This window comes from Pholis gunnellus (assembly GCF_910591455.1).
Source record: "Pholis gunnellus genome assembly, chromosome: 19".
NCBI lineage: Eukaryota > Metazoa > Chordata > Actinopteri > Perciformes > Pholidae > Pholis > Pholis gunnellus.
The window spans coordinates 13,809,520-13,931,415 of record NC_136546.1 but is presented as its reverse complement, the minus strand read 5'-3'; the positions used below and the strand labels follow the sequence as shown (position 1 = coordinate 13,931,415).

General features: G+C 43.1%; 4 protein-coding genes across 7 annotated transcripts; 3 read left to right on the top strand and 1 right to left on the bottom strand.

Moving 5' to 3' along the window:
* Nucleotides 1-21,533: 21,533 nt before the first annotated feature.
* LOC306711314 (techylectin-5B-like) lies at nucleotides 21,534-25,674 on the top strand (the record flags this gene model as incomplete). Its single annotated transcript, XM_079180191.1, has 8 exons — nucleotides 21,534-21,689; nucleotides 22,187-22,402; nucleotides 23,508-23,627; nucleotides 23,725-23,839; nucleotides 23,964-24,095; nucleotides 24,279-24,495; nucleotides 24,636-24,831; nucleotides 24,917-25,674. The coding sequence occupies 8 exons, from the start codon at nucleotides 21,534-21,536 to the stop codon at nucleotides 25,061-25,063; spliced, it is 1,299 nt and encodes a 432-aa protein (XP_079036317.1). The 3' UTR covers nucleotides 25,064-25,674.
* A 321-nt stretch (nucleotides 25,675-25,995) lies between these two features.
* snx9b (sorting nexin 9b) lies at nucleotides 25,996-40,666 on the bottom strand. Of its 3 annotated transcripts, XM_079180546.1 has the most exons (20): nucleotides 40,385-40,666; nucleotides 38,504-38,590; nucleotides 37,410-37,484; nucleotides 36,186-36,311; nucleotides 35,530-35,607; nucleotides 34,349-34,511; nucleotides 33,312-33,347; nucleotides 32,046-32,172; nucleotides 31,730-31,814; nucleotides 31,514-31,639; nucleotides 31,253-31,370; nucleotides 31,026-31,156; nucleotides 30,826-30,929; nucleotides 30,599-30,702; nucleotides 30,339-30,416; nucleotides 30,089-30,165; nucleotides 28,827-28,916; nucleotides 28,203-28,317; nucleotides 28,023-28,114; nucleotides 25,996-27,917 (listed from the first exon to the last, which is right to left on the bottom strand). In XM_079180546.1, the coding sequence occupies exons 1-20, from the start codon at nucleotides 40,394-40,396 to the stop codon at nucleotides 27,870-27,872; spliced, it is 1,872 nt and encodes a 623-aa protein (XP_079036672.1). In that variant the 5' UTR covers nucleotides 40,397-40,666; the 3' UTR covers nucleotides 25,996-27,869. The 3 variants fall into 3 exon arrangements, with proteins under 3 accessions (XP_079036672.1, XP_079036673.1, XP_079036674.1); XM_079180547.1 differs by lacking the exon at nucleotides 33,312-33,347 and having other exon boundaries at nucleotides 25,997-27,917; XM_079180548.1 differs by lacking the exon at nucleotides 35,530-35,607 and having other exon boundaries at nucleotides 25,998-27,917.
* Nucleotides 40,667-43,314: 2,648 nt separating this feature from the next.
* Nucleotides 43,315-48,750, top strand: LOC306711692 (DBH-like monooxygenase protein 2 homolog; the record flags this gene model as incomplete). Its single annotated transcript, XM_079180708.1, has 14 exons — nucleotides 43,315-43,584; nucleotides 43,762-43,908; nucleotides 44,783-44,935; nucleotides 45,186-45,275; nucleotides 45,591-45,746; nucleotides 45,862-45,964; nucleotides 46,437-46,609; nucleotides 46,712-46,800; nucleotides 46,972-47,068; nucleotides 47,222-47,281; nucleotides 47,878-47,972; nucleotides 48,102-48,201; nucleotides 48,354-48,434; nucleotides 48,739-48,750. The coding sequence occupies 14 exons, from the start codon at nucleotides 43,315-43,317 to the stop codon at nucleotides 48,748-48,750; spliced, it is 1,626 nt and encodes a 541-aa protein (XP_079036834.1).
* A 233-nt stretch (nucleotides 48,751-48,983) lies between these two features.
* Nucleotides 48,984-70,732, top strand: rps6kc1 (ribosomal protein S6 kinase polypeptide 1). Of its 2 annotated transcripts, XM_079180235.1 has the most exons (16): nucleotides 48,984-49,135; nucleotides 50,249-50,284; nucleotides 51,372-51,492; nucleotides 52,156-52,271; nucleotides 52,361-52,454; nucleotides 52,571-52,624; nucleotides 52,753-53,175; nucleotides 53,866-53,990; nucleotides 54,171-54,269; nucleotides 55,861-55,908; nucleotides 56,419-56,551; nucleotides 57,984-59,609; nucleotides 60,435-60,524; nucleotides 65,650-65,732; nucleotides 67,888-67,983; nucleotides 68,782-70,732. In XM_079180235.1, exons 1-16 carry the CDS (start codon nucleotides 49,034-49,036, stop codon nucleotides 68,881-68,883), a joined length of 3,348 nt encoding a protein of 1,115 aa, XP_079036361.1. In that variant the 5' UTR covers nucleotides 48,984-49,033; the 3' UTR covers nucleotides 68,884-70,732. The 2 variants fall into 2 exon arrangements, with proteins under 2 accessions (XP_079036361.1, XP_079036362.1); XM_079180236.1 differs by lacking the exons at nucleotides 65,650-65,732; nucleotides 67,888-67,983; nucleotides 68,782-70,732 and adding an exon at nucleotides 63,569-63,923.
* Nucleotides 70,733-121,896: the final 51,164 nt, after the last annotated feature.

The window sequence follows — 121,896 nt, the reverse complement described above, 5'->3', positions numbered from 1 at the left end:
TGCAAAAAGAAGTCTGATTGTCAATGAGAAAATGACCCTACTTCTTCCATGATTTATTACCTCAATAAACATTGTAAACATGAGTTTATGGTCTCAATCGCTATAGTTTCAAGGACCATAAAGAAGGGTATGCTTTAGGGCGGGGCTACGTTGTGCCACGACACACTCAAGGCTTTAAAACAACCAGTCCACAAACCAATGGGTAACGTCACGGTGACTTCTTATATACAGTCTCTGGTCTCTTTTTATTTCAGTGTCCAAACTGTAACACTGGCTTTTTTTCTTCTTTTTTTCTGTCTGGTCACTTCTACGGTATAACATTTTTTAAAACACAATAGAAACTCCTGCATAACTTACGTTGTGGCCTTCATTTTCATCATTTATGAGAACTGCATCAACGGGGAGTTATATCCTAAAATGTGCTTCTTAAGTGTGAAATACTATGAAATCCCGTTACAAAGAGCTAGACATTGAAAGTGTCTCAATACAACTAATTAGATGTAGAGAACCTGCAATGAGAAATACTATAAAAGCACATAAATAAGATTTTCATTTCCAGTGAAGAGGCTAAACTAAACTTCAGGCAGAGAATGTCCCAGTTCCACTGACTCCATCAATGGGTTTAGACATGCTGTGGGAATTGAAAAAATGGAAAAAGGACTCTGGTCTTAAGGAAGGAAGGCTACCTACCGAGTGCCAGAGACGATAACTGTACGGCTGTTGTAGTTAGTTCTCTACTAGAAATATATCATCACCCTGTACAGAAGCGCTCTATTGTCTGGAACAGGTTTGAAGTCTTTCTTGGCAGCGGATCGCCGATTTACTCTCCCCTCCTTTTGTTACATCACACTCTGATGTCCCCGTGATCTTTGCCACCCACTGAGATGTCATTGTCACCTATCCCACGGGTGCACCGCAGTAACGGGGGGTAAATGAAGATGAATGTGGGGGCTGACAAGGGTATTGCTGACCAAGCTGACACACACACACACACACACACACACACACACACACACACACACACACACACACACACACACACACACACACACATCATACACACACTTAACTATGCAAGCTGGTAAGAGGAGATAAGATGGGCTATAAGTGCTGAAGGGTATGTATCCCTGAGAGTGTAATTCAAGCTGAAATGCTAATGTTCTCAAGAGTTGCGGATTAGATCGTTCATTGAATGACAAACCACAGAGGGTCCATAAACTACAGATTTGAACTCAGTATTGTATCTGTGCAGCTTGTCGACACATCATCCTCATTCCTGAAAGGTCTCTTGACACGACTTTGTTTTTTTCTTCAGTGGTGTGATGTGTTAGCACGACTGTGCAATAACTCCATGTAATAATGCACAAGCTGCGACGGACACGACAAGTTTTATACTCTTGGCTTATCAAACTACTATCAAACTGATTTGTGCTGTTAATTACAGTGAAGGAATACCGGTACAACTGTTTGGTTTCTTTTATATTTATATGTTCTGTTTACCGCTTGCATTCTCAGATTTGTATCTAATGTCTTTATGTTGATCTCTGTAGCTTTACTTGGTTATCTCACACACACACACACACACACACACACACACACACACACACACACACACACACACAGCATATTACCAGGCTATTGTTGTATATATTTAGAGTTAGAGTATTGCTCCAGTTTTAAATTATAGTGCAGTTTCTAATTAACATTTAAGTAATTTATTTTCTAATCGTTGTGTGATTTGGCTATTGTTACACCAATAATAAGTCACAGAATTCAGTTTTTTCCAAAGAAAATAGCACAATTAGCAGCTCTCTATTAATAATACTTACGACATTATTCATTTGCTGGTCTATTCATGAGGATAATAGACTATTTAGGCTCTTTCTTTGTAACCAATGACTCTGCTCTTTTCAGCCTTTTCTTCCTTCTGCAGGATCCAAGATTATTTTCTTGTCACGAAAAAAATATGAAACCTTTCCTTGTGGTTTGACAGGGAGGTTTGCAGGGTGCAAGACGCACGCACACAAACACACACACACGACAAACAACACAAGGGGTGAGCTGTTGAAGTAATAGCATTCTGTGTGGTGAAACTATGCTATTCATAACACTGACAGACTGACGTCTTCATTTAATGGTTTGCATTTCATTCCTGACAGAGGATTGATTCCTTAATTAAAAAGGTGTCTTTGGAACAGAAAACAAATAGGTTCAATAATTATTTGATTTTCTCCGTATTCTGTTGGTACTCCCCTGCTGTCTGTCACTCTTTTAGACACACACACACACACACACACACACACACACACACACACACACACACACACACACACACACACACACACACCTATACACAAGAGAATCTTCACATTGCTTTTAGCTGACTCGTTTGAGCGCTTGCTACTTATGCCGGTGACAAACAGAGGTCAGAGACAATGACAGACTACTCAATATCCATCTAACAGCTTATTTGGGCACTCGTATTTAACTCCCTTTACACGTCCTACCCTACAGACACAATCACAAAACAACAAACTAGAAGCTTGCTTTTGTGATTTCTTCTGATCTTTAACGAGGAGGATGATGCTAGAGAGACAAATAGCAAATGTCTTTAGAGACATACTCATGTTTTTAGACGTGCAAGTGTGCTGTAGCATGTAGTTTTTGTGCCATGCATGAGAAGCTCTCGCCCGAAGACATTATTATGTGGTGGGCTTTGATAAGAAAGCCCCTCCTCTCCTCTTATCCAGTGACTCTATGGTTACCCTTTCTGTTGGAGCTTTCAACCCACAGCATCCCAACGGCTCATTATCTGTTGGATGACACCCTCGTCTTGGTGTTACATACTATACTTGGAAGGCGGCTTTTGTATGCATGTGTGTGGTTCATCTCCAGGTGTTTCCTACTATCTCGCCAGAAAGCAGGTGCCATCTGTCTGGAAATTACACTGGCAGGGAACGGATATGGGCTAACCGAAATGTGAATCCACTGCCTTCCGTTTACCTGCAAGAGAAAACATGCGATTAGCCTGTAATATCTCTCCTTTGACACGGTTGCTACAGTAAAACTGTCTCATCAAAGAAATGAAAGGGTAAGATAGACCAAAGCCATCCCCGTCTATATTTTTCCCCTCAAAACTCCACTATCAAGTGGATTATTTTCTGTGCATTTATTGCAACCTGTTATGCACCTGTAGGTCCATGTGTTTCCCCCGCTCGCAGTGTCTCACAATAATCTCTCTCATTGTGTTGAACCTGAAATTGTAGGTCCAGACAGTTCAAAGAGACAACTAATGAGTTTTTGTTGGGTTTCTTACAGTGAAATTGTAGCCATCATAGTCAAGTGATTGAACAGCCCAAAGAAAAGGCCCTGGTAGTTTAACACTCACGCTCAGCCAGAAGAGAGAGAAAATAAAATAAAATAAAAAAGAGCTCTGTTGCTAAACTTACCTAAAGGGCACTTCATTTTTTGGATTGCGGTGTACAGTAGGATTCCCGTAATAGCAAAAAGAAGGCAAATTCATTGCAAACCCTCATCCTGCTTCAACACACACACACTTGCTCCTTGCAATGCACCTTCACTTTTCAAAAGCTATTTCTTCCTACAGAGACTCAATATTAAGTGAATACAATTGGTATGATGTTCTCTGTGATGATGGGCATTTCAAATTCAGCTCAAAAGAAAAAACGCTTCACATATTCTGTGATGAGCAGATCAGCCTACAGACCAGTCTTTCATCCAAAGCTACTTTGTTTCTTTTCTCATTGCTGCAGTTCAAAGAACAAAAGTTGTTCTCAACAAGTATTGCATCGAGGATGTACAGCTCCCTCCCACAATCTCGTTACACTGCTGTGAAACATAAGTGCTCTCGGCTGTTCATCCTTTGTAAGTGTGTAGCCGTCCACCTGAGGAGCAATAGGACCAGATGGCTGCAGCAACAGATATTTCAGGGCCAGAAGAACAAAGTAATTCTCAGAAGGGCTCCTTCGTCATGCCTCGAGTGTTGCTTGATTAGGCGTTAGACGAGACATTTTCTCGCAGCGAATATATTAGATGATATTTACAGCTCTGCAGCTAATGTAGCTGTCTCGCCATTTGCCAAAGTCAATGTCTGGGAGAGAACATGGTTTTGACTCTAATTGCAAATGTTTGTTCCCCAGACACAGGTATCTCAAGCTCCATTAGCTCAGCAAGAGCATGAAAAAAACAAAGGGGCAGTAAGGGAACCGTGATACTGCTGGCTCGCTGGTAAATGAGACTTTTATTTTAATTTGTGTTTACACTTGTGGTTAACCAACAGCAGTCATTTGATACAGGTTACCGCAATGCAAGTTTTTTTTTTTTTATCACGCTGTGGTTTAGGAGGTAGAGCAGTTACGCTGTCCACTAATCGGAAGATGATATGTGCATCGGTATGTGTGTATGTAGATTAGATACTGATGGGCAGGTTGGCGACTTGCATGGCCGACTCTGCCGTCATTGTACAAATGTGTTTGTGAATGGGTAAAGGTTGACTTGTAGCGTAAGACTAGAAAGACTAGAAAAGGCCCTTTATAGAAAAGCACAGCACGTTCTCATTCGCACAGCGTCGAAGTCAGACGCTTTGTCACACATCTCGGCTACAATGCAAACCCATCCAGGTTCATTATTGAGACATAGATATGGAGTGATCAGAGAAAATGCTCCGGGAGTGTAAATGGGTCAAACAAACGCAGGACTTTCAACCAGGAGACTGGAGGTTGTGTCCCATAGTGATGTTGAGTTATGTGTTTTCCGTACCCATGTTATATTGTTTACGTTTGATTTATTTTACGTACTTATTTTTAAGCCCAACCGTGATGATTTTTTCCAAATCCAACTAATCGTTTTTGTTGCCTCAACCAAAGAACGCAGGTTTCCCACGAAATCATTTAGTATGTTATCCACGTAATCATGAACAAGTATTAAGACCACAACATTACACACTGGACGGGCGGGTGGGTTCATCAATCGCTGCTACTTCAGCCAGGAGACCGCTGTTCGTTCCCCATGTGAAACGAGAAGTCACTGATGATTTATTTGTCACATAACTTGCGGCAAAGTTATTTTAACCCAAACTACGATCTTTTCCAAGACATAACTAAGTTGTTTTATTGCCTAAACTGAGTTGTTTCCTGCGAAGACGGAGGTTCATTTTGAAAAGATCTATATGCATGTGCTAAGAAGAAATTGACACATGTTCTTGGCTTTCGTGTTTTCGTGTTCTGTGTTGTGTTCTGTGTTCTGTGTGTCAGTGAAAAAGCTCAATGCTCACGCCTGATAGCAGGCTAGCTAGCTAATTAGCTGCTGAGCTGAAGCACAGTGAAGAGCCTTTGAATGTACCTGCAAGTGTCACTTTGTCCGATTGAATGCTGGTATGGTCATTACTCATGAATACACACTGGAATTCAGACCCTTGAGATGGAGAGGCCTTTTATCCGAGCACCTGGAGGACGCCAGCCAGCCGCAAAAATGTTGTCAGTAATTTTAACACTAATACAGTTTGTGCGGTACAAAGATAATCCAATGATGCTGGAGACACTTGGATGTCTTGCTGCCACCTGCCTCCAGTCACCACTGCACTGAATCAAAACAAGACCGGCGGCCAGGCAAGCCGAGGTGAGACACAGTTCATCACGCTCACGATCAAAATGACTTAGAGACAATCAACTTTCAATAAAAACGAAGATCAGTCCAAATTAGCGCAGGCAGCATTCCACTCTGTGCTGTCTGCTGCTGCTGGCCCATGACACGGCCGAGGAACATTCGGTCCGACTGATGCTGACATTCAAATTTGAAAAGTAAAAACTTTGGCCAGTGGTCATACAGGCGACAGCACAAGTTTGTTTACTTTGTCTCTCATTCCTTAAGCCAAGGTCACACTATTACACAGTCGGCGACATGGGGGTCACACATCACAAGAGGAATCCCAGATGAGTATGTCTGGTCTCCAAACTACGTTTTGACACGAAAACACACTTGAGAAGACATTAAAGTTCCTGTTGTTACAGCCGAACCCTCTACCAGGTTTCCCCTCAACCCTGGTCTTGCCATCTCATTTGCTGGAGATAGATATTTAGCCTGCTCGATATCTGGGATGCGTCTGCGATGCATCGGTGAGTCTCTTGGCTCATGTCTTTTACACACAGAGCTCAAATGCCCGTTTTGCGAGCACCAAGCTAACGCCAGTTTGCCTTTGATCTGAGACTTTTGTCGGAGAGCTCCGAAAACTGTCGGCAAGTAGATAATCAGGGCTAAAGTCGTGTAGTGCGAACAAGGCATTACAAGTGGTTAATTAGTTTTTTTTTGCTCATCTTATCTTTTTATCACAACATGGATTGCAGTACACATGCTACAATCTGCATAAAACATGCAGCGGCAGCCCTTAAACAAGCAACATTTCACTTTGTGTGTGTGTTTCATAATCTTCTCCCCATACACACACCGTTCTTGCTACAGCCACTACAATGCAGAAGAGAGAAAGTATGTCACACTTACTGTAAAAACTAAGAACTTGATATTAAAAAACAATCCTTCATTAAAATCAGATTGGGAATGCTTGTAATTCTTTTATCTGTTATCTTATCGTCTATCATGCTGACAAACACATGACAGGAGGCTCGAATCTGCAGAGACATGAGAGACTTGCCCTCCATTTGTTACCATGGACTACCCCTGAATTTTGGGAATTAAAATTACCCTTCTCGTCTCTCTGAAATATATTCCTTTATTTAATTCAAGAAGGCAATTTTCATTAACTTTGTCTCTTGCCTGTAAGCGGTGGCACAGGTCTTTCAGACATGGAGGGAGACTCTCAGGCTCAAAGAATGTGGGGAAAGTGAAATGAGCACGAATTCAGAAATTGACTGACAACACAAATTATTTGAATCCATGTCTCCTCAGTGACCTTTGATCTCTCTCATTCTGGCCGCAGGTTAGGCATCCGAGACTGCTGCTGTTGAGGAAGGTTACATGTGTCTTACCTTAATGTTAAATTGCTCCACATAGCATAGTGACAATAGAGTGCTGCAGGGATTTAGGCCAACCTCGTAAGTTAGCATGGCACTGGTTCCCTCGACAAATAGCCTATACGGGATTTTTCCATTGGATTTTGGATTATTGCAGAAAATAAGCTCCGGGGCAAACACAAGTTTATGACACAAGTTTTGATCAGCAAGAGAATCTTCACAATGAACGCCACTTCTGTGACTTTTCAAGCATGAATGCAATCAGCAGAAGTAAAAGGGTGACGTTAGTCTATAAATGATCTACACCACGGTCGCATGAACATAAGTATACACAACGAGGCTGTGAAGGTGGACTAGTTGGCATGATGATGTTGTTGTTGTCTCATTTAGCCATTTCTTAGCAACCGCCTTTTTTAAGACACGTAAAAGCTTCAAAATCTCACAAGAGGGGTATTTACCGACATATTTCATACAGGAGAAAATAACTTTAAATTGTCTTAAACTTGTACTAACCACATACATTATTTCAGGCGTCTAAACAAAAAATTATTTAAAAAAAACTTTGACTTTGAGACGAGGTAAAATCTGTGGAGCTCTTAACAGCCACTTCATCAAGTGACCTAATCTTTCCCTCTTGCTGCATGTATGCTAACTATGGGTCTATATCGGCATCTCTCTTTTCAGATGTTTACTGATTCATTTTGCGGTAAATTTATCCAAATCCAAAAGTTAGAAAGGCTATTCGTTGTTAGCCATTAGCTCAAACAGTTAATCTAGTTAGACGTAACGTAACTGATTGAATAGGGGGTTATTCACATCTAATGCATTTGTATATATACATAATGAATGCATGCGCTTCTATTCAGGGAACGAGGGGTCACTGAACGGTTTGATGAGGGAAAACAAGGAGAATCATATGCTCTTCACCAAATGTCAACCGGGTTTAGGGGAATTATGTGAGAATGACCAGAGACTTGGATGAATAATCTTGATGGTATTTTTTCCTTTAATCAGTCACCTATCTATACAGCATGTACATGATGTACAAATGCCTTATGAGTTCTTTTTTTGTATCTCAGTAGATGCAGTTTAAGTAAGTCACAGTGCTCGGAGAGGAAAGCTTTCCTTTACAAATCCCTTCATGTATTTTTTTCTTGCTGCACTTAAAATATACCCATCACTCACCTTTCAATGCTTCTATTCAAAGAGTTGCATGTTCCTCAAGCTCAATAAGCTTCCTTAACAAGGCATTAGATTCGTTCCAGTCGGGCACTCAGCCAAAGGACAGGATGTTAACATTGATGAATATGATCCGAAACATAATGAACATTGTGTAGACTCAACAGACAACCTGTCACCTCCATATAGACCGGGCTCTGGCTGTAGACATGTGGGAACAGTTGAGAGCAATTTGACTGTGACCGAATTAATGTCCAAATTTAAATTCATGAATTCAAGAGAACATGTTGCTCTCAACTCACTTTAAAAATTGTAGCTGTGGATGAACAGAGTCTTCATGTATGTGTGTGACGACTACCAAAACAGGACAATATCTCTGAAAAGTATGAACAATTGACAGGTGTTTATCTGCACAACAACACGTCTGTAGGGACAACAATATCAGTCTGGCGGTTGCTAGGTCAGTCGGTCTGCCACTTTGGCCAGAATATCTCTCACTATTGAATGGACAGCCATGACATATGGTGCATAGTATGCACAAGTTCCAGAGGATGAAAAATATTTCTTTTCTATATTAGATGGATTGCAATATCTGGTTAGGACATCCCTGCACCCCTCAGGTTGAATGTTAGCAATCATTTCCAGGCAGGCTTTCACAATAAAAGCATCACAGCATGTTTCTCCATATTTGACTGTACTGAAAAACATTTGTCAAGTAACTTGCATGACTTGAATTGGTGTGCAGTATTAACTTTGCATTCTTGAAGTGGACCTGAAGCAGAACAACCTTTGTAGAGTAGAAAGTGGGGGAGAGAGAAAGAGAGAGTTGTGACATGCAACAAAGGTCCCAAGGGCAGAATTGAAATCAAGATGTTGCAGTCATGTGGCAAGAGCTCTAACCATTCGGGAACCAAGGTGCTGTGCTTTCCTTCATTTTTACAACACTTTCAAAATTTGTACTATAAATGTCCATCCCTGATTATTTGTTGTACGGGTTGTAAATATATTAATTGAGGATGATCTCAGAATCACATTTGACTTTGAAGATTGCATTTTACATTGGCTCATGAAAGGAAGTCATTTATAGGATACCCAGCTTTAAAGCAGTAATTAGTGTCTTAGGAATGGTGATAGGAATGGTGATACCCAGTGGAAACTGCTTAGTAATCCAAATAGTAATTACATTGCCAGGCTGCTTGAATGGCCAAACACATGCAAACACTCACACAAACACACATTCATCTTGTCAATATCATTCTGTGAAGACAAATGAAAAAGAAAGCATGCCACTTTGATTAATACACAAAGTGGGCGGAGAGAGCCATAATTTAAAAGGTTAGTGTGGGAGGATGGAGCTGTGGTTTCACGTACAGTCTGAGGGATTATTGACTTTCATCACTCGCTGTCAGCCGTGAAGAGCAGCAGCAGGACCTGGTTTCGATGCATCAACTGCATACCATGATGGAAATATCCATTCTCTGTTTATCATTCCTTCATTTGCTTTTTTCACCTTCATCTGAGCAGGAAGGAGACTTTTTCCCTCTCCGCAAATGACAGTGCGTTGTTGCCATGGCTACCAGGTCACTGCCAGTACAGGCAACATGTTATTCGTGGACGAGTGTTCATGAACTCACAGCATTATGTGTGTATGTGCAACTTAAACATTTGTCAGTTTTCTGAGTGTACGAATCACTTTTTGTTGTTGTTTGCTCAGTTGTCTTATTGTCTTTTTGTACCGGGTCACATTGTGGGCCTCGGCTTTATATTTTTCAATAACGACAGACTGAACAGAACTACACTGAATTGGACTGCTACACTGGCTTATCATATGATATAGCCTTCAGCCAAAAGAGAGAAGCCCACACAGATCTTCATCGAAGTAATATGAGTTGCCTGTCTGCATAAATTGTACGTCTATAAGTTACACAAGTCACAACTTTTATGAAAGTTGTATGACAGTCACTAAAACAGTGACATGCTCAGAGATTTTTTTTTCTGAAAAGTTCCATCCATCCACCAGATGCCCACGGATTTTCCATCTTTTCTCCATCATCTGACTGCCCCACCCATCTACACACTTGTTCCCACTTCCCTCATCTGCTCTGCAGTTGCCTGACCCGCCTTGCCCACCTGCTCACCTGTTTCCACTTTGCCTCGTCAGCCATGCAGTACTTAATCTGCCTATTTCCACTCCTTCCTTGCCAATTTTCCAAAGCTGGAACTCTCATGTCTTGCCTTCTGTGTCTGCCAATGAGCCTCTGTCCCCTTAATATGAACCTGTATCTGCCTAAGTCCATTGAGAACCTTAATTGTGGCAATACGGCTGTATTTTCTAGGTTTGGTTCCAAAACCTGCATTTTTTTTAAGTCGTCACAACATGTGTTTGTGACCAACACAGTGAAAGAATAAGAAGGAAATACATTTTAGGTCTTGATTCATTTTAGAATCTGTGTAGGCAAACCAGTTCAGTGTGGGAGATGTGAGGTTTTCACCTTCCTACAATGTCAAGCTAATTAGCAGGATATACAATGCAGTGCTTGGAGCCTGCAGATAATCAACTATGCTTATACAGCTGCTCTAATTCAGTGCGAAAAACACTGAAGTGTGATTAAGCACATTGACTGTGTGATGAAGTGTGTCTGATTCAGCGTTTACATTCACAGCACAAACAATTGTTTGACACTTGATTACATTAAACTCTTCAAGTGTGAGTCATTACCACGGCTCTGTCCGGCTCAAGAACATAACAAGAAGTGGACAAAGAAACATCAAGTGTGGTTAAGTGATTTCACTCAAATAACCAAACAGAAGCTCCTGTGAGGTCAGTGTGACACCAGAGAGAGAGAGAGAGAGAGATCTGCACAGGAAAGAGTGAGTAACAGAGCACGCAGATTGACGGGAAGTTTGACTCAATACTGATGACAAATGCGTGTTTCATAATCCACAAAAACAAAAAAAATGTTCCAATCCACAAGCATATACCAACAAAAAACTATTTTACAAACTGAAGAGTATTCTACATATATATTTCCGAGTTTATTTACCTATTTATATTTTTATTTAAAAATCTTCCTGTGCATAAATGTCTAGAAATTATTATGATTTACTACTTTAATATCGTGAAATACTATTGTCCCCAACTAAGAATTTACATAGTCAAATCTGATTGGTCCAGTTTTGCCTATTTACCCAACCATGTGTTTTGTTTTGTTTTTGCTCATTGATCTCCCCTTTGTTGAAGCTCTATGTATCTGTAGATAATAGCTAAAACAACAAAGTTATTGCCCAAGGTAGGTGCAGCGCTGTCCAAAGTATTGAAACAGAGCAGAGGAGATAGTCAGACAGACAGATTTAGCACGCTAGTTTTCGTGGTTGTAAATATAACAGAATATATATATATAAACGTATATATCTCAACAATCAGGAGAAGCAGTGAAAGCGACAGTATGGATAATGCAATCGACAGAAAGACACATCCCTGTTTAGGCCATCAGCAGGGTGAGACGAGGGACACAAAGAGGCTCCACATTCATAAAACATTCATTCAGCACTCCATCCTGTTGCCACGTTGTAAAAACAGTAAGGATGTCAAATACAGTAAATGTTACCGTGTGATGGTTGGAAAGATGTTTGGGTTAGGCTTCGAAAATGTTCATGCCAAGCAAAATACTTTGAGTTTAGTTGAGGTCAAGCCCATGACACTATGGCGTAACATGTCACTAATTTGTTGTGACTCACCAGTTAAACAGCTGCACTTAAAACCTTGAGGAGCCTGAGGTCTAACATAACCTTTACACTCATAAAATCAATAGTATTATCTGTCTTTGTGATCATACAAAGCGAGTGTGAACTGTTTTTGAGTCCATTGGAGGCAGAAAATGTGTGGACGTGTGTTTTTGTGTGTGTGGTGTTGCCATTGTCTTGTTGTGAGATCTTTGAGTGCCCCCATGCTACAGCTGGCCAGAGGGTATGTGGACACAGTGGGGCTTCAAGTGGAGACAAAAATAACAGTCTTTTCATTCAATCAGTAGTCTTCATCTCATTCAGTGTGGCTTTGTAGCACAAAGGCAGTAAAACTGACTGTGCCAAAGCACACTGGATATAATCCATCGGGCTTAATAATCATAATAACCATGTTTATCCAGAAAGTTTGCCGCGCTTCTCCTCACACAGCGTTGCCAACATAGTATGTATGCTAAGTATTTTTGAGAGAGATTCACCCAGCGGTTTTCCCGAAAACTCCCAAAACGGAGCAAAATTTCTCCATTCACTTGAATGGAGAAATTCCAATGGGATTTTCTCCATTGGATTATTGCAGAAAAGTAAGCTCAAGTTTTGTTCATCAGGATAATCTTCACAAATGAACACCACTTTGGTGATTTTTGGAGAGTGAATGCCATCGGCAGAAGTAGAAGGCTAACGTTAGGCTACAAACACACTACATCCCGGATGCACGAGTGTGAGTTTACACAACGGGACTATAAAGGGAGACCAGTCAGCGGGATGACGTTTGGTCTCATTAAGACACTTGTTAGCGACCGCCTTTTTTAATACGTAAAAGCTTTACAATTCAGGGAAAGGAATATCTTCTGACATATCTTATGTGGTAGAACAATGGTTAAAATCTATTAAACATCTAACCAAAAGACCATTCAAAAGATGAAGTTTACACTTATTCAGTGAAATATCTCAACATCTACAAGATGGATTGGCACAGACATTCATGGTTCCCAGATGATGAATCTCTTGGCTTTTCCTCTGGCGCCACCTTGAGGTTAACATTTGTGCATTTCAGTGAAATATCTCACCAATTAAAGCTGAGATCGCCACAAAATTTGTTCCCGACATTCATACCCCCTAAAGATGTATTGTATTAACTTTGACGATCCCTTCTCCTCCAGTTTATTCAATCAGGTCAACATTTTGATTTGTTAAATATCTCACTTTATTACTCGCAAAACGAGAGCTGTTATCAGCTGCTTTCTATCTACGTGTTCAATTGTCTTTCTTCTCCTGTTGCTTTTGATTCGCACTTCTTCCAGAGAACTCCCCAGAAAGAACAAAACAACTTACTGAGGCTGTTATTTGTAACAGATGAAAGATGCTGAACTAAGCTACGTGTCGGCTTCAAAATGTACTTTTTGTTATGCTTTGTTGCATGTAAGAAACAAATTGCAAGGCTGAACCAAAACAATTTCATGATGAACATCTAGAATATGGATAAAAACACAGCTTTATGTTATCGCATCAGAACCCGAGCTTTGGTCTTCACTGAGCACATTAGGGTCAAATCTGTTTTGCTGATTACATTTATTACATTTTTGTGATGACAATATGGACTACGGTTTTATTGTTTTGGCACCTCAGCCTTTCTGTTCGTAATAAATGTTTATCTTTGTGCGTCGTGCAGACTTCGATTTCAAATATTCTCTTATTTGTATGTTTGAGAAGTGATGGTGAAAACATGTCAACATCCCTGAATCACTTTGTAACAACAATGAATCAACGGGAACATTTATTCTGAAAGCAGACACTTTTTCAGTAATTAGACATAATTTCCTTCTTGGAAATCTATTTATTTCATCAGAGGTAAATGAAATAGTACAGGCCCCTTTGATGATCTTTATCTATTATTCAGGCATTTTTCATTTCTTTCTTCTCTGAGAGAGATTTCAAGAGTGCTTTTCAAAAGAATATTGATTTTTAATGTGAACAATAACAATCAATTAAACTTGAAGACCTGTCTCTTACTCCAGGGATTGTGTTCCATCGTCCTGTTATATATTGAGTGGTTTGACTTGGACTCATATCCCTCTCTTATGAAAAGATTCTGTCCGTTCACTATTCATTCATGGAGGGATTATGCCTGCACTGAATATCAAAGGTGTTTTTCTCTACTTAATCACTCTGTGGGTTGAAAAGAAGCCGTATTCTATAATAATAATGTCAGGGTGAGTGTACTGTTTGTACTGTGAGTGTATTGACGACATGAAGCCAGCGTTGCTTGTCCAACTAATATACAGTTTGTCAAACCTCTCTTTTCTCACTGACATTGTTCTTTTGGTATCACACACACACACACACACACCACACACACTCCCCGTGGTCCGACGGTTCGGGATGAGCACTACTGTATGTGTGAAATGCTGTTTCTGTCCTGTGAAGCGGAGGTCAAGGCAGCTGTGTCCTCTGGAGACACAAACAGCACAGCTAAACGAGATGAGGGGAAGGAGGGATGCAGCCAGAGGAAGCTCTGCTGGGATTATGATACAACTGTCAGCTTGAAGTGAAACACAACAGACCAGCTTTAACCACAAGATGTCCGGCTGACACACAGTTATGATTTTAGCTCTTTAAAGGCAGTTTTTAACAGTCAAATTAAAGTCATTTTATATATGATTTGTGTTTAAAGCTGCTCTAATTAATATTTTTCATATGTTAAAGGGGTTGCTCGTAGTGACAAACCCACAAAGAATTATCACCCAACTTTGCAATTTCTTAATTGAGCGTCTTTTGAATCATAGTTTTTGTTTTCCAGTCCAGAACTTTACCGTTTCAATTCACTCTCACTGCTCTCATTAAATCGAATCATGTTTATTGAACACACATACTATCATGTACAGTTCAACGTGGATTGAAATGTGTTTGTGATGAGCTCCAGAAAGCAATGTATCAGTGCGTTTTCGAGAACGAAACATTGAAACAAAATGAGTTTCAGAAAATTTAAACAATTAGCGTCATTTCTTGGGTTCCAGCTAAAAACCTAAAAACGCTGCAAGAGTGAATATTGGACCACTTGGCTAAAGTCAGGACTCAAAATGAATAATGTTGCTCCGTATGCGCTGGATGCATGTGAGCAACAATATAAGTTGGTGATTGATCCTTTTGTCATGTAGTAATCCAAGTTCCCTGTTTGCCATCACTTATTTTGATTGTTCACTTAGAAGATGTTGAACATTTTTTGATCCTGATATTTTTAAGACATTCGACGAAACATGGATTTGTAGATAGCTGAACTGATTCTTGCTAGCGATGAGTACAATGCATAGAGCAGCCTGTATAAATTAAAGGACATTAGTTATCATACCCCTCCACGCTGCAATAAATCTCCTCTCAGGCAAGGCAATGAGACAGGAAGCCGCGTGCTTGATGATCCTGCCAACACGCCACTGACATGGTAAATGAGGGCCGGTGATATTTCTGAAGTGGACTGAAATTGGTTCTTGCTGCAGAGGAATGTGAAGCCTCAGGTTTTTTTTACATAAATCATTCAGAGAGACATTGGAGGAGGATACGGTGTTGAAAAAGGATGCCGTGTTATGTTTAAATTACCTGTAGTATTTCATCTCTGCTGCCAGGAGTAAGGCACCACCACAGACTGACTCCCCCGTTTGACCTATGTGACCCCCTTCAGTCTCAGATGATAATATCCGACGCTCTTATCATCGAAGACAGTATCCGTCCGTGTTTGTCGGAGCCACCTCTTAGCTGTTTCTGCCTTTTAGTTTAGGTTTAGTGTGTCCTTGTGGTGCACTCAGGTAATAAGGTTCGCTTGATACATTATACCAAGGGGAGTATAGTGATGAATAGAACGGATTAAGTCTGGTGTCTCTTCAAATTTACTAAAGCTGAAAAGCTTTAAGATAGACCTTGACATCTATGGATGTTTGTGTGTGTGTGTGTGTGTGTGTGTGTGTGTGTGTGTGTGTGTGTGTGTGTGTGTGTGTGTGTGTGTGTGTACACAGTATGAGGGATACTGAAATCTGATGGAAATGGTTGCATCATGACCAGTAACTGCCCGGTGGAAAGGTATGTGCTCCAGATAAATATCCCTCCAGAGAATGGTGCAGACAGGCGATGCCTACTGACAGATATTGACTGATCGATTGAGACAGATACTCGGAGCCTCTCGCATCACAAATAGATGACATGAGTTATGATCTGTATTGAAAGGGAGCTCGAGCAAAACAATTTCATTGGAAAGGATTAAGTGTGCATGTCACAGTGCTGGCTCTTGGAAACCATGAATCCATCTGTAATCATTAATCTGGTTTTCTTTATAATTAAGTGGATATAAAGCATTTTTTTTAAATCAGGGGCTTTCTGGCGCTGATCAGAGGCTATAGGTGAATCTGTTACATGTATTTATGTTGCTGTACTTTTAAATCACACGAGCGTCTAATAAGCAAAATCACCTTTTCTCTCTGTACTTGTGTTTCTTTCAAGAATGTCATGTTGTGACACTTAGTTCACTTTTGTGTCTTTCAGTTATTCAGCCACAGCTCTGAACGCTCACTCCATTATGTAAAGTGAACCTGCAGTTTATTTCTGTAACTGCCCTGAAGAAGCATCGTTCATTTATTGTTTACAGAGAGAGAGTTCACTCTTGTGCTAAAATATATATATGTTGATACATGCTGGCTTATCTCAGGTTTTATTAATTAGATTATTGATTTCGGCGCAGGTGTCATAGTTTGACACGGTTTTGACACGGTTTTGTCTGCAATTTTCTAAATGGAAAGTTTCCTGGAAAGAACATTGTAATGTTTTACCAACTATAGGAACAATAGAGCCAATGTTCAAAGTGCACACTTCCAATTAATCGATTCCAATAAACTGTTAGTGTAACCTAGAAAGTCTTTTAATTGGTGCACAGCAGAAAATGTTTACTGGCGCTATTTACTTTACTTAGTACCAAATTACATGTTCTTTCCAGGAAATCATTTGGAAATTACAATTTTGGACTTAATTTTGGAGCAACATAAACCATCGATTGGAAGAGACTGTTTAAAACTGGCTGCAAATAAAGATATTTTTTTAAAACAGACAAATGGGGGGACAAATTGAAGGGGAAACCAAACATAAAGGTGTCGAGCCACCACAAAAGGCAATAACAGCTTTACCTAACAGCTCCCTGGCGGAGATTAATCCAAGTTTATGGAACGCTACTGTGTGGATGAAACAACTATCTTCCTCACAGAAATTCCTTTATTTGGTTTGTAGATGAGCAAGTCTATGACATCGGTCTACAATTCAAGAGGATTGAGATCTGGTGATTACGGAGGCCATCATTGTAATTCAAATCTTTTTCAATACTAATCAAACCATCAAGTGCCCCGAGTCCTGTATGGAAGCATCTGCATTCATTACGGCTCATTTAATTATCTTTTTAATGTCTCCCATGTGACTATATATGTGACTGAGAAATTACAGCAATTCTTTAGAGCATGAAAAAGCTTGTCTTTCTGTTTCCACAGAAATAATAGTCCAGCCCCGGTAGACATTGGAGCTCTAGCTGTTTGTCGTGGTGAGAGGGATTTGTGTTGCAGCTCAGAAAATGTAGAGCAAGCTGTGTCAGATCAAAGGAGTAACATGCCGTGTGTGAGTTTAGACAGTTCACTGGCTTTGTTTTATAATTCTCTCTCTCTCTGTCTCTCTCTCTCTCTCTCTTTCTCTCTCAACTTCACACACACACACACACACACACACACACACACACACACACACACACACACACACACACACACACACACACACACACACACACACACACACACACATATATCAATTCAATTTAGTTTTAAAGGAAACAGTCGTATTTCTCTAAACCTCCAGACTCTCACTACCAGGTCAGTGTAAAGCAACAGTAGTAACAGTTCTTTCACCCAGCGATATGGATATTTACCGCCTTACTTACACGTGAACGGTCTCTATACGATGCAGGCAGTTATCCTGTCATCAAAAGGTCCTGTATCGTCAGTCAGAGGCAGAGAGCTGGATGAAAAAACTTCTTTTTGCCCGTCAACTTCATTCATTGTGCTTTACATGAACACCATTTTCCCATCACATCATCTTAAGCCATCAGCACCTCTCCTGCATCCTATCAAGCTGTCGCATCACTCAGCCTCAGCTTTGAGCTCGAACGAGCCACGTAACATCATTAAATGTTTACCTGCCTTTTTCTGGCATGATGAATAGTTCAGCAAGATTCATTATTTTTAAAGCAAATACTGCAATTGCATTTAATTGTCCTGACATGAAGTCATTTCAAAAGGCCGTAAGGAAAAAATGATTGGAACCAGGCTGACTAAACTGCACACAATCTTCCTTTAATGATTGTGAAGTTGAAATTATAAATTCAATACACTCACGGGTGTTCAGGCTGCAAGCTTACTTGGTCTGGTATGACCAGTAGCTTACGTTAGCTAAGAATAGGTAATGTTATCAAGCTTTAGACAGCTGCTGTTTAATATCAGTAAGTATCCTCCTGTACTATAAGTCTTTAAAGCAACTGACCCAAGAGGATCTTGGGAGATGAAGGCAAATTCCATATGCGACTGTACCAGTTGACATCACAGTGAATATTCAACAAACGTGACAGGAATTTGTCTGAATCATTAATGTTAACAGCAGTTGGTCGAGCACAATGTCAAAAAAAAAATTCTTATCAAAATTCTTATCACCATACAAAGATGTCCGTCTAGCACCATGAAGTTTTGCAAATGTATTTTTCTTATAGAAATAACTATAACATTCAGTGAATTGAGGAAGTCAACTACATTTATGTCCTTCCTTGAAATGCTTCAATTGTGAGCACTTAAAAATATATTCATAAAATAACTTTTATTTTCTGTACAGTGCACACACTATATGTCAGCCTTGATTTATGAACCAGGTTACCAAGATGTCACTTCCCATCATTCATTCAATCATTCTGCTCTATTCATTACTTTAAGCCTCCTGCTCTTCTGTTATAAATCAGCAGCAGCCCTAGTTGTCTTGTAATTCTGTTAACTTTTGTTGTTGTTTGTATTGTCTCTCTTGTGCACCACATCAGGCGAGCTCATTGTCGCTGTAGGCGAGGAGAGCAGGAAATATGTTGTTTCATGGTGCCACCCTGTGGCCTTAAACACGGTATCTCTCAGACGCATACAGCAGACACTAACGGGTACAACAGCAAAACCTTTTGTGAGGGAAGTTTTACTTTCCTGTGAGCTTATATGTGGAATTCAGTTTTGTATTTGTATTCATAAATTTCAATTTGCAATGCATTGGCCTGGTAAAACCCTGCCCTGTCTTCTGTACAAGGGCGTAGGTTTGGTCTCAGCATTGGTAGGGACACATATTTCTTGCACTGTCTGTGCTCAGTGTGCTGACTGTATGTGAAACGTGTTCCACTGCTGTGCAACAGGAATAAAATGTTTCAATGTCAGAGCATGTGAATGCAGCTCTACTGTTGATCAATATAATTCTGTAACTCCGAGGTGATGATGGTTACCCAGCGATCAAAGAATAAAGACACTTTACGCACAATTTAGGTGTATTTTCCCTTTAACTCACGAGATGCAGGTAGCATGTTTTATACTTAATGTGAATATAATTCATACTTTGTTGGCATCTTATTCTGAAAACCGGATGTTAGTCTGAAGAAACCGGATGTTGTTTCACGTTAATCTTTCCGCTAACTTTCAAAGTCCTTCGCTCGCTCCCGACCTGTGCCGTTTGAATGCGTTTACCGTGAATTTCAGCATATAGGTGCACTAACATGTAAGTGTCTGCTGAGTTGAGCACGGAGATCTGAGTGTCTGCTGACTTTACCGCAGCGATGTCCAGTAGTCTCCATTCCTCCACCGCTGCCAGCGAGCAACGGACTTTCAAAAATAAAAAGAAACGCGCTATAAATAATTGTCGGCGTTAATTAATGAATGCGTTGACGCGATAATAACGCGTTGACTTGCCCAGCACTAATAATAATACGAATGAGTTTGCAAATATATTGTGCAAAATAGGTTTTTCTAACAGGCAATTCAAATTAACAAAATATTGGTGGGGACAATTCTTTCCCAAACTTTGGTCGTGACTAGTCCCTATGGACCATATGCAAACCTACGCCCTTGCTTCTGTATGACGTGTGAGCTCTTTAAGAGTAGCTTGAAGATGGCTGCTCAGACGTTTTTTCTCTGGGGAGGGCCTTCCCTCAGGCAGTGTTGTCAATTGATATGCATTCACAGAGCAGATAGCTGGTTTGGGAAAAGCCTTTTAGCATTTTATAACAGTCTATTGAAAAGCTGTTGTATTAGAATGACGTAAAAACAAATAATTGGGCTTTAAATAGCATTTAGTATAATAGTTTGTTCTTATAACAAGGAGACCATGCATGCTGAGACATAGTCAAGAGTATAAAGATGTAAAGAGCGGCTTGGCTACTGTAATAGGATCAGCACCCCTCATGCTCCCACTCACATCAGCCTTCATTACGACTGGCTTTGAGCAGGATTATTGTGCCTGCAGGTGATGCTTATTTACTGTAGGTGCTGATTTAGCTGATGCATGTAATGTATGTGTATTCAATTCAAATTGAATGCTATGCTATTACCCTTTCTCTTTTTTTCTGATCCTTTTCTTTGACCTCTCTGTGACATAACCATGTTATTCACAATATTTGATGTAAAGTTGTTTTGTACTCAAATTGTATTATGAAAGAAATGGTTATTGCTGTAGATTGAAAAAAAAAAGCATATTTTTTCTCTTATGTCTCTTTTCACCAATAATTTTATTATCAACTCCCTATTTATCTGCCTCCCTCCATCCCTCGGTCGTTGTGAATCCTCTTAGGGGTGGATTATGGCACTAAGATGTCTACACTGAGAGGGAGAGAGAGGGGAAGGGAGAGCGAGGAAGAGAGGAAGAGCATGAGGCACAGTGAGAGAGAGAGAGATCGTTACAACAGGACATACAGGGAAGGAGAAGAAAAAAATGGAGAGAACCCCTCGGCCTGAAATGGGTCGGGAACGGGGTAGAAGACGGTCTGTAACTAGGGTGAGTACACAACCGTTTACTACATTTGCTACAAGAGGACAGTCAAAATATATTTCCTGCAAAGGACAATACCACATTTTTGTATAAGCTGTGCATGTATGATTTATTGAGCAAGATTTAGAAAGTCAGAATACATGAACTATTACCTGCCTTCTCATTCAGCTTAAAATCTCAGTTTGGCTTTAAGAGCAGGTGACGTGTGCAAGCTGTGTGTGTGTGTTTATTGAGTTACCTGAGGACCTACTACAGTAATGTGATAGACTGAGGGGATGACCTTCCTCTTAATTAATCTCACTTATAAGTTTATGTCCTGTTACTGAGACAACAGTGTGTAAGAGATAGAGAGAAAGGACTTTGTATGCCAAAATGTGTCTTGGCTTGCTTTAATGAATTAGACAATACTCTACTGTGGGAGCATAAAATACTGATTTTCTCAGTTTCTCTCCCTGTAGGGAGAGCCAGCAGAGCCTCACATGGTGAAGCACACACTCCTGTGTCTCGTCCTCGCTTACACTGACAAGGCAGGGACGGACTAACCGGGCGGCAGCAATGTCTCTACTGTCCTTAACCAACCCTCCTGGCTGGAGCGTGTGCTCTGCTCTCTGTATCCTCATCGTGTTGCTCCCAGAGGCCAAAGCAGACGACCTGAACACTACCACTCAGCGCAATGGCGGGGGATCCCAGTGTGGGGAGTACACTAACCAGGTACTCACTGAAAATCATGCAAGAAAGCAGTGGTGGAAAAATAAATGACATTATATGATAGTTAATACTGATAAATCAAGTAGCATTTTACTGATGTAGGTCATGTTGCAGCTATAGTGACATCTGCGGGGTTTTGAGATAACTATTGCAGTTGGAAAGGAGAAAAAACAAAGTTCTGCTTCACCAAACTATAATCAGATTTTGGACCTTCCTCAAATTTGTGAAATATTGGATACGTTTAACTCTTTGGGACAGTTATTTAAAATAGTATGTTCAAACTGTTGATTTATGTTGAGCTAATTTCCACTGCTTTCTATAATTTTGAGTAGTTATAAACTAGTATTGAGTATATGTACGAGGGGCTGCCCTTTGAATCTGCTCGGGGGAAAAAAAACACATCTTGGCAATTGTAGTTGTATTATTTATTAACAGATATGTTGACACTCTGCTGAGCAACTGCAGGTCTGGAAGTCAGGGTTTGGTCTGTCATCTAACAGGTGATGGAGGATGGGATGTGTCGGCTGGTGGCCACACTACCTCAGCTGGACGAGCAGAAATGCCCGGATATGTTTCGCTGCACGGACGAAGTTTCCTACTGGCTGCACGAGAACGAGGAGAGGAAGCAGCAGATCGTGGCGCTGAAGGAGACCATCTCTGAGCTGCAGGAGGAGCTGAGGAACCACCGGCACCGCATCAATGTCCTCGAGCTGCAGGTGAGATCTCCATATTGACTTAGCAGCCCTGGGTCAACTATCAGCACCAATCCTTTCAACTGCTTTGAGAGCTCACTTTAGTCCACCTGCAGCTCACCGGATGTTGTAACAATGTGACTGCTCCTTATTACAGACTAGACAGGTGACAGAACTCACCTTTCTGCTCATTTGGAAAAGTAAACGTGTTCTGTTCTTGTGTATGTGTGTGTGTGTGTGTGTGTGTGTGTGTGTGTGTGCGTGTGCGTGTGTGACATTACATTCAACTTTTCAGAGCCAGACTTTTTGTTCAGTATTAAATTATTTGTTGTATTTCCTCTGTTCGGGGCCTTGAGAGACAGTTCAGACTAGACATAAAAACTGGATCAAATAAAGACGTGGGTAAATTTAATATGTACTTTCACTATTCATTTGAAAGGAAGGAGCACACTTGTTCTAGTTTTGTTCTCTGTATACCCTGATTAAAGATCGTGGTGTACATTTTGCTGGAACGATTAAAAATGCTTGCCTGTGCCTTATTTCCGTACCTGAAACACATTAGTTGTGTGCAGTTCTGCACTGTGACGTGGTGCCCGGTCATCAAGCTGGCTTTCCCCCAACACGTCCTTGACCTTAGTCACTAACAGGATTAGCCTCCTACTCTTGCACGTGCTGCCTCATGCGTCTCAGGCAGTGAGCCTATACATACACAGACTCTCAGCTGGACGGCTCAGTGGACAAAGGTGGATGTTGAAGAGGGTTCATGTGTCGGATGTGTTGTACATGGGAAGAGAGCAGACATGGCACTAGGGCTGGTGGTAATGGGAGTTAGTGTTATCCTCTATGTGAAAGCTAGGAATAGAGAAGGTTTATAAAAGAGGGCTCATCCCTTTCGCCCCGAGAGCACTGGGAGACGTTGCGTGTTTGAGGTTCAATGTGCGTATTGAGATAGACTAGAAACATGTCAATTATAGGCCTGGTGGCTGTTCAGTTAATTAAAGGTGACAGAAAGAAGAAATTGAAGATATTTCAGGCCATTATGAAGGGTTTCTTGTACAGATCAGATATTGCCTTTGTTCTTGTTTGCGTGCATGCTTGTGTGATTGACTATTTACATGTATGGTGTCAGAGTGAAGAGAGGAACCACTTAAATACCTCTTTGGAGCAGCGTTTTCACGAGTTGGAGCATCACTATGCTGAAGCCACCACCCTGCTGCACCTTCAGGGCACCCTAATCCTAGACCTCCAGGTATACCTATCATGAGAATAATGCTATTTCACTTTTAGATGAAATGTGCACTAGGTGGTTTTTGATAGTTTTACTGTTTCACTGTGTGTCTGTTTAGACCCACCTCCATAATCTGACTCTTTTGGTGGATAAAGTAAAAAGAAGCCCCGGGTGCTTGATCAACGTCCTGCATCCCAACCCGCTGATGAGTGCTCAAGAACCTCTGCACTCAGGTACACTCTCTCAGAAACATAAACAGTAAAAAGTCCTGAGTGGCATAATCTGCCAGCAGAGGGCGTCAAACCCACCTTGTTGATTTACTCCTTCTCGACCCTATCTCACGTTCTCTTTCCTCAGAGCATGTGAGGAACTGTCCCATAGACTGCGCTTCCCTCTACTACAATGGAGTGAGGAGATCAGGTCTCTACACAGTGGTGCCATCGCTGACCGGCGTGCCTGTGGAGGTCTATTGTGATATGGATACAGATGGTGAGTAGCATACACAATCACAGAAGGGTAGGTCAAGCTGCAGCTGAGTTTCAGTCCATGAGTGTCAACTCCAGGGTTGCTGTGGTCCCGTCTTCCCCCATTGGCCAGATGGGCCGATCAAGTACAATAATTCATTAGGCATGGCATATGCTTTCCCTTCCGGTGACCTTCTTTGTGCCTCAGGTGGTGGCTGGACTGTGATCCAGCGGCGTGCTGACGGCTCGCTGAGCTTTGACCGCAGCTGGAGGGACTACAGTGACGGTTTTGGGGACCTGCACTCGGAGTTCTGGCTGGGCAACAATCACATACATGACCTGAGCACCCAGGGAGACTACAGCCTCCGCATCGACCTGGAGGACTGGAGCAACATGCACAAACATGCCCTCTACCAGAGCTTCAGGTTGGTGGCGTGCACAAGTATACACAAACAGTTGATAGACAAATGCACTTACTTGTGTGTTGTTGCAAAACATACGCAACAATCTCTACCTCTTGCATAATTACCTGGTGTTCCTCTGTATGTGTTCATTGTGTTTGCAGTGTGGAAGATGAGGAGCATCTGTACCGTCTCCATGTGTCAGGCTTCAGCGGGACAGTGCAGGACTCTTTCAGCTGGTACCACGACAAGCAGGGCTTCAGCACCCCAGACAGTGGCAACATCTGCGCTGAGATCTCCCACGGCGGATGGTGGTACAATCAGTGCTTCTACGCCAACCTTAACGGCGTCTACTACAGGGTAAGTGTACACAGGCAGCCATGGCTTCACTTTCTGCTTCTAAAGTCAGGAGAATGTTTACTACTCCTGTTCACTCATCCTGCAGGGAGGCCATTACACCCCTAAAGGCCGGGGGCCGCTGGGTCCTGATGGGATCGTTTGGTACTCCTGGAGAGACTCTGACTATTACTCCCTGCGCAAAGTCAGCATGATGATCCGACCACGCTCTTTCCGAACCCGTTTGTCACCGTGACCCACTGTCATCATGACAACGGTTAGTACACAGGAACAATCCCAGCTGTTGGGCTGTTGGGGATCTCTCTGGGACACCGTAGTCATGATGACCTCCAGTGATGTTTTTATTGACGGCGCTCATCAAGAAGGAACTGAATGTCACATATGTCAACAACAATGGCCTCGCTCCTGCTATTTTTTAACCGCTGCACGTGCAAATATGACAGGTATGCTCGATATTCTCAAAACACTGGGGATTTTCTGAAACCACAAACTTCAGACTGTGGAGTTCTTTTTGGGACATGAACATTTTTCTACTTCTATTTTGTACTTTTAGTTTAATACATCGACACTTTTCACACTATTAGCAACCCAGCCAAAAAAAAAAGTTGACTTCAGGGGCTCCCAGAGGCATGTGGCAGGAAGATCACATGAAGCTGTTTATTGAATTATCTGCATATGGTGTGTGCTTATTGCATATTTATGATTACTCTATTATCCAATTTCATTCACTTTGAATTTGCAGCCAACTATGAGTTTAATCCATTGTGTATTTTTTTGGTTGAAATAAAAAGGGTTTTAATACTAAAACAGAACACTGTTGTATTAGATATAATATCCCTTTGGTTTGATAAGTGCTACTGTCTCACAGTATAGGGTATGGCAAAGAAGATGTGCTATATGAGGACTGTGTATACTGTATGGATTGTACAATAAACATTATATATACAAAATGTGACACAAATGACACTATTTCATAAAAAAAGACAAGTTCTGAAAGAGCACTTTTCTAAAGAACATTTAAAATAAGAGAGAAATCTTATCATACAGCACACATACTACCGTTTATCTACGGCATCCAGTAAGTGTTACTTACATTCAAATGACTTCACACGTGGGTTTCCACAGACCTTTAGCGTGTGAATATAGCAGGAAAGTGTTGAGCATATGTTAAGTCTGTGGTCCAAAGAGCTGCAGGTTTGTACTCAGTTCACTTTAAACTCGTAAACAACTTGAAATCAAATTTACAAATGTTTTACATTGATTTTACAGACGCGAGTGTGACAAAAGACTCATTTTAAACTCCGAGCTCCAATGGAGCCCTAAAGACACTATAACACGTACACTCAAAAATACCAAGAATGCATGTACTGTCTGGTGTACAAGATCTGTACTTTATGTGGCCTACACATCCAGCTGCACCTGATGGGGGCCGAGAGCTGAATGTGGGGTAAAGGGTCTCTTTCACTTCCTCCACTACAAACTGCACAAACACACTCTTTGACCATTCGCACAGGCTGCCGACTCATTCTCATTCCCAGCCATCTCTACGCATGAATCTGCAAAAGCGAATAAGGGCTTTACTGTGAGTGAGTCAGAGAATGCGTAGTGTGCTGCACTCTGAACCATGCGGAGAACAAGACAAGGTTTCTTCGGGAAACACACACAAAGAAACTGCCAATGAGTACAAATCATTGTTTAATAAATCAATTTTTGCTCCTCTTTGAGTTACACTGCATTGTAAATACTCCTATACATAAAATTGTATCTCAATGACAAGAAGCACCTGATAGGGCAGAGAGAATATATATATATATATATATCTATATATGTATATTTTTCATGTATCAAGCGATAAGAAAACAGAGTGAACAAGATTAGACTGATTGAAAACTGGGTGGTGAAGAGCAAAACTGCATACATGACATAACCCATGGCTCCGTCCCAAACTCCTGTTTTAGTACATGTTCTTACAGCTAACGTTGCCGTTAAATCTTCATATAAAACACCGTGATCGCAACAAAAAAAAAAAAGCACAAATATTCTTCAGGAGAACTGGGAGGGAGAGAAAGGGAGGCATTAAATTTACCAACTTTTGGCTTCACTGTCCAACGCATATAATAATCAACCCCAACTCGAGTATCATTCATCCCACATTTTGTCGTCTCTCCTGATATGTAAACTGCAGTGAAATGGTACGCAGCCTGGGGGGGGGGGGGGGGGCAACTAAGTCAACCATTTCTATTTTCCTCAAAGGGGAAAGACTGGAAGGAGGTGGAGCTTCCTGTTAGCTCTTTGAGGAAGTGCAGGATGAAAAGGGGGCTAGCGGACTGCCAGCAGTGGACATACAGAGGACACACACTGTCTTTGACAGCTCTTCCAAGACTTGGTAGATTCATAAAAGGAATACTCCACTTCTTTTACCGAATATGTTAGGACTCTCAAATGTTAACAGCACTAATAATTCAAATATTGGCTGAGGAATAGACAATAATATGCATTCAGAAATCCCCCCCCCCCGCTGTCCTGCTGAGGGGAGGACAGCTTTGTTGTTTTTTTGGTGGAAGTACATCACTACATCACTGTGCAGACAACATGTGTAAAACCTTTCCTTAACAATTTTCTACATGGAAAAACGGCAGAGTATTGCTATAAAATACGTAGATATCATGTGAGCACAGGCATGTTGGCGCCTATAGCTGTACAAAACTTGCATCACATTAGAGAAGAGAGAGTCAACTTCCTGTCTCACAAGTCGCAGACCTTGAACGGAGGAAAGGGCGTGTGTCACACGTGTGTCATGATCGGCTATCATTGCTGGCCAAACCAAAAAAAAAAAGTGTCAAAAGCCTTTTCAGCTGCTGCACATGCTGAGACTGTTAGCATGAACAGTAAAGGAAGAGATGAGGTAAGAGCGAAAGAAAGAGAGAAGTGAAATTTAAATTAAAGGGAGGGAAAGGAACGCAGTGTAAGGAAGAATATTTTGGATGTTGAGCTGATTTCAATCTTCTTTTCTTGTAGTGCGAGACTGAAGGTTGTTGCTTTCACATAGTAGTGAACTGACCGTGTGCTTGTCTCAGCTTTGCAGCAATCTGTAGAAGAAGAAGTAGAAAAAAAAACTTGCATCAGAGGCTGCTGAGCAACATGCTCCACAGGTGAGAAGGCAACAAAAAGGACAGACGATGAAAATGCTTTACCGTCTCGTAAAACTTGACTTGCTCTTCCAAGTACAACTGCATGACCCTGTTGTAGTCATAGATACGGTTGCTGTGGAAGTGGTTCATCTCAGCTGCGGGACACACAAGAGGAAACCAGATATCAGATGTCATGACACGATAAAACTCCACCGCTTAAATGTTTCTGAGTGAGTGCGTTACCTTGTAATGCGTACGACATTGTGCTGACTCGTTTAGCCATCGTGACTTTGTCCTGAGCGGTAATTTTACTGGCAGCCACAAGCTTGTCTCCCTCCTTCACCTTCTCTATGGCTGCCTGCAGGAATTAAAAATAGTATGAAGACAAAAGACCATTTAACTCAACTGCATCCAGATAAGGTGCAGGGATTAAAAACGAAGCAAAATGAAGCTTTTACAGGTTTCAAGTCTCTTCTAGAACTGGGTTGCACCAGCTACTCATAAATCCTTTACTAAGTTTGTGTGTGAAGTCCTTACTAAGTGATAAGCTATGTCTAAACTACCGATTTACTGAATGTCTTAGCTAGTGCAAACTTTAATAATGTGTAAATTGGCAGCTAGGAAACATCCGTAGCGTTGTCCAATCAAAAGCACTCAACTATGTAAACAGGAAGTCACTGTAGCATCATTAGCTGTAACAAAACTTCCCAATATAACAGTTTTAGAAGGCAAATGATATATTAAAATGTAGATATGACTTTTTATTAACGGATATGCATACATCGGAATTAGTGGTGTAGCAAAGCCTGACAGTTTCGGCTGTATAAATGAGGCTAATAAAGCTTTGTGTCACTATTCCCAGTGTACCTTATGGACTCCGATGGTGTCAGGGAAGCATCCGAGCAGACCCTTATATTCATTGTTGGTCTCCATGACGAAGTGGAGGTCTTTCTTGGGCTGTAAAGGGAGCGAAGGTGGATGGACAGAGAGAAAAACAGAAACATTTAACATAAAAATCAAAAACAGGAAATGACAGAGATGTGAAAGTGATAAGAAAGAACACAGGGAAACACTATCTCACAGGAGTAACTTCCCAAAGTTTAATTTTAAAACAATGGGCTAAAAAAAGGCTAAGGGCTAAAAAAAAAGGGAGATGTATAATAGTGCCGATTCTCCTTAAAGGAGCAGTGTGTAGGATTTAGTGGCATGTAGCTAAGTCAATGATTCTTAGTTTCAGACACAGTTATGAATATTATATTCCATTTCGGCCAATAAACCCCCCTAAAGCCGACACACTGTTCCTTTAAGGGCTCACTGATTCAGTTCACCAACAGAGCCAGTTACTAAAAAAAAAAAGAGTTGCTGTGTAGTACTACAAAAACAGCTCCAGTAATAGAAGAGGCAATAATTTTTAGCTGCTGTATCCACATCTGGATGTATGTATATCAAATTCAACACCTACATTTTTGCCTTATCCTTTAATGTGTCAAGGGGACGCTGTATGCAGCCTTAACTCGACAGATACACTGCATTGTTGTAGACGTTTGGCTCCATCCATGTCCAGACTATCACAGGCAGAGCTAAGCTCAAGCCAACAATTCTACACACTGACAAAAAGGTGTCGGAGCAGCAAACGCTTACCAGATGAATCCTCCCTCTGGAAGCTGCGTGGATATATCAAAAAAGGCCCAAGTTTGATTTTATTACACACCAAACTAAATCAGCCCACACAGAACGGTCAGAGAATCCAGAAATAGAAGGATGAAAACAACATTTAGGAAATGCTACACAAAAGTGTGCCGGTGGCTTCTTCCTGTATAGATACAGACATCACGGACAGGACGTTGGGTTAAAGTGGTCATTAAAACGCCACAACCAGGATGTAAACACTGACTGCAAACAGGAAATGTTCACAGACATTGAGAGATATAATGATTATTGAGAGTGAACACTAAACAATGTGGTTGATAAACGGGTCTAAAATAAACTCAAAGACCTTTGAGGGAACAGAGGCCTTTAAGTTCTGCTCCAATGCCATATAGGTGATGGAAAACAGTAAGTAGAAGTAAAGGTTGTGTGGGTGAGAATAAAAACACACGATGCAAGCACTTCTAAATAATAGTACCTACCTGCTCTGCCACCATCTGAGCTATTTCCTCATACGTCTTGCCTGCTGCCGTCATGGCATCAGTCAGGGTTGACTCGCCTGGAGCAGAGAAGGGGTTAAAATGTGTAATCACCGTGTTTCTCAACAGCATCTGTGTGCCAACTTGTGGAAGTCAGTTTTGAAACACGCTGACTTCCACGTAATGAATATCAGCTTCTACCATAATAAAGAATGTGTGGACGTTTTGAAGGTGTCACTCAAAGTTGTTGTACCTTGGTATCCACTGCTGTTGAAGACAGAGGAGAGGTTTTGGAAGGCTTTGCCGATTCTCTGGTACTCTTTTGGCAACGCTGTGGAAGGGAAGAAATGAAACATGAAAGACAGACACACACACACACTGTGTGAATGGATTTGTCTTAAGTTGGCAAAATACTCTGAACCACACATTAATATAAACAGTAATTACAGATGAAAATGAAGGTGTGGCCTGTGTGTGGTAAAACATTTATTTAGTGCTTCATTGTGTACGTACGGCCTGTACATCTCTTCCAGTGCTCGTTGCCCACTGTGAGGATTTCCTTCACCCCGTCATCCATGGCTTTGGTGAACCTGCTGAACTGCTCACATTTCTGCTCGCTGTGGACGAGGGACATACATTTGACATACGTTAAACCATAAGCAGCACACAGTCAGCCACACAGTTAACGTTGGTGCCTTTTTGAGTTGCAGTGGTTGAGAGTAAAGTTTGATGAAACTCACACTTCCACAGTATCCAGGTCCGCAGCTTCCGGCTCTATCGTGGAGAAGATCATCACTCCCACCGTCTCGTCCTTCTCTGCTTTTCTCTTCCCCATCTTCCAGTCCTGTACCAATGCATCGTTTTAATTAAGCAGTAATACAAAGAAAACCCTTGAGAACGAAGGGAGAGGGGAGAAGAAGCGATGGGAGAAATAGCCCACCTTCTCATCCTTGTAGGTGAGGAAAATCTGGAATACATCACTGCAGGAAACAACGGGGTGCCTGCACATCCTGGTCATCCAGCCCTGCAACCGCTCCATACGCATCTTAATAAACTCTTCCTCAAATCGCCCTGGAATAGAGGCGGGGGAGGGGTGCATATAAAAGATTATATAGTCATGCTTTCTTCAGCAACGTTCATCTTTTTTTGGGTCTTGGTCACACTTACCCGTCACCTGCTTGTCGGGTAAAGACGGGATGGGGATGGCTGACCCAAATTTGTCTAGAAGCCTCTCGTAGAGCCAATCAAAGTGCTTGTATCTGTGATTGACTGGTCGGTTTGTGGTCTGCAAACCAAGAACATGGAATTATAGACACTGGAAGTCATGTAAACTGGAGGCAAACAGTTATCATTAACTTTCACCATATTTTATCATGTTTATTTCACTGAATATGACAAGAACAGGATTAGATGGCACTGGATACTTACGTTGGGTGTGATTTGGTACTCGATGTAGCTCTTGAGGCCGTACATCTTTGAGCCTTTCTTGGGATCAGCCACCACACAGTCAAGCTGAGTTTCTGGGTACATCCACACCGGACCAACTTCTCCTGACTGAGCAATACAAACACAAGGTTTAGAAACCTGCTACTCTGCACTTTATGGCATAAAAACCATTTGTATGGATATTTAGCTATAACCTACATAGATTGGTAGCTTCTCTTTGCCCTTAGCGAGCTGCTTGCATAAGAGGTAGAGCTCTGGACCAGGCTTAGAGAACCCAGGAAACCTGCTCAAAGAGAAGTTTGGAAATTAACCACGATGTTGTGCATAGAATTTTGGGAGTGACGGTGACGTTCCTGAAAGCAATAAACTAATCTCTTAAAGGCAAATCCTAACTGAAGCCTAATCCTATGACAAAGCCACGATTTTAGAACCGTCCACACTGTTCTGCTTCTTCGTTTTTCTATCAAACTCAAGAATCCAAAGCCTCGTGTCTTACTGCTCTATTAAGTCTTACTTGTTGAGGGAGATTTTCATTGAAGCTCCTCCCCTCTGCATCGCGCCGCTCTCTCCAGATTCTGACTCGGCGTAACCTCCAGTGGACTTGTCATCCCACTCATCGTCCCACTCATCATCCTCCGCTCCTGAGAGCAGATACATGCACACACGGTCGTGTTTTAGGCACAGAGAGAACACCTTCCGTGTTCAACAACCTACTGTAAAACGTGTAAATGTGCAGGGACTGAACATTTATAAATCCTGCGGAAGATTAAATGCTACAAACAGCAGCTTCTGCTACATTAAATCAATGAACCACCAGCAGAGACGGACATTAAAAGGATCAATTCTGTTAATCAAATCAATTCTTAATTGCATCCATTATTGATCGTTGTTGTGGTGGATAGAGAGACAACTACATGTTGCAGCAAGAGCCTGAATAATATGGAATATCTTAGTCTAATTAAGGTTATTTACTCTTATTTATTAAGTGGATAAATACTGTTTAGCCTTACTCTGAGGTCCCGAGAATTAGATTAGAAAGAGAATTTTCCAGAGGTAACGGATGCAGTTGCACCAGTTTGAGAGCATGCAGCAGTCGCCTATTAGTGATCAGAGAAACTGCATTTCTGGAATAACATGCATTGTCATCAAATGTATCAGCATATACACCACACTGCCGCGCGTCCTCGAAACAAATGAGTTGCTACTATTGCACTTGTGAACTTGTTGCAACTCTTGTGATGTTTGGTTAAAAGTGTTCAAAAACAAAACAGAGAGCATGCACCCTGGTGTAGAATAATGTATTGCATCTGTAAGTACAGTTAAAATAAATAAATAGCCAACAATTTGAACCTGGTGTTCTAAACTTTAAACCTCCTTTTCTCTCTTTAGTTACTGCTCTTCTTCTTTTTCTTCTGTAGGACAGACATGCTGTGAGACAGAACTCATCATCAAACACAACCAACTACAACAAAAGTCTGTCAAACATGTCAACATTGTCAAATGGTGCTTTTTTGACAAATACGCCGCATGTATCAAGAGGTACAATTTCATCCAGTTACACTCAATTTCAGAGGTCAGTCACATCTGGCACTCTACCACATTGCAATTAAGTTAATAGTGTTAATATTAAGATACAAATTGAATGCTGCACACACATGCTTTTAAGACTGTACATCATTTCCTAAAACTATTTGCTGGTATTTATTGCCAGTCCACACACACACACACACACACACAAAAAACGTAGGAAACCGCTTCCACCAGGCAATGCATGGGATACCTGTGTGATCGATAAGGTAAGGATACGGGTAGATGTCTTTGGCAAGAGGGAAAGAAAGGAAAAGTCTGTTAATTCTTCTCCGTGCCTTTTATTCCACCAGTTCTCTTTTTACAATAACAACTGGAGAATTAAAAAGTAATTTGTGAGGACACAACTTTTCCATAGTCTGCAAAAACAGAGTCATGACTTCATTGTCCCGTCTCTGTGGAGGGACTGGCCAGAGACAACTGAGCACAACCACATCTGGGAGTTAAAGGCACTGCACATCTTTAAACAACGGGATGAAATAGTATTAGCAAATAATAAACACTGGATCAAACTACCTGGGGGGGGTTGCTGTGCATTCTCAAGGTATTTGACTTAGTATCAGGTTAGGTCGAAGGACAGGAAACAGTTCTCTGTCCTGAGTATAAAACATTGATTTCATTGTTCTACGATGCAAACCTCATCTGGTACGAACTGTGTTGCAGGACAGTGTTACACGAGCTTGCTTATTCTTTGAATATTTGCTGAATTAAGCGCTCACCTCCACGAAGCTTCGCAGAAGTCATCCACTGCAGCCATATATTCTATCTTTGTCCCAACAATTAAACTATTTGCAAGATCACGACAGCAAGAGCTAGAACAGTGTGTGTGACCTTACCGTGCCTGGAGGCAATCACAATGTACAGTAGAGGTGTAATCTCTGTTTTTAGCAGCACTACTTAATTTGTCTGGATCATTGTGTCTATTAATTCAGAATACTTAACATTCAAATAAAGTTAAATGACCCTGTTAAACATTTGACAAGAGTCAAATATAATAACTTGAAAAGAAAGCAGAAGCACTCTAGAAAGCCAAATGTGACGCTTGGTCTTTATTTCCTGATTTAAATTATCATGAGGTTTTGAATAGCAGTAGTGTAAGTAAAACTAGAAGAATAAAATGTACAATATATAAACAGCACAAGGTCCTAGGCAGTGATTTTTACTGTACCGACACATACTGTGTTTCTAACTTCAGGCCACCATGGTTGCGAACTGAAAAGCTGTTCGTACCTGGGCCCTGGTAGGCCTGAGGGTGGCCCTGGGATACGGAGCTCCAGGGGTCAGCGGGACTCTTCCCGGTCTGGGTGCCCTCCGGATTGGCCGCCCAGTTATTGTTGGAGCCCCCCGAGGGGTCCGTGTTCCACACCGACCAGGGGTCATTACCGTTACTAGCCTGGAGCAGACGGAGAGAGGAAATGTGAGGGACGAAAGAATGACAGCTGAAGCATGGAGAGGAGAGCGACAGCACAGAGTAGAGTCTGCTTAATGAGAGGCTGACAGTGGTCGTTCACCAACATGCTTTTTCACATGACGCAGACCTAACACGGGAATTTGTTAAAGAGTGTAGTTTGTCAATTCTGTTTAACACATGCAGTAACTACAAATATAATAATACTGCATATTTGAAAACATTTGCTTACAATATGAATATGCACACTCGCACAAAAACACTACCATCCTCATGTCTATACACACAATTATTTTTTACAGTACTTCCACGTTAATAATGCAACTGCATGCCGTGCTTGCAGGTCCAATATACTCTAAACCGCTATGAAAACTTGTAGGCAAAGGCATGCAATAGAGTGTATGTGCGCCTCTTGTAGGTTGCAGTTAGCTTAATGCTAACCAAGTAACACAGAACTAGTGCAGGGTCACTTAAACCACCGCGCGATGCACAGACATACAGAGCGATTGCTGCAATGAAAAATGAACACAGCAGTGCAGTGAGGACCAACACTCGGCAACAACAGCATTTCTTTCAGATTTAGCGGCACCTTCTATGTACATGAATAGATAAAGTTTAAAGTAACAGTCAAAATGGTAAACATTTTAAAGATTACGCGTAAGATTCTGATCATCACGGAGTAAATGTTTGTGCAGTGGTCTGATGATTCGTCAGGGAGATGATTAGTCAATCATACGTGAGATACGTGATCTTTAAGCTTTTTAACGTTCCGCTGTAGTGCTGATTCATACAATTATGATAAAGGGCGTGGGAGTCGATTGGTGAGGTGCGAGTGAGCATGTGTGCACTGTAGTGCAAGGTGTAAGGAGAGGGTGAGATCATGCTCTTTGCAGGCAGTCGGAGTAGGTGGGGGAATTTGCCAAAGCAGACCAATCAGAGAGGAGGGGGGGGGGCTTGGGGGCAGGACTTGGGTTTTCATCCACCACCCCTACGTGGCGGTTACCTCATCGGGGGACGAAAGGTAGGGGGAAACTGGGGTGTCGGGGGTGTCCGGCTGGGGACTTAATCCCCCAGCATCCACCTTGAGAGGGAGAAGAAGGTGACATCATCACAAGGCGCCAGCAGTGGAGGTTTACACTCAGCATGGGATGAGTTAAAGTGATGCTGGATATGGATGCGTTTGGGTGTGTGTGTGAGAGAGAGAGTGTGAGTGGAAAGAGAGAGCATGAGGGATAATGGCTGACACATTTCCTGCTTTGACTCAACCCCTAACTGTGCCCAAAATTTCTACTGATCCAGCAGTACGCTCATGCTTGTGGAACTTCCTGCCTGCTAAATACAGAAGATTTCACCGAGCATATTTCCTCTCGGTTCTATCTTACTAGAGCTAAAAAAACGGTGTCGGTTTTAAATGACACGACCACGGTGAATATCTTCCACGGCAGCTGCTCTCACTTCTGCATCTCTGGGGATCACTCAAGCTACACGGACGTCAGTCATCACTCACTTCTGCTTTCTGATTTTTCTTCAAAATCACCCCCATCACACATTCTTTTGAGTGGATAAAAGGGCAGGTAGCCCAACTCTAGCCCAAAAAGCAGGCATTTGATATGAACCCGGTATTCATTTAATATAACCGTCATTAGGTGAGCTCATTACCTGGTATTGTGCAGGTGCTGCCGCGGGAGCGAAGGAATCAAAGATGGACAGGTCTGGAGTTGCAACATGTCCTACAGTTGGAGTCGGGGCCGCGGCTCCCGGGAGCGATGGCAACTGCTTACTGAACTACAAACGAAAAGATAAAAAGACATAAAGAGACAGAAAAAAATTCCCATTAGAAGTATTCCAGAGATCCCAGTATGACTTAACGACTTTTAAAGACGCATTCCTCTGTGGTAATGTGATCGTGTCTCCTTGGCATTCCCTGGCAAAGTGCGTTTTAAACAGTCTCAGTGTATCCAAAGTGTGAAAACACCGGCTGGCGATACTTAAACGCACACATTCAAAATCTGCTTTACCACTTGTCAATATGACGACACCACACCTAATTCTTCTGGCTATTTTTTGTAGCTCATCCTTTTCTTTTTGCAGATCTTATTTTGTGCACTGAAACAGAAAGCTGCTGCTTGCGAAACAGACTGTTTCCCGATGTTTTTCATTAGATGTTACATAAGCAACAAGTGCAATTGTCATCAGTGTTTTTTATTTTTTTATTATTATGATTTGGAAAGAAATCTAAACAGTCTGGGGGCAGCTGTGGAGGTAACTTAAGGTCAGACAAACACACACATCCACATGAGCTTGTTTGCCAAGTAAAGCAGAAGGATAATATCAATCACACACACACACACACACACACACACACACACACACACACACACACACACACACACACACACACACACACACACACACACACACACACACTACATTGTTAGACATTGCAGAGGAGGTTGTTTAGAGTGAGGCTAAGCTGGTAACAGACTTCAGAAACTTTACTTCAAATCAAACTCCCTCTGTGTCTCTTTCTGAATGTCTTCGGAGTGAATCACATCCACACGATGAGGTCAGAGTTACTGGACACACCACACACACACACACACGCACAAATACCCTAATCAGCAAAACCCTGAAGAGGGCACATCCTGTTGTGATTTCAGTAAGCGCCGCAGTTCACAGTCAAATGAGAACGCTATCCTTGACTATACTGACGGATATCTAACCGATAGAGGCCTTGATAGGTTGAAATCTTAAATGGTTGAACTTTAATTTAGCACATATTGTGCATCGCAACCTCACGACTTGATAGCAGACGGCTTTGCGGCTTCATTTTCTGCGTCGGTGGTTTCACCAGCCCGCACCAGGAGACTTGTCTATCTTTACCTCGATGTAGTCTTCTGGCACCAGTCCAACCTCCCCTCTGGAGTTCTGTGCTTCAATCCAGCCGCCTCCAATACTCTGAAATAGAGTGAGACCAAAGCACAACATGTTAGCATGAACAGGCTCAGTCCAGCAAAGAGTTGGTGTCCGCATCACATGCACAGAAAAAAAACAGCCTACTGGGGGGAAGAAAATCACATTAAAAGGAAATCTGAGAATGTGATGAAATGCATTGCATTAACCTGATTACTCTAAAAACACACATTTACGTGCAGCTGTAAAGGACGCATTGCTACAAGTGATCCCTGCCGTGATCCCTGCTGCCACAGCAATACTTATTCAAACTTGTCGCTGTGTTATCGTCGCTGTGTTTCTCTTAATTCACCACCGCAATTAAGACCACTGGGTTTTCCATGAACATGTTATTCACGGAGGTGACAATAACCAGGTTTCCCCCAAATATCTGTAAACACACCGAAAGCTCGCCGGACAAATTCCTCCACAGTCAGTTTATTTAGAGAAGAAGAAAGGAGAGAGAGAGACTGTTTTCCTGATACAGTAAAAACTTAAAATCGACTCTGATTAGAAAACTATGCAGGTCAGCACACAGTGAGGGACCTTTGAACTGTTGTCGACTGGCTGTAATGACATCATGTTTACTCTTTTTCTTCCTTCCTCGGTACGAGTTTGTGACACTCCTTGTTTGTGTTCGGCTTGAGGTCATGTGAGCCGGGCCTTTATAGTTCTGTGGGTTTGAGATAGGAGTCTAACAGAAAAGTCACAAGAACGCTATTTTCCGGCTAAAACACACACACACACACAACTAATATAAAATACCACTACTTTAAAAAAAGACTGAGTGAAAAAACTACATTTTAGGTTTTTCCTCCTTTAGTAGAAATACAAATTTGACATGATTGAAACAAAACTTCATGTAATCGAGCTGATTACATGAAAAATGTACTACATGCAGCAGTGGGATCCTTTAGCCCTGTGCAGATGGGATATAAATACATAAATATATATATATATATATATATATATATATATATATATATATATATATATATATATATATATATATGGTAAAGATTTACCTGATTGGTGACAGTAAGCGTCTCTCCTTCTTTCACTGTCAACTCGTTGTTTCCAGCCTCAGCAGAGAAGTCATATAAAACTTGTACCTGAACACAGTCAAGAAAAAAACAACACACGATTCACTACATGTTTGACGAACACTTTTAAGAAGACAGCACGTGAACATATATCTGCATGTACATACACACACACACACTATATCACCCTCAGGATAATAACTCTTGTGGACTTAAATTAACATGCAGTGAAACAGGCCTAACTCGTTCTCCTGCCCTGTGATGCTGACTCTTTAATTAGGTATTAGTTTCAACCAAAAACAAGGCCGGAACCATCACGTTACCCGGTTCAGCTTCATACAGGAGCCTGCAGTTCTTCTCACACTGACCCACATCTACAGATCTGCCCTTTCCCCCTCCCCCAAGAGACACTCACACATGTCACACACCAACACACACATACAACACTGAGTGTGAAAACTATTCTAAATATGACTTTGCTTTTCACAGTTGACTTTATGGCTGATTTTGAGCCTCGGGCCTAATTTATTTGACTATCTAAATTCACTTGGATTGTCAAATATATGAAAATACATGAAGTATGTCATGTGTTATCAAAGCAGTATCACCTTCACAGACTAACTAACTTGTTCATTAACCAGTGAGATGGAATTTAAGGCTATTTTAGTGTTGGCCAGCCACCTCACAGGAGTCAATGAAGTTGGATAATGAGAAGACAAAAGAGAAGTTACAGACTCAGTTATCGTTTGTATCTAGGGAAAGCACTGTTTGTTTATTCTACTTGGGTACAGGATGATCTAGATCCTCCTAGCTCGATGGCATGATGTGGAGTGCGATGTTATTTCAATTTAAAGTCCCCCACCAATCAATAAGATGTCTTACTTATTGTTATCTCACTTGGATGTTTGACCAGCTGCAGATGGGGACAAGTTCCTCTGTGCTCACCTTAAATCTGACTTCAAACATGTGGACCAACGTTCTGGTTTTGCTGACATAACAACTCGTTTGGAAAACAATCCTGGAACAATATGCAACTTTAACAGTTGTAATGTGGAAACTTAAAACCTCCAGCGCGCGCGCGCACACACACACACACACACACACACACACACACACACACACACACACACACACACACACACACACACACACACACACACACACACACACACACACACACACACACACACACACACACACACACACACACACACACACACACACACACCTTTCAGGGAAATAGGAGACATATTGTTGAAACAGTTAAATTTGTGAAATTAGTTATATTTGCATATTCATAGATGCTGGAGACTGTTATTAGAATATTAAAACTCATTAAGCCTACTATTAATACCAACAGTAACTAATAAATGTCTTAATAATACTTAAACTAACTGAATTAATTGTAATCTATGGTGAAAAGTAACAATCAACCAATCATACACATTCATACTGTACAGAATAAACAGAGCCATTCACACACACGCTCAAGACTACATTTCCCAGCATTCCACGGGGGTAGGAATGACCCGCACTGGAAAGGTAGTAAAATGTCACAAGACACTTTCTTAATGAGGCACATTTTCCATGTATCGCAAGAAAACTCATTTTCTGCATACGCATGTGTCGTAAGCGCCCATTGCGCGCTTTTAAACCAGAGTATTAAACTGTGTTTGACTCTTAATATGTAGTTAATCGAGTGAAGTGTTCTCTGTGAACCTAAACTCGGGAAACTACAACTGTCTGAGCTTCCAGAGTCCACAGCCCGCCTTATTAGTACAAAATACAGCTGTCAGGGGACTCCGGGGGAGACAATAAACCCGGGTTGACGCTAAGACAGCCTAGAAAAGCTGCCAGACTTACCTTTTGCGCCATTATCGAAGCATTGATCAATCATTACAAAACACAGGCCCTGCGGTTTTCAGGATTTCCAATCCTCAGCTGGACATTTCCCCCCGCTGCTTTACAAGTAAAACACAACACGGTAGTTCCACCCGGTGACGAGCGGCCGCACCGCAGACTTTAACACAAAAACACAAAGAAAAATCCTGCAAGAAGACGAGAGGAGTTGTCAAGTTAGTTCAGCGTGAGTTTGCGCCGCGCAGAGCCGCTGACAGTACGGAGGGAGTGACCTGCTCCGCGGAGAGAAACCGGAAAGGTAGTTCTCGGTCCGACATGGCCCTCCAAGACATGACTCGTTCATTCCAAAATAAAGTGAGCCAACAAATAAAACATGCATAATGTACGTTTAAAGTAGGTCATGTTAAAAGCACAAAAATACAGATAATAATGATAGTAATACGAATAATGTGAATTCATAAACCATGTAAGGTGATTTTAGTGATTGTAATAGAATCAGTCAAATTGTAAAATATGCCACAATAACAGCCATCAAACATGTTTCCTTTAAAATATATATTCTAGGTTTTTCGTTGGTTAATATTGTACTTTCCAAATTTTCTTTCCGTGTTAAAGAAAAGGTGTGAAGTTCCGGTGTATTATTGCAATCTCAAGGCAGCTACTGTAGTGTGTTTACTGACACTATGTTGTTGTCAGCTCACAGCTGGCCCAACGGCTGAAAGGGAGTGACTCTGGGTTTATTCCTGATGCTGAAGTCGGCCTCTGCTGGGCTCAATGTGCTATTACATTACAAACAAGGTCCATCGTTGGTATACCTGTGACACATCTACTGTACACGCTTCTGATTATCAAAACCAAAGACAAAGCAACAATTTTAATGGTTAATTTATATAAGTAATAACGTTTATTTTATCCAGTTCTCATATTTCTAATCACTATTTGTTCGTAGAAAAGATCATTAAGCAAATTCCATCCTGCTATCATAAGCTGAAAATTGCAGGTGCAAACCCTGTTAACAACTTAGAATTGTTCTCATCTGAGATGTTGAATGGGCGTTATAGAGGAGGTTGACGCACTGTAAGAGAGCAAGCCTTTAAAACTGGTCTTTTCAGGCTGCCTCACCCTCTCAGCTCCCTCATTGTCCTTTTGATTTGGTTGTTTTGTGTCATCTTTTGTTCTAGCATGCAACACCTCATTCTTAGCCCACCTTGGCACTTACATACACCAGATCATGTTTCTTCCACCTAAGAAATATCAGCAAACTGAGATCTGTAGTATCAACAGCTGAACTGGAGATGATCATACACGCTTTTATCTCTTTACGCATTGACTACTGTCACGCACTTTTCTCCTCACTCAGTGTATCTGCTCTTAACCGTTTGCAGGTCATCCAAAACGCTGCCGCCAGATTACTCACCAGGACAAATCGACGGTCTCACATCACCCCCGTACTCCGATCTCTTCACTGGCTCCCTGTAGCATCCACTTTAAAACTCTCACCCTCACTTACAGAGCACCACACGGTCAGACTCCTACATATGTGGCTGAACTACTTCACCCTTATTCACCCGCCCGCACTCTCAGGTCAAACATGTTAAACTATCTGTATGGTCTTATATATGGTCACATTGTGTTTTTTATGTCTGTAATTCTGCTCATGTTAAGCACTTTGTGACTAACGTCTGTGAAAAGCACTTTATAAATAAAACTTACTTACTTACACACCACCGGTGTAATGATTGGTCACATGTCATTATTTTTCTTTCTTTAATAATAAACTGTGATTTCACCTCCACCCTTTTCTCTTTTTGTCTGAACTGAGAACCAGTTCATGACAGCATCTTAAATACACAAAAGGAGTTGAAATCAGACGAAGCACAACTGCTGACAGTATTTCATCATTTCAAATGTCCGCCCTGTTGGCAGTTGAATTTTCAGTATGTATGTAAGCACTGGTGCAAAAGATGAAAGCAATTGAAAATGATACGTCGAAGCACCAGAGATAGTTTAAGTCCCCTGTAGATATTTTAGTGCCAGTTGGTAAGAAGTGACAGCAGAGTTGTTTATTACTGTCGGTGTCAGCTGATGTGTGGATGCTGAATGCAGTTGACGTTTTCTGTTAAAGCTGTGTAATGTGTAAAAAAGAAGATTTACAGTATACAAGAGTATGAATGCGCATTACCAAAGGCATACAGAAATTCAACAGTGACTTCCAGTGCCAATGATCTGAAAGAATGATCCCACTATTCACATTCCTGTAAGATTAAATAGTTTGGGCTGGAATCAAGTGTTGGATATATGAGAAGGTAACAGAGAGGGAGAGGTAAACCTTACAGCTATGGCCATTTTGGGCCATCGTCAATATATTAACAACCTCGCCTTTTGGCCCAAATGAAAAGTTAAACTTTCATTCCTGCTCCTTCCTCGTCGCCTCCTCATATATCAGACACCTGAGTGGTCTCATTTGTCCGTCAATGTGAAAGAACCGGTGGAGTGAGTTGATGTGAGGGGATCTGAGGGGGGGGGATACATTAAGTAGGTGAAGTCTGCAGCTCGTTAAGAGAAACAGAAAGAGGGTATGAGTGTGTAATTGTATGAAAAGACTTGACTTCGAGAACGAATATTTTCACATCAAAGGCAGTGAAGAAGCAGATTTCACACAGAGCATGAGCTCTGAGAGAAATCCTTAATTGAAAGTGAAATATAGCACATAAAATAAGAATGCAATTGAGGCAGCAGCCAAAGTGGTATGCAGTGGAGGGGGGGGTGGGGGGGGGGTTCTTGTGGACAAATGTGAAATGACTGAGCATTTTTTGCTGTTATCACACGGTTTCATCGAGCAACGCAGGTGTGTCCGAGGATGGTGGGAGGGTGTTTGGCAGCTCCACAGAAACTGAGCTCAGTTTGAAGATCTCCAACTTCACAGAGACATCATGCGCTCTCTGCTTCCTTTCCTCTGCCTGTTCTCGGTCTGGACAAAGGGAGCCGGGGCGTCGGACCCCGACTTGCCCTTCATGGAGTACCTGGACCAGAATCATTTGGTGTGCCTGAAGTGGGGCTTCGATAACCCGCAAGGAATCATAACATTCAAGCTGGTGGTCAACACGACGGGCTGGGTGGGCCTCGGCTTCAGCTCGGACGGAGAGATGGCCGGGTCCGACATCGTCATGGGGGGAGTTGGACCCAGTGGAAGCTACTTCGCAGTAAGTCAGCACCACATGATAACAACTGCACGTGTAGCAGTTAGTTTTATGTTTCCTCCATAATTGGATATCTTTAAATATCACAGGCAAAATGTATTCTAGTTTTTTTTCCCCCATGCTCAATAGCAAACTGAACACATTGCTGTTGTCTGAGGGTTGTGTCTTTCTGTCCATTAGGATTACCATGCAACAGGGGAATTCATGCCTGTGGTGGACGAGCAGCAGAACTACACTCTCCTCTCTCTGACTGAGAGTGACGGTCAAACCATCATGACCTTTCAGAGGTCCATTCAGACGTGTGATGACGAAGATTTCGTCATCCTTGTAAGACTTTCAGATATTTTGTCTCCCAGTTTTTTAAAGTCTACGTTCTGCATGTGTGGAAATAGGCGTACAGCTTGAGAAATGTGGCATGCGTATCAATTTCAGTCACTGTTGACACAAAAACAATTGCTTGAGAATTTAGTGTTTTATCCATTATTTGGTTCTGAGGGTGTTTTACTTATTCCGGTCAAGTTTCATTGCTAAATCACACTGAATATGTGTTGAGATTGGAAATGTCCTCGACGTATGATGTTAATCTTGTTGATTTCAGACTGGTTAAAACTTTACACAGAATAAAAAAATGATTAATGAACTATGTCTTGGTGGGTTGCTCCCTCTACAAGGCTACTGTTTCCTGGGATCAATACCACCAACCTGAATCACAAGGGTTTGACTTTTTCTCCCCTGTTGTGGCTCATTATTTGTAATTCTAGACTCTTTTGTACAGCTGATCTAAATCTTCCATGTAAAGCTCAAGTTTCCTGCTTTTACCCACTGTGTTAGAGGATTTCTATTGTCAGGTTCACCTCAATGTTCTTCAATACAGTACATTGGGTTGGGTGTTTTTCAGATATGAAGACAATGGCAACAAAAGAAAAAGACAAACAAGATTTTGTTTTGCATTTAACACATGAAACGCGAGACATCATTGGTCATGACACCTGGTTGTATCAGTTGGAAATTGTAGAGCAGAATGCAAAGTCAGAGCATTAAACTGACTCTGTTTATCACTCTCATTCTTAAGGTTAATAGAGACTTGATTTTCCAGTTTTGAGAGCATGCCACATCCCTTTTCCCTCAATGAAAGCTCTCTCGTGTCGCTGCTTTTCTCCTGTATCATATTCATTGACTACAATCTCCACCTCTTTTCCAGGATACACCCATTCAGCTGATCTATGGCTTCGGAACAACAGATACGCTCGGTTATCATGGGAGCCGCAGAGGCGCCAAGGAAGTCAACCTGCTGAACTATGTGGCCAGGTCAACCTCAACCAACCTCAACTATCTCAGCGTCACAATGGATAATGTAGGAGTAGTTCGAAAACACTTATGAGAATGATACACAAGGCATGTTTGGAAATTGTAGATTTTAACCTCATAGCTCACTTATCTAAAGAGATCAAAGGGGAGTGCTGGAATACATTATAGTCTTTATATATTTTGGATGAACGGATGGAAATCAATCAAACACCTAAGCAATTCTGATACCAGTAGTCATCCAAGCTAAGAGACAAGGTTGTTGTGTTTGCCTTCACCTTCATCTTTATCTTTTGCAGGTCACTGTCCCTGAACATCATACCTACTACCACTGCAAGGTCATGAAGTTTCAAAACGTGGATCCAAATACAACATATTATATATATCAGGTAATCATTCGTATTTTTCCTCACCTTTAATCAAAATCAGCAATTTAATGTTGATCTGCACATGTGGTGTTGGATTAACGCGCCATACTACTCGTCTTTTGAGTGGATTGAGCTTTCAGATGCAAAACAAGTCTGACTGTAGTAGTAAAGATGAAAATACTTAACTTATACTGTATAAGTAAGTGTCCTAGCTGTGGAAGAATGAAAAATGGCCCACACATGAAAAGTCAACATAAAATGAATCCCGATTTTCTGTTTCATTTCTACCTTCATTCACCATTTTTAAAACTCAAATCTCTTCTTACTTTACCTCAGATTGAACCCGTGATTGAGAACCCTGACATTGTGCATCACATGCTGCTGTACCGCTGCCCCTCCTATGTGACGGAGGCGTACGACAAGCAGTGCTTCATGGGCGACATGGGGGACACCTGCTTCGCGGTGGTGGCTGCATGGGCAGTGGGAGGAGGGGTGAGGGAGAATCTATCTCTGAATGCTGAAATTCATGTTGTTGTCTGTATTCGTGTGTGTATACCCATGTCAGGGATGACATGAGCTGATCCACAATTTATTCCTGAAACTTCAGGTATTTGAGCTTCCAGAAAATGTGGGTATTCCGGTTGGAGGTGCGGACAGCGATACATTGTATAGGCTGGAAATCCACTACAACAATCCAAACAATGAAGCAGGTAAATACTGCATCTATGTATCTATGTATCTATGTATCCATGTATCTATGTACTGCATCTATGTATTTATGGATTTATAGATAGATAGATAGATAGATCTAGATAGTATAGATATAGATAGTATCTAGATAGTATAGATATAGATAGTATCTATCTATTTCATTTTTGACATAGCTCACTCAAGGGCCACTGTTGACATTATGGCCCTGTTTTCCCAGGCTGAGTAGGACTTCCCATGGGCAGTAAATTGGCCTTTATTTGTAAAATTGGTATCCCTTTAAAATACATTTAGTACAACATGGAAAACATCTGCCTTGTCTGGGCAATAATAGACAGTAAACAGTCATGTCAGGCATAAGTCACATGTAATATGCTGTCATAACACAGCATTATTTTTTACTATACTTATTACATATTTTCTTTCACTAACTAACATGCAACCATTTTTAAACTGCGGTCTCTTTCCGTTTAGGTAGGAGAGACAGCTCAGGACTGAGGCTTCACTATACAGTCCAACGCAGGAAGTATGATGGGGCCATCCTGTCCACAGGTGTGAACCCACATACCTCTCTGATCTACAACATCCCTCCAAAAGCCGATCAATTCCACACCTACGGCGTGTGCAATACAAGTCTCTTTTCTCAGGTCTGTATTGTTTCAGTATAAAGTTCAAAATGAGATAAGTTAATATGTCTTTTTTTTGTTGTAATGACTGTGTTCCTGATAGTGTTTACTTTCCACCCCTAGCTTATGAATCCTGTGCCTGAACTGCACGTGTTTGCTGGGATGCTGCACACTCACCTGGCTGGGAGGAAAGTCAGAGTGAGCCATTACAGGTCAGAAAAAAAAAATTGTTGGTAACTATAAAATCAAAGATCTCGCCAAAAACTAAAAGAGGAGATTAAACAATTAACTTAGGGTTGTTTTGAGTAGTATCCAGTTTTGATGCAGAACGTGCATTGTAGCTTTGTTGTCTTGTAAAACTGTTATTTCATTCTTCACTGTAGAAATGGAACGCAGATAGACTTCTTGCTCTTCAACGAAAACTACAGCTTTGGGCTACAGCAGAGCGTCAGGTTGGGAAAGATCAAGACCATCAAGCAGGTAAGTTTCCACTGCCTCCATGCCCAGATAGTATGCCCATATGTTACAAGGCAGTTTTTTAGTAAGTTCTTGGTTGTTTGTGCTGTTAAGAACTATATAATTTAAATAGTACTCTATAAAGTAACATGACACATTTCTTGTCTCCCATTTCAGGGCGATGAGATTGAGGTGGAGTGCACCTACAATACTACCGATCGCACCAACGTCACCAAGGTGGGTAAATACTGTTAACCTCATGTCATTACGCACACAATGTGCTTTCAATTAAATCAGTGTAACACATGTAACATGAAGACTTTGGATGAAACAAATGAGCAGTTTAATATTTCATGTATCAGAAAGATTGCTGAACTATGTGTTGGTGGTTGTGTTGTGTTGGTGCAACGTGACATGAACAGAAAATGTAACGGTCCTTCCTGTACAAATGGAATACTTTGGATTCTTATTTTTCAGTAATGATACGAATGATCTGATTTGCTACGGTTACATTTTGAGTTTCGCAACAACCCTGTTTTAATTTGCTATGTATCTGTATATGTGTTAGACTATTCATTCAAACAGGCTAGATGTCCTTTTCCCCAAATCTATAGCCTTCATTTGAAGGCGTACATTGATTGTTAGAAACAGAATATTTACTGGGAACAAGCTTAATCAAGTTTAAACGACTATCAGGGTGGCCCTCCCTGGACCCCTCTTGGTGGCGCCACTGCCTGGCTTTCATGTTCCCATGGCATCTTACCTTTATGCACATGTATAAAGAGAATCTCATGTCTTTAATGCTTGCCATGTATTACATGTTCCTCTTTAAGATGGGGTTAGCAACTACTGATGAGATGTGCCTGGCCTTCCTACTGTACTACCCTGCAATCAAGATCACCAACTGTGTTAGCAACCCAAATACAAGGTATCTATCAACCAACACAAGCTAACAGTAAGACCTGATGCAGGTCTTATGCATATAGATACATACATTACATACATATTTCGTTCAAGCAGCTGTATCTTGATACGCTCTTCTACGAATTTCTGACAGCATGTCTGAGAACGCGACAACTTCAGAGCAGGATCCAATTGCAGCGCAGGAGAGTTTTCTGAAGGACCTTCCACAAGTTCAGTCTGCCTCTGATGACGAAGTAAGTCTATTTTCTATTATACTTCCAAACTAATAAATACATTTTGTTGAGGAATTTTTGTTTATAAATGACTGTGGAGTCCTCGGTCTGTCATTGCCTCTGCCAAGTATCATAAAAAGAGGTATTTCTTTGTCATCTTTTCTATTTCACAGAACAACTTCTCATATAACCGAAAAGGCATGGTGAGGGAGATGATGACGACACCGACTGTCACTTGTCACAAACCCAGTGTGGCAAGCGGCGCTTCCCGGATTATGAATTTAGCAGGAATAATACTTCTGCTACTCTGGATTGCAGTAATGTAACCTGGTTGTATGCGCAACAGATCCAAACCATTGCAATCTTGATAAAGGAAGGCACTGTTAATAAAATCTATATTGTAGCCCACTGGGCTCATTCAACTTTACAAGACAGGGTGTAAACCACTTTCTATGATTTTGTTTTCTCTGTTTGTCGCATATCTTTTTCTCTTTGGTATTGATTATTAATCATCTCTTATGTGTGTACATGTATTGTGTTCATTTCATGCACTCTCAGCCTAATTGCTGATATTTATATGTATACAAATATATATAAAAGAGCCAATCATTTGCTAAGTTCTCACCTAATAAAATATATACACCACAAATAATATATAAAAGTGGTGTTATGACAATCTAATAAAAAGTCTGTAATCTCTGGATCTGGATCTAAGTGACATTAAGGCATGTAGTTACACTGACTTTCCACAGGGGGGGCTCTAACTTATTTGCTTTGCCTGGCACTGTGCTGTCAAGGAATGAATGTGTAAGGGTAGCTGAATGGTAGCTTTGGCAATGTTGTCACTATCAGAATGATATCGCAGCGGGACAGAGGAGAACTGGCTCGGTTTTATACTGTCACAGATCCCAAAAAGCACCTGAAAGGCTATACTGTGTATAAAGTCACCGCGAGGGTAAGTAAAGGGAGGATGGGCACTCAGGGCTGATGCTAGGTGTTGTTAGCTAGCTATCTGTCTAGCTGGAGCTGTGCTAACCAAGCTAATATGATGCAAACACAAGTAACGTTACTTTAGCCTCTCAAGGTTAGCTGGTAAGTGTAACTGCTATTGTTTACGTGTAATCGTTCACTTACAGTAGCATTCAGGCTTGTTTATATTTTAATATGTGTTTGTATTCAACCCCCCAGTGGATTATCTAGTTGCTAACTTACATTAGCAATATTAGCAAGACTGATTCAACCTAAACGCTGTGTTGACCTGGTTTTACCCGCTGGGTAGCTAACTAGCTAGCTCAGTTAGTCCTATATGTAGCATTACGACAGATAAACATGAAGGAGACGATGTTAAGAATCTTTAAGCAGAAACAAAATGTGTTCAGACTCAAACAATAACTAGCAGGTTCATGTTGCCATTATATTTTTAGGCAGGTTTCCTTGATAAATGCCTTTGAAAGAAGTAATTAACGTTGTGGGGATCCTTGTTATCAAGCCTGATCTAGATGGAGAAATGTCAAAGCTTCATAACCTTAAAACATTAATGTATGAACATGAAACTCCATGAGTAAGGTGTTGCTTTACTATAAAGCTAATTCAAGGTAGGAGAAACCCTAGATAAAAAGAAAATGTGTTTCAGTTTCAGTTTGAGACAATCAGGCTTTTCATTTGTACGCATGGGTCCCTGTCCCCATTGATAATACACAGCAACTCACAGATCAAGTGCTGGTATAGTAAGTCATGCGATGATGAAATGAACAGACGCATCCTAATATTCAGCCAGTTACCAGTTTGTGCAGTGTTACAGATTGATGGTCACACTCCCAGTCCCATAACGTAGAAACAGGACCGGCTGAGTTTCTTTGTTATGATTGTTGGTGATGTCGCGTTCCTACACTCACTCTGCATATAAAGCACTCATTGTCACACTCAGAGCTGTGTCCCTGCTCATACTCGTGCCAGCCTCTCAATAAAGTCTTGAACCAGCGCCGGCATCTTATACTTGTAGATATAGGAATCGCCCACACAGAGGTTCTAAACCCTCTAAAGTTCTCTTCCCCCATTCTCCACATAGATAATCTCCAGGAAGAACCCAGAGGATGTCCAAGAGGTAAGACATGCAGCCGTTATTTGCATATTGTGACTTAGTGAGTGTGCAAAGCATTGGCAGACTTTCTTGAAAGACGGGAGTTTAATGGAATCTTTCCGAGGGAATTCCCCCTGCAGGGTTGGAGGATAGGCCCGGCTTCTGTGCAGTGTCAGCTATCTGTTATGTAAGACTGTGAGCTGTGTGTGGCTTTATGTTCCTTATCCACATCCTGAAACGAGAGATCTGGTAAAGCAAAGCTTAATGTTTCTGCCCAGAAATTTCAATCGTCAAAATAAGTCATATATAAAAGCAGAGTATACATCAGGAGAATCTCTCCTTATTTCTCTTTTTGTATCTTAAGCTTACTGACACACTTGTCCACAGTTTAAGTATTAAATATTGCTCAAGATAACTGTTCTGTCTTTTAAAAGGTTTTAGATAACATTCGGCTATTTCCCTTTTTCACAATGTATCTAAAAACATGCTGTAAAAACTTGCATGCATGCTCTCTAGCATTTGTCACACACTGAGGAATGCAGTCTAGCCTGGATCCAGTGCTAATGCAGCAGGCGTGATGTCAATTACTGCATGCATGTCTAGGAGAACACATACCTCCATTATTTGGGCAGTGCTCCAGTCTGGGAGTGGTGCTCTGCTCAGCCCCTGTTTTCTTCACACCAGCAGGCTGGCCAGGATTTTAGCAAACCGGACTCGCAGCTCAACATTAGGCCATTATGTTCGGCTTTATGCCGCAGAGTAAGGAACTACTTTATGCATGTTTGTGTCTGAATGTTGTGACTTGTGTTGGACGTTTTATTGCATAAGATGAGCCGTTTGACTTAACTTAGCAGAGGAACAACGGCTGAGTTTTGATTGGTTTTTAGTTTCAGGCTATGGAGAGGTGCTGTTGACAATGAATATATGAATTACTCAGACATTTTAAATACAGTACTAATGAGATTACTTTTACAGACAATTACAAAATCTGGTTACTTCTTCAAGCATCAACATTTGTTGAATTAATTTGGTGAAGCTTCAGGTATTATTAAACAGATTGACTCCTCCTCCTCCCTATCTTCATCCATCTCTCCTCTTGTTCTTTCTGTAGATAACGGTATGGAAGAGGTACAGTGATTTCCGGAAGCTTCATCAGAACCTCTGGCAGCTGCATAAAAATGTTTGTAGCCAGTCGGAGCTGTTTCCCCCGTTTGCCAAGGCCAAAGTCTTTGGTAAGAAACAAATGCCCTCGATTCCCCTGTGTCACACATTTGTCCAGATAAATGCAAAGAGACCAACTGCTCGTCATTGAGGAGTCTTCTTCTCCTGTTCTCGGTCCTCTGCTACCTTTTCAATACCGTGGTTGTTTGCGTTAGTGACAGAACTGTGTGACTGACTGCTGTAGAGAGACTAAATCCTGGATCTTTGGATCACTGAAGGAGCAGTGAGGACTCTGCCCCCCTGAGGCAGCTCAGTGTCATTAAGCACTACTCTTACTTGACAGTGCAGACTTACTAACCTAATGACGGGCCCCCTACTGTGTTGACCCCTCGACTTGATCAAATGCCAACTGTGTGTCCGTCCTGCAGCTCTGAATGCAAATGCCCTCTTCCTGCCTTTTGTTACCACTTGTAATTAAATTACGTCTGCTCATGGTCTTCCCTTACCTTTTATTCTCCGCTATTAGCATACAGCCTAATCACTGCCTCGGCTGACTGTATGAAATGCTTCCTTTTCATTTGCTCTGGGTCACTGTGTCCTAAGTTCACCAGTGAGCCGGCACGCTTCATTAACCTCCCACCACCACAGCAACGTCTTGAACCGGACTTGAATGGTTTTCTTCAACAGTGCGTGCGTTATCTTCTCTTTTGTTTTATCCATGCATGCATGCGCAGGTCGTTTTGATGACTCGGTAGTCGAGGAAAGAAGACAGTGCTCCGAGGATCTGCTGCAGTTCTCTGCTAACATCCCTGCTCTCTATAGCAGCCAGCACATCCAAGATTTCTTCAAGGTACCAAAAAAAAAAAAAATCCACACAGAGAAACACAAACGTACTCCCAGACTACTTTGAACTGCAATGTTTTTTTAATTCTCTTCAAGGGAGGCGAGGTCCACGACGGCTCCGAGCTCATTGGACCAGCTGAGCCCTTTTCAGACTTCTTAGCAGACAGTTTATCAGACTGCAGCTCTGACGGTACGGTGAAACACAACAACACTTCCTCAAATCCGTCTTCCTCTTAATTTACAATGACTTGTATTTACAATCAAGTCACACTTGCTCAGAGATTTGTGGCCATTATTTTGTTCCAGTTCAGAGAGACATCAGTGGTGCGGATGATTTGACGATCACATCTGAGTATGGTGGTAAAGTTTGTTTGTTTATGTTATCAAAATAACACACACGCACACACACATCCATGAGAGCTCATAAATGGACTCATTAAGGAGTGTGTATGTGTCTGTTTTGACCCGGGCATTGCTCTCCTCCCCAGGCCCGTCCAGTGACAGCGACCTGACCTCCCTGGGTGTGGATACCGACTCTTTGACTGGGCTGGATGATGGCATGGCCTCAGGCCGCACCTCCCCGAACCAGCCACAGGGGGGAGCCACCAACATTAGCAGCAGCTGCAGCCCCCGCTTGCCCTCCCTGCACGATCGCCGCACCCCATCTCCTGCCCCGGTCCCTGCCTCCTCCGCCCCTAACCCAGAGGTCAGCCGGCCGGGCCGCACGCCGCTCTTCTCCGGCCGTCTGAGGAAAGCCGGTGGTGGCAACCCGAAGGACGTGAAGTCCGACTACCTAGACAGAGCCAGTGAGCTCATCTGTTTGGCTGTGCAGAAGGAGAAAGAGCAGGACTTTCAGGCAGCTTTCTCCTGCTATCGCAGCGGAGTGGACCTGCTGCTGCAAGGAGTGCAAGGTTAGTTTGGGAGAGCGCTTGGTACCTACATGTGCAGCAGTGACACAACTTCTGTATAATGGGACAAATTCTTTCACTAGAGACCAGATTCTTGAAGAATACATTTCTTAAATCGGCAATTAAATTTGTGTATCGTACATGTCTCATCATTTTACACAGTAGCATCTTTACGTGTGACCCTCCCTGCCTGGTGAACACCCACATCTTTTACACTTTATGCCCCAAAATTGCAACTGTCATCTCCAAGACTTAGTCCAGATTCACACGTGATGAAGCTCCCTCCAGAGTCACACAGGACATTATACACAGACTAAGTAGTACTCGATTTGACTACTAGTAAACCCATTCATAAAATCTTCCCTGGCCCACAGATACGTGTAGGTCATGATCCAAGTTTTGAAAACGGTCCTCTTGAACAGGTACTTTCTTCAAGTGGTGATCATGAATGTCTATCTTTTGATGGGTGTCCTTGTGTTTATGATAGCGGAGATTCCAGCAGCAGGGTTGCTGCTCTTTAGTTTGACCCTGACATTCCCTCAAAGAAGACATCATCTTTTACCCAGTGGTTTATTACCTTGTCATAATAACATGCTGTTTTGTCAGTAAATAAAATGCTTGTACAGACACTTTGAACCCCGCTGCGCTGTAGAAACTGCTTGGTAAAGAAAAATGCATGACCCCTTTTTTCAGGTGAGCCCAGTCCCACGCGGCGAGAGGCAGTGAAGAAGAAGACCGCCGAGTATCTGATGCGTGCAGAACAGATATCCAGTCAGCATCTGAGAAGCAGCATGGGTCAAGGGTCAACACAGACAGTGGTGAGTGGGAGGGGGATGCCACTGGCCTGTGTGCTCTCAGTGTTAGATTATGCAAATGTGCCTTATATGCGTGCATCCACCAGGGTCCTTAAACCACTTGAGACCGCATATCATATAAATATTACAAACCAGACAGTTGTTTTCCACATCATTATGAAATGTGTTTTTCTTTGTCCAAAGGCTTTGGGGGCACATTGTTGCCCGTCCAGCAGCAGAGGAAGCCAGGAGAGTCCTTCTGAGGAGCTGAGAGCATACAGGGTGCTGGGAGTCATAGATAAGGTCAGTTCACTTTTGACAAATCTTGCAACTTGCAGCCACATTTTGTGAGTTCACTTAAAAGTTGTTTCATTTATAATCACAAGCAATGATTTGGCTATTTCTTTCTACTAAGAGATGCTTCACATTTGTTTGATTTGATGTCAGAATCTTCTCCTTGAATATAATAATACATATGGAAGAGGTTCTTACGTTGACAACTATAATGGAGGTCCTAACAATGATTTCCTGCCCAGATAAATGTAGACGTGTCAAATGTCTCCTCCTTGTGTCCTTTCCCTTTTTAAACATCTTTTTTTTTTTTTTTTTTTAAATCTGAGGCAATAAAGCGTAATGGATTTACTGAATGGTACGGTAAGGGCTGAGTGTGTGTATGCTCAGCGTCAGTTATGACTACCACAAGGTCAGTTTAGGTTGCCGGTCCTCTCAACCAGCTGCCGGCGAAGCAACTTCACCACTCAGCCATGAAATGACTTGGCAAGCCGCTCAGAGAGCTGCACACTACGTTGAATCAATGATGCTCGTCCTCCGCACACACAAAACCCCAAGGAAAATGTTGATACAATACTAACATGTGTTACTCTACAGAGGTGCATGCAAAATCCACAGTGTGTCAGAAACAAATCAGACACGCAGCAAAAGGAAAAAAGAAAAGGGGAAACTGTGCTATCCAGAAAGGACCCAGCTCTCCTCTCCTCTTTTTCCACCTCCTCCTTCCTCCTTTCACTTTTAATGGGGACAGAGGGGACAGATGGAGAGAGCTCCTCACCCTGCTGCCCCTCCTCTCCACCTCCCCCCTTCCCTGATGTTTGTGTCTTAATTATATTAGCGCCCTGGCTAGCACTGCCACTCTGTTTACTCACAGCTCCATTCATATCCATTTAGCCTGCACCTGTTTGGTTCCAGCCAGGGTCACATGGAGAGAGAGAGAGAGAGAGAGAGAGCGCGCGCACCCACAAAACATACGCACGCAGTGCGCTGTGTACGAACACACAGCGGGTCACACACATATGCTTTAGCTCTCCCCTGAGATGCTGGTGGGGGGGGGGGGGGGCAGAGGAGCAATGAAGATGTCAGGGAGAAGGGAGGGGGGAGATAAAGGATAGGAAGAGACAGAGGGAAGAAGGAGGTAGGGATTCAGAGATGGCTCTGCTAGAAGTTACTGTGTCTGCCATGGAGCATTGCATTGATCTGTAGTTACATCTATTTCAAGGAACACGTGCGCATCACATACATCTATGAAATTATGTAAAATACTGAAAAAAAAGAGTTTTTTGTTCAACCAAATTCAATATACAATGATTTTTATTTTTCGATTACTAATACTACATGCTTTTATAGATTTATTGTACTCATTGTCATGTGGGACTTGGTTTGGTCGACACAGCAGGATCTGACACATTAATGCCACTTTTTTTTTTTGTATAATTTAAGGACCTACATTTGTCTTGCAGTGACCCTCATGTGTGACCCGACCCGGTCGTTGAAATACTCTGGAGCGCACAACCACTACATCATCCTAGACTGTGTGTGTGTGTGTGTGTGTGTGTGTGTCTGTTCATATCTGGCAATTAATGGCACTCTTCCATCACAGGTTCTTTTGGTCATGGACAAGAGAACACAAGAGACGTTCATCCTGAAAGTAAGTTTAAAATACGTGTGTGTGTGTGTGTGTGTGCATCCTTGTCGTACTGACTGTAGGTGTGAAGTGTGCCAGAAGCCCCTGTGTGTGTGACCGTTTGTAATTGATTCTAATGGGCCTGTCCCTGTCAGCTCCTCCGCTCTCAGGTGTGAGACGTGTGCCAGATGCCAACGCACAGCTCAGGCACAGATGAATACACACGTGCGCGCTCACACACTCGCACAAACGGAACCAATGTGAACTTTACATGTAGCGCTGATAGATCTGTGTGGCTGTTTTTAAAGTCACGGGCTGTGTGTGGCTTGATGAATCCAGTGACTTTGGGTTGCCGTGGGGCAAAGCTGGAACCTTGTTAATAGGAGGTTTCTCCTTAGTCTTCACAGAGGCTAAAACACTCACCTTCCTCTACCTCCTCCCACTCATGCCCTCCATATTGAGTTAATGTTTCTTTTCTCCTCATGTCCTTTTAATGCATTGCTCACTTCCTCTTTCTCTGCATCCTTATCGCAGGGTCTGAGGAAGAGCAGCGACTGTGGGCGGACTAAGCGGACAATCATGCCTCATTCTGTGCCCCACATGGTGCAGCTAAGGAAGTTCATCGTCTCTGAAGACACCGTTTTCCTTTTGCTGCAGTATGCTGAAGGTAAACACGTGTGTGTGTGTGTGTGTCATCTAATGCTCACCAACTTCATCTTCATTCTTTTGTCTTTTCCCCTCCCCTCACCTGATCTCCCCCACACACACACACTCTCTCTTCTCCCACCCCTCTCTCTGCCCTTGTTCCAGACAGATGTTTGATAGAGATGGGTGTGTGTCACAGGTCATTATTCTGAATACCAGGTGGCGCCATGCTTCATTAGCTATGCCAACACCTGGGCCTCCTTACAACCCACTTGCTCTACGATGCACGTGTGTGTGTGTGTGTGTGTGTGTGTGTGTGTGTGGGGGGGGTGACGACGTACAATGAAATCAAGCCATATTTTTTTTTAATGCTCCATAACCTATTCAATCTGGTGCACTCTATAACCACCCTGCGCTAATATTAGTGGACAGTATTTAATATCATATGAACATAATCTAATAAAGCCAATCAAAATGCCAGAAAAGGCATCGTTTCCCCACAGTTTGCATTTCAGCTGTGCGATTAACACAATCCAGGGTTGCTTCTTCTTTAGTGTGCCGTTAGCAGCTGATAGGTTAAATGACGACAGGCAGGCAGACGGAGGGAGGCGGTGACCTGAGTGACATTGGACAAAACAACATGTGGATGGTTTTACTTTCTAAGCCATCGAGTTGCCCTACTATCATTATCATCACTGTGAGCTCCCTATCCATTCTCATCACACACAACAGATGCTGGCTTCCAATTGCTCACGCTACAGCTGTGTATGTGTATCTGTATGTGTGTGTGTGTGTAAGACAGGGAGAAGTCAAAACGCTAACATAACACTGGGAACCTAAAACACACACACACAGCAACCCCATTTAGCCAAATTGGATTCAATCATCAATCAATCACTGCTCTTGTTTGCCTTGGTTACTCTTTCCTAAGTGGAATGAGCCTTACCTAATTTCCCCCAGTGTCTAAGGACTCCCAGAGGCCAAAGTCAGGAACTGAAAGTCTCTTTTGCCCCGCAGGTCCTTCTTATCACGGGCATCATATACAGTTCATTTTGCCCACCCTGTTTCAGCTATAGGAAGCCATTGAAACACTTTTGAAAGTGGTTACAAAGTCTACATAACTACAAAACTTTGTTTAATTATCAACAAACCATCTCTATCCGTATGTTGATACTACTGCCTCTCTGTGCTTACTTACTGTATGAGTGAATGGTGAACAGAAATTGGCAACTTTCAGTGCTGCTACCGTTTTGGACGATGAGAAGGAACTACGTTTAGACCACGGTTCCTCCTATTGAAACACAGGTGGTTGCTGAGTTCCGAAGAACATTCCTGGCGTAGTTCCAGTAGCGTGGTGTGCTTCATTTGTCCTCTTAATACCTCTGCTGTCTACTGTATTGGATACACCCTTCTTTTTTTATTTGTCTTTAATGCCCTGTTTCCTTCATCCCTAGGGGGGAAGCTGTGGTCTCACATTGGAAAGTTCCTGTGTACTTCCAGCCCAGAGGAGAGCTTTGACATTCCCTTCATCCAGAAGAGCCACACGGCGGCAGTACACTCTCCGCAACACGCTGCACCACAGCTCGATGTAGATTCCGCCAGTTCTGGTTCTGGGCCGGTGTCTTGTCCCGCTTCCGTATCGGAGCTCCAGAACAAAGGGGAGAAGCCGATCGCGTCTCCTCGGAAAAGGGTTCTCCCTCCCAGGCTCACTGAACAACTTGGGGCCCAGTCGGACTCTGGAGCCACCTCTGAGGAGGAGTGCACCAACAGTTATTTGACACTTTGCAACGAGTACGAACTAGACAAGGTCGAACCAGATGCACTAGAGGAGGAGGGAGAGAAGAGCGAACAGGAAATGCCGTCGCTGGAAGTGCCCGCCGCGACGACCACCACGTCCTCGCGTAGCCGGTCACTGCTGAGCAACGACAGCCTCTCGTCACCGATCAGCTCTCAGGAACTCGGCTTCTTCACAGAGTCGTCCGACAAAAGCGGCAATGAGCAATACCGCGGCGAGGGACAGGACCACGGCGAGGTGTTCAGTCCTTTGCCGTCCCCTGCTGTGCCTCTGTCTTTGGACCAGTCCAAGCACACGCCAATGGAGTTTTTCCGCATCGACAGCAAAGACAGTGCCAGCGAGGTGACCTGTCTTGACTCGGGAGAGCAGCGGCCTTCTCAGAAGCCGGTCTCCCTCTTTTCCACATCCGACCTGGGCTCGGATGTCACTGAGGATCTTCCGGAGCTGGCTCAGGAGGTCAAGGGCCACAGCTCAGAGCTTTGGGGGTTGGACTGTAGCGATAAAGGCTCCAACGAGTCCGTGCCAGTCATCTCGTTCAAAGAGGCAGTAGGGGAGGATGAGGGTCACCCGCCAGACCTTTTGGTCAACCTGCCTGTAACGGGCGGGACTGTCGACTCTTTACAGGAGGAATTGGACACCTCGGGGGTGTGTCTCGGCCTCGAGGCCACAGCCTCGCCGAAGAAGTTCATCCAGCCTGATGTTTTACAGCTTCACAGCCAGCCGGAGGAAGGGGAGGAGCAGCCACTGGAGCAGGAGTCTTCATCTCTATGTACAGCCTCTGCGACATGTGACACTAGTGCTGCGTCTTCCTCTCCCTTCAACTCGCTGTGGGATGACTGCAGCTCGGCGTTCGGGTCAGAGGCCTCTGACAAAATGGTTGTTCACCCTACATGCCAAAATAATTACCTTGACCTTCCAGTTACTGACATTCTGAACGGGAAACTCGAGGCCGGTACAAGAGTAAATACAGACTTGGTTCCTAACCACAGCGGCGAAAGCACAGACTCTCAGACAGAGGCTCGCGCAGTGGTCCAGAGTTTATTCGGTCTTGATGGCGAATCATCAAGAGTTATTAGTGATACAGACGGCTGCGAATTTGATAAAGAAGTATCGCGGCTGTTCGCCGAGCTGGACGAGCTGTCGTTGGCTGCGTCCCAAGCTCGTATCCCGGAGGAGTTTGTGCGATGCTGGGCCGTGGAGATGGTGACAGCCCTGGACTTACTGCACCAACACGGCATCTTTTGTCGAGACCTCAACCCCAACAACATCCTGCTCGACCACCAAGGTTAGACATCCGTTATTATCGTAAAGTCTTTGTTCGGTAACATCCCACAATCTAGTCCAGTATAAGAATGGGGGGGGGAATACAATGTAGAATACGTTCTTATGCCACAACTGCTTACGAGCTATAATATTAGGGAAGCATTGCAGTACAGTTTAGTTGCACAAAGTTTAGAAAAAGATATTTAGTAGATATTTCAGACACAGTTCAATAAGGACCTCATGAACATCTTGGGTGAAATCTGCTCATATTTCTCCTATATCGAGCATATAACCACGTCTCTCTGAAGTCAGTCAGCCATGATGTAATGTATTTACTCAAATGAAGGCTTTTCCAGAGAGGGGAAAGTGTTTTTTTTCCCTACCAGGAGGTCACAGATTCCCCCTCAACTTCTTCCTTTTGTCGTCCTACAATCATCTCTCTCCGCCTCGTTATCAACAAGCGTCTAATTAGCTGAGTGGCTGTTTTCGTCTCCCTGGTGGTAATTATTGTTCTAAAGGGCCCATCAACGGCGTAGTGTGGTGCATCAGTCTGGCTAGCCCAGGCTAATGGCCACGGCTACCTAATGACACCATTAGTTCTAATGATAGCGTTAACGGGTAGCCGCTAAACAGGAGTAATCGCTGGGGCCGTGTGCTTGAAAAGCTCGCTGAGGGATGTAGAGAGGCAGAAAGGAACCGGTGGAAGGAAGTGCTCTGAAGGTGAGTAAACAGTTTGAAAAGTATCGAGTCGGAGCGATTTGCGACTGTGTCGGCTTGAGGCAGAGCACCAGATGAATGTTTCTTACTCTTTGAGCCGAACGCTTTCCCTCTCTCCCTGTCTCCTTAGGTCACATTCAGCTCACCTACTTTTGTAGCTGGAACGATGTGGAGGAGTCCTGCGACAAAGAGGCCATTGCCAATATGTACTGTGCACCAGGTGAGACATATGCTCGTACACTTTATCTCTCTGATTTCTCTTAGGTGCCCCTTCTAAACTTGTTATTAATTGGGAGCCTCTTTTTGCGTGTCAGTAAGGAGCTTTACGTGGGGTTAATTCTATGCAAGCATGCAGGGCCATAAGTAGGCCACTTTCCCATGGTCACAAAACCCTCATTCATAGCCAGACATGAATAAACAATCCACGTGTACACACACACACACACACACACACACAGCACTCTAGAGAGTAGAGAGTATTCTTCTCCACTTTGAAATAGACAGAAATCCATACGCAAAGGTCCTCTTTCCATTCTGTGCATTTGCTTTTTTTCACCCATTAAAGAAACCTTCATCTTAAGGATTCATGCCGTAATCACGATGACGTTTTTCACTATTTAATAACTCGTATTGGTTTGTATCCGGAGGATAAATTAGAAATATTTAGTATTTACTCGCAGTTTGGAGAGGCTGGCTCTGGTTGTAGTTCTCTCCTCGTCCTGTAGAGTGTGCTGTTGTGCAACAGTGAGACAGCAGCGAGGTAACTCCATGTGTCGCCCTCAGCAGGCTTGTGGCAGCTCCGGCATGCTGTTTACAAGCTGCCTAAAACAAACCGCTGCTAGACTACAGCACCATGTCCCTACTTAGCACTTCTGTGTGTGTGTCTGTGTGTGTCTGTGTGTGTGTGTGTGGGGGGGGGGGGGGGGTCTGCAGTGCATGTGTGCACACCCGTTTGTCATCTATGGGCGGATACTTCTTCTAATATGTTGCTGTTTTAAGCATCGGGCTTTACACTTGGGATGCTGGATGGATTAGGTGTGATGTGTTTGATTACATCTTTTCTTAAATACGCAGGACGGATAACTGCTGAAAAACTCTGGATGGATTTAGAGACGTACACAATGACCCTCGCACCCATTCACTCCCCCACGCACTTATATTAAGCTATTCTCTCACACTCATCCTCTCTCTCAAGCCGGGAAGGTCACTTCAGATTTAAATCCTCCTTGTGACGAGAACATACAGTGTGCCACTGTGGTAATAAATCTGAAAGCAACAAATGCTTTATCTAATATTCAAAGTGTGCATTTTTTTTTATTCCCTTTAGAAACTGCTTGTTTAAAAGCCCACTAATGGAAATAGAAGCACATAGAGGCATATGTACGGTGGCCAGCGGGAGATGACCTAAAGACACACTGGAGCAAAGCTCAGCACAAGGAGCTTCATGTGCACAATGGAGCTTAAAGCCTAAGTGCCAATTCGAGACATGTTTGACTCTGAAGTCACTGTGTAATTGATGTAGTAATTGTTCTCGTTAATATCAGCAGCGACGGCTCTTTATACTTGTCTCAGAGAGTGGATGGTAGGTCTGAACAGTCTTGTGTATTTAAAAACATAAAATAAAATGATTGAAATTCAAAAAATGTAAAAGGTAGATTTAGACTAAATGTACACTTGACTCACAGATAATTTATAACAGCACTCATAAGCCAGTTCTGGGTCAATCAAGTAAAGGTTTAGGGCAAATAATGTATTGACTACTTTTTTAAGTTCTCAGCAGTCAAAACTGGAAGGTATTTATTTTAAATATTTTATTTTTTCAGACTTGAAAGGCTGTCGGCAACTTTTGGTTTCTTTACTTGACAATCCGATTAATTCACTTTCAAAATAGTCATTGAATACGTCCGTACGTTAATCAGCTCGTCTTTTTCAGCACTGTAGAATTCAGATGTAGACAAATACAAGTATATCCGATGTTGGACTAGAGGAGCTGAAGGAGGCAATCGGAGTGGTGCCCTTTGCATCACATTTGGGCGGTGTTCACATTCGGCTCACTCGTACAAATATGAATAAATCCCAGAAAAAAATGTTCAATGTTGTGGATAAAAGCCAGCGCCTTAGTGAAATGAAGTGGAATAGTTAAAGACTGTTGATCCCACATGGATCAATGGATGTAATGTGTTCAAGCAGCCAACAGGGGGTGTGTGACGCTGTTGCTGAGCGATAGTGTGGCTTCAACATACATTGAATGTACTACGGAAACGCTGGCAACTTTCTCTTTCTCGTCTTTGTCCACCTTTCTTTGTTGCTCTAAATGTTAGTACGCACATATTACTAAGTAATGGCTCTCATCTATTTGACATGTTTTTAATTCATACCCGCAAACCCCGTACGATCGGTACATCCATACATCTGTTGATGTACAGTATGTGCTTGTTAACACACACACACACACACACACTCTCTCTCTCTCTAACGCAGAGGTTAGTGAGTGTGTGTCTCCCCTGCCCTTGTTATGTATTGCTGTTTATCCAGACAGGGTCAGCTCTGGCGATGGCTTCATTCCTGATGACAGATTTATGACTGTTTGCCAGAAAGCTAGCAGGGGGCCTGCTGTGACCGTGTGTGTGTGTGTGTGTGTGTGTGTGTGTGTGTGTGTGTGTGTGTGTGTAAGACGGAGAGAAACATGTTTTTACAACGCACGCATTCACACCCAAAAAACACGGGAGTGGACTCGGAAAATACAGTGACATCTGTGAATCTATTTATCCGGCACTTCTGCTTATTTATTTTCTCAGCAAATCGTCATCATTATTGATAAACATCAGATGACTAATCTTTTGTTCTCTAATAATAATAAAACCGCTATTGAGTGACAGTGAGACACGACCTGATTGGAGCAGCAACAGGAAATTGTTTATTGTTCTGCGGAGAGGGAAGCAAGGCCGAAACCAATTCTCTTCAATGTCTAAGAAAAGGGAAACTCAATATTCTTCCCCTCTGAGGTGACAAGTCCGACTTTTAGCTGCTCAGCCACAGCGTGATCTACTGGAAGATAATGTTCAGTTCCCCTTTTCACACAACGCTGTGTCATCTCTTTGTTTTGAAAACCTTTTCAAGTAAGAAAATGTACTCCGGACGTTCTTCGGCTTTATGATTTGAATGTTATCAGATATTCAGTCCTCACGGTAAAGATGAATCAAAGGATTGTATTTGAATATATAACTTATTTGGTTTTAACAACAATTGTCACCTTTTTAACAGAGCCTCATATGAGACCGCCTCAGTCTTGGAACGTCATAAACCGAAGCCTCCTTACTTCCTACCTGCAAACGCTTTACTTCCCCTTTCAACAATGACTGCCTGTTCAGTTTTTGGGGAAGTCACACTAAGAGGAGAAGAGAGAAAGTTCCTTATGCCCCCCCCCCCCCCCCAGCCGAGAGGAGAAGGAGTGGTTAAGATACAAAGCAGGAGGGAACTGCATTGTTAAGGGGAAAGGGAAGAAGAAGAGTCCACGAGGTTAACGCTGTAATGTTTGTCTCCAAACTCCTCCGTATCCTTTTGTTTTCTTCTAATTATTTTTTTGGGTTGGTGTGCTGTTTAAGAAAGCTTTGTGGAGGTATGGTCAAATTAACGCGTCACACAGTGTAACAGTGTGGTTTGAATGACCCATGGCCCGTGGATGCAGTTAATTCTCCCCTCCCGTCCTCTCTCTCTCTCTATCTCCCTTTCTCCCTGCCTCGCTCTGACAGAGCGGTAAGTGTAGCCAGCTCCACTGTACTCTCCCTGCAGCTCCTTAGACATTAATCCATTGTGATGACATCGACCTTGCTCTGAGACGTGTGCTTGTGTGTGTGCGTGTGTGTGTGTGTGTGTGTGTGTGTGTGTGTGTGTGTCCAGTATCTCCCCTCCAGCTCATAACTACGCAGGTATCACTAGTCCGTTCAATGACGATCTTCTCTCCTTGGCTGTCAAAACAGTAGTCCTGGGGAGCCCTGAAGACTGGTTGCTCAGTTGGCTGTGTGTGTGTCTGTGTGTGTGTGTGTGTGTGTTTGAGTGTGTATGAATGTGTGTAAACGAAACGTGCAAGTCGTATCATAGCCCTCTCTAACCTTTACTGCAAGAGAGCCGCACAGGCCCCTGGAGTTCCTGGCAGCCTCCGGTGAGACGAGGGGTCTTTGTCCTCCTCTGCTCCCCCAGCTGAGGAGCCTGGTCTCTGGGCACACGCAGCCGTGACCCGGGGTCCCAGCCCTCTGGAGAGAGCGGAGCAGAGGGAAGCTGAGCACAAGAGGCCATCTGGTACCCAGTGGAACTAGCGCGCACACACAGACTCTCTCGCTCATATACTTTTGACTTTAGCAACACGTGTGTCGCTCTTGGTTTCTGTGTCATACTTCAACACATGCTGTGGAGTCCCAACAGCCTTCCATCAAACTGGTTGGCCGACTGACTCTGGATCAGACTCTCAGAAAGCGTGGCCATGAGGAGGACAGATTTCCCATGAAATGTTTATCTTGAGAGGGTTTTGTAGTCCTGACATGTATGTCGAGATGGTAAATGATGTCTGTGATTATTGAGAGCCTTTAACTAGTTTTGGTTGTCAAGACAAAAACCCTCTGGCGGACTGCCATTAGGGTCTGTGGTAAGGCTGCAATGATTTGGTAATGGATGAATCCTTTAAGTTATTTCTCCCACTTCTTTTTACTTCTTTTTTCGACTGTTAAACAGACAAGACATTTGATTTAGAGTAAATTGCGATTTCCTAATTTGCCACTATTTCTTGACATTTCACAAGCCTAACAATCAATAATAAAATAAATGTTGTTTTCAGGAGCTGAAAATGGTGCGGGAGAAAATAAAACTCAACAATAACGTTATACTACTTCTCAGTTGTTCCTGCTTTACATTTCTTGGTGTGTGTGTGTGTGTGTGTGTGTTTGAGGTCAGGTCATGCAGATGGTGTGAAGTTGCAGCAGACGGTTTCCTCAATTTAACTGCTTTTTTATTATGCAAATCACCCTTTTATGAGACACACACTTGTTTGTGTGTGTGTGTGTGAGAGACCGTTCATGTTTTTGTGCTCATTTTGAATTGATTGTATCAATTCAATGAAATATTAAGTAACCCAAGATGTTCGTCGGAAACTGTTTGTTGAGGGTTTTTTGATGTAATTACTAAAGCGGTCTCTTTTGCACTTAGCTAAGCTGAAGATGAGTAAATGATTTTATTCATAAATATTGGGTTATTCTTTTATTTTACATCTATGATCAGTTGACTAAGTTATTTCTCTGATTTAATGATTAATTCCGCATTTTCCCTCCTTTTTTTTTTAACTCTCGTTTCAGAGGTGGGAGGAATCGGGGAGGAGACCGCAGCATGCGATTGGTGGAGTTTGGGCGCCGTCCTGTACGAGCTGCTGACAGGCATGGTGAGTCAGAAAGTATGAACAACGCTATCTTTGTATCTAAGGTGTTGTGGGATGTCTGTCGGTGCCTTGGCTTTCAACTCTCTCACACTCCTTATGGTTGTGCCAAGTTGTGTATGATTCTGCGCGCGTGTCTGTATGTTTGTTGGTGGAGTTTGTTGTTTTGGTGTGTGTGTGTGTGTGTTTATGTGTGTGAGGTGCGTCTTGGCTGCCGTCTCTTACTCTGGTTCTCGGGGAGTGCCAGGGGTGTCGGTGTGACTTTCTCCCCCAGCCTGAGCTCCATCTGCTGGGGCAGGGGGGGTCAGCTCTCACCGGGCCTGGTTGCTGGCTCCTGGAGCAGCGCTGGGCTTGAAGCGCGCCGATCCGAGGTCGGTGTGGAAGGTGAAGACCAGGGCGGCTCTCGAGGTGCTGCTGCTCGGCCGGGCTGTCTGAGGGACGATCTTTGATGGGGAGCATCTCGGAGCCTTTTTGTTTGCAAGACAAATGATTCACATGCACATGCTAATTACACCTTGCTGCTCTCTTGAAGGACAAACGCACATACAGTTGCACGCACAGACAGGCCTGTGCAGGTGCAGACCGACTCTTCAATTGTCCATTGTCTATTCAATTTGAATAAACTCTAACTGATTGCCAGTGGGCATATTTTCATATCAGCTATCAGCGGTTTCCATCAATGGCCCCAAACATGAGTCTGGGTGTTAGTTAGGTTAGTGTTTCTATGTTGAACAATACACACACACACTTACCTGGAAAAAGAACAAGTCAGACACACAGATGTCTCCTTTGATGATTATGTCTGGGTACAGCCCTGGCAAGGATACACACACACAGGCACACATAGTGTCTCTTGATCCTTGCAGGATAAGATCTTGCCTGGAGCAGTCTTGACTGTGGCTAGGAACCCAGCCAGAACTCCTGCAGTACGTACCAGGAGAGAGAGAGAGAGAGGCAACCGACCTAACTGATGGAAAAAAGCACACGGGGTCCCCCAACACAAACGGTTCACGGGCTTACGTCTTGCTGCACACGCTCTGTTCTAGCATTTTCAATTTCAGGGCTCAACAATAAGGACTGCCTGCTTGCCTGGAGCAAGTACAATGCCAAGTCTGGGGCGAGTAAATCTAGCAAACACACTTGATCGATCGGGCTAGCGGTAAAAAATAGATAAACACATTGTTTTGTTTTTTCCCGTAGTGGATGATGGAAGTAGCTAAGGAGTGATCCAGCTCGCTTCCTCCTCATCTCTGTGGAGAGTTGCACATGCGCAGTATTGATCGGGCACTCGTGGCGGCGAGTAAAGTCTTTTTAGCTTTCAATCATCCTGGAAACAGGAGTTAAGTCGGGAAAGAGCATGTGGGCGAAACTCCAACTATGTTTTCCCCAAGTTTGAGAACAAGGCGGATAGAACAAGACAATTCACTTTAGTCTTTGTTGTTATTCGCTAACTAGATAAATAGAACAATTCATATAGGGACAAGTAAAAATTTACTGTGGGCAATTAGATTTCTGATCCACTTGACCGACCAGGCAAGTAAAAAATAAATAAAGTCGAGCCCTGAATTTTGAGGTTTAGATACGCTGAAAGATGTCCTGTTGCTACGTACAGTGATTATGGTCATTATTGTCAATTATTTTAACAATGTGGCTACATGCTGTGGTTGGAAAAGCATTTGTAGGTCTTGTGCTCCCTTTTCTCTCTCTCTCTCTACTGAGATTATTTCTATATTTTTTTTTCCCCAGAGTGCAACAATTCCTTGTAATTGCCGGTTTGACCTCGTCATATTTTACTCTTAAAAACAAATAAAAAGGCTTTGTATCTACTGCTGCCTGCTTAACTGTTGGTTCTTCCAGCACAATAGCTCTGCATAATTCAAGAACAAACTAGCCCATGTCATTCTTCCTGTGACACACGTCAGTTCTAAGAAAGAGCAACAGTAGTTCAGTCACTGCCTTGTTGTAGTTGGTGTGATCAGTGTTGTTTCAGTTGCTCTGGCTCTTTGGTCTCCTCCTATTTGTCCAGCTCTGGTGCTCTCACATAGACCCTCGGCTCTGCGGGTGTCAGTGTAAATGTCCCTTTAGCTCTCGGGTCTGTCAGGTTTTCTTTGTTTTGATTGATCATTATCTATTCTTTCCACCCCTCCTTCCCTCTGCACAGTCTCTGCTGCGGTGCCATCCAGCAGGAATCGGTCGCCACACTGCTCTCAACACGCCCGAGTCTGTTTCAGAGGAGGCCAGATCTCTACTGGAGCAGGTGAGAGTCCGGTGTGCTACCGGTAACGTCCTGTTGTAATGTACTGTAACTCTGTTAATGTCATGTACAGTAGCTAACTGAGTGGGCCACACAACTAGATTGTCCCCCACCTCAACAGAAGTTTGAAGATTCTGCATTTATCATACATTCTTTACAAAAGTCATTTACACTTGAAGGTGCAGATTGAAAAAACTTGAACATAACTAATGACTTTTTCTGAATGGGGATGGGTGGGTGAGGGAGTCTTGCATGATAGTTTTAAAGTAATAATCTGTTGCATTTGCAAATAAAGTTACAACTCTCACACTGGCTGGTGAACACAATGGCAATGAAACAGAGATATAAAAAAACGTGTATATGGATTATTTCAAATACCCAGCAATAGTGCTTTGTTAGAAATTAGTCCTCTAGAAGAAGAACTTGGTTAGCATGACCTGCTACAGTGGCTCAACAGGCGTAAAAAAACTCTACCTTCATTGACAGAACATGCATCACAGTACTGAAAACACTCTCTGGGAATAAAGACACAACTTCTCCAAATATGTTACAAAAATAAACACCAGAGACACGTTAGAACTGATAAACACACATCCTAGACATAGTGGACATATTATCTTATATATATATATAACAGAGCTTTCTCCGTGCTTATATCTTGAAGCTAATTGCTAATCCTCAACACTGGTTATCTTTAAACGTATATTAATATCGTTAGTGGTTATGCGGAAACTATGGCGTCACTTTTTACTACTTGCACTGAATTATAAATGCCTCTTATGGTCTCCGTTTTGTCTGCAGCTGCTCCAGTACAACCCAGTGGAGAGACTGGGGGCAGGTGTGGGAGGCGTGGATGATATCAAATCCCACCCTTTCTTTGCCAGAGTGGACTGGCCCAAGTAGACGCTGTGCATTGTGGGACTGCGGAAACCAGAGCTGCATGCTGGGAGACCGGCTGTCCTGAATGAATTCCTTTCAGACTGGAAACACAAATGGACAGTAAATTCAGATTATGCATTTCTCCACGCATCTCCCATTTTCTGTATGGCCATTCAGTCCCCATGTTTTTCTTTCTTTTTTTATACGGAATTTGCCAAGAAGCAGTATTACTTTCCTTGTAAATTGATCATTTCTTTATCTCATGGAGGGTTTACTGTGTGACCTTTTTGGTGCAGGGAACACTGAACAACATGTGTGGTGCAATAATTTATACAATAAGTGCTGGTACAGAGTGATGATCCACTACGACATTGTTGCTTTTACACTCATACAATAGCGGTAAGTCAAAATGACATAAGTGAAAGGTGACATGTTTTGTGTTTACACTGCATTTATTAAGTTGTGTAGGTTCACCATTCAAATTGACAGACTTAACGTTGCTACATTTTTTTTATTCAGAGCATTATTAGAGCAGCAAACAACTATTATCTATTAAAGATAAAGTGGAGTCGCTCTCCCTCTCTGTGTGTGTTGTAATCAGAGTTTCTCCGCTCTTTGTTGACACAGCCGGGCCGGCTGCACGTGCATGTTAGCGCATGTGAGAGTGTCCCCGGTGGCTAGTTCATGGCCGCCGCGCTGCACTGCGCTCATACGGTAGTTACATAACACTGTCCCGACCAATTGCTTCATCGCGGAAGCGTAGCACCCACCCTTTGGTTCCACCCTCAGGTAAACACTGTTTGCGCTGTTAGCACTGTTAGCTTCTAGCCGGCTCGGCCGTCGCCTTGTTGAGTGGCAATGGAAATGCTCCCAATCTCGTACGTTGTACCTTTAAGTCAGCTTTCCTAAAAACACAAGTGCAATACGCTCAGTTTGTTGCCGCCTATAACATATTCATTACTCCATACTGAGCCCATTGAGATTAGCTGTGATGAGCTTAACATTTGATGATTGGGTTGTGTTGCTCTGATCGAGGAACAGATATTCAGCCAACAAGCTGCACGTACAGTTACAGAGATGGACACTACAAGATGAATAAACACAATATTTTCAGGTAGGAGATGGTTTTGTTGTTGAGTGAAGCATTTAGTTAAAAGAAGATTCAATTATTTAATAGATTTTAGCTGGAAAAAGTGTCCGTTTAACGCCTTCTCCCTCCGTAGTCAGGCCCGTGAGGTCAGTGAGGAATGATGAAGAATGAGGCGTGAACCACACATTTCAAACCAGCCCTTTTACAGAGTGTAGTTTTTATGAATGACGGAGGAAACTCTGTACTGTTCACTACATTTTTTTTGCATGGAAGAATATAATTGTCGTAATACGTGTAGTGCTATGAAAGTTCTATCAAACAATAAATTATGTGTGTCTTGTAAATAGACCTTTTTAAAGGATGTTGTGCTGAGTGAAAGGTACACCCAGGCCTCAAAGCCTTGATCATGTCCAACGTGTCAATCACTTACTGCCTCATCAATCAAATCCTTTTTATTTGATTGTGTGTGTTTTATTTAAATTTTCCAACTTGCAACACGGATCTTAATGCTGATTTTGTAATATCTACAATGACATACATTATATGGTAAACATTCCCTTGGTTACATTACATGCAATATATCACTTCCTGTATAATCAAAGAAGACTTTTGAGATTTATTGGAGCATATATCAAATGCCTCATGATACATTTCTTTAACAATACACAGTTAATCACTCCACTGTAGATGCTGCACCAGGGCCATATTCCACATGTTAACCCTTTTGTCACACTTCAGTTTTCTTTTTCTCGGTCTGTCCTGTATGTCGGTACTGGTCTGTCAGTGCACTCTTGATAACAATAAACACACCTGGATGACAACGTCTAGTGATGCTTCCGTTATTGATTCAGCGATTACGTGTCGAGAGCTGGGAGTGTGTTTGTTCTGAGGCTACAGCTCCTCTTATCAGCAGGACCGATGATACTCCTAGAAAGCCGCTGTCACTCCCGCTGAGTGTCACTGTGACAGTAATATGAGCCAGCACAAAGACACACACACACACACACACACACACACACACATGGTACATCCCAAGCACCCATTGATGCACATGGGACCTTTTTGGGGTGCAGTTATGGTACTACCAGCCTTAAAAAAATGTCTTTAATATACAGTATGTGTTTCATATTTTGTTTTCCATAAAGCATCAGGGTACATCCAGGTATGCAGAAAACGATTAACTCCCCAAATATTACATCTTTGTGATAACTGAGTCAACTTGGAGTATGCAGAGAGATAGATAAGCTCTATGCCTCTATCTTTGTGTGTAAACTAAACGGTCTAGTTTTTGTTTAAACCATACAAAATCTAAATGTAAAGATGACAGTTTGTCATTTTTTTGGCTGACACATAATGGCACATGACCCCCCGTAAAATCGGGAGCTGGTGTCTTTATTCATAGTTTTTTTTGTATGGATTAAGGAAACAAAAATAGTTTTTTTTAGCAGGTTGGTGGATGTTGTCACCACTGGAGAGAACCCGGCCGTTTCTCCGTTTCCAGTCTTTATGCTACACTAAGCTAACCAGCTGCTGTCTGTGGCTTCATATTTATTTATACATCGGGGAGAGGTATCGGTCTTCTCATTTAACTCTTGACAAGAAAGCAAAGCATTTTTTCTTCAAAGAAAATATACTTCAATTAGCAGAAATAGATTTACCAGTAGATTTGCTGGATCTGTCTTGAACTTACTGCAGTTAAAAAGGTTTCAGCTAAAAATGTGAGTTGAATTTGAGGATGGCGATGGTTACTTTGGACAGACATTTAGAAATCAAACATATTTCATTGTGGATCGATACGATCTCTTAAAAATGATTTAATAACCTTTTCATATCAGAATATCTAGGCTTGATTAAACTGAACATGGACTCATTACCTGAAATGAAACATGCTCATTTACACACACACACACACACACACACACACACACACAGGTCGCAGGAGTTGTTAGCAGTGTCGCAGTGTATCCCCCTTGTGTCAGCCTCACTGCCGCAGGGTCAAGAGTCTGGGCTGATTAGTGCTTGTCACAAGACCTGTCTCTCATTACACACACACTCAGGGCGAGAGGTTCACTTCAGCTCAGAGAAGAAGCCTGTCAATCTTACTCAGCGTAGATGTGAGATGTGTTCACGATAGACTCAGAATCCCTCTGAGCTTATTTTGTGGTTCAAATTCATCTGATATGGACTCAAACTAGCATATAACAGAAGCCTAAAATGTACATTCTTGTATAATGTGGTTCAGCGGAACATGATGTCATTTTAACATCTCAAACTCTCAAAAGTGACTGATTTACAGTAGTGGAAAGTAACTGAGTACATTTTCTCAAGTACTGCACTTAGGTACAGTTTTGTAATACTTGTACTTTACTTGGGTATTTCTATTTTCTGGGAGTGGATCATCTCATCTCACTCTCCACCACAGAGTGAAGGCATATGTCCCATAACGCCCATTTCTTTAAATAGACATGGACGTGACTAGCGAGGACAGTGAAATGCCAATTATGCATCGATGCATGAGTATTAATGATCTAGTTATTTAATATATCATTCACCTGGGTATGCATCTGAAGAATGAGTATTTTCTCTTGTAATACTTTTTGCTGATAGTAATTTTGTACTTTTACTTCAGTAGGATTTTAAATGAAGGACCGGTAATGGAGTATTTTTACATACTTTTACCAGCGCTTTTACTTCAGTAAAGTATCTGAGTACTTCTTCCACCACTGTCTATTTGGCTCCACACAAAAAGAATCAAGGTGCATGTGTTTTGTGTATATATATATATATATATATATATATATATATATATATGTGTGTGTGTGTGTGTCTTTGTGTGTGCACAAAGCCACCGGGAAGGATCTGTCTGGTCAGAGGCAAGATAAAGAGGACATGCCAAGGACTCCCATGATGCAATACAGGCCAGAACCCTGAAAGCGTCACCCAGGCCTGCAGGCTGAATTGACCCCTGAACCCTTTCTACAACTTCCTGGACCTCCCTCTCTCTTTCTCTGTAGTCTTTTCCCACCTCTCTCTCTCTCTTCAAATGCGCCTCCCCTCAGCCCTCGCACCCATCGCTTTCACACTGAGGCACCAGCGAGCGGGCAGCAGCCAAATGGCCTGCCCTCTGCTTCATATTGCTGTTGGTCAGGTTTTGTTTTTGTCTTTGACGGTTTGACTTTCGTTCACAAAGCCCAGGAGGACTCCTGTAGCCCAGGGACGGACACACACTCACACGTACACACTTGCGCCGAGCTGAAGAGTTCCGCTCTGAGACCCCGGGCATCTTCTCCAGCTTCTGTCAGAGCCATGATGTCATTTTAAGGAGACACAATGCCTCTTCATTATCCACTGTACACACACACACACACACTCACACACACACACTCACACACACACATCCTTACCACTGCACAGACACACAAGCTACATGGTCAACAGCATTAGGAGCGGCACGTGGTGCGGTACAGGTGAACAGCACTGTCAAACAGGTAAAAGTGTGACAGTAAATGTGAATGATGGTTGATGTACAGCTTTATTTTATTTAAATTTATAATTTACCTTCTGCATAATATAAGATGTTCTGGCTCGAAATCGCTGAGACAGTAAAACACCTGCGTATTGCGTATTGTTTTTTTAAATAACAAATTCTAAACACACATTTTGTCTACTCTCTGCCCATTGCATCTACATTATACGTATAGGCAAATTATTTTTAGCAGCTGGTGTCCATTGTCCTCCTAAGGGAAGGGATCACAACCAAACAATATCGTAAACAGCAGAGAAGAGCCATAAACAAAAGCCAACCACCACCCACAACATAAATGTGTCTTTTCAGAATATATCATAAATTCTACTGACGTGTGTGAGAAAAGATATATATGATATATCCAATCATGTGAAAGCAGATGAAGATATTCCCATACCTTCTATTGTACCTGCAGTAAAAGAGTTAAAAAATGGAATAAACGGCATATGAAATATAGGTCTAATTAAAGCTCCTCTTGGTGCGCCTTTAATTAACTGCTGTAATACTACTTGTCACTGGCCTCGTGCCTTGGGCTGTCTCACGCCTTAATCTGATCAGATAGTACAAAGCAGCTCTGCCTCCGACCTCAGCTCCTCTGCAGTAGTGATGAGGTAACTGTGAAAGACACAGAATCAGATTCAGTAAATATCAGAGTCTGTGAACACAACCCCAAAATGAACCACAAATTGGCCTTTAGGGTTTAGGGATCTTACAAACAGGTCATTGACCCAAAGTGTGCGGGTGCACCACACTCCATTTGCAGAAGACCTTCATTAGCCTCGTGACTTCATACTGTGATGCTCTGCTTTCCCACCGCGAGACAATACAATGGGGTCACTGAGAGGGTTAATGGAAACATGAGCCTGTGAGGTCACATGAAGCCACCCTGAAAATGTTGTGGTTACCATACATGACCTTTGACCCTCGTACATGAGTATAGCCCTGTCCATCCCTTTACGAAAATGTTTGTTTTCCCCAAAGCACTTCATGTCTTGATCTTAAATGATGGTTTCATTTAGGCACCCTTCCTTGCAACACGGCTAGTTATTGGAAACGCTCTCTGCAAAGGCAAACCCAGAGTTCTGACCGGACTCTCCTCAGTGATTTAAACTATCTAATTACCAATATTTCTCATATACAGCACCAGTGAGATCTCTTTTTAAAAATTAAAAATCAGCAATTTCACTGGAACTGATGTGTTTTTCACTCTCAAGTGCAGAGCAAAAACACAAGCTTAAAATGTATAGATCATTAAGGAAATAATACACCACCCGCCGAGCACGCTACGTGACCCAAATCAAACACACCCATGAACAACACGCGCTAAAATGCTAATGGTGGACTTTACACCTATTAAAATCGTTGAGTGGGACCAGGACTGGTTATGTTACTGAGTGGACTGGTTATACTGGGACGGAGAGGCTGAGTGGACTGGTTATATCTGAAAATGGAGGAGCAGAGAAGTGGAAACTGGAGCAGACGGTGCAGGACGTCACACCGGTGAGTACAACAAACTAACCCCCATGGTGGAGAACGTCAACATTGCTTGGTGATGTTGCGTTATGTTGCTCTCCACGGCTGCTAGTCTATAGAAAAGGACTATATTGTTAATGAACTGTATTTTGTTGCCTAAATGTGTTCTTTACATAGCTCTATCATATAACATCATTATCATTATAGACGGTTTTCCCTTTAAAAAAAATGCAATGCAATAACGTTTACCTACATTTTAACTCACCTAATTTGTATTTGTATCTAATTACTGTTTTGATCATTTTACTTCTACTATAAACTAAAGTAACATCACTTTTACAACTGCTACTACTTCCCCTGTACTCTTTCCAACCCTGTCGATTAAGATGGGAGCAATATCATTTCTAATTTTTTACAATATTTTTCCATGAAAAACTGAACCTACAAAAAGGATTTAGACGGCATAGAACCATTGCAGTATTTTTTTTAATCTAAAACACTGTAACAGAAGTGTGATGAAGAAGTGCATGATCTGCTTACATGTTGCTTGACCGACATAACATGTTACATACTTTAGAGTTCAGGAGAACAGTCGAGAGAGCGAGAGACTAAGTGCAGCTTAAATGCCTGCTAACCCTGAGAGATGTCTCAACTCCCTTTAAAGTCAAATTACCAAAGGTGCCTTGCTGCATAAATCGTCCTCCGTATACCTCGATTGGAAGTGCCGGTTATTTTCCCCGCTCTGAGCGTTGTTCTACCTCACCTTCCCCGCCACATTGGATTTAGGGGGTCTCTTTAAATAACCCACATGGCTGCGCGTGAGTCACGATACGAGAGGCTCAGATGGTAAAGGAGTCCCAATCGGTGCCCAAAAGACGTGTCACTGGTAATACCTCCCCCTGCAGACTTGAGGTGTCTCCTTTCGTTGTGCTGTGGGCCTCTGTGATCCGTGTGGAAGGGCGGTGCGCCAAGGCCCAGGCATGCCGTTAGCAAGCTCACTAACATAGCATTAGCTCCACGGTCATCTCAGTGGGCCCGTGCTGTCTCAACCGTTTCCTCACGCTTGGCTACACACACCTTCTGTGGCTCCACACAGCTTGTTAGCCGCAGACCCCCTCCGTCATAAGACCATCCTCCCTTCTCCCCCCCCTGACTGTGTCTCCTTCTAGGCCTTTATCCCTCCCTCCCTCCCTCATTTTCTCCCCTCTCACTAACTGCATCCACTCTCTTGAGGCTTTGAAGAGGCCTCAGCAGGGGCTCCTGTTGGTGCCACACACACACACAAACACACACACACACATGCAGAAACATCTCCCGGTTGCAGCTCAGGGGCAAAGGCGTTTGACTGCCCTGCTAAGAAAAGAGAGATAAGGAGAAATAACAGAGAGAGTGCCATCAGATTACTCTCTCCTCTCCTTGTGTCTGGGGTTTGCCGCGGGTGACCTGGAGGGGAATGTGACGCTTGTTAAGGGTCGTTCCTGGGAATGCAGCTTGAGAGCCGTGCTGGGAGCTAGAATCTACCCGCTAATCTGTCTGTTCCTCCGAGGCGCAAGTCTTCCTGGCGATGAGACACACTCTGTTACCACACACACACACACACAGTCTTTACAGTTGCAGTCCCAGCCAGACGACATCTCGCTCACCCTCGGGGGAGAGAGCAAAGGAAGAGGTTCAGAGGGAGAGGGAGGGAGGGGGGAACAGCAGATTAGGGAGGTAGATGACATCTCACACATCCTGACAGCGGGGCATTAGACGGAAACCAAGGGAGGACGGAGGGGGCGTCTGGGGGAGGTGGAGAAGAGGAGGGTGGAGGCAGGTGAGATTAGGCAAAGTACGAACCAGCTGGAAGCGCAACTTTAACTTTAAAGTGATGGGTGAGAAAGATGAGGAGAGTTGTGCATGATGCAAAATGGATTGCATGACATCATGGTGTCTAAGGTAGTTGGGGAGAGGGCAACATCTGAGGGGGAAGCGTGAAGCGGCTGCGAGGGGGTGAAAGGGTGGGGTTAGCGGGGCGTAGAGCAGTGTTCTTGAGGGAGTGTGGAGGATCCTTGGAGTCCTGGCACCTTATGGCATGGCCTGCAGTCAAACAGATGCTGCAGGCCTTGCCAGCCTTGAGCAGGGCACAGATGAGACCATTTAGAGGCAAAGGAGGGACGTGCCTCGTCTTACCGAGCAGCGCAGGAGCGTGTGTGTGTGTGTGTGTGTGTGTGTGTGTGTGTGTGGACCTGTCTTTCAAAGAAAAGAGAGCGTGAGTTGTTTTTCTTAAAAGCTATGCTAATTCACGTCAGTTGTCTTCAGTTGAAGGCATAGACTGTGTCTATTGTGTTGAAGCTGGCGTACATTTGGGTTAGTGGACCTTCGTTCATGTTACTCATCTGATGTGTGTGCAGGAAAGAAAACACTTTTTTAATGTCTTAAAGGGGAAATCCACCAATTTTACAGATCAATATTATCTGATGAGACATGAAGAGTAAACCTGTGACTAACCTGATCATTAATTGTTCTGTTTCACTTCATTCATTTGGCCTGACATCGCGTTGTAAGACCATTTGTATCCGTCTCTATTGAGTACACATTTTAGTAGTCTTTTAACGAAACAAAATATTTCACAAAAAAAAAGCCAAAGTGACATGAAAATGTGGGGATGCAGTGATTATTGTTGTTCGCAATGACAGAGGATAGGTTTCATTAAATCTATTCAGCCGTTCCTCTCTTTCCATTCCTGTCTCTCTCTCTCTCGCTGCACAAATCACACCTGCATGTTTAAGGACAGAGAAAACTTGAGAATGTATGCCTCTGTTTTGGAAAACTACTGACTGTAGTGGGTGGAAGCATGTGCAAGTGGAAGAAGAGCAGCACCAACTCTCTCCTCGCTGTCTATTCTCTCTCCTCCATCTCTATTTTTTCAAGTGTAAGTGATAATATCCTCCCTTTTTCTACCTCTCACCGGCTTGAGTGATTTGCTAAGGCGGTGTGTTCATGTATGTGTACGTGTGTGTGTGTGTCTGTGTGTGTGCATCTCACATTAGCCTTTTTCCATTAAAGCAATTTCGCCGCCCATTGTATTCCTGAAGAGGACCTGGGAAGTCACTAATGGTGCCTTGCGTCCACACTTGCGCGCTCGCACACACACCCGCCGCGACGTGCACGCAGCAGAACATCTCTCAGCATGCGCTATCATCACCTGTCGCCTGATTGCTGTAAAACACACACATTAGCATAGAATGAGACGCATTATCACTCCTGATTATGGGACGCTAAGAGGTTTCACAGAAAAAAAAAGACCTCGCACCTTTTCTCCACAATGCCTGCTGCTAGTGAGATAAATGCATGTTGTCCAACATCTCTGACGCTACCGAAACAGCCTGAAGACTCCGCTGATGGATTTAATGGCCTCTTGTTGTCCGTGTTCATAACTGCTCAGATTTGTCATGTCAATACTAATTCTTTTTAATTCAGGCCGGCGCTGTGATCCGGGCTGCCACCATCAAAACATGTACTTTGTATGTTTCCCGCTGTTTTGAAAGTAGATTGAAAAGCGCTCGGCTGGTGGTGGTTTCAAAAGGTTATTGCTTATTTTAGTGGGATCAAATCTAAGTAGGAGCAGAGCAGAGACACACACTAACACTCGCCGCATCCGCCACGAGAGAGGTGACCGTGCATGGTTAGCAGGTGGCCTTCTCTTCCCTGCCTTGATGAGTACAGGAAGTGTCGGCCGTGTACAGCGGAGGCAGAGGACACTTGTTTGAGTCAAAGGTCGTCCCTCTCTTCTCTTTGCACTGTTTTCTTAAGTCTGGGGTCCCTGATGAGGTCTTTCCACTTTTGTAAGGCCTCGCTCATTTCAGGAGGAACAGGAGGAAGGAGGTTAAAACACTGCCATTGATGAGTTTTTAGTATTTTCTTTTTCCTTTTTCGGGGCTTTTTCCACCAACATCCTGGAAACGGAGGAAGGCCATGTCTGGATCCCAATATAGCCTGGCAGGGTCACAAGGTGATGGGGTGGAAGAGACTTCAGGCTAAGATAGGAATTCCCCGGCGGTTAGGTTGAGTTCAGGGTGTGTTGTGAAATCTGTCGACTTTAAGGGTTGACAAGAGATATACGTTCTCTGGAGAAAGTCTCGGAATCGTTTGTCATTTTAGAAAATGTGATCTTTTAAAAGATCGTTACCACTCTATCGTTAAATATAAGGCTACAACCAGTAGCTTAGCTTAGGTTAGCATAAAGACTGGAAACGGCTAGCCTGGCTCTGTCCAAAGGTAAAAACCTCCCAGCATCGCTAAAGCTCAGAACTATAACGTGTCGGCGTTACCGTAAGTTGGGAAATAGCTGTATTCCTGAGTCTTATAGCTTTTTAACGGCATGCCGGCTCCAGATTCCCATTTAACGAAGAGGCACGAGAGTGGTACCCGTCTTCTCATCTAAAGCTTGACAAGAAAGCAAAAAAATGCAAAAGTAGTCCTTTAATATTTACAAAAGCTTTATGGCCGCTGCTGGGATCCCACTTTTTTGAAGAGAAATCAGGAAACTACAACAAAGGTTTTGAGGTTTTCGAGTTAAAATTGCAGTTTAAAAAAAAGAAACTGCTTGGAAAGATGAAGAAAATGCTATTTAAAGTGATTTTAAAAGTCAACAGAGATAGTAAAAGAGTTCAGACTTTCTTGTCACTTTAGTAGCTTTGTTTGCCCACCTGTCACCTAGCACACACACACACACACACACACACACACACACACCCACCCACCCAGGTCTGTGATAATGACATAATTGTCCCGGAGCACACAGCCATGCAAATAGGGAAGATGGCTTGTGTTGCCATCCGTAGGTCTCTACCATCTATTTCCATTATTCTAATGCACTGCTGCTGATGACCTGCTCTCACACAATTAACAGTCAGGGAATGAGAGAGAGAGAGAGGGAGAGAGAGAGAGAATGTGTGGTATTTGAGAAAAGCATTTTTCTGTCCTCATCTTTCGACCCTGATCTCCTGGCCTTTTTCTTTTTAAATGGCATACCAGCTGTGACATATGTTAACTTTTTCTCTCTCGCTTTGCTTGACTTTTGTCATCTTTTCATCCACTCCTGGAGGCAGAGTTGGAGCTAGCTGAACTTTAGAACTAACGAATTAAAGGTTGAAAAATTCCTCACTTTTCTGTCCATACTTTTCATGCCAACCTCTCCACCATATTCTTTTCTGTGTCCCTTCTTGCTCCTTTTATTGTGTGTGTCTGTGTGTGTGTGTGTGTCTGTGTGTGAGATCTTAGGAGAATGGGCTGTTGATTCTGGTCTGTTCCTTGGCTCCCCGTCTCATGGTCTTGGCCCAGGTCTGATCCCTGCGATTGGATCGGGGGGCTTTTGTGGTGGCTGATGGGACAGAATTAAGCCAAGTGGCACACACCGAGCACGCTCCACGGCGGGCAGATGGACGGAAAGTGAAAGAGCTGTGATTTCTCATTGTGTCCTGCCGTCTTTTGGGGTGTGCGCGATACCCCCAGAGCACATCCTCCATCCAAGAGCTCTATTCTTCAATCAGTGGCCACCGCTTCCTGGGTCCAGAGACACGCCTCCAAGATTTCATCTCTGTATCAGACCACAACTGGGTTGCAAGCAGCTTAGAGAAGAATAATGCTGGGCAAGATACAGCCGCTCAGTCTTTGTTTAAGGCTCCGTCAGAAGTGTGAAACACAGATTGTTTTTACATTTAAAGAAAGTAATTGAATATTCCCGATGTGTCACCCACAAATGTTTTTTTTTGTTTTAATCGGTTGCATTTGTGGCCACGTTTACCATTAAACACATTTTTATTTTTCATTTTTTGAAAGTGATGCAAAGCAGATAATTCTAAAATATAATGTTATTTAAATGAAGTCTCTGGATCAGTGCACTTGCAGTTGTGTCCAGCTGTTGACAATGAGCTTGTACGCTCAAGAGATTTGAGGAGTAAACAGATGCACAAAATGTCTGTTTAAACATGTTCTAAAACCGATTAAAAAACATATAAAAGGGTTAAATGACTGAGGCGGTAAAAGTTCCCATAGATCATATTTAACCTCTTACCTTTGAAGCCACCCCCTGTGCCCAACCCCTAAAGCTTAGCCTCAATGGGATTTACACCACGAGTGTGTGTAATAGTTATTTGACCCCCTGCGTTTCTGTGCATACATATGAGTGTGTTTGGGTGAATGTGCCGATTACAGCAGATTACTTACACCCATGTAAAAACAGGAATTAGTTCCCAATAAGAACTGCTTACAGGGCCTAAAAATGGCAAAGATAATCATTAGGCCAAGGGGAACATCAGTCATTTCATCACGCAAACACCCACTCTCACCATTACACGTTAAAAAGGAGTAAATACCCTTCTACCGCCTTTCTCCATCCCCTCTACCCCTCCCGAAACTATCAAACTGAGCTTGTCGACGATGATGCTTAACTGCTCCTCTGATCTGGACATTAGCGAAGGGGCTTTGGAGTTTTATTTTGAGGGGGGAAAAATCATGTAAAAAGGACCCAAAAAAGCCTGGAGTTCTAGCCAGGAAGGGTGGACAAAACGCTTTCCATCCATCCTCGGCCTCCGCAGAACCTTTTGTCTCCTGTTCTGAGAGCTGAGCGACAACGGCGAGAGAGCGAAAGGAAAAAGAGACCATATGAGATAGCGGTGGCATTCCCAGTAAGGGTTGAGTGATCTACTTAGAAAGGGCCATGGCAGGCCCGGCCAGCAGAAGCCAGATAGATGCCTGAGCAGGCTGGCCGAGGACCAGACACCCCTTTAAATCTGTTACTATGGCTAATCTCTAATCTGGAGATTTACTATATCTGTTCCCCTCTCCCTCCGCTTCTCTCTGTTTCTCTCTGTTTCTACTTCTCAGCGTCTATAAATGGAGCAATCTGTGAGTATTTCAGTAATGCATTTATCCCCAAAATGTGTTATTAAAGACTGTCTAATTCCCTTCACATCCCTCAGCTTCTCCAACCCAACCCCCTGACCATGCCCAGCAACACACACACACACAAGCACACACTCACTTTTTTTTTTTTTTTGCAGATGGTCACATAATGCACAATCAGCCAAACAAGACGGCTGATTTCCGGGTGGAATGTTGGACTCCCTCTCGCTTGGAGGGCATCCTTGGTGGACATTGCTAGCTTGAAGCCATTAGATGTTAGCTGTGTGCAGTGAGCCAGCACCAGTCACAACCAATCCCGAATCTTTCTTTAACTGGACCGTGTTCCCTGTCCAAAAACAGGGGAGAGCAAGAGCTCGCCTGCCTGAAACAATATAGTGGGATTGCAGAAAGACGTGCCGGGTGCCATGCATATATCAGGTGATTACCTCACACATCTTGCAACAAACACAGCCCTAAACTTTACAAAGATCTTGTTCTCGGGTTTCTGTTTTTTAATGGGGGTTCCAGTCATGAAGGTTGGTTTTTAAAAAATGGTCTCCTTTGCTGCCAACATAAGCACCTTTCCCCCTGAAGCACTCAACACATGGCAGTCTTGAAACTAGCATGATGAAGACATGACGTGTCATAATAATTAGGAGGTGGACAAAGGATCTGCTGTTTAACATGGAAATTTATGCAGTCCCCTGTGTTTTCTATGAAGCTAAATTCCGGCGTTTTCGGATTTGTTCAATTCATTTTCATCGTCCCTCCGTCTCGGATAGGCAAATGTTCACTGACACTAATGTGTTGCAGGTCAAGAGAGGAAGGGTCCCACCTAATGTGCATCTTCATTTCTGCTCCCCTCTTCGCCGCCGCCAAAAAACAATGCTTTCCTCCTCCCTCGTTCCCGCTTCCCCATACTTAGGCCCTCGCAGCAATTATGCCCAATCACAAGGCCTCAATAGGAAGCAACCATGGCTTGTTTGTGCCTCTGCGGTCATTAAGAGGGGGGCGAAGAAAGGAATTAATGACTTAATTGAGGAGGAGAGAAAAGGGGGAAATCACACAGACTCTGGGAGCGGAGGGGAGAGTATGAATGGGGCGCCTGGAACGCTCCTGGAGCAGGGGATTGTGGGATTGCTGAAGTGTGTCAAGATTTTGGTCGTCCTCCAGAGCAGATGGCGGCTTGTCGTTCGCATACCATCTATTCTCCTCTTTGTCAACCCAGAACGGCATCTTTTGTTCCTCCCCATTGCTTTGCTGCAAAAGTTCATGGGTGGAGAGAAGAAAAAAACAACAAGAAAAAAAAAACAACAAAACAAAACTGAAACATTGGTCCAGTTTGCTCCAGATTAACAGTCTCAAGGTCTCTCTCCCTCTCTCTCCCTCCCAAAGTTTTGACCAAATCAGAAAGGATGCTGTGTCTAAAGTGTTGGTGTGCCAGGCTTGGCACATTTCTATTCATTCCTCTCTAATGTGGCAGGGTCCCCCCACTGCCAAGCCTCCGCTCCTGCTCCACAGACTCCTGATTATTGTGGATAAACACGCAGGAGGAGATCCCCCTCCTCTCCTCCATCCACACCAACTGAGACTTGAGAGATACGCTACCTCCAGGAAAATCTGGCTCGGCTCGCTCTCGCAATTTCACTTCCCATCCAAGATTTCAAACCGATAAAGTAATCAGGAGGAAACTGAAAAAACAACAACAACAGTTTGGTGACTATTCAACACTTGCCACGCATTTGAAATTTTCCTCCTTTGATTGTTGCATCGAAAAAAAACGTGAAACAAGGACGGTCGATGCACTGTCGAGCCCCAGGGTCTACCGAGCTGATGGTGCTTTTAACAGTTTCTTTTTTTTCCTGTTTTCTTTCATGTGTCCCGATTCCTGGAAGCATTCCTTCTGTAAATAACGACTGAAAAAAAAACAACAACTGAAAATGCCCAGCACCTTTGCAGGACTGAATAATTAATGTATGCTAATGCTAACAATGTATTAGTTATTCAAATGTGATCCTTTTAGACAACAGAACTGTTTACCCCCTATTACTCCCTCTGATCGTCCACTCCAGAAGGGGAGCGCATAAAGAGAAGAAAGCAGAGGAAGAGAGGAGAGATGAGTGTATGTGACACTAGCAGACACCAGCCAACACAACAAAGAAGCACGGTGAGATTAGCATGACAGAGAATGCTAGCGCTTCACACATTAATACACGACATGAACTACAGCCATAACCCTCAGGGGCCCGATGCAATATTCATCTCCTCTACCTCCTTCACTCTTTCTCTTTTCACACCTCTCTGTCATTTCTTTCTTTTTTTTTAAACATTTTCTCTCCCCTCTCTGCAGTCTTTTCTGTCCTCAGCCTCTCTTTCCCACCCCTCTGCTCTTTCTCAGTAGACGTCTGAAGGGCCCTTCAGCCCAGAGGAGATGGGGACCGGTCTTACCCGGGCCAGGGGCCACTGAGTGGGTGGGGTGGCTCAGGAGGAACGGAGAGGGCTCTCTGTCTGGAGGATGGAAGGATGGTTATGTGTCTGAATGTTGGGAGAGGAGGGCCTCCCATTGATAGATTAAGGACCAGGTTGGCTGTACTTGAGAACTATGGTTCTCTATCGCAGGAGGTGAGACTCGAGAGCCAGGTCACACATTAGCATGTGTTTTGCTTTTTCGGCTCGGCTGTCCCGGAGTCCATTACTCGGTTGTATCACTAACAACCAGGGGGATGTAGAGGAGGGTAAACCCAGCGTCTTGTTTGCCGAGCAGTATTTGCGCAGCGTGTTAGGCTTATGTAAAGTATGTAAATCTTTCTAACACACATTTATACTACGCAGACAGGGGATTGCTTTAAATGTTGCCACCCAATTGCTCCCTAAATTTACTGTATGATGTGTAACTTTGTCTCTGATTTGTTGCTGAGAAACCTAGACCACCACGGTACTAAATATAATACAGCTAAACTAAACTGTAAAGGAAAGTTTGATAACTGACATGACAATGACATGCGTGGTATTTTTGGCGACAATATTTTGGTGATACAGGCACATCCCTATCATCAGTGATTAATACATGCTGCATTATCTTGCTTTATACCTCTTGTGTTATGATAGGCAATCTGGATTCATTTTGGGAATGGCGGACTTCGCCACTACCAATTATAACTACAATATGGAGATTACAGATTCTGAACACATTGAATGGACATTGCAGAAAATGAAGACCATAAATGGCACCAAAACATAAAGTTCATAATTAATGCAGTTTGAGTACAATTGATCGTCCTTAACAGATCTTCTGGATGTCTTATACCGTATGAAGCCACTCGTGCTCAGAGAAGAAGGAGAAGAAAGTCATAATATAGATATTAAAAGCAGCATTTCACATTAAAACAAGTGAGTCCATCTTCAGAGGAGGGTTTTTTGACAAAAGCATAATGTATGCGTGGTTGACTGTACAATTGGCAAATTTGTGTCTCATTTAACTGCGATTAGACTTGTAATCTATTTGTTGGAATAGTTGTCATAACAAGCACCAGAAGAAACTGATTAATCTAATTCTATGCATAGAAATGAGCAAAGCATGTTCATGCTCAAAACTGTTTGTGGAGGCGGATAAATTTGGCCCTTGGTTTACTGCAACATGGGCCTTATTTGTAGTTCTAGCCATCGTTTTGATTGGCTAACATCATCACATCTTGTCTGACTTCCCAGATCAGCTAACTTGGGTTGTACAATGTTATCATTACTGAGAGGACCGATGGCAAAATAACTGAATTTTGATTTACAGAAGGACATGACATAATTCTGAATACCATATGTTAATATAATCTGGTTCTTCACATTATCTGCAATCAAAATTCAAATACTTTACTAAATTTGGCGGCTGAGGTTGTATTCAGCGGTCACAATATCTTTTCAAGGGTCTTTAAAACATATTTTCATGCCAGCTCCCACCCGTGAGCCGCTTTCATTTGTGAGTCAGCGGAGCTAAGACCGCCTGAAGCGAGCTCCTCAAGGTGAGTCAGTCTGGGAATGTCTTTGAACCTCCCGGCAGCAACGCCTGCCTGCACCAAAGATCAATGCGTCTGCGAAAATGCAAGCGCAGTTGAGTTTACCCCCCTCCCCTCTTCCACTCATCAAATATGAGCTTGAATTAGGTGCAATTAAGGTATTTCCACAGCCACCATAAAACAAAAACCCCATGGTGGAAGAGCCGTGGCTTCACCATTACCAATAATCGCTCACTAACTTCACACATTGTCACTCAGCAGCAACAAGGTCAAAGATGTGAAGCTGACCTGTTTTTAAAAAAAAAAACGCTCATGCCAATCACGACAACAGTAAAATCCAACTAAGGGGCTGTGAAACAAAGTCAGTTAAACGCTGAAAGCTGTAGACCCCCCTCCTCCGTTTCCCCTTTTGACAATGATATCAGTAATAGAGTCTTTTGTTTGATAATGAGAGCTGATATTTCTGATAGAGAATAACAATACATGGCTATTACAGTTTCATCTGTTGGGATTGAATGAATAACAATGCTTCGTGCAATATTTAGCGTCGCACTAAAACACGCACATTCTGTGCGTCTGTAATTGTGGGCTTGATAATGAAGTGACCGGCCACCTTGGTCAGGCAACATAGAGAGGGAAGCAAGGGTCCTTGGAGTTATTGTTACGGGTTTAACAATGAAGTCGATGCGGAGCGTCAATCATACGCTTTCATGCCGCAATGAAGTCCTGGCTGTGTTCACCCTTTTGATGAGACTGTTTTGATGCTAATTGGACAGTGGTATAATAATTAAGTTAATGACATGGACATGTTTGTGGTGCTGAGAAAGACTGGCACTCACAACGATGACGTCGAGGGAAATCAAAGTTTTCGCACACATTGAATGAGAACGATTTTGACATTAACTGTACTCTTAAAATCTAGTTTTACAGCCAAAGTCCTTTTTCAAAAGTTGAAGCGTGGCAACCTGTGAGAGTGCAACACTGAAAGACGAAAAACTCTGCAACAAATTGACAACTTTTTGTTGCACCCGCTGCCTGCCAACTTCGACAACTCCAGCTGCAACTGCCAAAACACTGATTCACAATCTGACAAAACTGGATGATGACAAAAAGCACATTCTTAACTCAAAACACTGTGCCGATGCTTGAGATAGAATTTCTCTCCTTTGTGGGATGGATGATAATAGGTGAAAACAAAGAAGCGGGGTGTAAAATGCTTCAGCTGAGCGTGATTACAGCTGTGGCCGTCATTAGGCAGCCTCTTTAATGTAATTGATGGAGTGGATTCTCATAGCAGACCTCAATAGACTGGGCAGGGTCTCCTCGTTTATTTGGACTCATCTGCATTTGGTCCGTGTGTGTGTGTGTGTGTGTGTGTGTGTGTGTGTGTTTATGTGCACATGCAGGCATGAGGTAGAGCCAGAGTGTGCAATAATTATGACTTCACACTCTTCAGACACTTAGAGAAAAGAGCAAAACAAAGCACAGTAATCAGTGTGTGTGTGTGTGTGTGTGTGTGTGTGTGTGTGTGTGTGTGTGTGTGTGTGTGTGTGTGTGTGTATGGTTTGGTACATTCTAAGTGCAATTGTGCAAATGTGGTCTCAGCGTCTACATGTGTTTGCGCACACACGCTTGTGTGAATGTGTGTGCAGCTACTGTGCATGTGTCCCGTGTATGTGTGTGTGTGTGTGTGTGTGTGTGTGTGTGTGTGTGTGTGCGAGAGAGGGAGAGACTGTTTGCATTTGCTCAAGGATCCTGACCCTTCAGAAATGACACGTTTTCTCTATCTACCCCATCCTTTCCCCACACATTAGGTGCTTACAAAAGACAGAGCACTAATGCATCATCTAATTGGCCTAGGCTCCTGCCTCTGCCTCTCCCTCCATCACTCTATTAGCTCAGTAATTACCCATATGCCTCAGCGAGGCGGGCGTCCAGATAATGGCCGCCTCAAGGGCCCTTGAGCGCGGCAGAGAGGGGCCGCAGTCTGTCGCCGCGGGAACACAGCGAGCTCTCCAAACTATCCCAGCAGCGCACTGGGAAAAACACAACGGGGAAGGAGTTTGGCAACTTCGTCTCCCCCTCCCCCCCACCTTCTCCTCAAAAAATGAAAAAAAGTTGGGAGTGGAGATGCAAATTGGGGCTGTTCAAATTGGATGTTGTCTATTTAGCTAATGTGCAATTCTCTCTGTGTGTGTGTGTGTGTGAGAGAGTGAACCCCAGACATTTTGTCTTTTGCATTTCTGTAAAGGAAAGGTGGGGATTTTTTAACATCTGTCTTAATACAATACAAGGCCAGCATCCTGGCCTGGACGACAATTTATGCCCAATGCCAGTGTTTCCAATGCAGGGAGTCATGGACGGTAAGGGTTTTGATATTGGGGTGGTGGATGGTTGTGTAGTGTGATGTTCAAACCTGCATTAAAACAGACTTGTTTCAGGTAAACGAAACATTTTTCATAGGACGTAACAGATCCGTGGGTTCGAATGTGTATCAGCTGCACAGAGGTTTCTACTACCCTGACACTGAATTTTACAACTCTGAAAAGTCATCACAATAGCGATTAGTTCATCAGTAATCTACCGGGGATGTGGGCTTGCACTTATTTCATTGGTCTTGCCTATGGCATTTAATTAACCTGTGCACAACAACAACAAAAAAAAACGTGCACGTGACATGAGGCACAGAACAGAAGGCAAGCAGAAAACCATCGACCTGAGGGAGCATATCTCTGCATTTCAGTGGATCCACGTCTTCTTCTAACCTAACACCAGAGAACGTCTCAGTCTCTCTCAGTCTCTCTCTGTGTACGTGTTTCTCTGCAAACCATGTGCGATTATCAGTCGACCCTTTTTTTTTGCAATTGCAGAATGAACAAGTTCGGGAGGGGTAGAGCGAGGGGAGATTGTCCGCTACTTAACAGATAGCGAATGCCGTCGTTCTCTCAGACGGGTAAAACAAAAATTGGAAAATGGTGGAATGGGTCGCCAACACTGGGAATAATTCCATTGATTCACAGAAGTCCAAAGTCAGTCTGAATGCGTCATGCGCATCCTGTCACAGACCTTGACTATAACCACGATTCTTCCCATCCTCATCAATACCGTAGTTCACGTGTGCATATATTTCCAGAAAGTGTGCATATATCACTGCACATTGTCCAGGGTTTTGCAGAATCATCCAATATCAGTGTACTAGTCTGTTGACAGGCTCCCATTCAATGTGTACACTGATCGGTCACTGTAATCGTTGCTGCTCTCATGTTGCCATTCCTTTGTAGCACAGCCACACTGTAAAAGATCGGTGAAAATTCAAAATTGTGAGTGTTGTACCAAGACTCGCATCCTCTCTGTCTTCCTCACTCTGTATCTCGCTCTCTCCTCCCGGTCTGAATCCCTCAATGTTACGTCCTTTGAAAATGGAAATCATAATTCTCCAATCTTCTATCTTCAGCCTCTTAATTGAAATCTCATAATCTGTCACAGAATAGTAACGGCCGCCCTCATCCCATTCCCAAATGACACTTACAAAAAGAGCACAAACAAAGAGCTTCTTAAATAATTCCCTTGCTCTCTGCATCATATAATATGGATTACAGAGCGCTCTCCCTCTCTTTCTCTCCTCACCTCCCACTCTTGCTCCCTCAATCTGGGATATGATCTCATCCCTCCATCCTACCCCAAGGCAGATTTTGGGACACTCAAACTGACCAGGCAGCATTATCTCTTTTTAAAATCAGATAAATATATAAATGAAGCGTCCCGCAGTAATGCTAATATATGCCCTAAGAGGGTCTAAGGCTTCAGATCTGTGGACTTAATCTGGGTTTTGGGAAGGTATCTTCCCTTGGCCGTTCAGAGATTTGTGAGATCACTGTCAGTCGTGGGCCGGCTGAATTATCTTTGCGCATTGTGTTAATCTGTTGGCATGCAGATTGTGGCGGACTAAGGTTCAAGTGGGAAGGATTAGGGGAGATCTGAGCAAAGCTGATGCAGGCAGCCTTCTCAAAAACGGTCCATGCGTTCGGGCCCCTCTGTGGCGTTTTTGCACACTGACCGAAGGGACCACTGAAGCATGGTATCTCTCTCTCTTTCTCTCTCTCTTTTCTCTCTGTCTCTGTCTTTCTCTCTCTCTCTACACACACAAATCGCCTTCATTCCTCCCTCTCCATTCCAGATAATTCCCCTCTTAAAATCTCCCCTCAGACCAACCACTGCGAGTGCAGGACCCAAAATGCAAAAAAACAGTGGCCATGCCCACTCTCCAAATCCCAAAACCTTTTAGAGCTACTTGACAGAGAGAAATCCATCTGGAGAGGATATCCACCGTCCATTACTTAGAGACTAATGTCTAGTTTTAACTCAGCAGTATTTATTTACCTCACAGCATCTAAATAAAGCACATTTCGATGCCCCAAACTCACCCCAGTAATACCTTATTAAGATGCTTCCAACACAGAGCCGGAACATGGACAAGATTTGTAACTTTGTTAATTGTTCGTTGTCAGTTCAATCACCCAGCACTTTGTGTCGGACTCTCCATGATTATCTCTGGAGAGTGATAAAATCACTTCAGGTAAATGAGTGATTGGACTGGAGGACCGCTGAAGTACAACTTAGCAGTCCTTTAGCAGCTTCTGTTTGCTAAATGGAGCCGTGGAGTTGGGAGTATGAAGAGGCTGGAGGGGTCAGAGGGGTCCATATGGACCAGCACTTGGACGACTCTCGGAGGGACGAGCAACCAATCACGTTCTCCACAAATCCTCGACCCGGAGATCCAGCAGGAGAGCACTGATTTCATTTCCACCAATCACTTGCCTTCAATGAAAGCTAATTGAACAAATCCAATCTCTCAAATCGTTTTATTTGGTTTAAGTTCTCGCTGACAGAAATAACAGCGTCGGAGGTCCACCTTTATGGAAATGTAATAAATAATCTCACTTTGGAGTCGTCCAGACTAAATTAACTGCTTTGATTCTTGGGAAGACACGATCAATAAAAACGGACAAGTTGCTTTTAGCTCTTGCACCAAACGACATGAATAGAATCGGAAGAAATAGTGATCACTTATTGTACAATGTTATACATAATATGCCCTCAGAAAAAAATGTGTTGTTGCATTTTGCACACTAATGAGTTCACTAACCAAGACACTGAAACGGAGAGATCATGGTTACATCTACGTAGTTTAATCAACCGAATGTCTTCGTTTGGGCTCCTACTCATAGTCCTGCTTTATTAGAGGCAGAATCTTCTGGGTCTTTCTGCCTGCGTTGATACGGTTAATAGGTCTCTAATATGGTAATTGTCTGGTCAGGGAGGAAGGAGACCAAAACATTTTAATTAAAGAGCAAGTGGCTTTTTGTTTTTCCTCTCCTCACTTCGTTTGTACTCCGGCCCTTAAATTATCTTCCAGATATCAAGACTTCCACAACAGTTGTTTTGTCATCTCTCCAATTTAAAACAAGCGGACCATCGGAGAAAATCTCCGGCTAATTTCTTTTTTTTCCATCTGAGATCCATGAGCGAGCAATAAGGACAATAATAAAATCAGATTAGCAGTGACCACAGGACTCCTTGATTGATTCTTGTCCGATATTGTTTTCCACAAATGTAATTAGGTTCAACTCCAGATACTAATGTAGCTCCTCTTTTCATCACTGCAGCATCAGTTTGCCCTCCACATATTCTTCACTAAATATTCTATCATTACTGCCAATTAGTATTGCTCTCCTTTTCCCTAAAATGATATTTTTCTAAACAAAATCTTTAAAAAAAGAAAACGTGTTAAAAAATAATCAAGCAAAACAGAGGGGGCAAATGTGAAACAATTACTTGCAAGTCCGGCGGCGAAGTTACAAAGAAACACAAAAGCCTGATTAGCATTAATGTCAAACAATTAAAGCAGGAGTATTCATAAAGGGAAAGATCTTATTAGCTGGAGAAAAACAGAATGAGACGGACCATTTCTCGGCTGCTTAAGCCTCAGGATTACTCAACCTTTGGTGGCAGAGAGGAACAATGTGGCTTTTAGAAACCCATTTTGGAGAGAAGCGTTTGGCTGACAATTATATGCCCCTAAGCCGTTTAATAGGTGGTTGGGAAGAGGTCTTTTAAGATTCCCATTCAGGACGAGCGATCTGGGCCGCAGCATTTGAGGCATCTCGGAGTGTGTGTCTGTGTGGTGTGTGTGTGTGTGTGTGTGTATGGGGGGTATGAGAAGGGTTTTAGGAAGAGCCTGACATAAGAAAGGACAGAAGGGAGAGAGGGAGAGTTTTAAGCCTGCTAAGCAGATCAGTGTCTTTGTGTGCGGTCAACAGAGGCACTTGAAACTTTTCGTGAGCCCCAGCTGTCTGGAGCCAATTCTTTTTTCATGTGGCTTTTGTACAGAGACGAGGAAAATAACAGAAGAAGGGCATTTATGAAGTACTTACAAATCTTTTTTTGTACACAGAAATGTTACATATCAAGGGATAAGGAGGGGGGCCATGAATGGGATCAAGTAAATCTGTGATATAAAAACACAAACTGATGACTCACGATATTCAAGAGACTTTTAAAGTGAAGAGAAATCCGAATGAACAGATACACTGTTGACTGTTTCTGACCCTTTTTGACTCCTTAAAGCAGCCTGTTTGTGTTTACAGATTGATTTAAAAAAGAAAAAAAAAGAAACAGTCAATAATCTGTTTTCCCAAACGATTTTTAATCACCCTTTCAAATATTTGTGCCGTCGCTTGTGTGGAGTTGTGTCCTTTAGGATTTGAGATGGCCACAAACAACAGGAGGAGGAAAAAAAAAAAAAGGCACAACCAGAAAAAAAGATCAACAAACGGGCGAAGCGTAGAGACAGAACAGTTTGAGGATGAACGCTGCTAATCCTGACCTCGACTAATGCTAATGCAAATGCATGTTTATCAAATATGTAATCGACATTAGTTAGAAAAACAAGGATCTGCCAGCGCTCTGCCCTTTGTTCCGTGATTGTGGAAGAGGGAGATTAAGATGGGCTTTAGTGATGCTCAGATGGCTGGAGGGACGGCTGGATGCATTTATACTCGCTGTCAAGAAAAGAAGAGAATGTTTGCAGTTGAATCAGCTCCTGTTGTTCCTTTGAACTGAGTGGAAGTGCATCCGACCAGTGTTAGCAATCCTGGCACCTGATTAGAATGTACTTTTATTAAATAATAAAATGTAGTCACATTTTATTTTTGTTAATTTTAGTCTGGTTTCAGTTCAGAAAATTATAAAGACATTTTAGTATAATTTTCAACAATGAGATTTTAGTCTCTTTTTATTTAGTTTTCTGTCTTGTAAGCATTCTTAGGCTACAGCGCTGCCATCTTTAAAGGAATAGTTCAACATTATGACATAGGTTTGTTTGCTTTCTGACATAAAGTTAGATGAGATGATTGATATCACTCATGTCTGTCTGTTAAATATAAGGCTACCGACAGCAGTCTGTTAGCTTAGCTTAGCATAAAGATTGGAAACAAGGGGAAGCTGCCATAAAAGTCCACCTGCCTGCACCTCTAACTAATTAATAATAACTACTTAACACGTTATATCTTGTTTGTTTAAGCCGTATTCCAAAATGTAAAAAACAAGACAATTCGCAGCTTTACGTGGGGTTATATGCAGGACAATTTCTTAAATATATTGAACAAGATATATTGGTTTCAGTAGTGATAATGTATTTTGTTACCTTTAGACAGAGCTAGGCTAGCTGTTTCTTCTTGTTTCCTGTGTTTATGCTAAGCTACGCTAAGCCGCTACTGGCTGTAGCCTTATATCATTAGTACACACTACAGGTGTCACGCTCATCTTCCACAAGGTTTGCAGATAAAGTATAATTTGCTTGTTTATACTCGTTTGCACACACACAGTGCCGTGTCACTCTGTAGTAATACAAATTTTATTTAGGTTTAGTCTCTTTTTCATCATTAAAAAAGGGCTGTTAACAAATATTTTGTCATCACAGCTTGCGTTAATAAAACTGACGCTCCACCTAGCTGGTGTGATGATGTTTCATATTCCAGCTAAAAGAGGCATTTATCATGTTTTTAGTTGTGAACATTAAACTAGAATGTTAGCCACCGTGTGCACATAAAACACATTTTACATTACGCGTCACACATTGTCCCGTGTTAGTGGGGATTGTTCTCATAGTGTTGCGGGGCAGTTTTTATGTGGTTAAATGTTTACAGGATGACACAGGGGCACAACTCTTGCCAGTTTGTGCCTCCCCTGGGCAGCTGGAGAAACAGAGGTAACCTATTTTCTTTGGCAAGGTTGAGCAGTCACACAGAGACTGTGTTTGTGTGTTTCATTTCATTGCTCCTTCAGGCTCTCTTACCTTGCCGTCTCCATCTCTCCTTTCTCCACTGTAACATCTCCTCTTTTTTTTTCTCTCTCTCTTAGCCAACACCTTCTCCACTTATATCTCGCCTCCTGCTCTTTCTTCCTTGTCTCCATGTTTCCTTATTCTCCCCTTGGCCTCCTCTTACTTCTCCCTCCATCCTTCTTTCCCTCTGTCCGCTGCCACACTGGAATAAAAGAGAGGTCTTGCTGTGCCGTGTGTTTGCCTGCTTGGTTGCAGGGTTTGTTGTTAGTAAATGAGGTCATTAGAAGACACTCTGACCTAACCAAAGGCAATTGTTCTGCATGCTGTATCTTTTTTTTTTTTACCCACTTTTTTTCAGTACAAATATACACCTTTTGATGGAACAGCCATATGCTGGCGTCATTAACATGTCATTATATCATCCGACAAATTAGGGTGAAAAATTCCTTTCCATATTCCTCTCAGCTCTCTAAGCATTAGATGCAATGACAAATACATATACACCCAGTATCTATTCTTTGTCCTGCTTGCACACTTTCAGATGTTATCTCCATCCTCTCCCGACCTCTTCCCATCCCTGTGATGTTTTGGTACATCTTGCAGCTCGGGTGACACCTCCAGGCGAGCCTCGGGGCCTTTGGGTCTACACTCCGTGGCACGTATCCAGATCCCCGATGACACCTGTGAGCCTTGGCAGAGCTCCTGGTTTACAGTAGCTGTTAGCAGGTTTTTATGTCAAACAAAACACCAACACAACGTGTTCTCTCTCTCTCGCTCTCACTGTACCTCAGCGATTCCCCGCCCCCCAAAACGACGCCAGCTCACTTTCTCCCGCACCCAAAGTGGTTGCAGCTCTTTCTGCAATCACATGCTACTGTAAACACTGCTGTCTTTTTCTCGCCGTGTCAACGGGTTTTAATTAGCGGTGAATGTCAAGGATGTCTGCTGGGTCCACCTCATTTCTCTCAGAGCCAAACCCATTTCTTGTGTTGTGTAACATCGTCCCCCCCCTGTCCCCGTCCCCCATTGTCCGAGCGCACTCATAAACATACTTCATACACAGCATCTCTGAAGTGTATTCATTGTTCCTCAAGTGGGGAGACGAGTGTTGCTGCTCTCCAAATGGACATTGGTGCATCTCCTGAAACAATACGGTTCCCCCACACCACATCACTCACATGTGTTTAAAAACGCCAGACCTTGACCACTTACGCCTGGAAAGAAAATTACCTGAGCACAAAGCGGCAGCTCTTGTCTACACCCTAAAACACATCATAGCGCTCTTGTCATTGCAAGTGGAGGGTCTATTATAAACAATTATTTTAGCCCTTCACGGACAGTTTGGTCTTTGTGATGCATTGTGTTTTTGAGCGAAGAAGTATAGGCAGTAATCAATGGAGGAGCCGTGCGGTCAAGGTAAGGCTTCCGGGTGATCTAAACGCACACATACGTGGGAGGGAGAGAGGGGCGCTGTGAGGAAGATACTGATGTATGATGTATGCATAAAGGCTGAGAATAGCGCGACAATGGAGAATACTCGTTTCTGATTGGCTGGCAGGTTCTTCTGGAAACAATTCATCCACAGTTTTATGGAAACGTTCTTAACTGGAGGTTGAATCTGCAACAAGCAAATGTTAAATAATGGATGACAATTTGAAGCAAGCTTCTCTATTTGTGGTAAGCCGCCGTGCTATAGGCATGATAATACACCCCAGGGTGGCTGATATAATATTAACTAATGGAGGAAAGGCATACAGTAGTTTAGTTTAGTTTAGTTTGACCACAGCACAAGTTGTTGTACTCTGCATAGATTTCTACTGTATTTGTCTATTTTGTTTAATCGCCTATTTTGTCATCTGTCATCTGCACAAGATGAGACTTGTTTATAATACAAAAAATGAAAATTATAATAATGATACTGCTACATGATACAGAATGGCTTATTTCATCACGTGTACTGTATGTAGGCAACAGGGAAGAGAGACGAGGTGTTTACTGCCACCTTTAATGGTGTAAATATTATAAACCAGCAAACACCTCAAACACAATCTACAGTAAAACTTTAGTTTCTGCATTTTCAACGTCAATTTCAATCAGTCCAAATATGAAATATCACTTCAAAGTACAAAGGAAACACACAACAGAAGGAGATCAAACATGAGGAAGGCTGCATGAGAGCATAATGGAAATACGCAAAGAGAAAGAAGGACGGGGATAAGAGACAAAAAGCGAGAAAGAGAGGTGTGAGACGTGTGGGTGGACACTGGGCATGGTGGCAATAGGCACAGGGGCTTAATGAGAGGTGAGCCAGAGGAGAAACGGAGGAAGGACAGACAGAGAGAAGGTAGCAGGGAGAGGGAGAGGTGAGAAGGAGGGTGAGTGATAGATGGTGCAGCAGGAGAGGGGAAATAGAGGAAGAGAGGGAGCACGGGACTTTGGAAAACAGAAGCAGTAAACAAACAGCCAAGAATAGAGTCCAGGTGTGAAAAGTGAAGAAACAGGTGAGGGACACCGTGAAAGAGAGGACGGGATAGAGGAGAACGCGGAAGGAAGAGTGAGGCAGGGTCAGCAGGAGTTGTCCTCCATGTTTTAGCTGTGCATCCGACGGAAGGAGACAAAGGTTTCATTATCTCATTTTTCCTCTGTGAATAGTCATAATAAAACTAGTGTTACAATATACTTTACAAATGAAAAGATCTATGAAATCATTGAAATGACAAAGGCAATGCAGGTGAATTGAGAAAACATTATGCCTAGATCAGCTAAATACGATTTCTGTAGAATGTTTAGCAGTAATTTTTATTCAGACAAAGAGCTACCATACCATTGCATGTGATTTATGCAATATTTTCTAAAATTGCCTCATAATTTGTAAGACTGACGCAAAAATGTAACTATTTGGTAAGTATTCGGATTTCAATTTTGGGATTTTTTTTTATTTTTACTAAATATAGTCTATTTATGTAGGTCTATCATTTATCCTTGAAAAGATCAAATGTCACAAGGTGTTATTTCACAAAAAGTGCATAGATAGGACCTCATTCAACAAAACCTCTCATGATTACATTAAATACACCAAACCAGGGTTTCCCCCCATCAGCCCACCGTGAGTATGAAGTTTGCAGTAACGTTTTAGCTGTGAACATAGCAGTGCGTTGTGTTTACAGTTTTGGCTATTTGTGAGTAAATACATGCTACAACTCCCCAAGATCCAAAAGTGAAGTTAGCCGCATCTTTGGTCCAGGCTCACATAAAGTGGAGCAACTATTCACTTAAGGTGGACCAGCTATGGTCATTTTAGTGACAAGCAGCTCCTCCGAGTTTTGCTAAGTTCTCACAGTTTGTTTGACAGATGTGTTCGTATCATCGACGTAAAATATAAATAAATAATAATACATTCTGGCGTGACTAGGCCTAAATGCTATCGCTCGACTCTTTGCAAGCTAACTGGATAGCCGAACACCTAAAAGCAGAGGTACAGCAATTGCAATTTTCTTGACAATTAGCCGATTGATTAGTGCATCGCAACCTAAAATGTTACACCTAAATAAAGACCCTTGAAGAATACTGATAATATTTACAAGTTTCAGGCAGAGAGAATGAACAGAAAACATCAGGGTGTCACTGAACAAAGAAACCCAGTCTTCAAACACAAAGGAAAGTGGGGTAGGGACAAACAGAAACTTGGCTCTGTCCCAACTTGTGAAGGAGTTTGGGACAGCACCACGTCTCCCCCCTTCCCTCCACACCTCCTCCTCTATCCCCCTATAAAGGTGATGTATGACCAGGGGATGGATGTGCCCTTGTCAGAGCCCTGTGTCTGAAAAATGCTGATGGATGGAGGGATGGAGAGGAGAAGCGGAAGGAGGAGAAAGAATGCAGGTGATGGGGAGATGACAATGATGAAGCATGGGTGCGCCACACTGCCACTTCTCAGACAGCTGTTTAGCGACGGGGGCTAGCACTCTAAGTGTGTGTGTGTGTGTGTGTGTGTGTGTGTGTGTGTGTGTGTGTGTGTGGGGGGGGTGGGGGACGCATAGGAGGCACTGTGGTTGTCCAAGATAGGTGAAAAAGCACTTGAATGTGTATTTATAGAAGGATGAACATGAAGGACGTAAAACAGAATCCAACACAAGTCTGTTTTTTTGGTAGGAGCTTGTCTAAAAACTGCTGGTTTGGTGCAGAAGAGAGGCAGTGTCTCGTCTCTCTGCATCTCATGTCCTTCAAGGCCTGGCTGTAGCTTCCAGGCAAGCCTCAGGCTCCAAGGCCTCCCGCCGCGTGGCATGATACCAGATCGGACTCAGACACACACAGCTGTTGCCCAAGGGCCTTCGCTCCTCCCGGAGAATGACACTCAAACTCCCCAGAGCCATATTTAAGTGCAACAGTAAGTGATTATGTGTGTGTATCCACTGTATCTGTGTGTTTGTGTGTGACTTTTTAGCCTACAGCCAGCAGGTATTCAAGGGCCCTTTCAAATTAGAAACGGGGGGAGGAGGGGGGGCTTTTGTTGGCTGGCCGATTCTCCTCAGAGCCCGGTGGGTTTCCGAGCAAGGACTCTGGGAATATCAGGAATATCTGTCACAGTGAAACACAGCAGAACATCACAGCAACGGACATGAATCACGCAGCTTGTCCCACTCATCATCCACCGGCCACAGGACACTGTGACAACACTGAGTTTTACTTGACTACAACTCAGGAATAAAATACAATAAAATAGAATAGGGAGACTGCCACTACACTGAGGTTTAAATAACTAATATATGTTGTGTTCAACTGTCCATGAGCAACGCCCTGAATCCCCATCAGTTTCAGAGATGGTGTTCTGTAGCTGCCCTCCGACCTCTATGCAAGGAGCCAGACTTCTAAAGGAAACTTGCAGTGGTTTTGGTGAGCTGCCCACAAAATAGATTTCAAATAGCTAATCCAGAGCTAATGGAGTGCTGCAGGGAGGATGTATTTTTGTAGGCTAACCCCGTTAGTTAGCATTACACTGGTTCCCTCGACAAAAGGCCAATGGGATTTTTCCATTGGATTTTGGATTACTCTTATTTCTCTCTTTTTTAAATTTTGTCTGAAATTGGATACAAACTGCCCTGATATACATTGTTTTGCAGTATGTGTTTTTACAACTGGCATCTCGATGACAAAGTTAGCATACCCACGGTCAGAAAGGCCACAATTATGAACTCCAGTTTGAAAAATACTTACATTTTCTTTTTAAAAAACGTTTTCAATCAAGTATCACCTAGTTGTTTTTATAAGTTATGCGTACAATTTCTCTTTGCCCCATTATTTATTGGTAAAAAAAGACTGCTGCTTGGCTGAGTTGCTGGATCTTTCCCCTTTCCTTTCTCTCACTTCCTTCCCTCCATCCTACCTTCACTCCTTTCTTTATTTCTACCCTCCTTGCGTCCTACAGTATCCGTATCAGTCTGTCCTGAGGTGGAAATAACACTGAGCTACATTAGTAGCAAATAGCATCATACTGATAAGAATACAATGAAAACAACACAGGACTAGTCTTAACTCAAGGTCCACTTACTGGCTTATTCTGGAGCTTCTAACCTGTTCTAACTACTACTTAAAGGTCAATAATTAACTTTTCCAATCAAAATATCAAAGATTATATTTCTCCTATTTGTAAAACAAAGAAAATAACTTAAGTTAAATTGTACAAATAAGAGCAGCTCAAGGAAGTACTAGTGTGTTGAAATTAATCAAAAGGGACACTTAAAATGCAACTGATAAGTAGCACTGATACTGATGTTTGATTAAATAATTCATACATGGTATGTACAACAACACTGGGATCTGAAGGGTTCAGTTAAACAATAATGGGAAGATGTGGTGATGCAGACGGGGGGAGGGATGTGAAAAAGGGGAAACATGGGGCAAGTTTAATTGAGGACTGAAAGAGTGGGAAATGAAGTCAAGAGGAGGGGCGAGAGAGCGAGGGAGAGGTCTGGCTTGGGACAGTGAACTGGAAGTGTGTGTGTGTGTGTGTGTGTGTGTGTGTGTGTGTGTGTGTGTATGCGTGTGTACAAAATGCACTTGTGACACAGAGCAGTATTGACAAGCAGGGCTGATGCCCCTGAGAAAACCTTCAGAATTCAATCTCATTGATTCCCACAGAGGAGTGGAGGACGCTGCCCCTGGTCCATACCCTGAGTCATTACACACACACACACACTCACACAGACTCTCTCTCACACACACACACACATTAATATATATATATATACACATATAGGAACAAATTTAAAAAATGTGTATATATATATACGTATATACATTTTACTTTTTTTACTCATATGCAATGTGGAAATTCTGCGTAAAAAAGTTTTTTAGACATATTTTTCAAAACAGAAAATATTTTCGCTCAAACTGTCTGCAAATGTTTTACACAATAAAAATACTTGTTTTCACTTGTAATTTTCTATTTTTTTTTTTCAACCATTCACAGAACACATTTACAACTTCATTACAATGTTAATGCCTTTGCCTTAGTGCAAGTATGTGTGATGGAGTGAATGCATTAACAAACCCGCTCATACATGCATGTGTGTGTGTGTGTGTGAGAGAGAGAGAGAAATGAGGAGGAGGAAGAGGTTGTGGTGGGCGTTGAAGGGGTGGTGGTATTGTTAGGGAGGGGGCAGATGGGTGGCACAGAGTCCATGTGTTGTATGACCTTGGTCACTGCTGAGGGGACCTAGTTTCTTGCCAAGCCAATCAATAAGCTAAACAGGCGGAGGATGGCTATTTGGAGCATGGGAAGCCAAACTCAAATACTGATAGGTTATCTGCCTGTCCCAGCACCACTTCTGTGCAAATATTGGACCAGCACATTTTTCACGGTGACTTGCATTTGGAAAAAAAGAAAGCGAGTCAGAGAGGAGTGAGAGGGGGGTGTTGAGAACAGACATGGTTGAGTGGATATGTTGCAGAGGGCAAAAACATCCCTCCTCCCTCTGTGTCTCTCCCAGACCCCCTCTTCTTACCCCCCTAAACCTTCAACCAACAAGTGCATGTCCCTCTCTCTCTCTGTCTCTGCCTCCCCCCTTCCTCACTCTTGGGGCAAATTTACAAATCAGTGCGCACAAATGGCAAACAAAGTGTAAAACGATGGAAGAAACACTACTTGGGTTTGACATAAATTCATAATTTGTATTTCCATGTGACCCCTTTATAAATGCTTTATTGCATAAGCAAATAAAAATAATAACATTTTGGTTGAGAAAAAACCTGAATTGGTGTATATTCTCCTCCTGCATGACACTTGATTGTACGTGCTAATAAGTCATTGATAACGTAAAGTGTTCAAATAAATCTGCAGTTGTGAATGTTCAAATGTTAATTGGTTGAAGTAAAAACGAATGTGTTCCAGATTCTCTACATATCTTAATCATTTAGTTTTTGTTCATATTAAAATTGCTGAAGAAATTGGAGATGGAAGCAGCAAAGCGGTCTGGAACCAGGCGACGTTCTTCTCGATGAATGAAAGAGTTAAAAAGACAAAGTCATGCGGGGAGAGATTTAACACCATGGCAACCCAAAAATAGTTTTTATCAATGACTACAACTGATAAATGATCTTTAGCGCATTTATTAGGCATTGATGAAGCCATATCATGACCCTTTTTAGAAAGTGGCACCCAAATATCTATATATCATGACTTCATGACTGCTATCTTTGACACACTGTTAGTACATTGAATAGGTACAGATGTGATGAATGGTGTCACTGTGCAAGTTATGTTTGTGTGTGATTGAAGCGTTGATTTAGATCATGTAGCCATAATAATACTAACATTTCTTCATCATAGAAAGAGATAGTGTCCCTTGTATTTTGGAGGAAATCCATTCCCTCTCTTGTGGGCAGAATAAAGTAATCCAAAGGCAATGTAGGAATAATTATAGCAAAAACTAATTATGAATTTTGAGAGGACAACGAGACAATAAGCTGAGCGGGGAAAAAAAATAAATAGATGAGTTTGTGAGCGGACAAGCAAGTTTGCTTGGGTGTGAGTTTGTGAGACAATGGTGTGTCTCTAAGTGATCTGTAGATGATGGCAGCTGGATCTAATCAATAATGGATGAGTGACACATGCCAACCACTGTATCCCAACCACTCTGGAGAGACACTAGACAGTCCAATGTGTGTGTGTTTCCGTGTGTGTATGGAAGTAGAAATGTGTGAAAGCAACAGTGAAACCCCCTTCGAGACGATTCAAAGCTCAGAGAAAGAGAAGAAAAGTAATGAAGAGATGGATAAACAGGGAGGGGGAGCCGAGAGTGGGGAGCCGAGGGGGGAGAGCGCGGCGCTTTTCCCATCAGGTGTGGAAGTCAAAGCCAGCTCGCGTTGGTACAGCGGAGACTGGAACAATGACTTCAAGAGCAGCGCACAGCAAAACCACATTAATTATTAGAGAGGAGCGATCAAAGCACAACTGTGACATGAAATAAATGAATTAAAGCTGGAAAAAAATATCGCCATCTGGACGAAGGGTTTCACATCCCAGAAACAACTCGCTGCTCAGATGCCTGCCTTTGTTTTTTCTCCCCTTTTTTCGGGTTTTTGCTTGTCAAAATGTTTATGTTATGTAGGCTGAACCAGATTCAACAATTGCTCGAATTTATTAGTCTCATTGTTTGACATTTTTTACTGCCTGTTGGTTTTATGGATGAAATGCATGGGGTATACAATTATAGCTGGAGATACGTAGATGTGAAGATTGATATTAATCTTGTGCATCAAGTACAAAGCTGAATTCAGGACAGAGTTAGCCTAGCTTAGCATAAAGACTAGAAGCAGGGGGAAGCGGTTAGCTTGGCTCTGTGCTAAGTTGTCAACACTTCTAAAGCTGACTTATTTACAAAAAATGTACATATAAAAATAACAGTCTGTTGTTTTAGAGGAATTGCTTGCTTTGAAGTCCCAGTGAAAATCTTGAGCTTCTGTTATGGTTGTAAATGTCATCCTGCACTCAGGGCAATTACAAAAAATAGTCCAATCAAGTAAGACTCTGGGCGTCTAGCTTGCCACACAGGTCATATAGAACCGCACTTTACCGTTTCGTAGTAGCAATATGGAGACATATGAAGAAATGTCTGTGTGGGCAAAGGCCAAAGTGGGCAAAAACATTGTTTTCATTTCAAGAACAATGTGACTGAGGTCTAATTCATTCAAGGGAAACCAATCATCAACCAGCTTTAGGTCACTGCAGTGCAGGGACTACATGCAGCTGAACGTCCGCCGGAACAAAACAGAAGTTGCCTTAAACGTGCAGTCTATCTACTGACAAGTCTCCTTTGGTTGTACAAAAAGAAGTCTGATTGTCCAGAAGTCTATGAGAGAATGACCCTACTTCTCACTTGATTCGTTACGTCAGTACAACTGTAAACATGAGTTTATGGTCTCAATCACTAATTTCAAGTCTTCTTCAATACAGTGTAATGTTGATTTAGTAAATTATGGTCCCATTTAAAGTAAAGTAGACGTGGCTACCTTGTGATCGACAGGTCACTACCGTGGCCGTGTTTTTCGTCTTATAACTTTAACCCTTTTACAGTGAGTTTTCAGTTCAGGGAAGTTTATGGTAACATTTTGGTCGCCTAAATATGCCTTTTTTCATTCAGCGTTTCATTCTGGTTCCAAAAAAACAACATGGCAACGGACAAAAACCAAGATGGCTTGTGGCTTCAAAAAGGCATTCCACAAACCATTGGGTGACATCATGTTAACTATACGTCCACTTTTATATATACAGTCTGTGGCAGAAGCTAAAGACGCTCTCACCTCCATTTCACTGGTACTTTTACTTCTTAGGGAGCAACAGCCGACCGCAGCGACCCCTTGTTGTCACCGTGAGGTTGCCAGTCAACCAGAAAGACAGACGGATGAACTGTTGTTAGTCGAGAGATAGTTACACTATGTTACTGCCCCCGAAACCACAAACGCCAGTTGTTATAATTTTTTAACCAGAGCTTGGCTAGGTCTTTATGCTAAGCTAAGCTAGTTGCCTCCTGGCTCCAAGTCTCAGAAAAAAAAAAACTTCCAAAATGTTGAACTGTTCCTTTAAATCATTCACTGTTGTCATTAAGACCTTGAAGTGCTGGTGGAGACCACAGTTCAGTGGAGGCATGTGATTACAGATTGTGTGTTTGGTAACAGAGATGGCCCCTTTTTCTGTCTGTCTGCCGCTCTGGCTGGCTAAACTGGTGTGATGTTGTCTTCCTGTTTCAGCTCCTGCACTCGGGTCTGGCTGCCGTCCCTCGTCTCTCTTTTTCCAACTATCTCACTTTCTCCCTTTTCTGTCTCTCTTTCTCTCTCACTGACACTGGGCACTGCTCCTCTCCCTGACCATCTGGGCCTCTTCTCCACGAAAGTGAGTGTGTAAGTGTTTGTGTGTGTGTGTGTGTGTGTGTGTGTGTGTGTGTGTGTACACACATGCAGACAGGCGTGTGTGTAAGCGAGAGTTTGAGAGCAGTTTCTCCTCAAGAGGGCATATATGTGTATGTTTATGTGTGTGAGTGTGTGTGTGTGTGTCAGTAGAAGGGTCTTCCTTCGCCAGGTGGACAGCTGCTACTTAGTAGCCCAACAGCTCCGCCAGCAAAGTCAGGGAGAGTGAGCTGGCGGACTTAACCCTTTATATTCCAAAACAATGCTGAACACGGGCAACACACTAGTGTGTGTGTGTGTGTGTGTGTGTGTGTGTGTGTGTGCGTGTGTGGCATTATTATTATGCCTGCTGATATGTGTTTTAAGTATTACTTTACTCACAAATACTTCATACCAGTCTATTACTATATACTCAGTTTATAGGGATTTAAACATGCAAATGTTATATATTTAGTTGTGTGTGTCGTTGTTGACTTGTGTGTACTGTATGTATGATGTGGGTGTGTATGCTACTTTGTTTTAGTTTTGTATTACTTTTTATTCATCTCTGTTTTTCTTGTAAATATCTCATTAGAAATCATGTTTAAATAAGAAGATAAGACTGGACTATACAGTATTAGATTGACTACAGTAGTTGTGGATTGCATTTTAAAACAACACACACTCCACAACTTACATGACATGACTGCTGCTGCTGCTGCTGCTGCTGCTGCTGCTGTGTGTGATGCACATATACACTGCCATCCCTGGCTGTGTGTGTATACATTGTGTACAATCTACATCTGTGTGTTTGTGAGCCTGGCAGTCGGATTTAATACTCTTATCCGTCCCGGCGGTCCTGTCTTTGTCTGGTCCTTAAATGGAGTTTTAGTCTCTGCAGCACAGGCCTGGCTGGATGAGCTTAATCAAACCATTAGAGTCCTGAGCCCTGAGGAGCATCTCACCACCTCCTACTGAGATCTGCTTTAAGACATGGTGGCAGTGGCAAACACTCAAACCTCTGGATTAGATCGGCTCTCAGCGACTTAGCGGCGTCTCTCTCTCTCTCTCTCTCACTCTCTATTGCCCTCTCTCTCTGCCAGGCTTTATCTGTCTGTGGGACTAAGAGCACTTTTTTTAGAGGCTTTTCCCAACTAGTCTAAAGGTAAATGCAAGCAAGCGACTGCAAACGAGCAGGAGACACGAGTAAGCACAAACACAGGTGTAGAGCATTGAACTTTTAAACAGATCATATTAAAATATGCACATAAATCTTTTTAACCACTTGAGTCTTGCTACGTTGCAGAGAGATGTGCAGGTGTTTCCGGACATTCATTGGATAACTTGTGCAAAGTAATGACCTCTATGTTTCCCAAAAAAACTAACCCCTATGTCCTTGAACATACAAAATTCCCACTCTCCAAAGATTTGGAACTTGTTCATGGTGAGTGCCCCTCAGTGTGATCATCCACCCTGGTTTTCCACGGGCATTCTCCTTAATTGATTTCACATGCGTCACATGTGGATTGTCTTTCCAAAGTATCCCTCTATGGCCAGTGTGCAAATGACGAGCAGAGAGAATGCCGTTTTTTTGTCTCTGGCCTGTTTTCTTGGCTGCTTGTGTTTCAGTGTTCTTGCTTTGATAAGCAGTATCGGACTGCATTCTTCCTTGCCCCCAGAGGATGATGGGTATTAGTGTTTTCTGAAGAGTCTGGAGTCCACTTCCTCCGCAGCCTTTCGTCCAAGGGAGACAAGCGTATCAAAATACTCCCCTTCAGTCCGGCTGAAGCGCCATATTTAAAGATTAGAAATAGTGGCTTAATTTGAAGGGGGAGCTTTGGAAATATCAAGAAGAGGCCATCATCCCCTGTGTTTCGTTTGTAGGAAGTGGAAAGAGATATCCGCCATTGTAAATCTTACACTGTGACATTTGTTTGAAAAAAAGGGAGCGGGAGAAGGAAAGAAATAGGACATATTCTAAAGCCTTTCTGTGTTGCTGGAATTAAACAAACGCAAAAAAAGGGATAAAATCGGCTTAGACTGTTGAGACAAGTACATCTAAGAGAATGCACAAAAGGAGGGGTGTAAACGGCGGATTCTTCCCAGCTAAAAACTTATCAAGCACAGGCTTTGTGCTCAATCCATTTAAGTGAGTCCCTAACACGCCCCTATTGTATGCCTTTAATGGTGGAAAAGTGACTTGTGCGGGGCTATTGCCTCTTCATGGGGATTACAGCTAAGTGCTTAAGTTGTAGTGAAACCCGGATTTACTGATGGCAAAGAGAAAAGGGCGAGGGAGGGAGGGCAGGAAAAGGACCCTTACCAAGGATTTGTGTCAGGATCGCACTGTTCCCCTCGTCTGTCTGTGGCAGAGTCGAGAGAGGACAACTGGTGTTCACATGCGAGCCATGCACGCAGACACACATAAGTAACAATGCTTTTGCACATCCTTTTACTGTGCGTGTCTGTGTTTTCCTTGTGATCCCTTCCAGTCTGTCCCCCCCCCTCTTTCACTCTCTCTCTCTCTCTCTCTCTCTCTCTCTCTCTCTCTCTCTCTCTCTTACCCCCCTCTCTCTTTCTCTCTTGTTCCCACTCACTCTCATCTCCTGTTTTAATTAATTTCTAGCTGTGCTGCCGTATGAGACTTGGCCATGGAAGTGTCTGCTCCTGCAATTTCAGCCCTCATCTCCTGTGGCTGCCAGAAAATGTCTCAATGCTCCTTGCCTTTCAAGAAAGAGAGGTAAAAAAGGCCAGCAAATTTTTTTTTACAAATAACAAAGGCGAGGAGAGAAATTGTACACAATGATTAGGCTATATGATTTATCCCCCCCCCCGTACCTTTCCCACATCGGAATTAGGGGCACTGTGTCCGACTATTTTTGTAACTTCCTGAAACTGATGAACTGACAATCCGACCGTCACGCTGCAAATGACCAGGTGTGCAGAATAGTGAAAGTTTGAACTTCTCCCTTTTGCTCACTTCATTCTTAAGTTTGTCACGCTTCACACACTCTTCTTCGCACCGTCACTTTTTGTGTTTACAAAGGAGTTCAACACTTGATGTATTCCATGACAGAGTGGTCGGACAGACTACTTCCTTCATAGCATAACCCTGCTTATTCTTACACCTGATGGGGTGCAGCAGTTGTTGAGGCCGTGGGGACTTGAGGACCAATGGGTTGCGTGTTCAAGTCCCCGTACAGACCAAGTACAGAACGTGGACTGGTAGAGTTGAGAGTTCCCCAAAAACAAATCCCCTGCTCACTCCATAGTATCTTCCCACAGCTCCTAATACTAGGATGGGTCACTGTCTGCTGTGCGAAATGGGCATATTTGTCAAGTTGTTGGTTTTTGAAACAACTTGACTGTAACTGTTTGAGGCGTACTGATCCTGTGACAAATAGATTAATAAAAGAACGGTTACAATTTGTGCATCAAGGGCTGACTTTTAGTTGCTATCATCGGTCAAGTTCTAAAAACCCTGGACCACCATTTGTGGTCTTGAGACTCAAGGCATTTTCTTAGACTTTAGAAAAGCCTCCTCCAGAACCACAGAAGACACTATGTTCACAAGCTGTGTCGTACTTTCCTTGACTAGTAAAATGACTTTGACGTGTATAATCAGTAGTGTGCCCAGTTAATCATGCTAAATAACTGGGTTCAAACAGGGAGTACAGTGTGTGATGTGTGTTTTCAACGCAGGAAGTGGATGCTTGTCATCTACTCGTGCCGCTAGGCAAAGCGTTGTCACTTTCAGACGCGAGTGATATGATACTCCTTCATGTGAAAAGGAAGAGACCATGATGACGCCGACGATAGACGAGTGTGCAAGTGTCGTGGACAGAACGCTTCTCCTTGAGCATTGTGTGTTTGTGTGTCTGTTCCCTGAGCTAACAAACTGTATGAAGGTAAACTCAGGAGCACCTGCCCCTATTGTCATGCTCTCACCCACCCGCACTCGCACACCTTTCACTTGAGCACACAACACCCAATACTGAGCAAAGATGAAGAAAGGGCCAAGCCCTGCATGAGGCAAAGGCTGCCTATTCAAATAAAGACGGCAAACCCTCTGTCTTTTCTCTCACTAAGCCTTGATATGTTCCTCAAAGCTGCTGAGGCCCATTGTGTGTCTCTACCTTTGTTGTCTTGTGTTTAAGCAGGCTGATGATTATAATGATGATGATGATGATGGTAATGATGATGGCGATGGCTTAAGGCTAAGCAGCTGCCGAGGGGTTGAGAGAGGCACAGACAATCGGCCTGTTTACTCAAGAAAATGTACACTTTGGATGTTCAAAGTGACGGCTGCTGAATGGCAACTGACTTGTGTGTGTGTGTGTGTGTGTGTGTGTGTGTGTGTGTGTGTGTGTGTGTGTGTGTGTGTGTGTGTGTGTGTGTGTGTATGTGAAGCAGGAGTGCCTTCAGGTCCATCTTGCACACTTTGCAATTAAGGCTTTACATGCATATTATGTTATCACAACAATGCCCTGTGACATGACAATTCACTAAGTATACAAGATTACATATATGCATATCGATAACTCAAAGGAATAGTTTGGTTTCTATTATTCTTTTATGAATTTGCATGCAAATCAAAGGTATTAGACAAGTGAGATTAGACGTTTAGCTCAGTTACAGATTGTAATTCTTCTTAAAGGAGTAATTATTTGTTTTTGGGGCCCTTGGGAGCAGCGGAACAAGCTGTAAACATTGACATATTTTCATGTTAAAAAGTTAGAAAACCTTCGTCAATTTTTAACAGTGAAATAGGCCCCCTAAATAGAACAGGGATGATTTAACTCCCAACACCCCGATGCAAACACATTGATCGCTCATGGACTGTCAGCACCTTGTTTATCACAATCAAAATCTGTAAACTTTTAGCCCCAGCAAAATGCCATTTAAGGGGCTGCATTTAAAAACCGACTGTGTAAAAGAGCTGTATTTGTGTCATTGCAAAGATTCCTCAAAACGTTACCTTTAAATAAAGCTGATGTTAATTTACATAAGAAAAAGAGTGTGGAAATATCAACAATGTAAGCCGGTTTCACTATTACATTTTTTGTTTGGAGCAGAGGCTTAGCATGTAAGACACACATCAAACTGGTATTTCTTTTACATCGGTGGTGCCATGACCCGCTCTTCCATCTTCCAGCCGGTTTCCAGGATTCGCTGTCCCCTTATCGTGGCGACAGTGATATTTTTGCCCTACTTAAGCTCCAGATGCTGAGAGGCTCCTTGTACTGGCACATGCTGCAAGAGGGCCAAAGAGGTTAATGCACCCAGGGAGAGAGAAGCAACCAGCTGTTGGCCTTCTAATGTTTAAAACCTCCTCTCCTCCATCCATCCTATTATTTCTCCCTCCCTCCACCCCTCAAAGGAAGAAAGCCCAGGCAATAAAAAGCGCTCAAATGGCGAAACATCTGCTGGGAGCATTTCAGTGCGGCCAAGAGCGTCTTAAGTCCTCCTGAGCAACAATATGTGGACATTTTTTTCTGGGCAGGGGCGACGGGGACTTAGAAAGAGATAAGAGGAGATAATGGCTGGATAGAGGACTTGGGAGCTGCAAATGCACAATCGGGAGGTCCACACAGAGATGGGGATAGAAAGGGGGGGGGGGACAGGGGGGACAGGAGGGGGAGAAGGAGGGAGGAGGAGGGTCTAGGAGGCCAGAGGAAAGTGGTCTGGTAAACAATGCCTCCGCATTAGCATGATAATCTGAAACATGCCTTTATTTAGATAAAGATGTAGGTTATACTGGGGGAGGAGTCTGTGATGTGCAAGTGTCTGTGTGATTCTGCGTGCAGGAGTAGCTCTGCCTCTGTGTGTGCGTGTGAGTGTGCATGAACAAGGAGCTCATGTCCATGGTCACAACATAGCAAGTCTGAATGCTAAGCAGCTTATGCCAGGCTATGACAGCATTGCTACATAACACACTGTTTTACCATTCAACATTTAGGAGACCGACTGACTCGAAATGCCCTCAGTGTCGTTAAAAAACACAGATTATAGCGAGACCATGTAACTTTTATTAGCAAAAATAGCACAACTTTCCAGTACAAACGCTTAAATAGCCCTCATATGAACGGGGAACCGCCTCCAACTCTGTATGTTCGCTATATACATCCATCGTTGATCCAAACTCGTCAAATACGATATAGAATGAGCCGGGTAGTTTACGGTGGAAAATTCTAGCTAATATTAACCAAGCTAGTTCAATAGATCTTGCTGTGTAGCTGACATTACCAAGTCTTCTCTACGCTTCTCTACTTGTACCTCTCTTACACAGCATTTTAGCACGTCAAAGAGAACTATTTGAATGGTTTTATCATGAAAGTCAAACTAAACAAAGACAAACCTTCATTGTGATCTTATTCAGGTAGCCTATTTTTAAGGTCTTTAATGCAACTGAGCAAGAGAGCTTAGAAAATAAAGAAAATTAAATGTGCTATTATCTTGTAATTACCACTTGTGGCCACAGTGGCTGCTGTTCAGTGGAAGTTATCTTTCTTTAATAATTATGATTTAACCAATTGATAAAAGACATCGTTGTGTGTAAAGCCATACAATATGACAGAAACACCTAATATCCTGCTATTTACCGAAGGAAGGTGTGCAGACGTTTGTCTCACTGCTACTTTTGAACATAAAATACATTTCTTTGTCAAATGTTCTTCATCTTACCCTTTCAAAGGAACAATCTAATTTGACTTGTTACTATTTCACAAGCTTTACTTTTAGCACCTATAGGCCCTGCAGCTTTTGGGTTTTTGAGGTTATGCATGCAGTGAGTCAAGTGCAATCAGTTATCAGTCTATTTCCCTTCAGGTTAAAATTGCAGAGCTACTTACAGTACATCTTGTGTGAGAGGCTATTACTGAGGGGAGCAACATGTTTCTCTCTTTGTAATGGCAGAATTAGTGAATATAATTGCTCTTGTGAACTGTGGTCAAAAATTGCTTAAATCTGTCTGGAGAGAGGCGGAGGCATGTTAAATGCTCTCATTTTAGGCAAAGATGCAGCGTAGCCGTCACAGTAAACAGGACACTACATCGTGGTTCAGCATGATATAACCAAGAGGATCATTTAGTGCACGTAGACTAAATATGATTGATTGGTTGTTTTTTTTCTAGTTAATTAAATAAATGGGTTTTTTTTAAATAAATGCACTTAATATCTTCGAAAATATTTACGTTCAACTAACATCCAAAAGCCAGTGGATGTTGAAGGCTGAGACAGAAATGGGAACGTAAAGAAGTGGGTTCATGATCAGGCTTCAGGATGACACACACACACACTGCTACTATGCACTGCTGTTGCGTGTCCTCATCACATGCTTTTGTCGTGTACTCTGAAAGTGAGAAGTAGCAACAGCTGGCTTCCCCGCTGCGTCCAGACAGCAAGACGGACCTGAAGTGTGTTTTAACAGTTTGTTTTTTTAAATGATAATGCTACCCCCGCCGTCTACTGTCATGCTATAGTGTGAGTGTGTGCATGTGCAATCTAATTTGATGCATTTGTATGTGTGAGTGGTGTGAAAAATATGTGTGTGTGTGTGTGTGTGTGTGTCAGTCCAGGCGCCACTCACCCTGATAAAAGCCCTTTGACACTCAGCTGTTTAACAGCTCAAACTGTCTTTGCTCTGTGGATTAAACACACATACACAGTCACACACACACATGCACAGCTTCAATGACCTCAACGACACCTCCAACATACCCCTCCCCAATTTAACAAGGAATAACTTGTGAGTACGTGCACGTGCTCATGTGTGTGTGTGTGTGCGCGCAAATTGAAGCGTTTGCCCACATATCCAGTGGCCTGCTGAGGGCGTCCTACACCATACGGCCCCTCTCCTCTGCATTTTAACACTGTGGTGACAGGTGCTGGTCCAAGAGACAATAGAGCTCCTCCAGAGCTGGCAGCCAGCACACTGTGAAGAGAGAGCAAAAGAAGAGGCATTCGTAATTGTGAGTGCATTAGAGAGAGTTTCCAAACCTATTCTTTCTCCCAAGTTTTGCCTGAATTAAGAGGTGAGAATAAGTGGTTTGGGTTACTGTAGATAACAGAAATGGAGACGGAGTAAGTGAACTTGAGTGCTGCTGAGGGAAGAAGAGGTAAATATAAAAAGCAGCATGAAAGATACAGAGCTACACCCAGCTCACAGCTCTTTCAGCTCAAAAAGGGATTAAAAAGCCCGTTGAGAGTTTTCGGCGAGTCTTTGATTCCACCAGTTTGCAATGTGACTCCTCAAGAGCACAAAGACGAGACGTCCGAGCACTGCTGTGGAGTAGCACCGCCCACACAATACAAACCCCTGCTGCCAAATTGGATTCTATGGCCCCATTTCAACATGTTGGGTGGTTTCTGGCAGTGTATTTTTAGGAAGAGTGTAATGTATGTTTCCATGATTGAGATCATATACAAAAAAAAGTTCCCCTGGCCTGTGGCTTGTTTCTTAATATAGTTAATCTCAGGCCAGAGCACATTACGACATAAACGTCCCCTCTCAGAATTCTGAGAAAGCATTGTCTCAGTGTCAGATTTTAGTCCCACAGGGTGAGTGAGCTATTTAACATAGCTGATAACTGTTTGAAATAATCAATGCTTTTCACTTTTTGTATTTTTTTTATATATTTCAAATTTATAAGCTGAGCTAGTTTGGGCTTTTAGTTTAAGTTTAATTTGTGTCAAGAATCAAAATAACTTCTGAAAATACAATACAGAACACAGATCAGATATCTTTGGTTACCTTTGTCAGTTTTTCAAAGTGTGGATTTAATAATCTACTAGTAAGGACTCATAACTCATTAACTCATAAAGCTATAACATAAATTAGAAATCAGTATTATTAAAATGTATTTAGGCTTTGGTCATAGAAACATGCCTTATATCAGTCTTAAAGGGACAGATCACGTCAAAATCCTAAATACATTCCTATTGCCTCTAGTAGTATTTAGCAGTCTTTATTGTTTTGGTGTGAGTTGCAGAGTTTTGGAGATTTTGGCCGTAGAGATGTTTGCCTTATCTCCAATACAATGAGACTATATTGCGCTCAAATTGTGGTGCTCAAAGCACCAAAAAAATACATTTTCCAGAATTATTGTCTCAAATCTCACAGCTTTGCATCCGTCTTTGCATCAAAGACGTTCAATGTGTGGTGCTCATATGAGAGTAGCTCCTAACAACTGTGGATGTTATGTTGTGTATATTTTCTCACAGTCTCGTAGTCCTCTCGATGTGCGTGTGGCATGCATTCTGTATTTTATGAATCGGCACGTCTTGTGCGAGTGGAGCAAGTCAGTGCGTGATGTGTGTGTTGACAGTTCCAAAGTGTGTGTACTTGGCATGTCACTGGGGCCAGGTGCAGGGCTGGGTCGCAATCACGAGTATGGGTTCTGCTCAGGATAAACAGGGTCTCTTTCCCATCTCTCCAGGGGCCTCCATTTCCTGGTACTCTTTGTAATGGGAGGAACACACGATCACAACAGCAGAGAAGATCAAACGGTGGTCGCTCGCTGAGTCAGGGTTAAGAAAAAACACCAGTTGACTCGAAAAAACATTTGTGACAGATGGCGATAATTCCCCGGAACCACGAATCACGCAAAGCAGGAGATGCAAGTGTCTTATGAACACTTGGAAACAACTGGTTTCATCTTGTAACCATTTGTAATATGATAATATTGCTTTTTGTATGGCGTGAGCGACATGCCCTTTGACTTTTTTATTCCCACCATGTTTTGGTGTTTGTTTCTTTTGCAAAAGAAAAACTACTAGATATGATCTCATCTGATTCAGTGTGTCTGACCTTTTTTTGCAATCCTTCAGCACAAAAGTCTTTATTTGTCCTCTGCAGAATTCCCCCTTCAGCCTGTGATAACCTGCCGTCCATCCCCACCCCCTCCCTCTGCCTTGCAGGGCAGGAAGCGGAGCAGCTCAGACATACTGTACGGTCCCTCGCGTCTGGGCCGGAACCAGGATGTGTTGCTAGGCGCAGGGATGATTGTGTCAGCACTTGCTGGCCGCTTCGTTTCCTTACAGGTGATCTCCTGAATGGACAATGACAGATATACGTTTCCTGCTATTTTTCACTTCTGCAGGAGGGGGGGATCAGAAAAACACGGGACTCTGTGACCACGGGGCCACCTCCGCAAGCAAGTGAGCAGGCTCCCAAAGATAGCAGAGCTTCAGACCGGGTGAGACAATGACACATTCAGCTGGTCAGCCACGAGACCTCGCGGCGACCCCGTGACCTCAGACTGGAGGCGGGTGTAGCGTTCAGTCAGGGGTGGCAAACAAATCTGAGAGATGAGGGGGAGAGAGGGGGGTGAGGAGGAAATATTGAGGAAGCCACTCTTGATTTCTGACGCGTTTGATGAACTTTGATGTGTAGAAGGTCGAGGAGGATGAGAGGGTGATGGCGTGGCAGGAGGGGGAAAGAGGGGGGGGGGGGGAGCGGGCGATGGCGTGTGGCAGGATAGCTGAGGTCGTTCTTTTGATTTATGATTTTTCAACTTTTTCTAACTGTGGAGAGTATATGCACAGCACGGGAGGGGAAGGGGGAGAGGGGAAGGGAAGTGAAGGAGGGATGCGGCGGGGCGTTGAAGTGGAGGGGTGGTCACGCTCTTTTGATTTATGACGGGGGTGATTAATGCCCAAGGATATTACCCCTTGGAAAAAGTGCTGGCCCCTCGACTGAAGTTGTGTTTTGCTACATGTCTGACAGGCAGGAGCGATTTGGCCTCCTTTTGTTTTATGACGACAATGTGAAGAGGGGTCATCTGTTGTTCACGAGTCAGGAAATATCTTTTTGATGAATTTATAATGAGTTTAAACCAGTACAAGTGAACTGGTTAGTTAGTCCGAGTAAGATGAACTGTTATCAAAGAAAGACATCCATTTCTATATTACTAACACTAAAACTATCAGCAGTAAAAATTAAAAAAGAAATTGGTGGAAGTAATAGAAGTAAATTTGCAGTTAAAACTAAATGACTACTTCAACCTGTATCCCTACAATAATATCATGGGTGTTACTGAAAGGCCGTTCCTTAAGATAAGCACAAGTCATTAAAAATACATTAAATGCACAACACAGTTAAAGTTAAACTGTTTTCTATATAAAAAACGTTTCCTCTCATTCAAAATCTCTAAAAACTGCAGCTTTAGGGCCAGACAGTCAGTCGACAGTCTGGAAATCCAAACAATGCGGCAGACCTTTGGATTTCTTGTCTTACTATGATAACCGCGATTCTTATCTGTAGCCGAGGCACAGTTTAACTACATTTGTGTTTGAGTTTAACGTTCACGAATAGTATCTTCAGATCATTCACTCATAAATGATATAGTAGAGGTATTAATTCATCACGTATGCATGTTTTCGAGTACTTATCCCCAGCAGAGCAGCACACACAGACACACAAGGAGGTGACAGGAAGCACTAAGGTCAGCCATGGTCTGGTACCTCTGCTCAGCCATCTTGTTTTTAAAAGACATAAATCACACGAAATCCACCGGTTCCTCTCCTCTTCAAAGGCCTTTGTTCTACAGCCTCGGCACAGAGGTTATCAGCAGGGCAGCGGCAATAGTGTGTATAATAGACCTACTTACGCTGCCTGATAAGATGCATTGAGAGTCTGTGACTCTCACTTTAAGCTGTCAATAAAACCGGGGAATCAGTGTTTTTTTTTCAGGCTTTGAATTATATCACATCAGTGTGACAGCGGCACTATTTTTTTCGATCCAGACTTGTCTGCCAATATAAACCGTGGAAGAATTGTTTGTGTTCCTGTCTGTGGGTTTCTACGACTGACCCTGTCTGGTTGATTAAATGTCTTTGTGCTGCATGTTTCAGCACCATCATCCCCGACTGGATCAGAAGGTTACACACACAGCGGCGTACAGTAGATATTGATGTCGTCAATAAAAGTGTCTTGGAGTTATGTCACCCGACTAGACGCTCCAAGGTTAAGCGGTGTTAAGCACACCGTCTCTTTCTCGTTAGACACTGTTTGTCTCAGTGTCAATCACGCCATATGTCAGTCTCTTTTATGTTTACTTGCTCACTCGCAATGACGACTTTTTTTCTTGCTCCCACCGCTGTGCGCCCTCCTCCCCACCAACACACACAGCTAATCGTAGGTCACCCTCACGGTTCTGCGTTGTGTTGAACCAAGGAGCGCTGGTGGGGAGGAGGGGTTGGGTTGAGGGCATCGGCTATCGCTAATCACTAACACTATGGCTAACGGTAGCGCTGTGGAAGCAGTAGCCTTGCAGCCGTGTGATCTCCAGCTAACCTTGCCCACGGGCCTCTTTTGTCTGCACGCCGCACACGGCTGGCTCCATCCTCTCTCTGTTATTGAGCGGGTTGGATGGAGGGGGGGGGGGGGGGGGGGGCGGCTGAATCAATGGCGAATCGCTGGCACTGTTCTCAGGACAGTGACCGAAGCCCAGTCTGTTGGCCCCCTTTGCCTCCCTTCCACCGATCTCCCCCCCCCCCCCCTTCCTCCTGCCTCCCTCAACCGGTCCTCCACCCCTCAGTCACCGCCCGCCCCCACAACCCCTCCTGTCTGATTGACACTTGAAAGGTGGCCGAGGACGGGGCCGGAGGCGATGTTCCACGCTCTGGAACCCTCCATGCAGGGGAACAGCTGGTGACATCTGCAGAGAGGCCCACAAAAGGCAGTTGAAAGCGTGCAATCATGCCCCCTCCTTCTCTTCTTCCCTTGTCTCCCTCACTCACTCCTTCCCTGTCTCCCCCTCTCACCCTCTGTCTCTCTAACCCTGCTCGTTCTTTCTCTTTCATTCTCTTTGCTCCTGTCTCCCCCTCTCTCTCTGCCTCAGATGTCCCCTCTATCTCCTAAGAGCTGCCCCATTTGTCTAAAGCAGTGATACAGGCACCCAAGCGCCTTTGAAATGCATGCTTTAAACTTGAAGAGCTTACGCCGGAGCATGTGTGTCTGAGCAAAGAGAAAAAGGGGTGACAGAGAGAAAAGGAAAAAAAAAAAAAAAAAACTGTATGTTGTACAACAGCAAAACACTTCTCTCTCTTTAAAATACACTCCCTGTAGTCATTTCATTTATTTATCTGTCTGCTTCTTCACTGAGAATTCACCCAGTGTTTCTGCGTTTGATCTTCTTACATGGAAAACTATCGGCTGTATTGATATACACGTGCACACGCCCAGTTAAAAGCTGCCTTTTAAGAGGCCCCATTGTCCCTGTTCAATGGCATTACCCCGGCTCAGCTCACAGTGAGTGCTTGGGAAGCGGAAGGGGGTATCGACTCCCGTTAAAAGAATCCAAACGCGTTCACTGACGAGACACACATCGCCCACAGGAATGTCAAACTTCCGACCCATTCCCCGCTCCCTCCCTCTCCCTCTCCATCTTTCTCTCTCATCACTTCACATCTCTGTCCTAGAGTCAAAGGCTAACTCTGTGCTATCTGTCCTCTAGTGGGTGGATTTGAGATTTTTCTCCTGAATTGAGGTAATCATTTAAAAAATGTATGTGTTAACTTTCTTGTCAGACTAAATCCCTGCGCAGTGGCTCTTGTATGCATTGAAAAAACTAAAACTACATTTTCACATCATTGGCAAAACAAATTCCCCCCACAAGTTGACTGGCTTCTCCACCTGGCCACTCCCCACACTTCCGGCCTCCTGCTCCCTCCATCTCCACCCCGTCTCTTCCTCTAAGAACGCAAAGGAGAGGTCAAAAGGTCGGCGTGCTCCAGGTATCAATATTTCAGAGCTGTGTGAATCCCTCCTTTCAGGTAGCCGGCCTCGCTGACTGAAGGTATCTTCAGGACCCAGGGGCCGGCTGACGGATGAGCACAAAGCACCCGTCAAGCCCCGAGCAGCGCCGCAACTCGCACAGTCCGCGTTATGCGCGTGTGTTTGTGTGCGTGTGAGCGGAAGGCTCGGGCAGCTCCCCCGCGGTCTCCTTTGTTGGGCTAACCTGCTATTTGAATGGAGTGGGAGCTGTGAGTGACAGAGGAAAGTGTAGCTGACGGTAAAGTGAGATATTGACCTCTCAATCGCCATGGAGGGTGAGCGGGGGGGGAATAAAGCGGTCAACGCTTCTGTGTGAATGTACAGCATGCGTCTGCGAAAAGTGTGTAGGGCCTATAAATAAGATTGTCGCTCAAGGAACCAAGTGTAGCTTTCTTTGAATAGTGTGTGTGTGTGTGTGTGTGTGTGTGTATGTGTGCGAAACTTGTGTCTGAGTGTTTGAAAGTGAACTGCTCTCGTCAGGTGAAGTGACGGTGCACTCAGCTAGCTGGCCTAGCCGCTCAGTAACATGAAACAAGATTCCCCCCAATGATAATATTCAGTTTCAGCTCTGCCAGCGCGTCCTGTCTGCCCCTGTCCAGAGCCCCTCCAAGACAAAGGGGGAAGGAGCCTGGCGGGGGAACAGTAGCTTCTTGTTATTATGACATGTGGTAACATGAACTCCTTGGAAGACTTCTCCTGTCATCCCGGCCCGAGGTCCTCTTTATTCCACAGGCAGGGGATGTGGAGGTCACGACCTCCCGGACAGATTATGTTGGAACATGCTGCGCTGTGTTGAAACTGACTTGAATAAGTTTATTGGCTAAGCCAGTGACGGTCCTTTGTGTGGACTCCCTTGGGAGGCTGAATACAGATTAGTCCATGGATTGACTATTCATTTCAGATTGTACTCAGCCGCAGTTTTATCTCGCATCACACTTCTCAATCTCTTTATTTAGCTTGAGGAATTCTTGCACTGAGGACGATGGGATTTCAAATCCCATTTGTAGATTATGTTTCCATTCTGGTCTTTGTTTTTTTTTCAGAGCAGTTTTCTTTTCTTTTTTAGCTGTGATTTATGATGTGAAGGAGTCAAGGAGACTTGGTTCACCAGATACAAGATGCATATCAGTAACATACTATGTGAAAACATTATCATTTATGTACATTGTCATCAAAATGTCAATGTAGTTACTGTCTATTATGCCTAATGCATAGCTTCCTGAAGCCGCGGATTACTGGCTCCTGCAGGAAAATCTCTGCCTTTACTTAAAATGCTGAAGTTTAGAATATATACTTGAACTGACAATAAGATGAGTTAGATTTGTTTTATACTGATAACTTGGTCATTCGAGGTGACACGACTTTTAAACCCTGGAAAACCTGTCCATAAATTATGTGACACTTCTCTCCGACAGGTCAGTCTGCGAGACAAAAAGCGCCAGTGACACTTGGCCTCTGACAGAACTCTGCTATTTTTAAAGTCTTGTTTGTTGCACTATTAATATTCTCACTCCGTAGTCCGTGGCAGGGTTCAAAGGCGCACGCCACGGTGCAGGAGATGACAAGTCTGCTGTGGCAGTGAGCGAAGCCAAAAGAGTGACAGCAACGTGGCCGCTCTCTCTTGTTAACGAAATAAATAAATGTGCTCTGAAAAGCCAATAAGCGGCGGGCGGGAAGCGGAGCCAAGGATCGCTGCGTCAAAAACAACCGCTTCAGCCATTAATCTCTCTAACTCTCTTAGCCCCCCTTCTCACTTTCTCTCTCTCTCCCTCTCTCCTCTGAGAGAATTACTGCCATAGATGTATAATTCACGGTGGTTTGGCTTTAGAAGGCAGCGGTTCTGTTGGAAAACACGGTGACAGCCAAGTTAGCGCACCCTCTCATTCAACTCAGCCACCTGTTCACAGGGGAGGGTGCAGAGAGAGACGCTTGATTTATATTTCATCTTTCCTCCCAGTCTAATGACTTTGTTGCGCAGTCGGGGCTGGAAATCGTCTCATGTATTAAAGATGACAACTTAAAGGAATCCTAAAACCCTGACATGATTGAGCACTTAGGCAGACACTTTTGGTTGTAGTTTAGATTGCTTGTGTCAAGTTTAACTTGTCAGCTTCCTATTCCCAAGACCAACTCATCATTTCAAGTCCAATCAGTGTCATCAAGTTTAAAAGAATGGCAAAACTTTGTGCATGTATGTGTATTAAACTCTGATGAGCCTTCCCGGTCTCTCTCTCCTGTAGTTTTCATTCAAACAATATTATTTCTTCCTCAATCAAGAAAGCTTGAACACTTCTTTATTTTTATGATAAAGCGTATACTGTGCGTTTGTTTGAGGATATGTGTGTACCGCTGTCAGTGTAGCCGTACACATGCATGCCCGTGTCAGTGCCATTTATTAGCATGCCGTAATTTTTGGAGGTGAAGAGGAATAACAAGTTAGGGCTTTGGCAGCCGCACGCTCTCGCCCATCTGCGCAGCCCCTGCATCAGTCTCAGGGTTTCCTCGCCGATGATGAGGGCTGTCAGGGGCTTTTTAACCTCCTAACTGCTGCTCCCCACCGGCCCTAATCACACATTAATGACATCAGGAGGACCCCGGGGCTGGCCGCGTTGCTGCCTGCGCAGACAGAGTACTGATGAAGAGGGCAATTACCGACCAGCAAATAGCATAACCTCCACTGATCTGTACAGGGGTTATGGGCTATTAGCGCGCAGGTTACGCTCAAAAGATACAGCACAGGCTTAAGGAAGGATCTGGTGCTGAGAGTAATTGGGGATGTGCGTGCGTGTCTGTGTGCATGTGTGTGTGTTGCAGAGAGGGGGGCTTCATGGTTTTGTTATTCTTTCTGAAAAGCACTTTTTAGACATTTAGACTTTTTTTTCTTTTTTTTGCATTTGTTCCTGGATCTGTGGCCAAAGTCTCACCTTTGACAAACAAGTGTGTGATTACTGATTACGATGCACAAGGAGTCTAGCTGTGAAGCTCCACTGAGTGGGAAAACTATCCATATTTAATCAAAATGTCTTTGATTTCTCTCACACACACACACACTTGCCCCTTCACACACTCACACTGCGCTCTCAGTCCTGTCCGTTTCCTTGCTCGGAGATGAGTGAGAGTGTTTGTATGAAATATTAACAGGCCATTTGCTCCTCTGCTCCTCTGTTTGAGAGCTGGATATTGGCCCTGTGTCTCTGGTCCCTCTTTGAGGCCATCTGTTGGGTACGGGCACCAGGGAGGTTTCCGGGAGGGGGCCCTGTCACCCAAGCAGGGCCAGCCCAGAAAGCGGCACCGCCCTGGGGATCGATACACCCGACCTGCTGGGTGACAGAGCATCAAAGCTCTCCAACCTGCCAGATCACTGTACATGCTATGAGGACCGCTGATATGTAAACGCTGCTGCTTACCATCAGGCCCTTGGGGAGCCTCCGCAGTGTTTGTGCCACTTCTGAGGGGCTGTTTTCAGTGCAGTTTATGTGCTATTTATGTTAACCTTTTGTAGGCGGTCGGTCATAGATCCTTTGACAAAATGCCCAGAATCCCTTTGGA

Coding starts and splice junctions, on each gene's coding strand:
- rps6kc1 (XM_079180235.1), top strand. CDS start 49,034: ATGATATCGCAGCGGGACAGAGGAGAACTGGCTCGGTTTTATACTGTC. Junction 50,285..51,371: donor ACCCAGAGGATGTCCAAGAG/GTAAGACATGCA, acceptor TTCTTTCTGTAG/ATAACGGTATGGAAGAGGTA. Junction 59,610..60,434: donor CATCCTGCTCGACCACCAAG/GTTAGACATCCG, acceptor CTGTCTCCTTAG/GTCACATTCAGCTCACCTAC.
- snx9b (XM_079180546.1), bottom strand. Junction 35,608..36,185: donor CAGCACCTGCACAATACCAG/GTAATGAGCTCA, acceptor CTCCCTCTCAAG/GTGGATGCTGGGGGATTAAG. Junction 34,512..35,529: donor ACCTTTCGTCCCCCGATGAG/GTAACCGCCACG, acceptor CGTCTGCTCCAG/GCTAGTAACGGTAATGACCC.